The 144,179-nt window shown below is 45.5% G+C and overlaps 1 protein-coding gene across 1 annotated transcript; it reads right to left on the bottom strand.

Annotated features, from left to right (window-relative positions):
* Positions 1 to 71,994: 71,994 nt before the first annotated feature.
* On the bottom strand, positions 71,995 to 143,735 carry TIMM44 (translocase of inner mitochondrial membrane 44). Its single transcript, XM_029585995.1, has 13 exons — positions 143,604 to 143,735; positions 133,772 to 133,879; positions 124,929 to 125,099; positions 123,704 to 123,784; positions 122,214 to 122,363; positions 120,284 to 120,423; positions 117,999 to 118,084; positions 113,839 to 113,931; positions 103,577 to 103,701; positions 87,636 to 87,686; positions 81,560 to 81,649; positions 74,432 to 74,542; positions 71,995 to 72,797 (listed from the first exon to the last, which is right to left on the bottom strand). Exons 1-13 carry the CDS (start codon positions 143,703 to 143,705, stop codon positions 72,678 to 72,680), a joined length of 1,428 nt encoding a protein of 475 aa, XP_029441855.1. The 5' UTR covers positions 143,706 to 143,735; the 3' UTR covers positions 71,995 to 72,677.
* Between the last annotated feature and the right edge of the window lie 444 nt (positions 143,736 to 144,179).

Here is a 144,179-nt window from a genome sequence, read left to right as displayed (position 1 = left end):
ATTCTCCCATCTTACTTCTTAGACTTCTGGCATTAGCATACAAACATTTCAAAGTTTATGTTTTGTTTGTATTTTCATTCTGATTTTATTTGATAGGGATAAGTTAGAATTTTTTAGCTCAAATAGTTTTTAGTTACAGGCACTTGGACTACTTTTCTTATTATTGGAACCTCACTGTCGGGATGCCCTAATTCTAATGCATCATTAGTATCCTTTGAAGATACCTCTCTCCGAACCATGTGCTGCTGAGTGACTGTCGGCTTTCCCCTTTGTTCTAGTTTAAAAGCTGCTCTATCTCCTTTTTAAAGGTTAGCGCCAGCAGTCTGGTTCTACTCTGGTTAAGGTGGAGTCCATCCCTTCGGAAGAGACCCCCTTCCCCAAAAGGTTCCCCAGTTCCTTACAAAACTGAATCCCTCTTCCTTGCACCATCGTCTAATCCACGCATTGAGACTCCGGAGCTCTGCCTGCCTCTGGGGACCTGCGCGTGGAACAGGGAGCATTTCAGAGAATGCTACCCTGGAGGTTCTGGATTTAAGCTTTCTACTAAGAGCCTAAATTTGGCTTCCAGAACCTCCCTCCCACATTTTCCTTTGTCATTGGTGTCCACATGTACCACGACAGCTGGTTCCTCCCCAGTACAAACAGTCTAACTTCAGTTAGCCAGCCAGAGTGACTCATTGCTCTCTTGATTAACAAATGTTGGTACCTAATCAAACCAAATCCCACTACCTCAACACCTTTCAAAGGTGAGTAACTGAGCTGAACTTTTCAACCTTTTTACTTAGGTATACACTGCTCCTAGCTTATTTCTAGCTTCTGGCTACTTTTTTTTTTTAAATACAAACACTAACTTCTGCTTACTAGCTGCCTTACAGACTTTTAAAAATAAACACAGTAACTTCTGCTTACTAGCTGCCTTACTGACTGACCATTTAAAAATACAAACAGTCTAACTTGTTTATTTGCTGCCTTACTGACTTATTAAAAGCACAAACACACAAACACACTAAATAATATTCCCAAATAGTTAACTTTGCCCCAATACTTTTAAAAAAGACAATGTCCCAAGCAAAAACTTACTGATTCCTTTTAGCCACCAGCAAGGTGATCCTCTCCTCTCAGTGCTCTTAGTTTCTGCATATTTATTCTGGATATCCTGAGAACCCAATTAGATATAGGGTCATCAGGATGAGTTTGGGAAGCCCTGCGCTAACACTTTATAATAAGAATGACGAGCATGAAGCCTCCTGTCTTACTCTCGGGCTGAATATCGGGTTTACCCAGCATGGCTTCATTATTGCTTCATTTAAATTAGTTTCCATTGGGTTCAGTCTCTCACTTATGATGCCACAGAGTTCTTGTGAGCATTCATCTGGTGTCCAACGGCACAGCAAAACACTGGCAGACTACTGGAAAACTGTTGATGTCAGATATACTTGGATTTGATGCTGAGTATCACAGCCTGCATAGATCTCCCATAGAAAGAACGTAGTTACTGGATTTAACTAGTTTCATATTTTCCGGAGTCTGTACGAGATCACCTTGATAAGAAATTAGTAACACGTCACTGGGGACTGAGCCATCATGCGACTGCAGTGGTGGGTACAAGGTTGAGAGGTTGTGGGAGGGGGCATGGAGGAGGGAGCTGGTGATGGTTTGGGCAATGGAAATGTGTGTGCTGTTTTACCCAAGTGGTGGAAACCAGTGAGAAAGAGTCTCAGTCTGAGCAGACAGAATGGATCAATTGTTTTTTAGCTGCTGTTATTTACTGTGTCACTATATGTCTCTTCTGCATAGGGCATACGCCTGAAAGGTGGCGTTGGGTCACTTAATACCTTGTGATGAGAAAACGTAAAGAATTTGTTTCTTAGGGATCAAGGGATTTCATATTTTGAGATACAGTTGTCAAAACGTTCATGGGGGACACTTCCTCAGAACCACCTGAAATGCTACTGCCCTGTGCTTATCTGCTATAATCGCTATAGATTTGCCTAACCCAGTAACTTTTAATCTTACATCTAAAGGGCCAGGACCAGGACCCTGGCTCCTGTGATGATCACTTGTAAATATTGTAAATAAAATAAGTCCACACAAACCATTGTCTGTAGAGTAGGCCTTGTCTGCCTATTGCTGCTTCCAGTCAGATTGACACGGTTATATTTTCCATCAGTGAAGGTAATTAATATATGACAGTGGTCTGTGATACCTTTTCTTTGCCTAATATAAAACTTTCCTGAAGACAATGATGTACCTGAGCTTTAAAGTCCATATGGGGACTGCCTTCTGATGTAATGCACATGATAACCCATGGTGATCTTTTGTCAAACAGCACATCGAGCCCCAATTATTTCACTTGATGTTTTAAGATGTTTGCCTGGTTCCCACGAAACATGTCTTCCAAAACATCCTCAAAGCTAGGTTTCAAAAGCTTGCCATCCTATAAGTGAGATTGAGGCAAGGTTACAAATATCAGGAGAGAGGGTCTAAAAAGTGAACAAAATAGGGCCGGTGTAACTAACCAGGGTTACCAAACAGCACAGGTGACAAAGTAAGGCATAAAAGCCAGCCTTGTGCTCTTTGTAGAAATCTGTGAGGATTCATTTACAGCTTCATTCCTGGCTGCTTGGACTATCTGTAGCCCTCCCAGCAGCCATCTTGTTTCCTGCCAAGGCTTCTCATCAGCAGAGCTTGGTTCTACTTCCTAGTCCTCATATTCTGGCTTTGCCCTTGTTGCCTGAATCCAAAAGACTTCTTTGTCTCCAGTTTCTGCCTTCAGTGTTCCTGCTTGACCTCTTCCTGGTGTGCTCCAGCTTCCTACTCCATTCCAGCTTTCCATTCTTTGTTTGTACCAGGGGCTACCCCTGTTTCTCATCCCAGCCACCAGCAGCAGAGGGCTCAACCTGAAGGGGAGGTGGTTGGCATAGGTGGAAGAATTTTTTTTACCGTCAGCTGCCTGGATTTGCCTCTCCAGACATTAAGCCGCTCATTCCTGTGCAGCCCACAGATAATTGACATCACACACTTCCTTGCAGACCTGAGAAGGTTAACTGCAGTTATAATGCGAAGAAGGAATATCCATTGTAAATTGTGCTGAAGGGCCAAAAACCTTCAGTAGGCTGAAAAATCTTCAGTAAAGTACAAGCTGATTTGTCCTGGCTAAGATGTCTCGGTCACTCTGACATAAGACTAGAACTTTAGATTGTATGTTCACGTATATTCCATAAACACAGTTGCTATGGTTGCAAGTGTACATTCTAAGAAAGCCGCCATTTTGTAGCAGAAGCACATATTGAGAGAGAAGATGGGAGAGTAAACTGCTGTTATCTTGGTTCCTAGGAAGCTGGATGATGGCTAAGCAGCTAAACAGCTAATTAGGATAGGTAGATGCCATTTTAGCAGACTTGAAAAGATAGACTTGGATGATGAGGTATGGGCATGGAGGAAAAAGAAAGAAAGAAGGAAGAAATTCCTGATAGTGAGAAAAGCAGCAAAAGGTATTTATCATTCCTGAAGCAATGAGTGAGCACATTCTCTTTCTGCACATGTATCTTATCTAGTGCAAGGATGCTGGATCTCAGCTATATTACTTATTTATACAATTTCTATTATGCCCAGTTACCAAAAATTGTTGTGGGTGGTTTCCATAATATCATACATAATCATAAACAAGTCCAGGATACCACAAATAAATATATTCCTCCTCATCCAGTCAGATCAAATGCAGGGGTTATGCTTCCCAATTAGCAGATAGAGACAGAAGCTGATAGCTTCCTTATAGTCTCCCGTGCTGACATCAGCCTGTCAGTATTCTCTGTCTCCAGCAGATGGCAGGCAAGCATCCCGTGCTGTGAGCTGAGGCCTGGTTAGACCTGGTGAAGAAGATAGACATTTGGATGAAATCTTGTACTCCCTTCCCTTGCTTGAGCACAACCAGTGGACCGGGGGCTTCCATTTGTTGGAACAGAGTTTTTCCTGGCTACGGTCTCTGGAATTACTCTTTCCCCCATGCTTTTTCTCTCCTTTTCCGCAGTCTCTCGTCCCTTTAAAACAGACTAAGCAAGGCTTCCCTCTCTATTTTTCTTCTCTTCTCCTGTGCCCTGTGGCTGTGCCTGGTCCAACAGTCCTCTCAGAGTTTGCTCTATGATACCACTGTTTGCCTGGCCTGTTTCCTGCTTGCTCCTGGTTCCTATTGTCTCCTAGTTACTACTTCATTCTGGTTTCCTGCTTCTGCTTACTGTATCATCCAACCTTTCAATTGAGACACATGTCAAGGTTTGATCACTTGTCCCCAGAAACAAGAGGTTGGAGTACTGTCACACTGAGCTGACTGCAAGATCCAGCACTAGATATTGGGAGGTGGGACACAAATGCTGTCCAGGGAGCAGCGCTTACTGGCCTGGCATCATTTATCCTCAATGATTCCAAATGAGTTCAGAGCAGCTATTAAAAAAGAAGATAATGTTATTTTCTGTACAGTTCTATAATAGTTTGATATTCATAGGGAGGATGTCAGTAGAAGTCAACGAGACTGATTATGCAGACTTTTCATCACAACCAATGGAAGGGGGAAGGAAGGGTACTTAATCTATAATTAACACAATTCATGACTCCTTTGTAACATAATTATAAGTTCTCCAGAACCCAAACTACTTTCAAGACAGTCGCACTGTCAAATGAAGAGGCAAAGCACCAAGGCTCTTCAACCCACTCCGCCCCACTACCATCTAAAAAGAAGAAATATGCAATGCAGCATCGAGAGAAAATGGCATCACAACATGATGCATCAAAACCACCAAAGCAATCAACGCACAAAGCGCCGGGATGCTCGATGCACAATGCACCAAAGAGATCGACTCAGCTGGCATCAGATTGCCTGATGCATACTGCATTGGTACGCTCAACGCAAACTGCATCTGATCGCCCACTGCACAGTGCGTTGATGCGATCGATGCAAAATGCACTAAAGCAATCAAAGCACATGGCATCAGAACAGTACCACTTGATGCATGCTGCAATGAAATAGCCGATGCGTGATGCATCAAAGACCTCAGAACATAAGAAGTAAGAGTTCTCGACGCACCAAAAATCAACTTATTTATTCACGTCTTCTTGTATACCACTGAGTCCCAAAAATGGTCCAATGGTTTACAGAAATACATTCATAAATTATTCAGGACAAAATACCAACAATCAGGAAAAATATAACTTAACTTTGTTGCAAACACCAACACAACCATCACAAAAAGAAGGGGACATATTGTTACGCGTGCCGTCCGCAGCAGATCCACGGCACGGCCCCCTCACAATTCCACAGAGAATCCAGCCTCTGGTTCCTCCTCACTGGCGGCGGTGGGCCACCAGCTCCATCCTCGGGCCTCCCCCGGTGCCTCCGGCTCTGCCACAGTCCCCGGCGTTCCCGATCCTGCTGCCACTGCTTGTCAGACCTTTCCTCGTGGCCCGCGGAGAGGCGCCACTACTCACCCGTGCCCCTCCCTAGGCGTGCGCGCATCGCTGATCCTTAAGTAGGGACCACATCCTAGCCGCAGCCCCGGATGATGATGTCAACCCATTCATTGTATTTAAGCTCAGGCTCCGCTCCATAGCATCGCCTTAGCAACAGGTCTCCTCGTTGGTCGAGTACTCGTTGCTACTTACAGATTCATCTCATCCCTACGTTCCTGTTCCTCGTTGTTTCTGGCTCCTGTCTCTTTGTTCCTGCCCTGCTTATGCTTCTGATTGACTACACGGACTTTGACTCTGTTTTGCCTACTACGCTACTGCCTATCTCCAGATCCAGACCTTTGCTTCGTCCAACTATGCATTGCCTATCTCCAGACCCAGACCTTTGTTTCGTCCGACTACACTATTGATTATCTCTGTGATCAGACCTCAGCTTTGCTTGACTACGCTACTGACTATCTCTGTGATCAGACCTCAGCTTTGCTTGACTAGGCTCTTGACCATCTCCGTGATCAGACCTTAGCCTTGCTTGCCCCTGCTCCTGGATCGCTGCCAGCCCTGAGTCAAGCCTACCATTGGACGCCTCTTCTGCCTACTCCCTGGAAGTGGATTCATCAGGCTTCAGCCTACCTTTGCTCGAGTGCCACCTGTCTGCATTTGTTCCATTGGTGCCCGAGTTTCCAGGACATTATCCAGTCCGGAATAAGACTGTACCATATCTCGTCTGCTGTCTCTGGGCTGAACCAACTTCTCCTGCAACTATACACAGAGGCCCACCTAAGTCCTGCCGGCCTCGTCACCCAAAAGCTCAGCCCACGGGGAACAAGGGATGGTATATGTGAAGCTCCAGCAGCCTCGGCCTATCAGCCCACTCCACCTGCCGACAGTGGGGACCCGTAGGTCCCTGCCTACAGGTTGTGTCAACCTCACCTCGGCCCAAGGGTCCACCTCCGATGCATCATATATGCTACATCAGTTCAGATGACAGTTAAACTTGTCTCCTCTGTCACAAAAGTCTACACCTTCAAGACAATCAAAACACAGAGAATATCCAATTCCTTTGCCAGTTCTACTAGTACACCCAGGTGAGCGCTATGTGCAAGAAATTTTAAAAGCCTCCCTATCTACACAACTATATGCAGCATATGGCGCTTCAGTAGTAGAGGCTAGACTTCATTACCACCTCCCGCTACTAGATCCCTACTAGTTTCCCAAGGTTTTCATCTGCAATGTCCAGAACCCATATGTTGAATTCTTCTCTTAGCCTGCAATTCATCTTCCATAACAGAATGAGTCTGTTCTAGTTTCCGAAGTTGATGCTGCACCACTGACACCAGTTCAGATATTACAACAGGAGATGGAACAAATAACTGACATAGTATGCAGCTTCTCTGCCTCCTTTGTACCAGAAGTGGAACAGCCAACCTTTCCATTGGCCTACCCTATCTAATCATACTCACCAGGAAAAGTGATGCCAGATGCTCCTTACCAACAACAACATCTTCTGGGTATATGTGGTCTACATCAAGTGAGCAACCACCACCTCCTACAGCCCTCTCTGTAGTATACAGTCCTCAGCCCTTTCCACAGTCATCTTGGTCCAGTATTCACTTTCCAGGGGAATCTCCGGCAACTCCACAGGCATCCTTTCTGATCCGCCTCCAGGATCACCGGACCATACTTCACCAGAGGACTTAATATACTCCAAATTTGTGGAAAAGATGGATATAGCACTTAGCATAACAGTACATAAGGATCCAGATCCAAGAGTGAAAGTCATGGGCATATCAAAGACCCTTGAAATTCCAGCAGAACCTTCTGCCTTACCAGCCCACACAGTGTTGGATGTTGTCTTAATGAAGATGTGGGAAACGCCTTACTCAGGTGTCACCACCACCTGAAAACTATATCTTAAGTTTGGAATGAAGAAATCACCAGGTTATGTCATAGTACAACTTCCTCATAATTCCGTAGTAATAGAATTTGTCCTTAAGAAAGCAAAAAAGACCTCCTTACACTCCAACACTCCACCTGGCAAAGATCACCACATTCTGGATGATTTTGGCAAAAAGGTCTTACAAGGAACGATGCTGACAGCAAGGATAACACATCATCAATTCTACATGGTCCAATACATCTGCAACTGTGTTCAAAATTTAAAACCCTTCATTCGCTCGAAATCAAGTAAACAAATGTCACCAGCACCTCTCTATGATTTAGAGGAAGTCATTCGCCATTTACTTTGCTCGGCATATGAATCTTTTGATATTACAATGCAAACTTCTGCTACCTCTTTTGGGGTCATCACATGACATGTTTCAGAGTAAGCAGTATTTGAAAGGTTGTTCAGGAAAAGTTGACCAATTTACCTTGCCTTGGTGACAATCTATTTGGTGAAAAATTGAGAGAAACTTTATCCCAGATCAAGGAGCAAAATGTAGTAGTTCAATCACTTTCTACAATAGTTGAACCACATCCTTCTGGTAGAATAACTTTCTTACTAATGCCCTTATTATCTGAGAAGATCTTACACTGTTACCATCAATACTGTCTATCACCGCTATCGACATAGTGCCAGCAGTCAGAACCAGCTCCAGTGAGAGGTCGCTCAAGAAAGCACCTTCAACAAAAGCCATAGCAGCAGCAGCCAGCAAAACTGGGTCAAAGTTTTTGATCAACACAGTACAAATGTCCAACCATCCGTGAGGGGCAGAATTCAGTCATTTGTGACTGCCGATAATCAAATATCACAGTACAAATGGGTTCTGAGAATTGTCTGACACAGTTATTGCCTAAATTTCAAATGTCAACCAGTGATTATCATTCCTCATGCTACTGTTCCACCTGTTGAACCCACTCACCTACCACTTTTGCAACATGAGGTAAAACAGCTGTTAGTTCAGAATGCAATATGGGAAGTACCTGCTTCACATTATTGTCAGGGATTTTATTTCCAGTATTTCCTGATTCCCCAGAAAGTCCAGAGGCTTGTCCTAGATCTCTGGGATCGCAATCAACACCTTCACTGGAAGAAATTCAACAAAAGGATTGGATGTGCTCTCTGGAGGCATCTGCTTACATTCCAATACATCCTTCCTTTTAGTGTTACCTATGTTTCAAGGTAGACACAATACACTACCAATACAAAGTTCTTCCATTTGGACATTTGGCTGTTTCCCAAGCCTTCATGAAATGCTTTACAGTGGTAGTAGCACATCAAAGGATTTGAGTATTCCCTTATCTGAATGATTGGCTCCTGGTAGCCCTAACAAGGGACACTCTGCAAATATTTCTATACAGCCATGTCTACCCTTTAATCCCTGGGATTTCTGGTAAATTGTTTGAAGTCAGTCCTGGAATCCATGCAGTGCCTTCAATTAAGAACATAAGAACATAAGAAATTGCCATGCTGGGTCAGACCAAGGGTCCATCAAGCCCAGCATTCTGTTTCCAACAGAGGCCAAACCAGGCCACAAGAACCTGGCAATTACCCAAACACTAGGAAGATCCCATGCTATTGATGCAATTAATAGCAGTGGCTATTCCCTAAGTAAACTTGATTAATAGCCGTTAATGGACTTCTCCTCCAAGAACTTATCCAAACCTTTTTTGAACCCAGCTACACTAACTACACTAACAACATCCTCTGGCAACAAATTCCAGAGCTTTATTGTGTGTTGAGTGAAAAAGAATTTTCTCCGATTAGTCTTAAATGTGCTACTTGCTAACTTCATGGAATGCCCCCTAGTCCTTCTATTATTCGAAAGTGTAAATTACCGAGTCACATCTACTCGTTCAAGACCTCTCATGATCTTAAACACCTCTATCATATCACCCTCAGCCATCTCTTCTCCAAGCTGAACAGCCCTAACCTCTTTAGTCTTTCCTCATAGGGGAGTTGTTCCATTCCCCTTATCATTTTGATCGCCCTTCTCTGTACCTTCTCCATCGCAATTATATCTTTTTTTAGATGCGGCGACCAGAATTGTACACAGTATTCAAGGTGCGGTCTCACCATGGAGCGATATAGAGGCATTATGACATTTTCCGTTTTATTCACCATTCCCTTCCTAATAATTCCCAACATTCTGTTTGCTTTTTTTGACTGCCGCAGCACACTGAACCGATGAATTCAATGTGTTACCCATTATGATGCCTAGATCTTTCTTGGGTGGTAGCTCCTAATATGGAACCTAACATCATGTAACTATTGCATGGGTTATTTTTCCCTATATGCATCACCTTGCACTTATCCACATTAAATTTCATCTGCCATTTTGATGGATAATAAATAATAAACTGTTTTATAATTGGCTGATAAAATGACAATGCAAGTGTGCACAGCTGAGACTGCTCCCTGCTGTCTTTTTCTCCCCTGGGGGAGGGTGCTTGCTTGCTGCAGTGATCTACTCGGACTAGTGCTGCTCACCTCTCTAGATTGGACCGGTGCAGCGGTGCCTAGTACCCACCCAGAGAAAAATGCCACTCCGTACTGGCACTGCTGGTCCACTGCCACTCTCCCATTCTCTCCCTCCTGCATACTGTCCCTGCTGCACCCTCCCCCAGGGGAGAAAAAGAACAGCAACGCATGAACGCAGTGCCTGCCTGCCTGGCACTACTTTCCATGGTGGGTGATACTAATGCAGCACTACGGAAGCAGTAAGCCAGGCAGCCAAACCTATACTTACTAAAATTAGGGAAGCAGTGACCTAAGAGAACAGAGCACAATATGCCATCTCCTCTCACAAGAAAGTCTCAGAAGAAATAGTGCAGCACTGCCCGCCCCACGCATGCCCAGGCTGCAGGATCAGCATCCCTGGATCCAGAGAGCAGCGATAGGCTGAAAAAAATAAGCTTCACTCTGATACGTTGCCTGTGAGGTGTCCTTGCTAACAAGCCCGGCCCAGTGCCCAGCAGCAGTGCATGATAAAGCTGTGACATCATGCATGACTCACAGGGAAGAGTTGGTTGCTATGCCAACAGGGCTGGGTTGGCTGGCTGACTGCTGCTTACATTTTGTAATTGTCAGTACAGTGAAGAGTTGCAGCTGTGACCATCTCATTCATTCCTATGAGCCAAAAGATCCGTAGGAAATTAATGGGGTCCAAACCAAATGAAACTAACGGGGTACGTTTAATTTATGGGTGGCCCGCCGTGAATCAGAGGAACGGGGACCATCTGTTTTGAATGTGCATTTGTTTTAAAACACATCCCTACCAAGTGGTCCATCAGTGGGTTGGAAACCAGATCGTTAGAGAAGGCACCCCTTGTAGTTTGCTTCCATTCTTCAGGGTCAGGCAGTGAGAATCCTCAGCTAATTCTAATGAGGTAGGTCTGGGTGGTTAAGCATGTAAAAAGGGGCTCTCCACCGCTCTTTTATAGTCAGAATAGAGAACGTACAAGTGGACCTCAGAGAATAGTCTGTCCCAGGAGGCACAGAGATGAACTTGTTGCTGGTCAACAAAAATGCATTGGTGTGAAGGTTTTTACAGCTGAAGAAGTATAACAGGGTCATCATCTGCTTTGGATGCGGGTCAGTTCAGATTACTCTCTGCAGAAGATTTCCAGGCTACTGATATTGATAGCTCCCAACTGGCCAAGGCATCCTTGGTATACGGATCTTGTGAGGATGCTGGATGGGATCCACTATTGTTGCACCAGCACAGGGGCCTACGATCCAGAAGCCGGTGGTTCATGAGAATCCATTTCGGTTTTGTAATTCTGTTTGGTCCTATCTGTCAAAGAAGAGAGATTCTCGGAAGGTTATAAATACTTTTTTGTGGCCCAAGAAAGTTTCCACATCTTTGCATATATGAGAGTCTGGACATGGTTTGAGGATTGGTGCTTGATTAAGAAGATCTTGGCTAGAGGCGCTTTGGTGCTGGTTATCTTACAATTCCTGCAGGGGGATTGTACAAGGCTTGGTCCTTAACTTCCTGTGGTGCAGGTTGCAGCTATTGCCTGTTATAAAGGTTGGTTGATGGGCAGACCTTTTTCATCTCATCCAAATGTGTCTTGTTTCCTTCAGGAAGTGAATCATATTTATTTATTTTTTATTTATTTTATTTATTTATTGTTTTTGTTATACCGAGTTTCATGATAGGCATCACATCAACCCGGTTTACAAATAACAAGGAGTGTAAAGCATAACGTAACGTAAAAAACAATATTTTCAATAAGAACCTTGAACTTTAAATACAGTGAATCAGAAAAAGGGAGAGGGAAAGTTACAAAAAACAAGGAAAATAAACTTGGGATGGAAGGGGAGAAATTGAACAGCACAATATTTACATTTCAGCCTATTGATACATTAGAATAGCAAGTGAAAAAATAAGACTATGATGTACATAGGTACATAGGTAATCAAATGAGTAAATATGACAGTTGTGAATGGTAATAGTATGATAAATATTCAGCAGGATTTAGTGAGAGAGGGTTTGAGGTTGGTTGATTCGTGTTTACATTCCATTATTGCATACGAGTTAGTGCTAGTGAGAGGAGGTTTTATTCAAGGCTTGGAAATGCTTTTTTGAAAAGCCAAGTTTTTAGTCTTTTCCTAAATGTTAAAGAGCATGGCTCTTGTCTCAAATCAGGTGGGATCGAGTTCCAGAGAGCTGGACCTGCTGATGAGAAGGCTCTGAGACTCAAGGATTTATGTTGGTAGGTTTTGGCCTTTGGAATTTGGAGTGACTCTTTGTAGTGTTCCCTGATAGGCCTGGCGGAGGTGAATTTTTTAAGTGGTATTTGTAGGTCGAGTTGCGTGTGTTGGTTGATAGTTTTGTAAATTATGTTAATGGTTTTGTACATGATTCTATAGTGGATCGGAAGCCAATGGAGGTTTTTGAGAATAGGTGAAATGTGGTCAATTTTCCTGGAATTTGTAAGGACTCTGGCTGCAGAGTTCTGAACCATTTGTAAAGGTTTGGTGTAAGAAGCTGGGAGGCCTAATAGTAATGAGTTGCAATAATCTAGTTTGGAGAAGATTATTGCTTGCAAGATTGTTCTGAAGTCCTGAGTGTGAAACAGCGGTTTTATTCTTTTCAGGATATGTAATTTGTAGAAGCAATCTTTGGTGGTTTGGTTAATGAATGTTTTGAGGTTGAGACGATTGTCTAGGATGGCTCCTAAGTCTCTTACGTGGGTTGTTTGAAGGAGTGTGGGTGGTTTAGGAAGTGTGTTATTGTTTTCCGGTGATATGAGCAGGAATTCTGTTTTCGAAGCATTGAGTACAAGGTTTAGACTGTTGAGGAGAAGTTTAATTTCTAATAGGCAACTGTCCCAGTATTCCATTGTTTTTGAGATTGATTCTTTTATAGGGATTACGATCTGTACGTCGTCTGCAAAAAGGAAATGTTTCAGGCTTAATTTTGTAAGTAGTTGGCAGAGTGGTAGCAGGTAGACATTGAAAAGGGTGGGTGAAAGTGATGATCCTTGCGGCACTCCTCTATTAGAAGGGTGGTATTGGGATTCTTTATTATGAATTTTGACTCTGTATCCTCTGTTTTCTAGAAATGTTTTGAACCAGTTTAGTGTGGCACCTGTTAAACCAATGTTTGCCAGCTGTTTTAGAAGAAGGGCGTGGTTGACGGTGTCAAAGGCCGCCGAGAAGTCAAGGAGGATTAGTAAATATGCTTGGCCTTTATCAATACCAGAGAGTAGGTAGTCCATGAGTGAAATTAGTAGCGTTTCGGTGCTTGCGGCTTTGCGAAAACCATATTGGTTTGGGGACAGAATACTGTGGTCCTCTAGGTAGTTGGATAGTTGGGTGTTTACCAGTTTTTCCATGATTTTAGCTATAAATGGTAGGTTGGAAATAGGGCGGAAGTTGTTGGGATCACATGCATTTAGATTTGGTTTTTTTAGCAGTGGCTTGATTGAGGCAGTTTTTAGGTCATCTGGGTAGATGCCATGTGATAAGGAGCAGTTTATAATATCTGCTAGGGTTTTTGCTATTGTGTCCGGGATAGGAAGAAGCATTTTGGTAGGGATTTGATCAAATGGGTGTGATGACGGTTTCATTCTTTTTAATACATTTTGTATCTCTGTGATTGTGATGGGTTCAAAGGCATTAAGCTGGATGACTTTATTTTGGGGAAGATATGTGTTATCTGGAGACGTAGTGTTTGGAATCAGCTGATTAAGGAGATCCGATATTTTTTTGTTAAAATGAAGAGCCAATTCGTCTGCTTTAGTCTGGGCTTGTTCGGGTGGTATATCTGGAGTGATAGGTTTAGTGAGGCTGGAAACGAAGGCGAATAGAGCTTTTGAGTCAAAGCTGAGATGATGAACCTTTCGGGCATAGTAGTCTCTTTTGATTTTCAACGTGGTACTTTTGTAAAGATATTTAGCCTTCAGTAAGAGAATTAGTATCTCCCTAGAATTGGAAGTTGTTATTGTTATATCTAGTTGGTCATCCATTTGGGCCTCTTAAGAAAGGCATAGTTTTAGCTGCTTATTCTTAAGGCAATGTTTTCTGGTAGCAATCTGTTCCACCAGATGAATTTCGGAGCTACAGGCTGTATTGTATAGAGATCCCTTTTTGGATTGCTCAGACAAGACATTGTAGATTCTCATAGTTCCTTCGTTCCCTCCTAAGATGGTTTCACATTTTTCATCATAATCAGATGGTATATCTTCCTTCCTTTCAAAGAGGTTAGGTAAACAAACATATACTCAATTTTATTTTTTAGAAGTTAGAGCTGTTCTGCAGTAATTAAAGGTCACTAATAGTTTCATAACCTCGGACTATCATTTGTTCAGTTTAGTGATAGGGGAGGCTTACATACCCAGGGGATTGCCAGTTCCCAAAAAATTGAGAGTGTACTCTACCAGAGCTCAGGTGGCTTCATGGACATAACTTCGACTAGTGTCAGCTTTGGCTTTATTTATTTATTTAAAATGTTTTATATACCATTTTTTTATATGGATGTAATCAAAACAGTTTACATCATAAACATAAATAATGATTAAATCACACACATAAATAGGTAAAAAAATGGAAATACAATTCATAGAAAGTAAAGAAGACAGAAAATGTAAAAAAGTAAAAAATAAAAATAAAAGTAAAATATAATAAAAATCTGGGGACAGGGCAAAAACTAAACGAAGTCATCAATGTTGAAAGCACTTTTTAAAAGGTAGGTTTTTATACTCTTTTTAAATTCTTTCCTATTGTCTATGTGTCTAATATGTTCTGGGATGGAATTCCAGAGCTGCGGGCCGGCCACGAGAAAAGCATGTTTTCTCGTGATGTCAAGTGGGGCTATTTTTACAGTAGGAATTTGTAATAAGTTTTTTTGGGCTGATCGTAGGTTTCTAGATGGTCTGTAGATTCGAAGTTGTGAGCTGAGCCAAGTTGAGGTGTCATCATTTATCAGAAGAATTTTATATTTTATTCTGTATTGAATAGGTAGCCAGTGTAGTGAGTAAAGTATTGGTGAAGTATGGTCTCTACGAGGTGTACCTGTGAAGATGAGAACTGAGGCATTTGAATTAGTTGTAAGGGGCGTACAGTGCTGTAATGTAAACCAAGGTAAAGAGCGTTGCAGTAGTCCACACTACTAAAGTTTAAAATTGAAGAGCAGTTCTAAAATCTTCCATGTATGGTAACGGTCGTAAACATTTTAACATATATAATTTAAAGAAAAAGTTTTTTTTACTATGAGTGATATGTGGTGGATCATGGACAAACTTGAGTCAATTATGACTCCAAGGTTATGGGCTTTAGAAATGATGGGTAATGATGTGCCATTGAGATCTAAGTGATCAGGTGGACTACAGTCAGATAATTTAATAGAGGATAAGTCTGCTACAACTCCTCATCCTCCTGTCTCCATGGCAACAGGCAGCACACGAGAGGTACAGGAGAGGAAGGATTGCAGAAAGCACAGCAGCCAGCATTTCTGTGCTCCACTGTATCCACTCCAGTCCCTCCTACCTATGCCAGAGCAACAGGCAGAAGAAAGAGAAGGAGGAGCCAGTGGCGTTCTAAGGGGGGATGTGGGGATGCGGTCTTGAACTAGTCTTTGTAAACTCAATAGCTGATCGTGTTTCTAATCTAGAGATCTCTCCTGTTCCTTGGTCATATCATTTTCTCATTTCATTTCACTGTTCAGTTTCTTTCACTATAGTCCCGGCTATGAATTCTGCCATCCCTGCCTTGAGAAGAGGACATATTGACACCAAAAAAATGTCTGATCAACTGAAACTCGAACTAGACAATTTCTGTCCAGTTAACACTGAAAGTGCCCGCACTCAGTGGCATTCTATCATCTCCAAGGTAGCTGATTCTGTTGCCCCTATTAAATCTATTATCTCTTGCTGATCCTCGAAAACTGATGGCTTTCTCCTAATAAAGATTGTGTCAATGCATTCTGCACCATCTAGAGAGAATATGGAGACAGACTCGCACTGACACGGCCCTCACTGAATATCTCTCTTTCTTAACTAGCTACAGATGCAAACGTTTTTAGGCTAAGAAAGCTTTTTGCTCTAAACAAATATAGATTGCCACCAATAACATCTAATTTTGCATTGTTCCAAACATCACTGGATCCTCTTCAACTGTTCGCTGTTCTAGCGATTTGCCTTGCTATGATGCTTTCATGAATTTTTTTTGAGAAAAAAATAGCTAAACTTTCAATATAATTTGTAATGCCCACTTGACCGCTTACCTTGCAGGGTGTTCCTGGGTATGGGATCGACCTGGCGGGAGCTCCCCTTAGGGCAGCCTCCATCAGTCCCCACGTGGCCTGGTGCCTTCACCTGGGGAAGAAGGTATTAGTGGGTGGGATTTTCTTCCCTTCACCCCAGGAAAACAAATGGGACTGTGAACAAGGCTAGCAGTATGTACAAATATATACAGGTTTATTAGACTATATAAATATATACATTTCTACATGACTATGTACATTGCTAATTGGATGTCAAACAACACACTTATCTACTTGTGGTTAATAGTCTCAGGCCTCGCAACTATATATATTTCTACAAGATAACAAGAGCATTTAATATTTGGCAATTTGGAATTGTTGGCCCCCACAGTATATCACCATATAGAATAGAAGGGACCTCTTGTGTTCCCACTTAATCAAGAATTATTATCATCCTTCCCCTTTTTTTCCAAGTCTCACCCATGTGAAAAGATGCAACTGGGCTGGTGGGCAATGTTGGCCTGGGGGGTCCATTGTATCTAAACCGCTGCCATCTCCTCGGTGCCACTTATGCTCTGCTGAAAGGTCTGTGCCAATTCTGGGGTCCACACTCCACTGGGGACTTGACTCCGCCTCCCAATCTGTTGCTGGGGTCCACACTCTCCTAGGAGACCTCTCTGCCTTCTGGAATACTACTAGGGTCCAAACCATCCTGGGGGACCCAACTCCTGGAAATCTGCTGGGGTCCACACCCTCCTGGGGGACCACTTGATCTGCCACTGGGGCTGCAAGACCCTCCTGGGGGAACAATAGATCTGCCACTGGGGTCCACACTCTCCTGAGGGACTGCTCAATCTGCCTCTGGGGTCCACATCCTTCTGGGCAACCACTCAATCCGCCATTTGGATCCCCAAGTCCTCCTGGGGGACAGATAAATATACTATTGGGGTCTACACCCTGCTTCACCTCCAGATCTGTCTCTGCCCTTCAGTGTCTCTCCCTTGGTAGGATGGCTTATCCTGGCTTGGGTTTACAGCCACACTAGGCACATGGCTTGTTTAGGATTCAGTGATTGAAGCCCTCTACTGTCTCAGCTCTTAGTGATTTTAGCTCCACTAAGCTCATGGCCAGTTATTCGCTGTTATCCAGCCTGGATGGGTCATTTTCTCTCAGCCAAAAGGCCAAGACCCAGGCAGGATCATGGGAAGAGAATGCATACACCCCCTTACATTCTTCCTGGCTTTTTTTGTTGTTGTTGTTGTCTGAAAACTGGGTACCCAAGGGTCTTACTCCCCTTGTTAATCAGGGTGAGAACCTGTTTGTTTCCTAGGACTGTTTGCAGTACATTTCTCTCATAAATCCCTCTCTCATTCTGAATTCTCCAATGTAGGACTCTTCCAGTCATAGTTCTGTAATTTAGGATTTTGTTATCCTTTGATTTAAAGTGAGATTTCACTGCAAGTTACCAACAGTAGTCCAGGGGGCTGTGACATGCAAATTTCCCTACCTGAGTCTCTGACTCATCTATTCAATGGTCATTTAAGCACTTTCACAGGAAGGGGTCTGGCACCTTTTCAATCTCATTCTGGGTTTCTCATGTTACATAGCTGCATTGTCATCCTCTTTGTTTTCTCTGTTGCAGTTCACTTCAATGGTAGCTTGCTCTTTACCCTGTCTCCCTTGGGAGTGGGGGTTTCACATTTATTTCTGTTCCGCCAGGGTTTATACCTATTCCAGATGACCATAATTATCTTTGGTCATCATTTGATACTGTCTCTACTTGGAAGTTTCAATTGCCATCTATTGCTAGGGTAAACACGTCATATTGTCCGCTAAGCATCTGTGCCTTTGTTCTTCTAAGAGCACTCAAACAACTTGTGGCCCCTCCATTAACCAGTATTATCAATCTGTCTCTAAGTGAGGGCCTTGTCCCAGCCTCATTAAAGCATGCTGATGTGAGGCCAATTAAAAAAATAAAACACAATCTTGATCAGCATGTTTTGATAAATTACAGGCCAATTTCTTCTCTCTGTTTTGAAGCTAAGATACTAGAATTTGTTGTTTTACAGCAGCTTAATTATTTCCTTGACAAACAATGATTTTTGGACACTTTTCAATTTGGATTTTGCAAAGCACTTGGAACAGAAACACTCATTGAATCTATAGTTGGTACTTTTTGGAGAGGCTTAGATTGTGGTAAAAAATATTTTCTAGCCTTTTTAGACATCTTCGTGGCATTTGACACTCTAGACCATCAAATCTTTCAGTTGGAATTGGCAATTCGGGTCTGGTTCTCAGTTGGTTTGAGTCTTATTTGTCTGGCCTGTCACATCAAATTAGAATTAATGACAGTGTTTCGAGATGGTAGGTATAGAACTTCCTGGATATAGGAAGAACCCAGAGATGCAGACAAGAGAAAGAACTCTTGGAGAAAGACCGCACAGTTTCCTTCAGTGTTAAGACAACCAAACAACAACTGGGGCCCGTGAGCCCACCAGAAAAAACTGCCCTCCACTGACATCCGAAGGACCAAATGTCTATGCAGAAGAGTGCCCAGGTATGGCTGGTAGGCATAATGGGCAGAGAAAACCCCAAGCAACACTTGGATATCAAGTAGTAAGCCACGGCAGGGCCTAGGACAGACTCTATGTGCCAAAGCAGCAGATCTAGCTGACTGCGCAGGGCAGCGCAAGGGTTTTCGGGGATGAGGGACAATCCCTGAAACAGATCTGTAGCCCAAACCTCCCAAGCAGAGAGATGAGGTAGGCCTGAAGCTCATCCAAGAGTACCTGTCAAGAACAGGTCCATCTATCCTGTCACAGGATAGTATAGGGGGGCAGGAAGGTCCTTTGGACTACCTATAGAAATGATAAACGCTAAAGGCAGTGTTGGCCAGAGCATGGCGAAAACCGTGGTGTATCCTTCCTGGCAGATAAACAGAAGATATACCACAAGTGCCTTAGCTTGTCCTTGCCCCCCCCCATGACAAACCACCTGAAGTCGGAAGGAGCGAAGAACACAAGGAGGCAGACTGGTGGACTGCCAGGGCAAGCACAAGTCGCCAGGTTGTCAACCAGCAGGGAGCTACCCTCCAAGATGGAGCCCTTAGCCTGCTAGAAACAATGGAAACTGAGAGTAAATGCCCCAGGGGAGAAATCCCGGAAACTCCACTAGGAGACGGGAAGCCGAGGAGTCGTATGCTCAAACCCCGGTAGAATAGGATTTCATTACCGGCCCAGAAACCCAAAGGACACCAGGGCAGGCCCAGGGAGATCTCGGAACAGATTGCCAAGCACCCGAGTGATATCCCCACTGGAGTTCCTCAGGGCTCAGCCCTTTCATCTTTGCTTTTTAACATCTATTTGGCACCTACTGTCAAGCTGCTAGCGAGACTCTGTGTTGGATATCACATTGATGCTGACAACATTCAGTTCTACATTGACATACCACCTTCTTAGACCAACACATTAGCCTTTTTACCTATTTGCATGTAGGCAAATCGATGAGATGAATTGTAATAAATTATCTGTAAATTTGAGCAAAACTGATCTTTTGGTTGTGCAGCATCCGTCTCACACCGTTATTCCTAATTCAGTTTCATGCAATGATGTACAATTAAAACTGTCTCATTATGTTAAACGTCTTGACGTCTAGTTAGACTCCAAGCTTTCTTTACAACATATGAAAAACACCATCAAATCTGTTTTATTTTTTTCAATTGAAGGGTTCTACATGGCCTCAAACCACTCCTCGATGATTTCTGTTCAGTGGTCCAGGCCCTGATCTTGCCTCTTCTAGATTACTGTAATATGGTATATTTGGGCTTTCCTGTTCATTCGTTAAAGTCCCTTGAACTCCTCCAAAATGCCACAGCTCGTTTAATCATTGGCACATACATCTGCATCATATCTCTCTGGTGCTAGCTAAGCTACACTGGCTTCCAATTCGATGGCGCATGAAATATAAGATTGCAGTCATGGCTCATAATCCCCACCTCCATTATTTCCCTGGACTAACGCTCTTTTAAAAATATATACTCCAACCAGAAATTTACCTTGAATTGTGGCATGCTGAAAATTCCCTCACACAATCGGATCAGTTGCAAGAGACATGGGAAAGGTCATTCTCAGTAGCATCTCCCAAATCCTGGAATTCACTCCTTATTCATTTATGGCTAGAGACAGATCCCAAGAGGTTTAGAGCAAAATTAAAAACTTCTTTAGGCTACACTTTAAATCAGCAGTCTGTGATATATTTTACTTTTGTTGCTTTTAGTTTAATTTTTTTAGTATCTGTATTGTACTGTATTCATTTTATTTCTGATGTATTTATTTATTGTATGTTTTAAGAATGTTATTGTATATGTAATTCTGTAAATCGCGCTGAGCTCTGTGCCCCGAGCGATTCATACATTTTAATAAACGAAACTAAACCTTATGGGTGTTCTACAGCACTGTGGGGGCGTAGGGGGGGATTTTAGGGATATTTTCCACTCCCCCTGGCCCTTTTCCCAGTGACGCCCATGCTGCAGTCATTGGCTCTTCATCAGCTGGCAAGGCCTGAGGTAACCCACCAGTTTCTTCGGTGACATTGCCCCCAATTGAAATCCATGCGATGCTTGAAGGAAGCAGGTGATCAGACGTTCAGAGGCAGCAGAACTAATTTTGACCTTGTGAGGGCAACCAGCTTGGCTAGATAAAAGATGGCCAGGCCTGCTAGTTGACAACCCTAAATGGGAGAGGGGTTGTCCAAAAGGAAAATGGAGCAACTCAAAGCACAGCCTCTTGGGACCACAAGAGTGTGAGGGCAGAAAGAGAATCAGATACCAGAGCCCTGAACTGGAAGAGCTCATGTGTCATCCCTGAAACCTAATCGCAGCTAGGGCATGCTCATGGAAACTTGTCAGGAGGGCAGCATGGTGTAATGAGAGTTACTGCAGCCAGACATTGTTATATCCTATAGTTGCGATGGAGAAGGTACAGAGAAGGGCAACCAAAATGATAAAGGGGATGGAACAGCTCCCCTATGAGGAAAGGCTGAAGAGATTAGGGCTGTTCAGCTTGGAGAAGAGACGGCTGAGGGGGGATATGATAGAGGTCTTTAAGACCATGAGAGGTCTTGAACGAGTAGATGTGAATCGGTTATTTACACTTTCGAATAATAGAAGGACTAGGGGGCATTCCATGAAGTTAGCAAGTAGCACATTTAAGACTAATCGGAGAAAATTCTTTTTCACTCAACGCACAATTAAGCTCTGGAATTTGTTGCCAGAGGATGTGGTTAGTGCAGTTAGTGTAGCTGGGTTCAAAAAAGGTTTGGATAAGTTCTTGGAGGAGAAGTCCATTAATGGCTATTAATCAATTTTACTTAGGGAATAGCCACTGCTATTAATTGCATCAGTAGCATGGGTTCTTCTTAGTGTTTGGGTAATTGCCAGGTTCTTGTGGCCTGGTTTGGCCACTGTTGGAAACAGGATGCTGGGCTTGATGGACCCTTGGTCTGACCCAGCATGGCAATTTCTTATGTTCTTATCCTAGGCCTAGGGGAATGTTCAACTGCTTTATTAACACAGCTTCATATCAAATTCAACATATCCAAGAATACTATGCAGCCAGTGCTACCAGATCTTTCCGTTGGTCTGGTGCATGCAGGGAAATGTAGTCCTGCCATTCTCTGGGAACTCAGAGCCCCAGCTCCATGCCTAGAATGGAGTAAAATGAGGTAGGAACCTTGTTTCATATCTGGTAGGAAAGTACCTTAGCTCAGAAGTATTTGGATATGATATTCAATGGATACAAGATATTGCTGATGTTAGTGCCCCAAGGACCCTAAAGTTTTCCTTCTGGAGCTGCCGGTCATTCATGTTATTAGGAAGTTAACAATTATTGATAACATAAATTATACTTGCAACTAAGTGTGCCATGGCCGCTTGTTGGAAGACATCCTCCACTCCAAATCTATTAGTGGTGGATCAACGCTTGAGGACTGCCTGTTACATGGAGAAGCCGATAGTAATTAAAAATAATGGCTTGTCAAGATTTGAAAATTTCTGGCTTCCTTATTGTCAGTGGCAAGGCTTATATGATTAATGTGAGTTTAATGTGACATTGCACTCATTCTTTCGTTCTTTCTCTTTTCTCATTCTTTTTCTCTTTTATTAATAGGATATGCACATTCCTGTTCACGTGGTGGTTGGGGGAGGTTGGGTTAGGTTGGCGAGGTCTGGGATGGATGTGTTGGGTAAGTTGCTGTTTTGTGCTGTCACTTACTCTCTATTCATTCAATAGAAATTAAATTGAAAAAAAACAAAAACAAAACCCATAGACCAGCTCTGCCTGTCCCAAGTGGCTCGGAGTCAAATACTAAACAACAGTGTTTCCTCGGTCACATAAAGCCACCTGGTACCTGTGTACCGCAGAGCGCGGTGAACTGGCAGCTAGCTCACTTCCTATTTGTACCATTCAACTCCGGTCATCTACAGCTCCTCCCCATTCAGGAGAAACAAATACATTCACAGAACATAAAAATGCTGGCAAGGTCTCGCTGGATCAGTGGGGGCCTGATTTTTCCTGTCAGGCAGTACACAAATTATTTGGGCTCCGGACAGGGACATTTGGGCAAGTTACTCTCACCTGGTGAGATTGCAGCGGTATTTACTGATCTTTAGATTCATCTGGCCCAGGGGCACTGGTCATGCAACCTCTGTGATTAGGATCTTCATAGTGCCTTATGCCAATTCATTAGCATTATGGGGCCTTTAATTTATGAAGCTCTAACAGCAAAGATCAGGGAAGGCTGGAACGCTGAGCTGCAAGATAAAACTTTGTGAGCTAAACTGTCCGATCTGGGCTGCAGTTCAAAATCTTTTTAACCAATTAATGGGGGGAGGGCATGGCTGGCAGACAGCCTGTGCTTTACTCATCGCTGCAGCCTCCAGTCTCTTATACATCCTCTCCTTGTGTCAGTTCTAAATGTGGGAGCTTCTCTTTACCTGCTGGAAGCCATCAGCCTGGCCAGGCACATTTACCCAGAGCTGGTCAGCACATGGACCCAGCAAGGCCAGCCCTAGGAGACAGATCCCAGTTTAAAGCTCCCGAGGTTTGGTACGGCATCGTGCGGATCTCACCGGAAAAGGGTGTCCCATTGATAGAAGCAAATAAAAGGAAGGACAATCTGTGTGGAACAGGAAACGTAAGACGGTGCCTATGTATTTAAGCCTAGTAGTTGTCCACATCAGTTTGGCCCCAGCCACCAGGAAGTAGCCGAGACCACACAGCCTGGTTTTAGATGTAGACTCAAGGGGCACTGTTTCTCTGTACTCTCCCATAACAGCGTAAGATGTGCCGTCCTTGGTTATATGAAAGGTCCATCAAGCCCAACCTTCTGCCTCCGACAGTGGCCAGGCCCAGTCATTAGGAAGTGCCTGGCTGTCCCACAGAGTAGATCCAGTTCCATGTTGTGCAATGCCAGGGATAAGCGACGGCTTTCCATGAGTCAAATTAATCATTGTTGCTGAACTTTTCCTCCAGGAACTCGTTCAAATTCCTTTCAAGCCCAGCTTTTCTAGGTGCCTTAACCACATCCTTCAACAAGAAATTCCACAGCTTGATTGTCCACTGAATGAAAAATTATTTTCCTCCGGTCCTGTTTTTAAATCTACTACCTTTGGTTTCATGGAGTGTCCCCTACTATTACTACTATTTAAAAATGCAAATAACAATTCCTTATTTACCTGTTCCACCTCACTCATGATTTTATGTACCCCTATTGTTCCTCTCTCATGTTTCTCTTCTCCAAATTGAAGACCCCTAACCTGTTTAGTCTTTCTTCCTAAGGGAGCTGTTCCATTCCCCCTTCTCTGAACCTTTTCTAGTTCCACTGTATCTTTCTTGAGATGGGGTGACCCCCCAGTACTGAATGCAGTACTCCAGGTGCAGTCCCCCCATGATCTGTCTATACGTAGGCATTACGATATTCTTAATTGTGTTCTCCATTTCTTTCCAAATAATTCCTAACATTCTATTTGCTTTTTTGACCATCGCCGCACACTGAGCTGAGGATTGCAATGCATTGTCCACAATTATCTAAGGTCCTTTTTTCTGCATGGTTACTCCTAATACCCAACCCAGCATTGCGTACCTGCAGTTAGGATTATTTTTCGCTATGAGTATTACTTTGCACTTGTCCATATTAAATTTAATCTGCCAGTTCCCCAGTCTTGTATGGTCCTTTTGCTGCAGTTCCTCACAGTTTGCTTATGTTTTAACTTTGTTGAATATTATATGCCATGTGCAAGTTGGCAGCTGTTGAGAGCTCTCCCATGATTTTATCTAAACATGTTCACCTCCACTGCACTTTATCCTCAGATGAGCATTTAAAGAGATGTGTTGAACACTCGCTGGCATGGAAACACATTTCACATTCATTAGAAAGAGATTAAACTGAGCACAGGCATTGCTTAAGAAGCTCTCCACTCTCGATAATTATTGGCTGCGTTAATTAGCTCATTAGAGGTATATCATCTCATGCTGTATGCGTGATTTACATCTGAGATTCAGATGAATGGCTCTCCTTTTCAGAAAAATGTTATACTGTAATTCTGAAACATAATGTTTCTCAGGAGCTGTTGGCTGGATGAAAGAAAATCGAGTGCAGGGAGCTGCGTTTGAGGTTAATAGCCTGAATTGGGCTGATTACTCTTAGGCAGCATTCCTTGAAATAGAAGGGGCAGGGAGTGCTGGGGAGATGGGAATTACAGAAACTCATCAGTGACACTTACTGGGCATCAGAAGGATGGCTGTGTGTCAGGTTCCCAATGGAGACACGGTCTGGGACCCACAGTCAATGACCAGCCACTGTGAACCAGGCTAGTGAAGGGGAGAAACCACAGCTTTGAGACGGAAAGCCCAAGGTTTCCTTGATCGCCCCATCTTTAGCTGCAGAGCAGAAGGTGATTGCAAGGTCAAACTCGGCTAGTGACCCAGGAGTTAGAGCCTTGGAGGAGGCTGGCCAGTCACAACACGAAAAGGAAGAGACAAACTCAACTTATTCTAGATGAATGTCTTTCTTTTCCGGGACACACTTTGGAAATAAATGAAAAATATGTCCAAGCCAAGACATGGCAATAAGTCAATAGACATTAGCTGATGGGGAACTAGAACATTGTATGTTTTCCTCAAACAGTAATAGAGTCATGGTCCCCTGACGCTTCCCATCACTCACCACCATCTAATAAATGAGCATTCTGGGTCTCGTTGTTTAAGGCAAAGGAGGAAGAGGAGGGAGTGAGTGAGGCTTTTCATTCATGTTGAAATTATCAAGTAATTTTTAATTTCCCTTACAACTCAATATTCGGTGAGATATGAGAGCTTCTCTACTCCTTACACAAGAAACAGATCTAGAGAATATCATATCTTCCAGGTTGTCCAGACCCAGAGGAATGATAGTGTTAGGATTTTGCCTCCTACGCAGCCTTATCCTACCTTTGTGACACCTCCCCCCCCCCCCCCCCCCCAGCAGAGGTCCTCAGTGTGCCTCATCACTAGTCTTGCCATTCTCCTCTTCACTGCCCTTGCCACACCCAAGTCCTGGCCCTATGGGAACCAGCCTTGCCTGTTTCTCCTTGTTTTCTCATGGTGTCACTTTTGGCTTCGTGACCTGACCCTTGTTCTTGTCTTGCACTGTGGCCTGCGGGCCTTCTGCCTTGCCTTGTACCCTTTGGGTCTGTCTAACCTTGTTCCCTATCTTGAGGCCTCTGTCCTATTCTCTCTGTATCCTGCCTTGGGGCCTTCGAGCCAATTCTGTCTGTTCCAAGCCTTGTTGCCTTCGGGCTTCTGTTTCTTTGTTTCCCTTGTCTGCCTTGTCTAAGTCCTACCATAGTCTGTATTGTTGATCTTGTCCTGGCTGTTCCAGTATTCAGACCTGCCTATTCCAGAGTCCTGTCCTTGCCTTGCATCATTCTTGACTTGTCTAGTTTCAGGTTCTGCTTAATATCCAGCCTTGCTTTTGTCCTGCCAGCTAAGCCTGCCTGCCAAGCCTACTTGCCTTATCTTCAGCAGCCTTCTCTGCCCAGGCATGCCTATCTGGCCTTGCCTGTCCAGCCTTGCCGTGTATCTGCCTGTGCAGACCTACTGGCCTTCAGAACCCAAGAGCTCAATGTGCAGGACAGGGGGCTTAGGCAGAAGACCGGCCTTGTCTTGCCTTGAGTCCTGCCCTGCAGTCCTGTGCCACTCCCCAGGTAGGTTTTCCAGACTCCAGGGCCCGTAACAGCTGGGGTGCATAGGAAGAGATATAGCTAGCAGAAACAAGATGTGAAAAGTGGAGTACACAACATTTCCAAAGGCCTTCTTTTCCTCCTGGCTGTATTCCAGCAGCTTCCACATCCTGCGTTCCTGCAGCCCTCTCCCCTGTGATCCTGCAGCCACCACCCCCTATGTTCCTGCAGCTCTCATCCTGTGTTCTTGAACTCATCGGCTCCTTATTCCTACAGCTTTGCCCCATGCAATTATTAGAACGAACATTATATTTGCCAGCTAAGGGACTGATAGCAAAAGGACTGGGTCTTTCATTTCTAGTGATTGTTCCCTGAAATTAATCTTCAGGGTCCATGTACAGAAAGGAAATGGAGGGAAACGTTACTGTATGAGGAGGAAAAGAAAGATATCCCTGAAATAAACCCATGGGACAAAGGTTTCTTCTATTAGGTGAGACCGAGGGAGGGGAACAGAAAGACGGAGGCAGATCCACAGGGAGAGAGGAGAGAGGTTTAGAAACGAGAGAGACAGAGAGATGGAGGGAGACAGACGAGGGGGTGCAGAGAGATGAGAGAAAGGAGGAAGAGGAGATAGTAAGAGATACTGCACGTATTCTTCCATTTTCTCTTGTGCTGCCTCACCCTGCTTATTTATTTATTTATTTGCAGGCCTGCAGTCCACGGTTGCATGCGGGTTTTACAATCACACTGCACAGTGCAGCAGATGCTATCATAAGCTTGCCTGGCAGACTGGATGGAGCGTTTGGGCCTTTTCTGCCGTCATTTCTATGTTTAAAACATTCATAAAATAAAACTCCTATCCCTTACGAACAAGTTTTCCCTTTTGTGACCAAGCCAAGGGAGCTGAAGTTTTAGGCCATTCCTGGGACTGGTCAGCTTGGCTCTATAAACCGGGGCTGAGCAGGTGCAGAGGCAGAGCGTGCTGGAGCAGAGATGTGAGAGGGAGGTAGGGGAGGCCTCTCTCTGGCCGGGACGATGGAGCTGCCGGAGAGACTGATTGGGTGGAGAAGGTTTTTTTGGATTCTTTGGACTTGATCCCTTGCCTGAGGGAGAGAGAGTTTGGATGTGTCCCTTGCCCTCCCCCAGCTGAAGTCTTTTGAGAGAAGTGGTTTGCTTGTATTTTTGGAAGTTTTGGAACTTTGCTATCCAAGGTCCAGAGCTGAGACTTGGCCCATTTTGTTAGGGGCCTTCTATCAGTCGCCCAGAAGTCTGAGTTTTGAAAAACATCCTTAACCTATTAGGATTACTGGTTCAGGCAACATCGAACAGGCACTGTGAATTTTTTGTGTTTGGATTTTTTGGGAAACGTATGGAAATTAACTTTCTATTTTTGAATGGACTTCGGAGTTAATTTTTATTACAGTAAAGTTCAGTTCAAGTTTCGTCTGTTTCTGATTTGTGGTCCCTTGTTCTGTACTGGTGAAGGATTATCTGAGTTCTGTACATGTGAGACCAAAGTTAGGCAGTTCCTGTGTAGGGATCGGTACCAGTCCAGCCTGCTCTGTTTTCTCAGCAGGATGTGTGCTGGTGTTCTAGGGTGCAGTGTCAGTTTTACGATGCTGTCTTTTCATAGGTAGGACTGTTGCTGCTGAGCTCTGGGAATTAGGTTTGCTGTACTGGTGCTTAGTGTTTTTTGCAGGGTTCTGCGTTACTTCCCAAAGTGCCCTGTAATGGAGGGTTTTTTTTTACTAAACTGACAACATAATTGTGATTTTTTTTTTTTTTTTTTGTCCGTGTGGAAATAGCAAAACTGAAAGTGGATGACACCATGGAGCTGGATGGGATGCACCCTAGAACATTAAAGGAACTCAGAGAGGTTCTGGTGGATCCACTGAAAGACATCTTTGGAATCGGGACTGTAGAAGGACAGATGTAATCTTTCTTCATAAAACTGGTAGCAGAGAGAAGACTGGAAACTCAAGCTGGATAGTCTTATCTTGGTGGTGGGAAACGTAATGGAGACTCTCCTGAGGGAAAGGATAGTGAACTATCTACAATGGGGTGCAGGATTTAAGGCGGCATGATTTTACTAGAGCCCGCTCATTTCAAATGAACCTGATTGATTTTTTCAATTGGGTGACAAAGGAATTAGATCAAGAGAAATTGCAAGAGGAACTTATGAGACTGAAAGGCTGGGCATCCTAATGGCAGATAAAATTTAATGTGGACAAGGGCAAAGTGATGCACATAGGGGAAAAATAACCTACAGTGTAGTTACACGATGTTAGTCCTGTATTAGGCGTTATCACCCAGGAAAAGAATTTGGAAATCATAGTGAACAGTACTTTGAAATCCTCGGCTCAGTATGTGGCAGCAGTCAAAAAACCAAACAGAATGTTAGGAATTATTAGGAAAGGAATGGAGAATAAAACGGAAAATGTCATAATGCCTCTGTATCGCTCCATGGTGAGACCGCACCTTGAATACTGTGTACAATTCTCGACACTGCATCTCAAAAAAGATATAATTGCGATGGAGAAGGTACAGAGAAGGGCGACCAAAATGATAAGGGGACTGGAACAGCTTCCCTATGAGGAAAGACTAAAGAGGTTAGGGCTCTTCAGCTTGCTGAAGAGACAGCCAAGGGGAGCACTGAGAGGAGAGGATCCCCTTGCTGGTGGCTGAAAGGAATCAGTAAGTTTTTGCTTGGGACATTTTCTTTTTTAAAAGTATTGGGGCAAAGTTAACTATTTGGTAATATTATTTAGTGTGTTTGTGTTTTTAATAGTCAGTAAGGCAGCAAATAAACAGAAGTTAGACTGTATTTTTAAATAGTCAGTCAGTAAAGCAGCTAGTAAGCAGAAGTTAGTGTGTTTATTTTTAAAAGTCTGTAAGGCAGCTAGTAAGCAGAAGTTAGTGTTTGTATTAAAAAAAAAAAAAAAAAAAGTAGCCAGAAGCTAGAAATAAGCTAGGAGCAGTGTATACCTAAGTAAAAAGGTTGAAAAGTTCAGCTCAGTTACTCTCCTTGCAAAGGTGTTGAGGTAGTGTGATTTGGTCTGAATAGGTACCAACATTTGTTAATCAAGAGAGCAGTGAGTCACACTGGCTGACTAACTGAAGTTAGACTGTATTTCCCAACCCTCCCACCCCTCACTCATCCTTTAATTTATAGGCAGGTGTCGTGGTACATGTGGGCACCAACGACATAGGAAAATGTGGGAGGGAGGTTCTGGAAGCCAAATTTAGGCTCTTAGGTAAAAGCTTAAATCCAGAACCTCCAGGGTACCATTCTCTGAAATGCTCCCTGTTCCATACGCAGGTCCCCAGAGGCAGGCAGAGCTCCGGAGTCTCAATGCATGGATGAGACGATGGTGCAAGGAAGAGGGATTCAGTTTTGTAAGGAACTGGGGAACCTTTTGGGGAAGGGGGAGTCTCTTCCGAAGGGTCAGGCTCCACCTTAACCAGGATGGAACCAGACTGCTAGCACTAACCTTTATAAAGGAGATAGAGCAGCTTTTAAACTAGAACAAAGGGGAAAGCCGACAGTCGCTCAGCAGCACATGGTTCGGAGAGAGGTATCTTCAAAGGATACTAATGATGCATTAGAATTAGGGCATCCCGACAGTGAGGTTCCAATAATTAGAAAAGTAGTCCAAGTGCCTGTAACTAAAAACTCACCTGAGCTAAAACATTCTAACTTATCCCTATTAAAAAGCAGAATGAAAATACAAACAAAAAACAAACTAAGGCCTGGATTTATCAAAATGCACTAAATATCGTATGTGATAGGAAAAGAGGTGTGTTTTATGGTAATAGGCAGTTTATCACAATTTGCGCTAATTCCTATTGGATAAGTGCCAGAAATTATGTATTTCCTACATACAACCACAGGGGGGAGAGATGGAGAGAGAGAGAGAGAGACACTAGCCATAATGCCCTTACACTAGATAGGCATTTGTGCAATGTTCTCTCAACCTAGCTTGATGTTACCCAGGTAGAGAGTCCATCAAGCTAGGTTGAGAGAACATTGCTCAAATCTCATCTTTGAGTGAGTTTCCTCACGCCGAAGGTCATCAAATCTTCACAAGGGAGCACTGTGCTGTTCGTTCATCTCACTTTGAATGTCAAAGTGGCCCCTAACCCCTACACTAATAACTAAACCTCTCACAGAGGTGCGCCTCTCTGTGAGAGCATTATAGCTTCTCTCTCTCTCTCTCTCCTTGGCTGGCTCTATAAGAGATGAATTTTACACACAGAGCTCACCCATTGCTTTCCTCAAAAGTCTGCCTTCGCTCTGATTCCAGGCGCCATTACTGGCTGCTTCAGTTGTTCCAAAACGGAGACATAGACATCGTGGCTGCGCCCTGGAAAAGCAATGGGTGAGCTCTGTGTGTAAAATTGATCTCTTTCTCTTTTATTGAATTGTAAAATATGTGAGAATTAAGGAGATTATAGTGTATATTCTCTGAATTTATAGAGTTGTTGAATCACGTCTGGAAATCGATATTTGTAAGCTGAATAAAGCCAAATGTGTGATTGGAATGCATTCTATATGTGATGTAAAGTGATGCTTAAATTGCCACTGATGAAGCCGTCTGGGTGGTGAAACATCAAGGCTTCTGTGTTGGGGGTGAATGAACCGGGGTGGAAATACGTTTGTGAAAATCATTAAGGTGTATGGACCTGTGACAATACACTTAGGAGAAACATCAGTGAACATTCTTGGGGTGAATGAACCGGTGGAAACACATTTGTGAAAAATATCGGGGTGTACGAAATTGTGATAACACGTCAGTAAACATTTTTGAGGTATTTCAATTTGTGGGAATATGTTTGGGAACATCTGAATTTTCTGATATATGCTTATGAGTGCATTTGTGCATTTGATATTTCCAGAGTGATGGCTTTTTGTGGGCAACAACAGTGTGTGTAATGTTTTTAGAGAGGAGTTGTATGTTTTAGCAAGAGGCTGCTCTGCTATATGAATGTTTGTTTGTTTGTTTAATTTGTGTAAAAAGATATGAGAAATAAAGGTTTACAAATTGAACGATATTTATTTGCTTATTTTTATAATCCAACATTTGATCAGAGATATCACATCGGTTTACAGTAAATAACAGATGAAATAACACTGGGGCTTCTTATGTCTTACATGAAAACTTAGTAACATTATCAACGCTATAGTGAGGCTAAGCTCATATAGAATAACTTAGAGGCTTTCAGGATAACTTGGAGATTTACAGAATATGTTGGAGAAAGTATTAACACCATGAGGGTAACATTGCACTTAGAGGATAACTTAAACAACTTACAGAAAACCTGAACTTGGGGAATAAGTTGGAGGTGGTGGTGTCACCAATGGTGTGACCATGCACTTCCGGGGTAGTTTGGAAGCTGAGATTACAACTTGATATGTGCTTATTGTATCCTCATATGTGAGTATATATATATATATATGTTAGTAGTATGTTACTTGGTCACATTATATGCACACTAGTATAGTGTTAACTGATAGCACTATACACAGGTGCCAGTGTTGGTGTTATTGTCAAATCCGTTCAGCCAGCATGACAACATGATGACAAGATGATTTATAGGTGAGATTTAAACAATTCCATTTGCCTCAGGCTTGACTTTAATGATCTTGTATGTCTGGCGTGTATGTCTGCATCCCTTCCCCCCTCCTCCCCCATGGCACAGGCATGTGTCACATATCCGAATTTTACAGTGCCCATCTGCCAGGGCGGAGAGATCATTAACCACAAGAGGCTCAGATTCTGCTGCAAGGAATCCTCCTTGGAGAGAGAAAGGTCTTGGTTACATGACAAGACAGGTGAAGTGGGAGGGGAGGAAGGCAGAGAGTGCTGGCTGCCTGGCTTTAACATGCACTGCACAGCATCCGGCAAGCAAGGAGCTGACAGTGCCCTCATTAAGCAGAGCGCGTAACCTGCTTCTTCTATTCTAACCAGCCTCCCCTCCTTGCCCTGTCGCAGTCAATTGAGGGCCTGAAAGTTAATTGTGCAAATCGCTCATGAAGCCTCTGCTGATGGGGGGGTTTAAGCTGCAATACTTTTTATTTGTAGGGTGGCATTTAATCCATGAGCATAAATGAAGAGCGATGAGCCCTTGGTCCCTGCATTGGCACGCTGGCGTCGCAGCCACTTGTTCTCAGGAATGAAAAGCAATTTCTGTACATGGGGTGGGCCACACACAGTCACGAGGAAGCCAGAGATCACCTGAGGCAATGCAGCAGCAAGCAAAAGGCCTTACTGTCCTTATCAGCCGTCAGAGTCTGTGGTTTGGTCTTCTTCTCATAATCATATCGCACATGACAAGTGACTGAAAAGCGAGTTCTAGTTGATGTTACATACGCAGCCTGTTAATTCCTCCCTCATCCACTCCCATTCTAGCAGATTCCATCTTCTCTTTCCTCTGCCTTATTTCACTCCGCTCCTTCCGTACAGAATGAATTTTGTGTGCGCTGTAGCTTGCCCACGAATGCAGCTTCAGAAAGTTTCCTGGTCTGACAAATCTGCGCATGTGTTGCCGGAGAGTAATTCTCCATGGGACCTCTGCGGCTATAACAGTGTCTTCCATGTATAAATGGCCATTTATTTGTATTGTTTTTATTCAAAGATGTCTTGCTGCCCTTCCATAGTCCAGGGCAGGGTACAAAATTTACTAAATTGCCTGTCCGATACGTGGCTTAACGTAAGTGCATGTGTCATGTATGAGCGCTAGTTTACCCGGACCGAGAGGAGGTGTTCCTGGGGGTTGAGTCGGGAAGACGTTTGCACTTAGGTGCATGCATTTTTCAAACATTTTTACGTCATTGTTGTTCAGCAAGATGCAATTGCAAGACATTTACGCCCGATTATTAAGAGGCCCACGCGCGTAAAATACGGGGGTTGTGTGCGCGCCAAGCGCATTTTAGCAACAGCCCGGCCACACGCATGATCCCCGATACACACAGAAGTGCCGGGCCATGGAAAAGGGGTGGGCCAGGGACGGGGAAGGGCGGCTGACCAGGACATCTGCCATTAGGTAGGGAAAGGGGTAAAAGGAGGCAGAGTAGGAAGGGGGATAGGAGTGGGGATAGGAGCGGGGAAAGGCCTACTTGCGTCGCCATGCGTTGGTTTTTTAAAATCCCCCCTCCCGGCGCGTGCGAGTCCTGACCCACCTGCACAGGCGCGCGCGGACATTAAAATCCATGTTATAAGATGGATGTCCATGTGCTTCACCGGGAACCACGCACATATAGACGTGCATGCGGACTTTTGAAAAATCGACCCCCTTAGATTGTTTTACCTCGACATTAAGAAGAAATGAAAACCTAACTCACCACATCTGAGAAGACAGCCAAAATGGATTAACATAGCAAAGGCAAAAAGAAAAGAACTATGAACAGATACCGAGTTAAACATCTTGCATTTTTTTTTGAGGGAGGTCGTGTGATGCGGTGAGCTGCTGCGCTCCAGGCGTTATCCCCTACCAAAGTGTGATTTGGGCGATTATTGTTGCAGCAATTGCATTGATATTTACATCTGAAGTGGGAGAATAGGTGCTGTTGATTGTTGGTGCTGACAATGGCAGTATCAGTGAAACCACAAAGAAAAGAGAGAAAAAGAGAAACCAAAGTCTCTGGAAAAAAAGATGGCCGCCGCAATAGCTCCAGAGGCAATGTGATTGCTGGATGAAACGGTGGTGAGTGAAGTCACTAATGCTGGGATAACCGCCTTGGAAACTAAGTTAAATATGAAATTAGACAACATTCTGGCTCAGCTGACAGAAGTAAAAAAAAAAAAAATCCGTAGTGGACATTGGCACGTGGTTAGACCTTACTGAAGTTCGGATCAGCACCTCGGAGGAGGATATCGTTGCAATGCAGAAAAAAAAATAGTAGCCTCAGAGAATGCTGCCAAAGACAGAGAAAATAAAGTAGACAATTTTGAAAACTGCTTCAGGAGAGGCAATTTAAATTTTGCGGGCATCCTGAGTCAGGAACAGAGTCTGAACTAGCAGAAACACTGGAAATATAGCTAGTGCAGGAATTGAATTTGTCAGATCTGCAAAGGAAGCTGACCATTGAGAGAGCACATAGGCTTGGCATGAAGCGACTGGGCCAGGAAAGGCCACGTGAGGTTAAGGGAAAGCTTCTAAACTATGCACACAAGATAAAACTACTGTAGGCACATCAAAAAAAAAAAAATGAGATATTCAGTTTGAAAACCAAAAAGGGCTTAATTTTTCAGGATTATTCACAGGGTGCAGCCATGCAACGTAAAGAGTTTACTGCTGGAGAGGATCTGGGTGAGAGGAAACTCTAATCGAACTGATTATTACCTGCTCTGCCCTAACCGGGGGTTGGAGATTTTCATAGCCCCGACGGAGTGGTGGAGATTGATTGGCCGGCTGCCCCGAACCGGAACTGGGGCGGGACTTTAAAAACGCTGCCGACAGCGGCGCGCAGCCGACACCAGGCGCGCGGCTATGTCTGGCTTAGCCTGGCTTTGCCTGATTTGCCTGAATTGACTGTGACTAAACCGTGAGTTGATCATTTCTTAAAGTTTGCTGAGGTTTTCACCACACAAATTCCTCTCCACGAGATTCTCTGCAATTTGATAAATAGTACAAGATCCCATCTGTACCTTGAAGTGAACAGGCTATTTATAAGTGCAAATGCCTCATTCTAAGAGAAAGGCGAAACTACGCCTATTATCTAATATTTCTTCAATGCCTGGACAAAGATCGGTAACAGAATGGATGGAATCCTCCGAAAATTCCCCCGTTGTACAGGTCGCTGTGCAGGGTGATTATGAGCTAAATCCCCTCCACCTGACCTCTGAAATATCTCTGAGTCCAGGGGCTCCCGATAAACCATCTCCTCCGGGTTATGAAGGGGCTTCACCCTTAATGGAACCTGAGGAATTACAAGAAGTTATTAACTGTAATGAAACAGCTTCTAACCTACAAGAAAGAGAAGGAAGACTAGATGATCAACAGGTGGAACCTCCTTTATTAGAAGGAGACCATGAAACAAGTCCCAATGGGAAAATTCAACAGGAACCTAAAGACTCTAGTACTCCCAAAATGTCAAATATAATTGAGGTTGATGTTGTAAAATCAGACCAGGAAAAATTGAAAATAATGAAACCCAATACTATAACATTAGAATCACTTTGGAATTACATGGTGAAAATTGATTCCCTCATTGTAAATTTGACAGGAGAAGTGCGACAGACAAATGTTTCCTTGAAAGAAAATAGTAAAAAGATTCAGGAGCAGCAAAAAGAAATTAGTAGCTTAGATAAAAGGTTGAAACATGTTGAAAATGTTCAAGAATGTCAGATTAGAAGTGAAGTTATTTTACAGAGAAAGATTGAAACATTGGAAAATACTGTAAGAGCATTGAATTTGAGAATAACAAATTTTCCAGTCTCTGAATATCTAAGCCCTATTGAATTGTTTAAAACATATGCCAACAAAATTCTTAATATATCTGAACAAATGTACCCTGTAATAGTACGAGCTTTTTATGTTGGGGGAAAGAAGAGAAAAGAGCAATTAGAGAAACCTGGTGCTGAGAGAGAACAAAAGTTGGAACCATCATTAAATATCTCAGAAATATTGCAAAAATCCCAAGATGAATTAGACATTAATGATAGAAGTACTTTATTAATTCAGTTCGCTTTTATAACTGATAAAGATAATGTTTTAAAGTTATTCTTCCGTAACAGAACAAAAACTTTCTACGGCCAGAAAGTTTGGATTTTTCCAGACTTGGAAAAAAATACACAATTGCGAAGGAAAAAGTTTTTAGGTTTCAAAAAAGAGGTAGAAGAAAAAGGAGGTTTCTTTTTTCTAAAATACCCTTGTAGGTGTGCAATTAAATTTGGGGGGAAGGATTATTCCTTCTCAGATCCAAACCAGTTAAAAAAACTTCTTGGGAAATAGATTCGGGAAAATAAGAATATAGTGAGATTCCATGTACTATATTCCATTGTGTATGTTTTCTTTTGAATCTGGCTCAATTTTTTTTTGCAATTGTAGAGATCTCAACAAACTTTTCCTATAGTTAGAAGTGCATTTACGATTGTTGTATTGATATAATTATTTTATATCTTCTTTTTCTCATTTGCCTGATGTAAATGACTTATATTTCTTATCTGCAAGATATTTAGATATTCTTGTATATAATGTGAAAATTTATAAATAAACAATTTAAAAAAAAAAAAAAAAAAGTTTACTGCTACCTGTACTGTCTTGATTTTTCCCACAAGACAGAGTCTGGCATGGGAATGCTACACATCTGTGTGATTCCTTGGAAGACGCAGACAATCAAGTGATATGTTTATAGCAGACAGCAGTTACTAATGTAATTTTGCATCTAATGTAGGAAGATCGGTATAAAAAAAAACATTAAATAAATAAATAAATAAATAAATAAATAAATAAATACTATTGGCTGTTTTATTTTGCCTTTTTTTCTCAGTAATTTGGGGTTAGATAACTGTGTATGATGATGTGTATGCTGTTCAAGCATTTCATCAGTTCCTAAGTTTGGCGGGAAATTGTCTGTAGGGTAACTGGCAAGAGAGGGATGGCACCCCACGCATTGGTTGTTACCTCTACCCCTATGTTAGGGGGCATGTTCATGGTTTTGGGGGAAACGGGTATGCACGTTTTGGAGTTTGTTTTGTATGCTATTGGGGAACACAGCAGAATCGGGGGATGGGAAGGGAGAGATGGGTAAATTGAATTTTCGGGGATGGGAAGATATGATATGGTCTTCTAGTTGTAGATACTAGGCAAGTCTGTTCAGGAGATACAGGGTCCCATTGGTGATGAAGTGCAGGCTGCTTTGAATCAGGAAAACCCGGGCTGGATCAACACTGGGGGAACCGGGAGCCGAGTTAGGCAGTAGAGGGTGCCTGGGGGCAGGAAAAAAAAGACTACAACTCCCAGATTCACAGAGGCACAGCTGAGCCAATGGGCAAGGGAGAACGCTGATTATGCAGCTGAACAGAGCTCCTGTGGCTCAGACACACCCGAACCAATGGTTGTAGAGGAAGAAGACGTGTCAGAATGGTACATCTGGCCAGAAAAGCTGAGCTCCTCGGAGGAGGAGATGGACACATGCCCCAGCAGAGGAAGCTGCTGACTCCAGCATGGAAATGGAGTGAGTGACACTGCTAAAGGGGGGGGGGGGGGGGGATTTTGTATGTATGGGATGTTTTACTTTGTTCTGCTTGCACCGTGTTTTTGTTAAAGGAATGGGAAGGCCGTGACCTGCTGCACAACGGAGGGGAGTTGTGGCGGGTTGTGCAACTCCCAAGCAGGGCGGTTGTTTGTTGGCTGGAGAAGCCAAATGGTTTTTGTCCCTGTGCAGTGGGGGTTGGTTTGAGCTCACTGGGAGTTTTTTTTGTGGCACCACCCGTGGTCGTCGGAGGGAACTATAAAGGAAGGACGGTTACATTGTGTCTACAAACTGCTTTGTGTTTGTTTGCTGGGGAGCCTGGCTGGACTGGCTGCCAGGCAGTGCCCCCAGCACTTGTGCAGACCCAGGAGGCCCACGTCGAGGCCTGGAAAATTGAAGTGCAGCAGAGCCCGGTAACGGAGATCCCTGTAGAGGAAGTGGATCGGGGACCGGTGCGGCGCTGGACTGCCTCCCTGTGAGTGGCGGTCACACGTGATCCGCGACACATTGCTCGGAGTGGGACGAAATGGGCATCTGTTAGACTGGATTCATAGGTTATTGTGTTATGTTCACCAACGCTGGAATGGGGACCCAGATTAAATGGGCCTCTTAGAATGCTGCTGGGTTAGGAACAGTGATAAAAAGGGAGAAAGCTTTAGCGCGTATGAATAAATTGAAATGTAACATCCAATTTTTACAGGAAACACACATTAGAGAAAAAGCATGCTAAACTTCGGAAACAATAGGTTGATCAGGTGTTTGCAGCTCATGGTACATCTAAGAGCTGTGAGGTAGGAATTTTACTGCATCGTTCATTTTCGTTTAACGTGGCTAAAACCATGATGGACCATAAGGGCAGATACATGGTAGTATTGAAGAAGCTGTTTAGAGCAGACACCATTCTGGCATCTATATAGGCCCCAAATGTATATAACCATTCTTTTTTTACTGATCTCATAGCAGTCATAGGATCACTGGGCTCTGCCCAGATACCGATGGGTGGGGACTTTAACTGTGTCAGAAACCCACAGTTAGATCGTTGTTTGGGAGTAGTGCAAAACCCAATGGGAAGAACAAAAGCAATTGATTTCCTTTGTTGGTCATTGCAATTAGTAGACAGTTGGAGTGCACTGCACCCTTTAGAACGTGATTTTACCCGTTGTGCCAGATCGCATGATACAAAATCTAGGCTGGGTTATTTATTAATTTCAGAATATCAGTTCTCCAGGGTTTCCAATGTGATAATTGAGTTGCTAGTTGTTTCTGATCTCTGTCCGGTAGCATGTTCCTTACGATTGACCTTACTGGGACAAGAGATGAGAGAATGGAAGATGCCTGAGTATCTAATGAGGAAATGGAAAATCTATGAGGAAATTAATGAATAACATAAAAATGAGAATCCACAACTCCAAACCAGTGGTTCAACTGGTCAATCTTAATGTAATATAATTCTTTAGCCAAGTATATATGTGGGCCCCTTACTCTAAGGGTCTGTATTTCAACACAGACTCTCTTGTGGTATAGGGTCACCTTACTTTTATTACAATTCCTTTTTTTGTTTAGTTTTTGTTCATATATTAAAATATTGTCTATATCTCTAAAGTGTCAATAGAGCATTTAATTATTGATTCCCGCCTCTGGCGCAATGTTATGAGATACGAGAGGAAAATAATACTCATCCAGTCTTGGTTAGCATCCCGACACGATCGCGTTTCGGACAGAGTCCTGCCTCAGGGGATTTCCTTCCTTCAGTATCTGCATTTGTCAATCGAGAACACCATCCATTATTCAACATTGTAACATGTAAAACTTCTTGGATCTTGCTCTGTGTGCAAGCATGTATTGATGATTAGAGAATTCCATCATCCTTGTTTAAAATTTCCATACAGATTATTGGGGCATTTTTCTTGTGATTCTAGTGGTGTTATCTATGCGATCATATGTCCTTGTAACCTGATATATATTGGACAAACATGTAGAAAAGTTAGATTACGTATAATAGAACACAGAAGTCGTATTACTGCCTGTAAAAAGAATGCCCCGTTAGTAGAGCATTGGATACAAAATGCGCATACAATAGATGATTTAAAATTTTTTGTGGTGAAGGAAATTCAGTTGGTATCAGGTGGTGATTTATCTACATTCTTGCGTCATTTAGAACAGCGATTTATTTTTCGATGGGGTACGTTTCTGCATGTGGTTTGAAAAGAATTCAGGTGGGTGGAATAGTGGTTCTTGATTGTGGGACTGGTGATAATGAAGAGGATATATAAGATTGGTGGTGGCGGAGAGACGTCACTACGTTTTTTTGACACGTGAGAGTCGTCCGTTTTGGGAAAGCGTTGAACTCCTCTGGAGGTAGGAATTGTCGGCGTTCCTTTGAAATGTTGCTGAAGAAGTTTCTGCTTGTCTTGGTATTGCTAAGATGTTTGACCCTTGATATATTTGTTTTTTAGAGGCTGCATTTATAATCGATACAAAGATATTGCCAGTTATACATCATTTGAGTTTATATTGAGAGAATTAAAAACAGGTAATGGTTAATATGTCTTGGGTGCCTTAAAATGTCTTGGGTGCCTTAAAATCTAGAGTTGGATAAAACTTTGTGTTGTTGAAGAATGAATTACATATTGTTTTTATTATTTGCTGGATGTAGGTGATATTCTGTACTTATTACGAACATGTCCCTGATGAAGCTCAGGTGTGGGTGAAACAAGGATCCGTTGTTGGACTATATAGACATGGATGGAGAAGTAGAGGGTTAGTTCCCCCGGCATAAATTGAGAAGCGGTGGACTTTTGCAAAACAATTGACGCACAAAAACCAATCACACACGATCGGCTCACTCAGTTGTGGCTTGTACTATCAACTGTTTGCATGTCCGAGTTTGAGGTAAAACTTTTTAGGGTTGCATTTTCCTTGGCATTCTTCGGGGCTCTGTGCATCAGTGAGTTAGTGGCCACTTCTACACGAGACAAGGGTTTCAGAGACCACAGAACACTACAGTATCCGAACTGTCAGTCCAAATAACCATCGTCGACATGTATATTGAAGTCTCCCAAGATGATGGCAGGAGTGTTGATATCAATGTTTTGTGTGAGGAATTCTATGATAGGGGATGGGTTTTTCTCAAGGATACCTGGCAGTATGTAGACTCGGCATGCGAAGTTCAGGATGCCGATGAGCAACTGAACTTCTACCAACGACATTTTCTTTGACATCGCCTGATGCAGCCTGGTCTGTATGTAGTGGAGTTTATCTTGAGGGAGTCTGGACACTGTCTGGTTGGAATCGAGTTCGATGCCCAAAAATTGAATTACTGTGCAAAGGCCATCTGTTTTCTTGTGCGCCACTGGGACTCCAAATTGAGAGGCGATTCTGTGGAATGTGTGCAGCAGGCGTGAGCAAGTCTGCGAGTTCCTCGGATCAATGAAGAGGAAATCATCCAGGTAATGTACTATTTTGTGCATCCCAGCTTGCTGGGCAGTACTCCAATGTAGAAATGTACTGAACGACTCGAAGTATGCACATGATACCGCACACCCCATTGGCATGCACTTGTCGAAATAATACTCTTCTTTGAAATGGAATCCTAATAACAGCAAGCTGGTGGGATGTACTGGAAGAAGCCGAAACGCTGATTCAGTGTCCGTCTTGGCCATAAGCGAGCCTCTGACGCCCCTATGCAGTATGTCTATGGTGCTATCAAAAGATGAGTACTGCACAGAACACTCGTATTCAGGTAAGCAGTCATTCACAGAGGCACCGTAAGGGTAAGACAGATTCTGAATCAGCCAGTATTTTCTGGGTTCTTTCTTCGGGATAATGGCCAAAGGAGATAGCATTATTCTATGGAAAGGAGGTGATTGAAATGGTCCAGCTATTCTGCCTCTCAACAGTTCCTCATCGATTTTCTTTTGAATGAGGGCCTCTTGTTTTGCTGCTGACATATCATTCTCTGCTCATATTCCCTCGATGTTACCTTGAAAAGGTATCTTGAATCCCTTGCAAAAACCTTCTATCAACTTCTTGGCTTGTTTCTTGTTTGGGTAACAATCTAATCAATCCCGCATGGCTTCGAGATTTATTGGGGATGGCACTTTTGTAAATGCGTTGTCATCACTTGGACTTAGGATTACTCCCCATATTTGTCTTCCTAAGACACTTTGTGGCTGGATGGGTGGCCATACAGATTGAGCAGAGATGCTTAAATTTGCAGTCTTGAAAAGAAGAGGATGATTTGTTGTATCTCCAGCATGTTCCGTTGTTGTGGGTGATATGGGTCGTTTGTCCGGCCTGAGCAGTTTGCCGACTTGGCCTGGATGATGACTGAGCGCCGTTTCCTGCATCAGAGTATTGCTCTTCGTCTGTCTAAGCCATAAACCAACATCCTGGGTTTCCCAAGACATGAAGCGGTTTTCCTCCATTTTGTCTCTGAAGCGCTCATCATAATTGAGCCATGCCCATCCTCCGTATTCCCTATATGCTTCCAATATGGTGTCTGTACAGCTGAGCATAGGGCCGTATTGAGATGGGTCTTCGTGTCCCATGACGCTAGTCATCCAGAGGAATGCCCTCGTCCAATTTATTATGTTTCTTGCAATCGATTTGTCTGATCCTGGTACATGGTCACGCTTCTTGTCTCCTTTTTATGTCATTTGGATTCCTTCGTCCTTCTAGGATCCTAAAGATATCTATGTATTTATTTATTTTTAGTTTTTATATACCGATGTTCCTGTATAATATACATATCACACCGGTTTACATGGAAATAAAACTGATGCCTCGGAGAGGCAGTTTACATCGAAACATTTTTAACATTTTTAACAGCATAACCAAAGGGGCAGGGGAAAGGAGGAGGTTACAGTGGTACAGTGTTCGATTCTTAATTTTTTTCCTCAAATCTTTAGTGACACTCTCCCATAATTGTGATAAAAGTTGTCAGAGCTGGGGGGCCCCTGGATGCATTGGCCTCCGCTGCTTCAGGCTTATCCTGATTATTGTCAGATGAGGAATCAGCATTGGAAGAACCCGAGAAACTGGATGCACTGGAATCTGATTTGATCTTAGCTCTTGATTTTTTCCTACTTTTACCTGACTTCTTAATTTTACCCCCTTTTTTATTGCAGCGGTTCGCCCTTGAGGTGCCCTCTAACTCACCCATAATGATCCTCGCTGGATCACCTGCATTGCCTCTTGAATTTGGTGGTGATGGCTCGGCTATCAGATCTCCATCTTTGCTCCTTTCCTGGGGGGAGATATGGTCTGCTGCATTCTCAACTGATGCTGGGATAGCCGATGTTTCCTGCCAGCCGGAGCATGTTACTCGCACTGTGCTCCGCTAGTTGCCTCTGTCCGACATCTAGTGACTTCAGCCGAAGGCTTGGCTCTGAGTTGACCTGGCATGCCCCAGAATCCCCATGGATGCACCGGCATCATATTTACTACTATGCCAGCATGGGCAGGATAAAATCCTAGGCACCAGGATGTGTACTGACTTGGGTTTACGCCTGCCCACGAATAATTAAAAGGCGTGACCGGGAGCTTGTTCGCCTGTGGCCAATTCTGCGCGAGAGCAAAACATGTGCCTTGTACCTGACCACTCCCTACTGCTGCCCATGCTGAACCCCATCCTGGAATCATGTGCTGTAGCATGCTAGGGCCACACAATCCACTCACAGTGGGCCCGGTGTTACCAGAGGCAGTTTCAGTAGCTCGCGACTGAGGGATGGTCATCTGCTTCCTGTCCGCATCGGTCGCCCTTAAGCCTTGTTGTTGCATCGTCTGGCCCTGTCCGGGCTGGGGAGGTGCAGGTGAGGCCCCATGAGTCCCGAGAACCCCCAAATACGTGGCCGTGTTATTTGCCTCATTCTGGCTTGTCTCTTGCTCCCCTGCACTACCATGGCCGCAGGACCCGATCCCACCCTCCAGCGCTTTGAACGGCTCGAGTGAGTTAATGTGCCTGGCTCAGATGTTGCCGTAATGCAGCCTCGGGCAGCCATTCCCCTTGTGTTCGGCCTGGAGTCAGCCATGTTAAAGCTGCCTGGAGAATTGTGTTACCTGCCCTTCCCCCTAGCGCCTGCATCTGGGCCGCACCGAGAAGTTTAATCTGCCGCCTAATGACACTGGATGATCACCAATGCAGAAGGACAAAAGAGAACTAATGCATTTCTATAGCATTATAGAGAAACCCTAGACAAAACATTAGATTTATGAACTGAAAGCAAATATGTCTTGGAAAACATCTGCCGCCTCGGTCACTTAACTCCATCCCCTCTAAGACCGCTCCCAGAACTTGCGTTTTTCTGTCTCACTCTCGATCGCGGTTGCGACTTGTGTCGGCGTGCAGCTCCGAACGCTGCGACACTGCCGGAGAGAAAAAGAAGAATGCAGGTGATGGCAGATGTTTCATCAGGGCTGCAATGTGTATCTGCACATGCGTCACACCCTGATGACATCGCTCACACTCACCAGGACGCCGAATCCAGTGTTCATGGCCGTGCATATCGACGTGCAGAAGTCGGGTGAGTGCACCCATAGCAGCCTCGCTGATAATAGTGGGCTGTCGGGCAGGGAGTGCAAGTCCTTGTAAATTCCTTAAAGACTTTCTCTGTTTGGCTCTTCCACAGGTATTTAATATGCCATGGATTACCTTTGATTTATCCCAAATTTTGCCCAAGTTTCCAGATCTTTTCCAAGATATATTTGCTTTCAGTTCATAAATCTAATGTTTTGTCTATAATGATATAGAAATGCATCAGTTCTCTTTTGTCCTTCTGCACTGGTGATCATCCAGTGTCATTCGGGTTTCTAGATGGTGCCAGCTCATCTGAAATGGGCAGAGGCTAGATTTTGACCTCTTTTGTCAAAGAATTTGAAAAACAGGATTGCAATGACACAAAACCTGACTGGCTCATCCTGATGACCTGTAGCCAACTCGTAAACCCTACAATAACTGCTGCCACCTAATTGCTTCAGTCCTGTTCAGCTGAATTCTGGGACTTGCAGCCCTGTGATGTCTTTCCAGGAATCCAGCCTCTTTGCCAGCACTGAGTGGTTAATGCTGTTATCATAAGATGTTTGATCACCAGGCCTGGTCTAACTCCAGTTTCACTGTAGTATATATATGCTTTCACAGAAAAATAGAAAATGATGTCAGGACCCAACTGAGGTGCCCATAGTTGATGCAATACTGATCTCAGGTTTTGTCTTACACACTGTACCTGGCTGTATATTAAGAAACTAGGATTTGGACAGCAGCTCCTGAGAATGTGAAGTTAATGTGGCAACAGTGCCTTTGTGGATTTTAAGTTTATTTTCAAGCTCAAATTCACTCATTCTGTAGTGTTGCCAGCCAGCTTCACCTTCCCTGCCCTGCTCCTACTCACCCACCAATTGTTTTTCTTGTATAGAGGTCAGAGGCATAATATAGTATCAGTCGTGATTTTCACCTCTCCAGCCATCCTCTTTTCTTACATGAAGTTCCCTAAACCTTTTGTCTAGTCTGCGTCTCTTCACTAAATTTGTGATCTCCATAGAGCTGTGCATATTTTGCAGCAGTACAGAAATGACTAATAGTAGTAGCTTCAGTTCACATGGGCCAGGCTGAGGCCCAACCTGGTTTTAAACTCTCATTCAGTTGTATATATCCTAGATAAATTGGCTTGGACCCATCTGATATCCTTATCACTACAGTGTATGATGGCGCAGACTTTGTTCTGGGGTCCAAGATATCAGTGACTTTTTAGCAAATTCAAATTAAATGTTCCTATGAAAATCCCTGAAGTGTTTCATAGTCAAGAGATTTTTACATACCAATATTCAAGTCAAGGGTTGTGAGAATTGAGTGTTTGGCCCCATTAAGGAACATAAATTTTTATTTATTCATGCTTATAGAAGTACATCAGTCTCTTAGCAAGACATCTGACATAACTGCATGAGGTCTTGTAATAGTAGGTCAAACAGATGGTATAGTGGGCCTCATTGGCAGGGAAAATACAAACATAATAACATATCACAGTAAATGACAGGAGAAGAAAGACCAAATTGGCCAAAATGCATCTTGAACATTAGAAAAGGACCAGCCGGATGACCATGTCATCGGAAAGAGATACCCTCATCCCCCCAACCGGCTGGGACATTGGAGGTGTTCAGAAAGAGCTTCTGGGACCACTGATCTCCTCCCTCAAATAGTCCCTTTCACCCTCAATAAACTACTTTCTAACATCCTGAATCGTCCCATGCATCCTCTCTTTGGGAATTTACAGGGCTCTCATCCTTTTTCACTCACAGGATCATGAAGCTTCTCACTGGTCCTTAGGCTTCTTTATCTGGAATTCATATACTCCCTCTTGGGTACTGGCAGCCTGGGCTGTTTTCATGTCAACCTTTTCTCCTAGTAAGTTATAGCTACTCTCCAGATCTCTCCATCCCTTTTGAAGGACAGACTCGGGATCTTTCTCACTGACAGCAAAGTTAACAACTTGCATTCAACCGCATGGGGTCTCATTTCCGGGGAGTTCCTGCCATTACTTAATTATTCTTTCTTGCCAAATTATTGTTCGTTGCTTAATTTCTTTTTTTCAATGTTTTTAACTCTTATCTGCCTTGTATATACATGCTGGAAGGAGTGGAGAGAATGAGACGGGATTTAAGGACGATGTAGTCAAAGATATGGCAGCTGAGATTCAATGCCAAGACGTGCAGAGTCATGCATATGGGGTGTGGAAATATGAAAGAACTGTATTTGATGGGGGGTGAAGGACTGATGTGCACGGAGCAGGAGAGAGACCTTGAAGTGATAGTGTCTAACGTTCTGAAGTCGGCAAAATAATGTGACAAGGAGATAGCTAAAGCCAGAAGAATGCTGGGCTGCATAGAGAGAGGAATATCGAGTAAGAAAAGGGAAGTGATTATCCCCTTGTACAGGTCCTTGGTGGGGCCTCACCTGGAGTACTGTGTTCAGTTCTAGAGACCGTATCTCCAAAGGGACAGAGACAGAATGGAGGCGGTCCAGAGAATGGCGACCAAAAAGGTGGATGGTCTTCATAAAATTACTTATGAGGAGAGATTGAATATGTATACCATGGAGGAGAGGAGGAGCAGGGTTGATATGATACAGACTTTCAGATACTTGAAAGGTTTTAATGATCCACGATTTGAAACTCCAGGGAGGAAGACTCAGAACCAATGTCAGGAAGTATTTCTTCAGGGAGAGGTTGGTGGATGCCTGGAATGCCCTTCCGGAGGAAGTGGTGAAGACTAAAACTGTGAAGGATTTCAAAGGGGCATAGGATAAACACTGTGGATCCATAAAGGCTAGAGGATGGGAATGAAGAGAAGAGCCATGGGGGTGGGTTGCTGGAATGGAGGCTACTACCTGGTGATTACTACCCTTACTCAATAAGCCTTCACACGGTTAATGCAACTCCAACATTGCTCTCTGCTGATCTTCACAATACCCTCCCACCTGGACAATTTCATACCATTTTATTCATTAATACCAGAATTAATTGCAAATCCATCTTGTTAAGTTTCAAATACTAGATACTCGACTGATTCATTCTAATTGCCTGTTCTATAAGATTGCTGTTATTTATTTGTTGTTTTAATATGTCTTATTTAATTCAATTTTCTCCAAGTTCATTTTCCTGTTCTATGTAAGACTCATATGTTAAGTCATCCTAATGTTATATGTAAACCGAAGTGATTTGTAACATTGTTACCAGAACCTCGGTATATAAAAAAATGTCAAATAAATAAATAAATAAATAAATAAAAGAGGATTTGCATTCAGACAACAACCAACAAGGACTGAACAACACAGTCTGGGTAAAGAAATAAGCGTGGGGGTAGCTTGCTTATTGCGGTGGTTACTACCCTAAACCAATTAAGCCTGATACATCACTTTGAATGCATATACAGCATTGCTCTCTGCTTCAAAGGCAGGGGGAAATGTGGAAGAGAGGATTTACATTCAGACAACATCCAACAAGGCATTGATCTGTGCAGTCTGGGTAAACAAGCATCGGGGTAACTTGCTTGATGCGGCGGTTACTACCCTTAACCATTAAGCCTTCTGCTCACCTTTGATGCAACTCCAACATTACTCTCTGCATCAATGGCAAGGGGTGGCAGGAAACTTGAATCAAACAGTTACCAACAAGGGCCCTGAACTTGGTGGTTGGTGAGACAGATAAGTATGGGAAAATAAGTGTGAGAGCTTGCTGGGCAGACTGGATGGGCTGATTGGTCTTTTTCTGCCGTCATTTCTATGTTTCTATGTACTAATCCTGAACACTTTGCTACACCTGTTTAGCCAATAGTAGCACAAATTATAGATAGAATTTTCTGTACTTGCTCTCTCTCTTTCTATATATATATAGTCTGATCCTCAAATACCACAAACAGGTCTGATATTCAGGAAATCCAGAATGAATATGCATGAGATAGATTTGCATGAACTCCCTCAGTTGTATGCAAATATACCTCATCCATATTCACTTTGTATAACCAGAAGACCAGACCTGTGTGCAGAATTCGAGGAGTGGAGATGTCTACCCCTAAAATATATAGATAGATATCACCCCGATGAAGGTCTGTGTATGATGCTGGAGTCTTCTCGCAATATCAAATGTCTGTGCATGGTCTGCCTGGGAATCTTTCACACATCACTACTCATTCTGAAGATAAATACCCTAAGAACAGCTTTCTTTGCTACCTCCCTGTTTCACTTAAAGAATAACAGCAGAAGAAACCATCTTAATGCCCCCCATGGCCATGCCCTGTAAATCTTAATTTAATTTGTAGAAAGTACTACTGCTACTTTTATTTGCAGGCCATGAAGCCCTGGAAACTTTTGCTAATTCTCATCGTCAAAGGTGGCAGCTGCAGCGCGTTCACCTCCCTGGTGGAAGAAAGTGCCAAGGTCCTTCACAGCCTGTTCAGCTGCTTTAAAACCCACTGCACATTTGGCTGGAACCCCTCTGAGATACAAAAGAGCTTTCTTGGCCGATGGCGACGAGGTCTCTGGCTGCATTCGTAATAAACTACATCGACAACACCAGATTTATGTTCTGTTGACGCACCGTCTGCCAGGAACACACCAAGGTACCCGTGGCAGGGATAAAAGGACATCTGCCTGTCCTTTAGAAGAGGAGGAAAGTACTTTAGAGAGTTTGTGTTTTTGGGAGGATGAACTTTCAGGGCCTGATTTCTAACAGCCTTTGCCATAATGTGTGCCTATAGAAAAAAAACTATTTTCTAGTTCGAAGCCTTAATGCTGCTGCAAGGTGCGGAAATGACACAGCTAGTTGACGCCAGACTCCCTTGCACACCCCTTCCCCGCAGGCATAGAGCAGGCAGCAACAGTGCAAGCTTTCCAAACGGAGACCCATCACAGATTGGATATAGCAAAAGCAACAGCAATGCAAGCTTCTCAGATACATGAACATAGCCAGACCTATTGCAGCATAGGCAGCAGCCACACAAAGGGCTAACACTGTGATGAGCAGACTACAGCGCCTGGGCCCAAAAGTGACCCATCACTAGGCCCGGCCCCAACGGGTATACAAATCGTGCAATTGCACAGGGCGGCACACCCAGGGTGGGGCAGGCAACATTGGCAGTGGAAGAAGGGAGCAGGGAGAGACCCGGGCAGCTGCCAGTGGACCTCATCCCATCAGCAGCGGAAGGAAGGACAGGCTCACACGCGCTTATTGATGACCTGGGAGTAGAAGAATATGGAGTCCATTCTGCAGCTCCTCCTCTTGTGGCAGTGCTATGGTCTTCAACCCTCATGATGCTAGCATTTCCTCTATACCCATTTCATGATGCACGAGATGAGCGTGCTAGCACTGCTAGGATTGAAGAGCATGGGCTGGCATAGAGAAGGATCTGCAAAACGGCCTTCTGTAGGTTACAGCTTCAGAACTCCTGCCCTCCTTCCCCAGCAGAGTTTCTGGGTAGCAGCAGCTGCAGAGCAGGAGTAAGATGCCCAGTGGATCTTGCCTGCTTGGGTTACATATGTGTGTGTGAATGGGAGCCTGCCTGGGATGGGTGAGTGTCTGGTAATGAGAGGCTGACTGGGATTTGGATAGGTGGGTGGGTGTGAGTGGGAGCCTGCCTGTGTTGCGTGAGTGTGTGAATAGGATTCTGCCTGGGTTGCGTATATGTGTGAATGGGAGCCTGCCTGCGATGTGCGTGTGTGTGAGTTAATGGGAGCCTGCCTGGGGAGAGTGTGTGTGTTTGTGAATGGGAGGCTGCCTGTGTTGCGTGCGTGTGTGAATAGGATTCTGCCTGTGTTGCATATATGTATGTGTGTGTGTGTGTGTGTGTGTGAGTGGGAGCCTGCCTGGGGTGTGTGTGTGTGTGTGTGTGAATGGGAGCCTGCCTGGGGTACGTGTGTGTGAATGGGGTGTGCTTGGGGTGCATATGTCTGTGAATGGGAGCTTGCTCAATATGGATGGGAGTATGTGGGTGGGTGGGTGTAAATGAGAGCCTGCCTGGGATTTGGGTGGGTGTGAATAGGAATGTGAATAGGAAACATGTGTTGCAGAAATATTTGGATGAGCCATTGCTGAATTGCATGATTCAGCAAGACCAAACAGCCTTACTTTTGCAATAAAATGCTTTTATTCACACAAATTTCCCCTTCACAGAACAAGTAGCAGCAGTGCCTGGGCCTTACTATTTGTCAGAATGAGATATTGCTCCGCTTCAGCTTTGCCCCTTACCATGCACCACGGTCTCCCTGCTAAAAGGGAACTCACCGCTGCCGGAGCTTGAAGTTTACAGTTTTTGTAAGAAAATAAGAATGAGCTCCATTTACAGTACACAGAGGAGAAACCCAAGAGTGGCAAAGTCTGCAGCAGTGACCTGGAACTATCGGAGACAATTTGGCAAATTATGAAGTCACATGGCTTCTTTTCAGGTTAGTCCAGGGGCTGGCACACATTTTATCTACAGGGCCAGAAAGTGCTTGGGGATTGGGGGGGAGGGTAGTCACCTGGAAAAAGAGAGAACGAAGCAGCCCTAACAATAACCAAAGCTTCCTTTGTCTCCTTCTCTTGCTGTCTCAGCCACAGTTTCTCAGAGGGCGGGTGAGTGGGTGGCTTAGTCGTGCGAGTGCCCAGGATGCGGCCCACTCCACCTGCCCCTTCCTCTTCCACCCAGCATCATCCATTACACCTTTCCCTCCCCTACCTCAGCTTCTCTTCCTCCATAATCCCACCTCAGCCGACGGCTGCTCTCTCTCAGCACCGGTCCCCCGCCGCCTCTTTCAACATCCCCCTTCCTCTGAGAAAAAAACCATTTCACCTCTTGCTGCTGGAAGCTTCGGCAGGGTCAGGTCCGGGATTGGGGAGGCGTCCAGCAGCGGAGTTCCAAGGTGCAGCTAGGAGCGGGAGGAACGTCTCCTCTCATGCCTGCTCCTGTCCCCGCTGATTACCTTCCTGCAGGTGGCGCCAAGAAAAAAAAAGGTGCAGACGTGAACGAGCATGGCCAAAACCAATACGTCATCCTCAAAGGATCGGAGGCCCAAACGTTACCTTTAATGACATGCTGAAAGGCCTTCCATGACGACGACATTGGGATGGTCAGCCCCACATTCAACAGGCTGGATTATAATACTAATTTAATAATCATGGGCAGGGTCGGGGCTAGCTTTTTTACTGCCCTTCCCCCCCACCTCATTTAGTCAGTCTCTCTCCCAGGCTCACCCAAAATAAACCCTGCTCCTTCCACTGCCCTAAGCTTTAAAAACTGACACTCCCACTCCCCCCCCCCCCCCAGCTCTTCACCACCTCCCCTGGAGCCTAAGGCTAGTGCAAGGGTATTAGGTGCCTTAAGTGAACCACATAGCTTTACACACACACACACCCCTGGCCCTCCTCACACAGTTAAGAATGATGTACTGGGGAGACCAAGATGGCCGCTGAGAGGTGAGGTCGTGAGGGTAGCGCTCCCGGCTGAAAGTTTTCAAATGAGCGATTTCTATATCATTTTTCTTTCTTGAAAGCATAATGCCTCACTCTAAAAGGAAAGCTCGCATTCGTGGATTACCTCCACACCCGATTACTCCTTTCAACCGAGGATAGATGAAGCCTTTACGAGGACGCCAACATCAAACCCGGAAGTGCAGGTCGCTAGGGCAGACAGAGAGCAGCTGCCGAGCCCCTTGACCTTAGAGATCTCGCTTAGCCCGGGGCTTCCAACGTTGCCGGAGCCACCAGGGAAACGACCCGTGAGTGCCGAGGCATTCGGGCAGTTCTCAGAGATGGCGAGTGGTAACCAGAGAGGGGTGGGAAGGAACCCCCTCGGAGGACCTGAACTCGACAGGTTCCAGGGACCACTCGGAGCAGGCACAACAACGCCCGGAACATCAGAAAATTGGCGAAGGACTCCTGGAGGTAGGAAACAAGATGGACATTCTAACCCCACTAACCACCTCAGCTTTGGTCCCCTCGTTGGAGGAAATTAAAAATATTTTAATTACTGTGCAGAAATCAATAATTGCTTTAACATCAACTGTGCAAGAAGCAATGCTTAAGACACAGAAAGTGGAGGATTCGCTGGCTTCAGCTGAAGAGAAAATAAATACTTTAGAAGGGAAAGTTAAGAAAATTGATGAGGTCCAACTAAATCTCATAAAATCTGAAAAGATGGTGGAAAACAAAATAGAATTTTTTGAAAATCAAGTTAAAAGAGCGAACTTAAGGTTCCTTAACTTTCCAAAAACGAAACTACAGTCTCCTGTAGACTTATTGAAAAGTTATTTCACAAACATTTTAAAGTATCCTACAGAAAAGATTCCAGCTATATTATCCACTTATTATTTAACTCAGAGAAAATCTACTGGGAACAGTAACAACTATAAAGGGAAAGGAGAAGAAGAATCGTTAGATTTGACGGATTTTCTGGAAAAATCTTTCGAAATGGAGATAAACCTGAGGGAAACGTTGTTGGTGCAGTTTGCCTCAAAAATGGATAGAGATGAAGTATTAAAACATTACTTCAGGTTTCAAAAACTAAAATTCTTTGGACAGTGTATACAGATCTTCCCGGACTTTGCTAGATTGTCCCAGTTGAAGCGTAACAAATTTCTGGAAATGAGGGGGGAGGTGGTGGGAAGGGGGGCACGTTTTATGTTGCGGTTCCCCTGTCGTTGCTTTATATATTATGGTAATGTAAAATATATTTTCACAGAGCCAACACAGCTACGTAGCTATTTAGATAGACCATCAAGTACCTAAGTGAATCTAGGAGTAGTTGGATAAGAGAATTATGGGTATTGGCTAACCTCTAATCTCAGTACTTTATCTTCATTATTTAGATTACTTATGATCTGCTTAAAATAATTTTGGTCTTCCCCGATTTCCAAAATATATTGCAATGTGTGCCAGACCAGGATTTAATATTTCCTTTGTTGTAAGATGGAGTATATCTATATTTGTATTGTTTTGTTTTTTTTTCTTCTTTCTGGAATATGGATAACGCATTGAAATATTTTCTTGTAACTGAAATTAAAAAATTAATAAAGTATAAATTAAAAAAAAAAAAAAAAAGAATGATGTACTTATAATAGATTTTACATGAAAAAGAGCAAAGTACAGTCTTCTAAGGTACAAATATCACCTTATATTATATTTAATATATTTTGCTGAGATGCAAAATCCCTGCAAAAAAGATGCTCTTGGAACGCATATGGTATTAGGCCTATTATAATGTGTGTTGTATGTGGATTTGACCCTCAGAAAGCACTAAAATACCACTACAGTTCCGATTAGAAGAATGCCTCACCTTAAGTCACACATGCAGAACACAAACAGACCCTCACCAAACACAGAGTAACCATAAAGTATAAAATAGAAACATGCAGGCAAAAAGTGAGCTGGAAGCCGCAGCAAGCCAGACACTCTCTGCAGTGCAACAATGGAAAAACAGAACCATCATCAATTCCTCAAACATCAAACAATAAAATCAAGAAATACAATACCTACATTCAGAGGTGTACTAAGGGAGGGAGCCATTGCCGCCGGCAGAAAGATCCTGCGGTGGCGCGGAACAGTGACGTGAACAGTGATGCACTAGTGGGGTTTCCACTCCCCGCCAGCAAAAGCAAGGACCTGCAGTGGCAGAGGCCAGTGGCACTGCCAGTCTTTCCTGGAGCGGGCGGCAGAAGAACAGGCCCGGCCCTGCCACGGCGCTCCCGGCACCGGCGGCAGAAGAAGAGGCCCTGTGGTGCCACCGGCGGCTGAAGAAGCAAGAGACTGGCCCTGTAAGTGTATGAGGATGGGTGTGGGTGTGAGAAGATGCCTGTGTGTGTATTAGACGGAGAGTGGGCCTGTGTAGTATATAGTGATTTTCTGCTTTTCCATTGTTGCACTGCATACAGAATCTGGCTTGTGGCTTCCAGTCCAGTTTTTGTCTGCATGGGTGTGTGTATGAGAGAGAAAAAGAGAAAGAGGAAGTGTGTGTGTGTGTTAGCATGTAAGAGAGACACAGAGGAAATGTGTGTGTGAGAAGTACAGAAAAAGTGTCTGTGTCTCACAGACACACGTTCCCTCTCTCTCTCACCAAGCATGTATGTGTGTGTATGAGAGAGAGGGAGCATATTGTGCACGCGCGTGTATGTGTGTATGTGTGCCCCAGCCTACAACAATCTTAGGAAGACATGGAGAGCGGGAGGCGGGAGATTTTTAAAATCCTTATTAGTTTTAATTATTGGGTGTTATTTGATATATGTGCTGTTTTGAAATATTTTAATCGATGTTTAGGAAATTTTAAAATTATATTTTGGGGTGGGGGGAGCCAAAGAAGTATCTGCCCAGGTGCCAAATACTTTAGGTATGCCCCTAGATACATGTTTTAAATGTTCCAAATACCAATAAAATATTTCAAAACAGAAGACATTAATTCCAGAAAAATAAAACTAATAAGGATTAAAAAAATTCTCACACTCCATATGGGGGAATTTTTGATTTTCAGTCCCCCTTGAATTGTCAACTTGTCATGGATTAGTGGGAGTGGGATGCACACATTTTCTCCTCGCTTTCATATACAGTATAGTTATATACACTCCCTCAAACGCATGCACCCAGGCATCTATACGCTCTGCTTTAGATGGGATCCGCCAGCAGTCCCAGGCTGTCCACTTTGGCTGCCTTCAGGTTGGGATCTACCTGCACCCCCGTTCTCTCTCTCTCTCACACACACACACACACACACGCAGGCTCCCATTCACACACAACACACATCTCAGGCAGGTTCCTATTCACAATCAAATGGTAAATACCACAAAACAATTGGAGAATAGTGCAAACACAATCGATAATGTCAATAGGAAACGTGTGTTGCGGAAATATTTGGATGAGCCATTGTTGACAAGTCATATGATGAAAGAGACACAAGACCAAACAGCCTCGGCTATGCAATAAAACACTTCTATTCACTGCCCTCAGTGACATAATTTACTTTTGCACTTAGATATTTCTATCTTCAATGAGATTATAATCAAGTGCTGGTTACAAGATTATTTCTGTCCCCCAACACAGGACTGTGTTTCACCAAGGCTGTATCGGGCTTTAAAGCAGTCCAGTGCCTCCTTTCCCCCATGGTGGTGAGTTTCCTATGCATCATACCCGATGTGAGCAACGGAGGATACATGAGATGCAAACTCTCATTCCATAGGGATGGAATAAGAAAACTGAGTGGTCAGCCTTTTTGTAATGCAATTACTTTTTTTTAGATATTTTCTCCGGCTCCGCCCACTTAATTTTATTGGTTAATTTTTTGGCATGCCTTTTAAAAATGCTCCACTCTTCCTATGTCCCTTTGCTTTTCAAAGTTGGTTTCAGGATACGAAGGTTTTCAGTGTTGAACGGTATGCAATTCTGCATTTAATGTCCTCTGCTTTGGATCCGTTATTCTCATATCCTTTCAATTGCATTTTGTTTTAACTTACGTGTATTTGTTTGTTTACGCTTTAGATTAAAACCACTGGTCTGGATTAACGCTGTCCCTCCGGAAGCAGCCTTGGCGAAACACGGTCAGAGATAATCTTGGAACCAGCACTTGATTGTAAGCTCATTGAAGACAGAGATATCTAACTGCACAGGAAAGTCGGTTCTACCATTTCAAGTTCCTTTTTCCAACCATTCTGGAAGGGGTGACATTATAAAGCTAAACTTTGAAAGAAGAGTTGATATACCAGGACTGGCTCATCTTCTCTTTTGCCCCTACAGTCATGGTTTGCCATTTGATCTCCTAGAAGCCAGCTTTTCAAAATGATAGGGTGTGCTATGGGGTAAACACAAACTACCTCTCCTCTCCTCAATCGTGTGGGTGCTCAAGCACCCATTGCACCAACAGAGCTGACACTCGGGCTGATACAGAAAACCTCGCGAGAGAGCCGCCGAGCGCCTGGCTCTCCCGACGCGCGCCCAGGCCACTCTCCTGGGCGCCGCGATTCAGGAAGCCAAGGTATGCAAATGAGGGCCCACGGTAAAAAGGAAGCGCTAGGGCCACTAGCGCGTCCCTAGTGCCTCCTTTTTGACAGAAGCGGCGGCTGTCAGCGGGTTTGACAGCCAATGCTTAGTTTTATGAGCTTCGGTTGTCGAACCTGCTGACAGCCACGGGTTTGGAACACGGACGCCGGCAAAATTGAGCGTCCGTTTTCTGGGCCGCGGGCAGATTTTTTTTTTTTTTTTTTTTAATCTTTGTGGCTTTTCTGTACACTTTTCTGTACACTTTCCTGGTGGCAACGGCTGCACATTTTACTTTCTGTATCGCGCGGGAATAACTAATAGGCCTATCAACATGCATTTGCATGTTGCGGGCGCTATTAGTTTCGGGGGAGGGGGTTGGCTGCGCGTTTTCCACACACCTTACTGTATAAGGGGTAAAAATAGAGCGTTGACCTGAGCGCACTTTACTGTATCGGCCCGACTGTTCTCAAGTTACGCCCGACAGCTTGATACAGTTCTGGTTTTCCCCACGGTACCTACGGACCTTGTCATCTTGCCTTTCCTCCAGGTGGCAGCCCTAGCTGTAGTCAGGTGATCACCTACCATTTTGTGCTGTAAGACAGTTCTCGCTTAACATGGGAGGCCGAATTCCCTTTCGCCACAGTGAAAGTCATCCTTCTCATCAAAAACCAATGGAAAAACATGCTTTTAAAAAAAAAACCAAACCCAGCAAGAACCAGGGAGACTGTAACAATTTGGTTCAACTGGCTGTTCTTTCGTTCCAGAAAATCTAAAATATTCAATCTGTTAAAAAAAAAAAAAAATACAAAAGTTCCATTCAGAATAATGAAGTCTACGTTCCGAGATGCAGAAGTCTATATTTCTATACAAAAAAACCATGTGAAATATCCTGAAAATTCAGTATTGATAGGACACTAAACAGAAAAACTATTGAGGATGGGGGCAGTGGGAACACACGGACCCAAACTCACTCATCTCCCAAGTCTTCATCCCCTTCAGAAAGAGGCAGAAAATCAAACTTTGAGTTCCAAATTTCCAGCAAGGTTTCACTCCAGCCTTAAATTTTGCCTTTTTTTTTAATCTTGTCGTAATTTATTAGTTCTGTGCCTAAATAAGCTAGAAAATGAGATAAAAGCTGTAACTAACGTCTCTCCTGCAGGACATTACTGCTGAAGTATCACATTTTTCTAATGGAATTAATATCTCGGCTTCGGCCAATGCTTTTATCTAATCACAGTGCAAGCCACGGGCAAGCTGAAGCCTTTCTCTCCATTCAAAATAGAAAGCAGATTGGGTCCCTCCACCATTGCCATTGGTGGATGGATGGGGGTGAAGGATTTTACCCAGCATAAGCCCCCATCACCTGCGACCTTCTCCACGTGCCTTCAGGTCTTTGAAGAGGGCCAACGATTTGAATTCATTTTGCTCTCTCTGCAGTCTTTCATGGAGACCTGTAATTTGACGTTGGCTGCAGGAGCGCCTCCTTAATAGATTTGGGACCATGGCAGTCGAGCACTAGAGGGCTCACTATGAGGAAAGGGAAAGTGGCGGAAATAAACTGGAAATGCATCCCCTCTGTAACATCACAACGAGTATCTCACATGTGCGCGCACACACACACACACAAAATCTCTTCTCTCTCATGCGCACACACATACACACAAAATCTCTTCTCTCTCATGCACAGACATACTTCCCCTAGCCAATTCCCCCGTATGACATAGTGAGGGCAAAGTAGCGCCGGCGCCATTTTGAATATTGGCAATACGGCGTGAGTGCAGGAGGTCGCTCCCGGACCCCCGCTGGACTTTTGGCAAGTCTTGTGGGGGTCAGGAGGCCCCCCCCCCAAGCTGGCCAAAAGTCCCTGGGGGTCCGGGAGCGACCTCCTGCACTCGCGCCGTATTGCCAATATTCAAAATGGCGCCAGCACTACCTTTGCCCTGTCATATGGTAAGGGCAAAGGGCCACCGGTGCCATTTCTATTAAGGCAGCCGTGGCCCGAGAGCGGGAGATCGCGCCGGGACCCCCCCCCCCCCCCACTGGACCCCAGGTAATTTAAAACATTTTTGGGGGGTTCGGGAGGGTGGGGGATTTGTTTTAAAGGGTCGGGGTGGGTTTTAGGGTTGTTTTGGTGTGCCGGCTTTCCCGCCCTCCCCCTCCCCCGATTTACGATTTTTTGACGATAAATTGGGGGAATTGTTATTGTATCGCGGCTCTAACGCTTTTTGACGATTTAAAATATATCTGACGATTGTTTTAAATCGTCAAAAAATGATTCACATCCCTAGAAAACATACTGCACCACCCTACTGACTAAGCTGGTAGGAAGAAGAGGGACCCTGGTGCAGATAAAGTCAGAACTGACCGGGAAAATACTTGAAAATACAGAAAAAAAGAGCAGAGCTCCACAACCCTGAAGCAAACTTTACATGCTCAAAAAACTCAAACCCCTACTATCAACACCCGATTTTCGATCAATCACACAAGCTTTAATACTCACAAAACTGGACAACTGTAACTCCCTATATCTAGGTTTACTGATATCAACAATACATCCTCTACAGCTTGTTCAAAACGCCACAGCCAGAACCATCTTTAATCTACCCCGGAAAGAACACACAACACCCATATTTCAACAGCTTCACTGGCTACCAATAACTTACCACATCACTTACAAACTTTTGTCCACTATCCATAAGCTGCTTTACAATACAACCTCTGTTTGGCTTTGCTCATTACTACGCAAATACAGACTATCAAGTCAGCTTCGGTCCATGGACAAATGCATTCTGGAAATCTCCTCAATCAGAACAGTAAGCCTAGCTCTAACCCGAAAGAGGGCTTTCTCTGTGGCAGGTCCAACACTGTAGAACACTCTCCCTGAACATATCCGCTTGACTGCAAATTCAAAAGATTTTAAGAAAAAATTGAAAACTCACCTGTTTAACAGTGCATTTAACATACAATCATTGCAGTAAGACAGTACTTTACCCATTCTCAGGCCGATACAGTAAAGCGCAGCCGCGGTAACCTTGTTTTTAACCCGCTTTGTATGCACATTTTGGATGCGTACGTCTAACCCGCGATTCAGTATCTGGTTTTACGCATCCTTACCGCTTACTGAAATCGACGCGCATCCCCTTTCGCCCGCTGTATGTATATATGTTATGTTAATGATCGGATTAGCAATTCCCTCCGATACAGTAACGTGCGCCCAGATTATCGCCTTTTTAATCAGCTATTTTGCTGCGTCTTTAACCTGCAAATTTACCGCCTACCCTGACCCTGGCGTTAGTGTAGTGAACTTAGCCGCCCAGTCCCAAACCAACCCAATCCACAGAAAAAAATGCTTCTCGCACAAGGAGGAAAAAAGTAACCCAACCTGGCACCACCGCGCTTAACCTCAGAGTACTTCGGTTCCATAGGGAAGAACGGACACCATTTCCGGGGGCTCCTCTGGCCTTCTCATGGGTCTGAGCTCCTTGTCGCCGCTGACTTGCAGTGGGCACAAGCTCCTGTATCAGACCCTATCCCTATACACCCTACGCCATGACCTCGGATGTCCAGCGGGGCGCTCAGGTCCCGGCATGCGTTCATGCGCCTTCCCGCTGCCTTGAGCGCCCAACTTGGACATCCAGGCAGGCGCTCAAGGCAGTGGGAAGATGCATGAATGCACGCCACGCCCTGACCAGCTACGACAGCGGCAGCAAGCTCAGCAGCAACCGGTACAGAGGCATCGGCATCGACCAGCGGCACATCGGCCCTCGCTCCAGCTACTCGGACTCACGCTACGGGGCCCCGGGCGACCCCGAGGCTGACGGCACCGGCCTGCCGCAGGCCAGTCCACGCTCCAGCCTGTGCGGTCAGTCCCTGGAACTGGAGGAGCTGGTGCTGCACATGAAGAAAGAGTATTTTGGTGAGTAACTAGTGTGTGTGGTACTTGCTTCAATGCCGACAGACGTTCATGGGCCTTCCCCCTGCCTTGAGCGTCCAGGCTGGACGTCCAAGCTGCAACCTCGGACATCCGGCTTGGACGTCCAGCTGGGCGCTCAAGGCAGCGGGTCTGTAGGAGAACCATCCACTTTCCTGGTGGAATGACATTTCAAATGACAGGTACCAGCACACCCAGGATACTGTATACGCACTATATACCGCTCTATACAGTAAAATGGATTGCGCACGCCTACCGCTTCATGGACGCACTTTGGACGCCATTTGCATTTGCGTCTCATTTTAATACTGTATTGAGCAGTATGTGAACCAAATTGTATGCACGGCAAACGAGGGTGCGCCCGGCACTGCCGCACTCTTTCTTACGCGTCCTTACTGTATCGGCCTGTCTGTTACTAAAACAAAACTCCTTTCGTACCTTGATATATTTTAATTTCTATTTTAATCTACTTTGAATGTCGATTGCTGATATTATGAAAGTATCTTTGTAAACCGCCTAGACGGGCACATACATGCCTTATTTGTGCGGTATATAAAAACTTTTAAATAAATAAATAAATAGCTCCACGGAAAAAAAGAGATTGAAGAGGGACCCCATGTGGACATCTGATGATGTCACCCATGTGTGAGGACTACCATCCTGCTTGTCCTAGGAGAATCTACTTTGCAGGGAACTTGTGGTTATGGAAGGTGGAAAATAAATTGGTAAAGTAAATTAAATGATAGCAAATAAAGATCAAAATGGTTTGCCCATTTGATTTTGCTTGAGAAATCTTAGAAAGATTTCCACAACCTTCTCTGCAGTTGGCAGATTTCCCTTAACAGCATCTCATCCTTGTGTGGCTCTCATCAAGTTCATATCAATGAGGAGGAATAGACAGCACTACACCCATTTTTACAGATGATATGAAACATACTGTAAATACACAAGATTCACTTATTTTGCAGAGATAACTGAGGCAAATAGATAGATGAGGTTTCATGTGGATAACTGTATGGTGGTGTACTTGGGGCATAAGAACAGGCAAGTACAACATACTATAATGGAGAAATTACTTCTTACCTGATAATAGTTAAGACAGCCTTAACACCAGGCGTCGTGTGCCAGGCGCAACAAAGGGGCTCTCCCCTTTGTGCACCCCTTCGTGCAAACCTTTGTGTATATGTAAAAATTTATTTTTATGTTTCCTTTGTTAACTAAGCTGTTTCATTGTATTCGACTAAGGAATTTTTTCCTGCTTTTTCTGTTTCACTGTAAACCGGCATGATTTGCATTTAATGCAAGAAAGTCGGTATATAAAAGTTAAAAAAATAAATAAATAATAATAATAATAAAAATAAATTCCTTTTCTCTAAAGAAGGCAGGCCAATCCACACCAATGGGTTATGCATTCCTACCAGAAGATGGAGACAGAGATAACTGATTCACTGACATCACCAACACATAGCCCTGCCCCATCAGCCTGCCAGCATCTCTAGAAATTGTGGACAACTGATTATACCTTACACAGGACTCTTAACAATCAATGTCTCATTACCCTCCACCTAACTCAAAAGCCTTTGCCAAGATAAAATATTGTTACTGATTACATAGGCTGGTTCTCACTTACTAGTCCGTCAACCGATCCATAACAAGGAACAGTCTGCATCATCCCTGAAGAGAAGGATGAACTGAAAACAAAACCACAAGTAGGCAGCCCAGGGTGGGTTGTGGATTGGCCTACCTTCCTTGAAAGGAAATTCAGGTAAGAAGTAATTTCTCTTTCCTCTGCACACAGGCAAGCCAGTCCACATCAATGGTATGTACCAAAGCTACTCCCGAAAAGGGTGGGAGGCTGCCTGCACTTTCATCAACACCACCTTCACGAAGCATCCTCTTGTGCTTCAAAATCCAAGTGGTAATGCTTGAAGAAAGTATGTAAGAAGGAGCATGTTGCTATCAGACAGTTCTCAGAATGAGACCATAGTCGAGTTACTACTACCTAGACCGCCAGACTTGCCTAGGCAATGGTACTTCTGCACCTATATAGGCTGCAGTGATAACCTCTTTAACCCAGTGGGCCACTGCAGCCAAAAATGTCAGTTCTCCATGACAATCTCCACCATGGAGACCAAGAAGTGAGCAGTCTTTTGCCAGCAGCAAGTGACGCTTCAGTACCGCAACAATGTTGTTTCATATCTAAGGCACATAACTGCTTATTCCTGCCCCATTCTGCCCCTGACCAGCACCAGCAGATAAACAGAAATCAAAGTGAATCTCTGATTCCACTTCCAGGAAACAGTCCTAATCTGCACTACCCTGGGAGACATTCGCAGAAAATGCTCACTTCAAGTCAAAGTTTTCAGCCTGGAAAAAAATACCATGTTGAATATATTGTGACCAGGAAATCACATTCAAGTTAAAACCAGCCAGCTACCAAAGGATGGAGCCTACCCCCCCCCCCCCCAAAAAAAAAAACCCACCACAAGGCTGAGGACCCAAAGTGGCATTGGCCAAGACTGACATAGATATTGAACCCTCTTCAAAAGCAGAGAAACATCTAGATGGAAAAAGGTCTACCATTAATATAATCTCTATAACATGCCAATGCTGTAAAACAGAAACTGCAAGGAGTTTTAGGGTCAAATTCTTCTCTTACAGAAATCCCAGGATTAGTGGTAGTTCTAACCTGAGAGGGTGAAAATCTCTCACCCCGCATCAGCCTTCTAACACTCTCCAAACCTTGATATAAGGTAGAGATGTGGAAAACTTCATAGTTCAGAGCAGCGTAGTACCACTGCCGGAAAATAACCAAGCCATAGCAGTCAAGCCCTCTGAGGAGCCAAACCGTAAGACCGGATTGCCCCGGACTTTCAAATAAAATCAGTCCCTGTTGCAGAAGATTCTTTGGGAATGGCCATCTCATAGGACTGTCTACCAATAACCGAAAGCTGATTTCTGTTGCCAACTAAGCCAGCAGGCTTACAGTCCCGGGATGACTCATGATCCCTTCATATTACCCTGTTGAACACTGATGAGGAAGGGAACCCATATAGTAGGTCACTCAGCAGCTCACTGTTGAATGAGAGCATCGATTCCCAATGTCCCTGGATGCTGTCCGTAACTTAGAACCATCATATCATTGTGGGGTGGAAACACTCCATCAGATCCAGATACCATCAAGAGACTATAAGTGGAAAAATGTCTTCTGCCAGCTCCAACTCTCTTGTTTCAAGTCAAGTCTGCTGAGAAAATCAGTCCTCACATTGTCCGTCCTGACAATGTGAGAAGCTGATATTGCTTGGATATGTTGTTCTACTCATTTCATGAGAGCATCCACCTCCACCGACACCTGGTGGGCCTTGAAGGTTAATGTAGGAGACTGTAGGGCCTTGAAGGTTTATGTAGGAGACTGTGGTGGCCTTGCCTGCATCACCTTCACTGCTTGTTCTATCAGCCACTCAATGAATCATATACATGTCAGGCAACCCAAACAAGTTTACAATCTATTGATAGCTCCCTTACCCCAATAACACTTGGTAAAGAATTTCCCAGAAAAGGAGGCTTGCCCACCACTGAGAGCACATACCATTCCGAGGCCTGTAAAGATATCCTTCTTGGAAGGTCTCTTTTTAACCACCACAGCAACTTTGGCTCACTTCCATTGGCTGGAAAAGCATCACTGCCTATAGCTGAGACTGTGAATTGCTCTGTGCCAGCAGGGCCTGCTAAAGCAGACACATATGCACTCTCGTCAAAGAAACTAGGACCAAAGTTATGTCATTTCCGAGATCCAGAAAAAACTCCACATTGTTGATCAGATGGCCAATCCCAATAATTGAAACAGTCTCCTACTGTTGGATATGCCTTGTGCCGAATCGAATCTCAATTAGTCCAAGTCTGTGGTGACTGCAGGCTGCATTTGTAAGCCTACTATGCAGCTCAGCTTGAGGAGGCGGCAGATCACTTTGTGAAATACCCCTTAACTATCGACAGCAAGCTTGGTGCAAATCACCCATTCGTCCAGATATGTATGGACCAATATACCCACCTTGTACAGAGACACAGATATCATCTCTCAAATCTTGGAGAAGATTCTGAGCACCGCAGCCAGACTGAACGGCCAGGCTTGACACAAATAGTGCGGTCCTAAAACGGCTAAACAGAAAAACAGATGTTCCTGTCATACAGGGGTAGATAGATATGCATCCGTCAGATTGAAAGATGGGAGGTGGTTCTCTTTTGGCACTGTCACAATGTCGGAGTGCAAAGTTCCATTCTGAAGTGTACTACACGCAAATGTCACTTTACCTCTTTCAGATCCAGGAGGCATCAAAAAGAGCCCTCTGTCACCTTGGGCACAACAAAATTAATAGAAAAGTCCATGTCATTCTTCTTCAGTTTGGGAACTGGACTTATAGCCCTAAGGTCTCTGATAGCCTTCTTGGCATTGCCCCTCTGGATAAACGTGAGATAGACACCCTTCTATTTCCAGAACCTATAGGCAGACTCCCGCATTGTCACTGCGAGGCCTGAGATGTTTTGGTATTAGAGACAGAGTCTGTATTCAATTCTTTGGCCAAACGGACTGCGAACTTTCAAGGGGACATGACCTCTAGTTCGTCAATACTCTGTAGAGGTGAAAGTACCGGGAGTCCCTGGAGCAACCCCTCACCCCAAAAGAGCTTGCAGCTGCCCTCTATTGCTCCAACAAATGCAAAATCTTGGAATCATCTCATCGATTCACCATCCTCTCCACTCAGGACTGAACCCTTACAGGGCAACTTTGTCAAATTTGACTTAAATATGGCATCTGCCTACCAATTCTGCAGCCATCGAAGGCATCTTGCTGCTGGAAAACTGGGCATCCAAATGGGAGATGAAATTTAATGTGGACAAGTGCAAGGTGATGCATATAGGGAAAAATAACCCTTGCTGTAGTTACATGATGTTAGGTTCCATATTAGGAGCTACCACCCAAGAAAGAGATCTAGGCGTCATAGTGGATAACACATTGAAATCATCGGCTCAATGTGCTGTGGCAATCAAAAAAGCAAACAGAATGTTAGGAATTATTAGGAAGGGAATGGTGAACAAAACGGAGGATGTCATAATGCCTCTGTATCGCTCCATGGTGAGACCACACCTTGAATACTGTGTATAATGTTGTTGCAATGGAGAAGGTACAGAGAAGGGCAAACAAAATGATAAAAGGCATGGAACTGCTCCCATATGAGGAAAGATTAAAACAGTTAGGGTTGTTCAGCTTGGAGAAGAGACAGCTGAGGGGGGATATGCTAGAGGTCTTTAAAATCATGAGAGGTCTAGAATGGGTAAATGTGCATCGGTTATTTACTCTTTCGGAAGGACGAGGAAGCACTCCATGAAGTTAGCAGTAGCACATTTAAAACTAATTGGAGAAAATTCTCTCTCACTCAATGCACAATTTAACTCTGGAATTTGTTACCAGGGGATGTGGTTAGTGCAGTTAGTGTAGCTGTGTTTAAAAAAAGGTTTGGATAAGTTCTTGGAGGAAAAGTCCATTACCTGCTATTAATCAAGTTGACTTACAAAAATAGCCACTGCTATTACTAGCATCATTTGCATGGGATATATTTAGGTTCTGGGTACTTGCCAGGTACTTGTAAACTTGGATTGGCCACTGTTGGAAACAGGATGCTGGGCTTGATGGACCCTTGGTCCGACGCAGTATGGCAATTTCTTATGTTCTTATAACAGAAGTGGCTCCTTTAGTGGCCAAACTCACTAGGTCACACCCAAATCAGTTAGAAATGCGGCTCCCAGGTCCAACGCAGGCATGAGTGGGATGTACATATGCTCAAACCAACCTAGAGCAGCAAGAAACTATTGGCAAATGCATTGCAACCATCTCAAATGTTGCTTGAGGACAGCTTCAATCTTTTCATCCAGGGCTCCTTCACAGCTGTCCCCATTTCAACCAGGATGGTGGCTCGGGGTGTTCGCATCCACCAGGGCATCAACCCCAGGAATCCAACTGCTCCCTCTTGGGTCTAGGCTAGAGGCCTGCCAAATATCACACCCCCCCCCCCCCTTTTTTTTTTTTTTTTTAACCAGGGTATACCACTCAAGGTTAAGTAACTCTTGCACTTTTCCCAGGAGTAGCAATAGAAACCAGTCACCTTAGTTAAGGTGACCAGGATGGAAAACTTTCCTTAGCACTCCCGTAGCACCACTCTCCAATCTACTCCAAACATATTTAGGGACTGAGCTAATAAATTTGACCCTGTGAAATAAAAAGGAGCAGAGACTTATGTGGCTCCAAGTCAGGCAGGATTCCACCTTTCTCCAAAGGTGAGGAGCACAAGTCTTCCCTGGAATCATCCGTTGAACTACTCCTTACGACGCTTGCCTGGCTTGGTTGCCGAATGGGAAGGCCTAGGATGCTTCCCTTCCAAGAGGGTGCCCTCTTAGAAAGGTTTGCAAACCGTGGCAAAAATAATATTCACCCAGGAAAAGGATGCCAAATCTGTCCATGAGGCCCACCACAGCACTTGCCAGGGCTCTCCACCTCGATGGCATTTCCCTAGGGAACCAGGGAAAAAAAGGCAGGAGCAACTGTCACTGTCCAGCGCATCGCCCCTTCATCAATTGGCTTTGGCCAAGGGGATGCCTACACAGCATCTAAACCCTTGTTTAACTAATCCCCCCTTTGGTCGCCAACCAATGTTGGACAGTGCAAAGAGGGAGGGACAGCCGAACTGCCCTTATTTAGGCAGCTGCAGCAAGAGAGACCTCTCAGTCTCTGTAACATTCGGCGCCATTATTCTTCTCAAAAGGACTGGCTCCTTAATAGCGGCCTCCTGCACGCTGCCAAAACACCAACTATGACATACTAGGACACGTGCGGCCATGCCCCCACGCGCATAACATCAGCCTGCAGTCTTGTGCGCAGATCCAGGCTATGGCCTTACAGCACACACTCAAGCATGCGGGAAATAAACCCCAACCGTGGCCCTTATCAGATGACGCAGCGGGCTATCCTTTCCTCATGCGGCTGACGTACATAAATGTCAACGCAGGAGCCCAGAACTGTCTCTGTCGGACAAAAAATTGGCGTCGGCGGTTCACTACACTGCTCCAGCCCCCTGGAGATTAATCGGAGGTGCAAGAGGGGGCTTAGCGCTGGTGGTGGAGGAAACAGTTCATTAGGGAATAAAGAACCTTTTTTTTTTTTTTTACCTGATCTCAGATCACCATGGACTGAAATCACGACAGGGGCCGGTGGCTGCCTAGCTCCCCCATGCCTCTTCTTATTTTGAGCCTAAACCTGGCAAAGGCAGAGAGGCTCAAATGCTCAACTGAGGGAGAGCCTCAGATTGGGTTCACCACAGGAGCTCAAATTTCTTTCTACTTTTTCTTCTCCAGTTTTTGGTTTGTTTTTTTTTGTTGTTTAATAAGCAATCCCCACCATCTGCTGGAGATGGGATAATATTGGCAGGCTGTCAGGGCAGGGTTATATGTTGGTGACGTCAGTGAATCAGTTGTTTCCGTCTGCTGGTGTGGATTGACCTACCTGAGTGCAGAGGAATAGTCTTTTTTTTCCTTCCATACTGGTTACCATGCAGTGACACCATGCACACATATACGACTGCTTATCCTGCTTTTTTGTGGAAAAGCTGTGCTTGTGAGAATACTTACTAATGCTACTGAGGAAAAACATACGAGGGTATTAGCTCATAAAAATTTGGACATGAATTTGAGAAAGATGAAGTTGGACACATGTTAGTAGGCACTGAAAGCTGGAGGAACAGGGGAGAGATGGAAGGAATGAGAATATCCTGGGTAAGGTGTTTGGAGTATGGGGTTCAGCTTTTGGCATTCATCATCTATTAGAAAAGGTACAAAGAAGAGCTACCAGCCACACTGTTCTGGGAGAAAACCAGGTTGTAATAACTCATTAGACCAATTTAAAAATTCTCCCAAGATAACAGTTCGGGTTTTTGAGATGAGACAGGTCCCTGCCATCCAGATAATTATTAGGTTTTTGGGGTGTTTTTTGTTTATCAGAATCAGCCAATATGCCACCATCTAGGCACAAGACCCTCTCATTATATTATTAGGGACATGTGTTAAGTATTTGAGATTACAAAAGAACAGCGGGGACTAATGATATAAATGAACAAACAAAATCCAGTAATTCTCTACTTTCAGAGATAATTCTCTTTGGGGTTTTTTTCAACCTGACACAGAATGCAGAAGGTCCCTAGTGATGGTGCTCAGCACTGCACTGCTGACCTTGCAGGACACAAGACAGCTGGCAATGCTGCAGGCCAGAAAATATATCAAGCACCCAATTACAATATCATATCAAATGTATTAAACCCATAAATCAAAATAATCAGTGCATGTAACTACAGAAATGTATAATCCCATTAAAAATTACCCCAACTCCCACAAATCCCAACTGTAAATTTCCCAACCCCTCCCCCTTTTTATTTAAATATCAATTAACACAAAATACTCCTTAAACATCTAAAGTCAATATATGTCCATTCACAGATCAAAAATTCTCCAAAAAACAAAGAGTTGGGGGAATTTTTGATCTTTGAATGGAGATATTTCAACTTTAGATGTTTATTTTTTTTTTGTTAATTGATATTTAAATAAAAAAGGGAGGGTTGCAGAATTTACAATTGGGATTTTGGGAAATTGTATAATCCCATTAAAAATTACCCCATTTTTGTAATTATGTACATTGATTATTTTAATTTATGGATTTAATAAATTTGATATAATGTTATTGGGAGTTTTACATATTGTTTCTATGATATTCAGCACCCAAGGATATACCTTCGTTTGTCATAATACTGCATGCCATACAATTAGAGTAACAGGGGACAGTGCAGCATGGGAAAACATTATCATTGGAGTTCTCTTGTGACACTGTGATTGGGAGGAGAAAATAAAATCAATCAGCCCAAAAAAGCAGGAAAGGTGCCTAGGAATTTCTACAAATGAAGGGAGAAAAATTGGAAAGCTATGAGTACAAATGCTCATAGTTTGGGCAATAAAATCCCAGACCTGCAGGCCCTAATGGTGGAGGCAGACTTGGACATCGTTGCTGTCACAGAGACAGGGCTCACAGAGTCTCATGATTGGGATACGGCCATACCGGGCTATAGCTTGTTAAGGAAGGACAGAGAGGACAGGAAAGGGGGAGGAGTGACTATGTCAGAAACAATATCCAAGCATCTGAATTGCAAGGAACAGGGGGTAGAGAAGCAGCATTATGGGCTGGCCTTAAAAAAAAAGATGCTGGTGCATCCATTTTTACTGGAGTGGTTTACAGGCCTCCAACTCAAACAGAAGAACTAGACAGAGATCTGGTCGAAGACATCCAAAAGGTGGAAAAGAAGGGAGAAGTGTAGATTGTTGGAGATTTTAATCTGATGGACGTAGACTGGAAAATCCCTTCTGCAGAATTGAGCAGAAGTAGAGAGATAGTGGATGGCCCTGCAAAGGGCTCTCTTCAAACAAATGGTAATGGAGCCTACGAGGGAGGGAGTGATACTCGACTTAGTGCTCACTAAGAGGGATAATGTCTGAAATGTCTGGGTAGGTGCCCACCTCGGCAGCAGTGATCATCAAACAGTATAGTCTGACATCACAAACAGGATATGGAGATGTCACATGAAGACCGGAGTTTTGACAATCAAAAATACAGACTTTGTCGAAATGGAGACATACCTGGAGGCAGAACTAGAAGACTGGGAGAAAATGAGAGAGGTGGAACAGTAGTAGACCAAACTAAAGGGAGCAATTACAAAAGCAACACATTTATATGTTAGAAAAGTAAACAAAAGTAAGAGAAATAAGAAACCAATCTAGTTCTCAAAGGAGGTGACTGATATAATAAAAAAAAAATAAAAAGCAGCATTCAAGAAATATAATGGATCCCCCCCAAAAAAAGGCACACAGGGAAGAATATCTGGTAAAACTGAAGGAGACAAAGAAAGAAATCAAGAAAGCACAAAGTCTGGCACAAGAAAGGATTGCCAAAGAGGTAAAGAGAGGTGACAAAACATTCTTCAGATACATCAGAGAAAGAAGAAAGGTCCAAAGTGGTATACTGAAACTGAAAGGTGAAAAGGATCAATGTGTGGAGAGAGACAAAGAAATGGCAGAAATATTAAACGAATACTTCAGTTTGGTGTTCACTAAAGAAGACCCTGGAGAAGGACCGGCGCTAGTTAACAAGACTGTGGAAAGGGGTGGAGTAGATGTAACTCTGTTTACAGTGGAGAATGTATGGGAAGAGCTGGGGAAACTGAAAGTGGACAAAGCCATGGGGCCTGATGAGGTTCATCCCAGGATACTGAGGGAGCTCAGAGATGTGCTGGCGGGTCCGCCGTGTGACCTGTTCAATAGATCCCTAGAAACGGGAGTGGGTCCGAGAGATTGGAGAAGAGCGACGGTGGTCCCGCTTCACACGAGTGGGAACAGAGAGGAGGCTGGTAACTACAGACCGGTTAGCCTCACTTCAGTGGTGGGAAAATTAATGGAGACTCTGCTGAAGGAAAGATCGTGAACTATCTACAATCCGGTGGGTTGCTCGATCCGAGGCAGCATGGATTCAGCAGGGAAAGGTCCCATCAGACGAATGATTGATTTTTTTGATTGGGCAACTAGAGAATTGGATCAGGGAAGAGCACTCAATGTGATTTATTTGGATTTTAATAAAGCTTTTGAAATGGTCCCACATAGGAGACTCACGAACAAAGTAAGAAGCTTGGGAGTGAACACCAAGGTGGTAGCATGGATTACAAACTGGTTGACGGAATCCCCTTCTACAGGTCCTTGTGTTCAGTTCTGGAGACCGTGACAAGATTGAGGTGGTTCAGAGAAGGGCGACCAAAATGGTGGTGGATCTCCATCAAATGACTTATGAGGAGAGGCTGAAATTCCTAAATATATACACCCTGGAGGAGAGGAGGTGCAGGAGAGATATGATGCAGACCTTCAGATACCTGAAAGGTTTTAATGATGCACAAACCTTTTCCATGGGAAAGAAATCAGTAGAACTGGGGGTCACAAAATGAAACTCCAGGGAAGACAACTCAGAACCAATATCAGGAAATATTTCTTCACGGAGAGGGTGGTGGATGCCTGGAATGCCCTTCCGGAGGAGGTGGTGAAGACAAAAATAGTAAAAGACTTCAAAGGGGCATGGGATAAACACTGTGGATCCCTTAAGGCTAGAGGATGTGAATGAAGAAAAGACTGCATGGGGGTAACTTGCTGGTGTGGCAATTACTACCCTTAACCAATAAAGCCTTTATGCTGTTGATCCATCATTGCTCTCTGCTTCAATGGCAGGGAGAAAAGAGGAAAAGGGGAATTAGATTCAGACAGCAACCAACAAGGACACTGAATTGCACAGTCTGGGAAAACAAATAAGCATGGAGAGTAACTTGCCGATATGGCGGTTATTACCCTTAACCTATAAAGCCTTTCTGCTGTTGATACAACTCCAAGATTGCTCTCTTGCTCAATGGCAAGCGGTAATGGGGATTTGGACTCAAACAGCCACCAACAAGGGCCCTGACTTGGACAGTCTGGGAAACTGATAATTATAAAGGTGGCTTGTATGGCACAGTAATTACTACCATAAGCTTGCTGGGCAGACTGAGTAGACCATTTGGTCCTTTTCTGCCATCATTTCTATGTTTCTATGAACCACAAGCTGAAAATGTGTCTTGAAATATCAGTCAATTACTTAGTTTGTATGTTAGACAGAGGGCATCATTCTCTCCTTATCTGTGCAGCTAACATCCCCTGAGTGTTAATGGTGACTTCTGCAAGCAGGGAAAAGAGCTTGGCTTTCCCTATCTGTGCCAGCTGGGACATAATTATATTCCCAGTGACTGTATCACCTAGGGAGCAACAACCTACAAACCTAATACAGAATGTACTGCAGTCTCGTTCAGTAGGGCATCGCTATCAACAAGAGACTACTTAGAAGCTAGTCTTTGGAAAAATGCCTCACCTATCTTACAGAATAAACTGACACATTATCAAAAGGCAGCTTAAGTGACCTAGCTCTGCCACAGTTTTTATACCAATTGTATTATCTGCAGAAGACAGCGAAGCCTGAGGAATATATCCAGACACTGAAGTTCAATACACGTCCTGCCAGAGAAGCACACATCTGCACCCCCACACCCATGCAGTGTGTGTTTCATGTACACATTGCTTTCACTGTCCTCAGGCCAGCAGATCAAGACGTTAATCGTTTGGATGCTGCATCTTTCTTCTATATCCAAATGCACTTCACCAAGAGAGCCGGGTAGCATTCTCTGGGGTGGAAGGAACAGGCTGACAGGTGTTGGCACCCAAGCTAGATGGCAGCTTCTGCTGGGGGGAGCGTCCTCTGGTGATCAAAGAGTTGAGGCCGCACGCAGCTCAGTAAGAAATCAAATATTGTAAAACAAAAAAAATAGACATCCCCACAAAGTGCAATAAAATATTTTTAAAATGAAGATTTCAGATGGAGGAAGTCTCAGGCTGAAACTGGTGAAAGTTAATTGTTTGAAACATGATGGAAAGTTCTGTTAGAGCCCTATTCCCACCAGAGCAGACGACGCGGGCGGGCAGACCCTGGTGACACAGGCCATGCCCAGAGTGCTCGCTAATACTGCACGAGGGATGTGCATCAGGTGGGGAGTGGTCAGCCGTCCTTGCATGGCTACAGCGCCAATCAGAGAATCTGTTCTGAGCTAGAGGCGGAAATGTCCAAGAGGCGCCAGGCAGCAAAGGGGTTAAGCTCATCCTGATCCCTGCACAGCGCCCAGACGTACAGCATCCGCAGGACCTTCTCCTGGAAGAGGAAGAAACAGAAGATGCAATTACGTACAGAACAGAATCAAACAGGTGCTGTGGGCTTCTAAGGGGTCTGGGATAATACCATCAATAGGCCACATGAGGGAAAGCGCCCTCAAAATGAACGGGTGGTCAGTACGCTGGGCCAAATGGAAGGAACGTGAAAAACTATCTACAGAAATGGGAATAAATGTAGACGACCCAACCAGGAATCTTGGCGATACCCTTCGGCTGGTATGGAAAAAAAATCCTAGGCACCAGGTCACTCAGGTGCCTAAAATTCTGTGCCCCTGGCACCGCAGCCAGGCACAGGCCCGAGAGAAGCTGCCGCCAGCTGGAGGGAGGGGGAGGTAGGAGAGAGGCTGGAGATAAATCACTTCGTAAAAGCATTTTGGTATTCTGTAGGTCAGCAGTTATAGCCCCTGCAGCACAGGGTCGGTCACAGACACAGCAGGAAGAGCTGGCAGACTAAATGTAGTGCGTAAAGCCCAGAGCAATGAACCCGGACACCCTGCATGACCCTCAGCAACTCCCTTAACTTCCTATATCCGGTTTGTACCCTTCAATCTGCTCTCCCCCATCCACTAATTTAGGCTGTAAGCCTCTTTGGGGCAAATAAGCAGTGGGCTACAAACAGGCTTGGCTCAGTTTGTGCCAGAGGAACTGGGGCTCTGGTAACCTTGTGAAATTGCTAGCTTAGGACAGTCTGACACTTAAAGGGATATACAAGGACAGACTTAAAAACAGCTCTGTGCTGGTCTCAAAACAAAAAGCATGGCATGTTTTCTCTTTTAAACCTGGGATTCATTGCTAGGCAGGTTACTAATGAGAACCGTAGGAAATGTCATAAATTTATTGCTCTGTAATCAATACCTTGAAAATCTCGAAAGAAGTGAAACTATCTGTAAAACTTTAATAAAATCCCCAAAACATAAAAACACCACACACTTGGTCCCCTCAAAAACAGTAATATTCCCATGGGAATAAAACTTAGATGCAAGTATAAAGTCACGTGTCTCTCTGTCTTCGTTTTATTGCAAGGAAGGTTGATTTTAAACTCAGTGTCAAGGATATTTCATTAGCAATTACTGTCTGAGTCTCCCTTCTTTTCTGAGGGGTGGATGCCCCGGGGGCATGGAAAGCAGGGCACTGGGGTCTGGGTTTTATACCCCTAGGGGTGCAGGGATGGTTTTGAGCGGTGCCACCCAGGCATCCTGTCATTCTAGAGGGTCAGCTTTTGGAGAACTTCAAGACACATAGTTTATAGGATATTAGAAACCATCTTAATGGTCAGATCTTTAATCCAACAGAAGATTACAACTAAAGCACAGAATTCAGACAGAGAGCATAGCCGAGTTGAGATGCAAACAACAATATGAAGCAGAGCATGTGGGATATGCAAAATGACTCTGCCTACAAGTCCACTACTCTGTTAGTATTCATGGGCACGCGTTAATCAAAACTGATGCTTTCCTGCCTGGGTGACCAGGTGCTCCTGTAGTCATAAAGCTAGGGTTGCCCTGGCTAGGGGTGCACACGTTTTCAAGTTCTGTCTAGAGAACCCAAGCCACAGAGAAAAGGACTTGCTCTTCGTTTACGTGAGCTGCAAAGCAAGCAACTGGATTTACTTACTGGGTCTCCTTCCACCACCTCACCCTTCTGGTTCTTAATCACCATGACAATCTGGGCCTGGAACGTGATGATTAAAACAGGCCCCTGCTCCATCATCTTCCCCATCGCCAGCTGCAAGAAGAGAACGTTTGTGATTTACCTATTCTCCCATCGGGTGAGCAAAGGGAGACAGCGACTTTTTCAAGATTATATGGAGTCAATGAGAAAGCTGGAATTAGAGGCACAAAAAAAAAAGTAATGACGACTTTATACATGTCTATGGCGAGACCTCTTCTGAAAATATGTATCTTTGAAACAGTGTGGAGGTGTCCAGAGAAAGGCTACCAAGACAGTGCAGAATCCACACCATCAGTATTATGAAATGAGATTTAAGAACCTAAGTATGTACACTCTAGAGCAGCCCTCCCAATCTTTTCATATTACTGTACACCCAGAACGTTGTGGTATACTCGCCTTCCCTCTCCATGCTCCACCTTCTCCCCCATCCCACTGGCAGATTCATGTCCCATATCCTGCATCTGCCAGCAAGCAGCACTTAAGCTATTCTGCCAGCTTCCCTCTAATCAGAGCGGCACGGGGCCAGCGGGTCTCGTGAGACTACATGGCCCTGCATGGTTCTGATTGCAGAGGCAGAAGCAGTAACAGACAAGCACTGTTCACTGATGCCCCTGGCTAGTCAGGACATTCTGCAGGCCAGGTGGTGTGGGAATGGGGGGGGGGGGGTAAAGCAAAGTTGCTTACTGTAAAAACAGGTGCTCTCTGGGATCAACAGAATAAATCAGCCACATAAGTGGGTGAAGTCATTTAATGGTGCCGATGCAGGAAAAAAAAAAGCTGTCTCCCAGCTCTTACTAACTAAAAAGTATATATGAGCACGTGCGGGAGTTCCTGCACAGCTGCCACTGCTTGAACGACTTCAGGCCTTCTCACGCTGTAGATGCAATTTCAGGGGGGGGGAGGTGGGGCTGTGGAACTGATTTGTCCCGATGGAGAACATCTACGGACAGAACAACATCACTTTCTCCGTGGACAAGCAGAGCCAACAGTCAACATAAATGGGGAATCCCAAGCTAAGGGTTTCTGAAACTCCTTGGTTTTGGGGGGTTTTTTCTTTTATTTTTTAAGCCCATAAAAAGTGGAAGGTGGGAAGCAGAAGCTATTAATGAAATTAATTTGGAAGAACTGCCGGGCTAAAATTACTACCTTTATGAGAGTCCTGGTTCAAGCAGTAACGTTTAGTGGAAGCGTGGCCGCTTTACAAATGTCTTGACGAGTAGCCGGACTCATATGGGCTGCCGAGGCTGCTGTGGCTTTTACTTGATGAGCCTTTTATCTTTTGCGAAAGTGGAATTCCTGCCTTGAAGATGCGGAATGAGATGCACTGAGACAGCCAAGATGAGAGTATCTGTTTCTTAACTGGGAACCTAGTTTGTTGATATCTGAAACAAACAATCCGGATGATTTTCTAAACAATTTCGTTCTATTCAGATAGAATAGCAATGCCCTTCTGCAATCCACTGTATGTAGTTTGTTCAGCTAATGGTGAATATATTCGGAAAGAATACACGGTAAGGTGACCTATTGGCTCAGATGAAAAATGGCGACAGTACTTTAGATGGGAATTTTGTTATGTATTCTCAACATTATTTTGTTAGAGAGAAAATCTGAGTATATGGTGGACAGTCAACTAGTGCTCGAAATTCACTTTGTGTGCTGCCATTACTAGTGACTGTGGTTGGTGTTACTGCTGTATGATAATTAGGCATTTCCTATACAAGCAGTAAGGATTCAGTCTTCTCCTTTAGGCACAATAATATGGTCTCCTGTAAGGGTCTTTCTATGGCTGTTGCAAATATCCTTGCAACCGCATCAAAGGAGTCGAATATTAAGTGTGTTATATGTTTTGCATAATCATTTATGTCTGCCATAAGTTTGCTGTAAGAAGGTTATACTTCTGGCAATTTCGTAGAATGCTTGGGGAGCTTTTTGAGAGTATTCTATAGACACTGAATCATTCTAATCTGATGTGCCCTTGGTATTTTTTTTTTTTTACAGACTGTGTTGATGATCCTTGGGTCTTTCCCTGGAGAGTAATTTGAGTAAATTTTCATCTTTTTGGCTTTCTTCATTGCTGATTCTACAATAATTGAATCATGAGGGAGTTGTATCTCTTTATTCCTTGGACATTTCTGTATCCTACACTTCACATCAATGTTCTTGGCCACCACATGGTATAGAGAAAGGTGTCTTCCAGATCTTCGTTTCTACCGTCATTAATTTGTCATGCCTCAGCGGCTGGATGAATCTTGGCACTCTCTGTAAGTCGGTCATATCTTCATCTTCTTCTAAGCTAAATGGGATTGCATCGGACATCTTTTGCAGAAAGTTTGGGTATGTGGAGTCTTCTTGTGATGTCAGATTCCAGGCTGTTCTGGTGTCGTTAGATGGTGGATTCACAGTAACATAGTAGCAATGGCAGAAAAAAACCCAAATGGTCCATCCAATCTGCCCAGCAAGTTTTTATGGTGTTAACTACCACTCCGTGCAGGTTACTCCCAAGCCTTATGGTTAAGGGTAGTCCCAGGTAGTAATATTTGGGACGATATATCTGTTTCTATTATGCAGGACTCAGGTTTTAGTTTCCCTTCTGCTAAATTCTTCTGGTTTTTTTTCTAAAATTAAGAGGATGGGAGCTTTGATTGTAGGTGCTCTCATAATAGCTCTAGTTAGGGTTCAGATTTTTTGTTGATCAGGAAGCTGTTTCATGTATGTGTTTATGAAGTCTGCCTACAGTCTCTGCATCAATATGGAACATTCTTGAACAGGTTGCTGTGGTAGAATTTCCGGCTGTATAAGCTCTGTTGACTTTGTTTGGGGTTTCAGAGTAGGAGGTGAGGACATGTTACTTGACGTTTTCTTCTTGTATTCCTTCTTGTATTCCTTCTTGTATTCCTTCTTCCTACATGAATAGCTTCTGAGTACAAGTACGAGTCCGATGAAGGAGAGAGAGCGAGCACATGCCAGTGCCGTATGGCTATTTCTGAGTCAGAATTTATTTCCTGCACTGGTATTTCCCTACAGTGTTGCTTCTGCACTGGCAATTCCACACACTGCTTCGGTGTTGACGCTTCTGTGTGCTGTTTCGGTGCCGATAATGTCTCATGGCTCAAATGCTTCAACCCTGAATTTGCCATTCGTCTCTTCTAGGTAGATTGTTCACCATCCCAGTTTGGTTCAGTACTGTGCCCTTTATGAACTGGCGTACCATCTTTTCCGAATGCTGTAAATGATTCCTGGCTTATCTGACTTAAGAGATGTTTTTATAGTGGTTTCTTTCAATGAGCTTGGGTGCTCATACTTTAGACGAAATTCTCTGTAGATTAGTGCCCTCGGGGACATAGGATCTTGCACTCCCTCTCATCCGTGAGAAACACTTGTCCCACTCGTTTGTTGAACCTCACTCCCAGATACTCCAGTGCTTTCATAGGCTGTAGAATACTTTTGTCTAAACTGACTACCCAGCCCAAACTTTCTACCACTCAACCAATCATGCGCTCTGTCTCCTCATGAGACAGCGCTGGTATTAACCAATCTTTGAGGTACACGTGGACTGAGATTCCTTTGTGTCGAAATGCTGCCACCATGACCATCACCTTCGTGAACACGCCTGGTGCAATCACCAGTCTGAACAGTAACACTCGGAACTGGAAGTGCTCTTGTATCACACGAAAAACAGAGGTTCCTTTGATCTCTTTCCCAAATAGGAATATGCAGGTAAGCTTTCAACAGGTCCAATGAACATAGGTACTCCCCCTGGCGCACCATGGACCACAGTATCTCCATACAAAAATGCAATACCCACAAACTGTGATTCATGTCCTTGAGATCCAGGCTAAGGCGAAAGGGGCCGTCCTTGGGCACCATGAGTAACGGCTGCAGCCTCGCTCTAAACAGAGGCACTGCTACCACCACTGCAAGAGCTGCATTTTCAAGTTTCATGAACAGTCTATCGCTTGGCCGGAGTGGATAGGGAGCTATCAAAGATTTTATTTATTTATTTAGGGTTTTTATATACCGATTTTCTTGATACAGATCAAATCAACTCGGTTTACATAGAACGATAGTACATTAACAGTAACTAGTCAAACCTCAAAGAGGAGACAGATTGGAAGCAGAAGGTAAAAAAGTTACATTATAACAAGGGTGAGTAACTTGGAATTGGAAATGAAGAGAAGGATAACCAAAGTAGAGAGATATAAACAGAGAGAAGGGGCTTGGAGCCAACCTCAGGAGAATAACTCTAGCATTATAACATGATTATATGACACTCTGCTAGTTTATGAAGTAATATGAGATGATTGAAGCTGATTGGATAATATCTTAGGAGAATATAGTCTAAAAGACCGGAAAGGCTCGACCGAACAGCCAAGTCTTGAGTTTCTTTTTAAAATTTATGAGGCAGGTTTCCTGTCTGAGGTCTGGGGGTAGTGTATTCCAGATGGTGGGGCCTGCTGTTGAAAAAGCCCGGTCTCTGATGGTTAATCTTTGTACCATTTTGATCGAGGGAACATGAAGGGATCCCTTATAGGCATCTCTTAAAGGTCTAGCCGAAGAGTGTAATTTGAGAGGGTGTGGCAGGTCTAGGGGAGTCTGGTAGTGGATGTTTTTGTGGAAGATGGTGAGAGATTTGTGGAGAATTCTAAAATTAACTGGAAGCCAATGTAGGTCTTTTAGTATAGGCGTGATGTGATCTCTTCGCTTAGTGTTGGTCAAAATTCTCGCAGCTGCGTTTTGGAGCAGTTGCAGAGGTTTTAATGTCCATATGGTGCAACCCAGGTTGAGCGCATAACCAGAGCAAACAATCTCCAATACCCACTGGTCAGACATAATGTGAGTCTCCTCCCTGAAGAACTCCCGCAGATGCCCCCCCACAGGAGTCAGAAGAGAGTGAGTGAATCCACGAAACCTCGGGAGGAGGACCTAATCGGCACCTGTCGAGGAATCTGCATCAGTCCTCTGTCTTCTGGCCCCACAAAAGGGCTGACTCAGACCTCTTGAAGGTAGTAGAGAAGGCACCAAAAATTGCCTACCTGGCTGGTATTGCCTGGAGGCGCAAAATTGCCCCCGATCTCTGTCACCTCTATAAAAGGAGCGGCCCTTCTCCTCTGGTAAGCGCTGGGGGTTTAGGATTTCCAAGATTCTTCACCAGTTGGTCCAGATCCTGCCCAAACAGCAATCTGCCCTTAAAAGGGTAACTTCCCCAGAAATGTCGTAGTCCAAGAATCAGCTGTTCAATTATGCAGCCACAAAAGTCGGTGCACTGTGAACTGACAGGGCCTGCAAACGAGAGGAACAAGTAATAAAGTGTGCCCGCCAGGAAGGCTGCTGCAGATTCCATCCTGGCCACATCTTCTCTCTCTGGAAGCTGTTGAATCCATCCCAGGACAGCCCGGACCACCTTAGCCAAACAGATGGATACCTGAACTGCCCTCGCTGACAAGATGAACAGACTCCTCAGAGGTGGCTCCATCTTCCTATACTTTGGATCCTTGAGGGACATGACCCCTCCTGTAGGAATAGTGGTACACCTGGTCACAGCCATGACCAGGGCATCTATGATCAGAACTTGAAAGAACCTCTGCACTGAATCCAGAGGGAGTGAATACAGTCGTTGCAGGAGATTAACCTCCCGCAAACCAGACTCCAATGACTCCCATTCGGCAAACATCATCTCCTCGACCTCTGGGTGTACTGGGAAAGCGACGGTCATCTTGCACTTCCCCTTAATTATTGAATCTCACACTGAAGCATCCTGCGGCTTGGATTCTTCCAATTGGAGACAAGAAATCAACTGATCAATCAGGCAATCCATCTAGTCCCAGTAAAACAGACAAATCACTGAATCGTCCCAGGAGGAATCTCCCCTTCCTCCATCGATGCCAAAACTATCTGCATCTTTGGTCTCCTCAACATTCCCGGGGTCCCCCCATGAGGGCCCCAGGACTTCAATAGCCAGCCGTGCCTTCTTGGCCAGCACCGGGAGGAGAGAGATGGCGAAGAGACTCCAGACTTGCCGGGAACTCCACACGGCCCTGCTCCTGACCTGCAGAAAGCGAAAAAAATTCCAGAGAATAATCCCCCCTTAGGCCCTGGAACCCAGGCAGCCACACTCTCCATAGGGCCCCCCCCTCTAGGCCTTCCCCCCGGGAACCAACATGGGGGGGAGGGGAATCATGTTCTCCCCGGGCCAAAAGCTGCTTCGTGTAAATTCAGGCTCGACCACGCAGATTTATCCAAAACAGCCACCGACTCTGGAGCCCAAGCAGTCAACCATTTGTCAGGGCCTTCCAGAGCCAGCGCGCCAAAGAAACTCGCGGGCAACCAATTTCTCCCCTGTGCGCGCCCAGGCCAGGCCTTTTTCAGTTGCGGTCCTCAGCATCCCACAGGCTGTGCAGGGGCACAAAACCTAGGGCCAAGCTCTCCATCTCACATGTGGCTCCAAAAGAACAACATGTATACCAGTTCCTCCCTGCAGCCGCAGAGAACGCTGCCCCACTCACCCCCGGCAGATGCATACAGCAAACCTGCCACTCCTGCCGAAAGCCTCCCTGCACTAAATAACCACCTCCCCGTGAGACAGGACAGGAGAAGTAGAGGCAGAAACAGGGCTCAGGAGCAGGCAAACTTCCCCTCAGCAACAGAGAGGGAACAAGCACTTTTCGGAAGCAGGGGGCTAAACTTTGGCTTCTCATCACTGTCAAATTTTTTTTTTAATTTTAATTTAGTTTCTCCCAGATCAAGCTCAACCAACATCCTCAGAGAGGCTGGGAAGCGGTCACGGGCTCACACTGCTGGCAGGAAACCAATGGCCTTGGCCCAGGGGTTTGATCACTGATCCATCGTCAAGCTGTTGCACCATCCAGACCTCCCGTCTGCTGGAGACAGAAAATCCTGGCTTCCTGCTGCTAGCCCCGCCTCCTAAGCAGTGGCTGTGATGTCACACAGGGGAAAAAGGGTGGCCACCTCCATCTGCTGGTAAGATAAATAACCCACTTGTCAGGGCAGGACAAGATGGAAATATTGCTATTACTGCAATGTGATATTCTACAACTGTAAGCGTGGACTCACATCAGTGTTGTCAATGTCCAGAATCTTGGAGTGGAACTGCAGACCCAAAGCCTTGGCTTGCTGGATCGGATGAGCCAGTTGGCTGTATGCCTGAAAATAAACACACACGAAAACCATTGTTACACACAGGAACCAAAGCCTCCTCAGCAAGATCTATTTATTTATTTATTTAAAGGCTTTTACAGACCAACATTCGTTGGCACATCATGTCGGGTTACATGGAACCGTATTAACAAAGAAAGAGAAATACATGGAACTGATGCGGTCATAAAATTACGGGGTTAAAGAAATTCAAGGGAATAAAAATACAGGAAGTAAACAATATGCGAGGTGCCACAACTGAAAAGTTACAAATACAACTGGAAGTATACAAAAAAAACAAGAGAAGCATCAATAGCGTGCGGCGAGGTTCCCAGGGGGTACGGGGGAGGAGAAGAGGAAATGCAAGGGGAGGGAGAGAAAAAGCTAAAGGGGGGGGGAGCCTTATGAGGAGAAAAAAAACAAGGTGGAGCAGGAGATATTAGTGATTAGGTAAATGCTTGCTTAAAGAGCCAAGTACTGAGGTTTTTCTTGAATATCAGAGAGCACTGTTCAAGCTGCAGTTCGGCTGGCACGGAATTCCAGGTTCTTTTGTGCTGTTAAGCTGGGAAAGCTTGGGGGGGGGGGGGCATAGGGTACCTTTATAGGAGGATCTGGTTGGTCTGTTAGTGGTGTGGAATTGAATGGAGTCATTTGGCCATCGCATGCTCTGGTTGTGTAGAGTTTTTATGAATGTTGGAGAGGGTCTTGTAGATGGTACGGTAGTAGATTGGGAGCCAGTGGAGATCTCTGCGGATGGGGGGTGATATGATCTTTTTTTACGGGTATTTGTAAGTATTCTATGGTGCATGGGCAGGTAAAGCATCTGCTTAACCAACAGAATGCATCTAGTCATAACACAAGCGCGAAGCTCAGAGTGACCATATCTGGGCAATATCGTTTTCTTCCAGCTCTCATTTGCAAGCCTTCATCATGCACTGCCTCACTCCTTCCCGTTAAGAAGCCATCATGCTGAATTCTTCACCTTACACCTTCCTATCTGTTATCAGAGAACAATCATGTAGTGTCTCTCTCTTATCCAGCTCTCCTAAGGCTCCTACGGGAGCCATAACAACGTGAGACTTGCCATACTGGGTCAGACCAAAGGTCCATCAAGCCCAGAATCCTGTTTCCAACAGTGGCCAAGCCAGGTCACAAGTACCTGGCAAGCTGCTTATCCCAAGAATTAGCAGCAGATTTCTGCAACTCTCCCTTAATAATTGTTAATGCACTTTTCCTCTATGAACTTGTCTAAACCTTTTTTTAAACACAGCTATACTTATAGCTTTCACCACATCCTCTGGCAACAAATTCCAGAGCTTAATTATGCATAGAGTAAATGTTTTTTTTTCTCTTACTAGTTTTAAATGTATTACCTAGTAACTTCATTGTGTGTCCCATGGTCTTTGTACTTTCAGCGTAGTCGCACAGTCGTTGGGTAAGAATGCTCTGGACAGTGTCGTATCTAGGTCTGCTCCTATAAAGGAGAGAATATGAGACGTGTCAACTGGGATTTGGGGTAATTTATTAGAAATCCCAATGAGTTTAGAAGCCTTATGGTGAGACAGAGAGTCGAGGGCTCCTTGTTTTGACTGGCTTTTTATGAGCCAGTCATCCAGGCATGGAAAAACGTTTACGCCTCTGCTGTGTAACTGCGCAGCCACGACTGCCAGGCACTTCGTAAAGACTCGAGGCGCCGAGGCTAGGCTGAATGGTAGTACCTTGTGTATTGATAGTGACTGTGACCCACCACGAATCGCAGATATTTGCGATGCGGAGGGGAGATCGCAATATGGGCATATGCGTCTTGAAGGTCCAGAGAGCAGAGCCAATCCCCTTGTTGAAGTAGAGGAAGTATGGTGCCCAGGGATACCATCCTGAACTGTTCCTTGCGAAGAAATGTATTCAAGGCACGGAGGTTCAGAATAGGCCGGAGGCCGCCGGTCTTTTTTGGAATAAGGAAATATCTGGAATAGAACCCTTTTCCCCTGCTGATTCGGTGGAACCGGTTCCACGACTCTGACCGACAGAAGGGTTGAGAGCTCTGACTCGAGTTTTCCTGTGTGGTCGTCCCAACTCCAGGATGGATTGGGTGGGAAGTCCAGGGGTATTTTTGAAAAATTCAGACGGTAATCGTGGGTTACGATGGACAATACCCACTGGTCCGTGGAATATGGCTACTGCTCTCTAGAAAAAAAAAGAGTCAAAATCCAGACGCAGGGCAAGCTTGTGGAACTGGCTGTGGTCTAGCTGTTCTCACCTGCTGCACATGTCCCCTCTGAGGTGCCCGAGCCAGTCGTGCACGGGATGCAGGAGGGTAGTATCTGCATGGCTTTTAGAATTGTTTCTTGGGTTCTCTACGCGTGACCCTGTGGGCTACAGAAGGAACATCTGGGGAGACAGTTGACAACTGGCGCAGGGGTCTCATGATGGTCCTTTAACTGGGTCACTGCGTCCTGGATCTTATCCCCAAATAGGTTAATCTCCAGTACAGGGCCAATCTGCCAGTTCATTCTGCACTTCCGGGCGTAGGTCTGAGGCTTTAAGCCAGGCCCAGCATCTCGCACTGATGCCCGCTGCCGAGACGCTGGATGCTGTTTCAAAAGAATCGTAGGCAGCTCCGACTTCATGTTTGCCTGCTTCCATTCCTTTTTATAGGATGGAGGACAAAGTTTCCTGTTGTTGTTGGGGCAACGTCTCCGCAAATTCCTGGACTTGTTTCCAGAGATTTCTGGTATATTGGGTCATGTATAATTGATATGCTGCAATTCACGATATCAGCATGGACCCTTGGAAAATTCTGCGTCCCAACGGATCCAATGCCTTCTGCTCCTTACCAGGAGGAGCAGAGGAATGTGGACGCGATCGTTTAGCCTTTTTCTGAGCTGATTCCACGACTACAGAGTGGTGGGGCAGCTGACTTTTTTGAAAACCTGGGGCTCGTTGAACCAGGTTGATGGCATCTCTCTAATGACTGGGGGTACCGTACCTGGATGTTCCCACAGGCGGTGGATGAGATCCAAAAGAACCTCATGTACTGGTATTTTCATTATTTCTTTTGGAGCATCTACAAACTGTAAGATCTCCAACATCTTATGGCGAGCATCTTCCTCAGTAACCAGTGAAAAGGGTATAGACTCAGACATCTCTTTGACAAAACTGGCAAAGGAGAGGTCTTCTGGAGGAGATCTTCGCCTTTCCTCCGCAGTGAAGGCTCTGAGAGCAAATCCTCGGACGTCCTTGATGAATCATCTGAGGATGCATCGTCCCATGGATTATAGGGACTTTCTCCTTCTCCTGGTGGAGCTCCCGATGGAGTAAGCATGCCAAAGTCGAGAGGGCAGGAAGGCATCGATAGAATCAGAGTAGATGAGGTGCGCTTGGGTACCGGTAGCCCCGATGGCCCTGGCATGGGCTCCGGCATTGACGCTTCCCGTGGAGGGACGTGGCCGGGAATCTATCCTTCCTCCTCCGAGGAACCCGGTAATGGAATCAGGACCTGCAGAGGCCTCAATGGATGACTCGATGCCAGCATATCCGGTGGCAGAGGAGTAAATAAGGCACCGATGAGCATATTGAGGCGCTCGAGGAGCACTGCCATCATCGAGGGAGCCGGTTATGGGGCCGGTATGAGGACCAGCGCAGACGGCGATTGGAAGCCTCGAAAGGCTTTCAGCACTGCCTCTTGGACCATGCGGTCCAATTCTTCCCGGGAAGCCAACATGGATGGCATGGCGATTGGGGTAGGAGGCAGGCTAGGCGTCTCCGGAGCCTCCACAGAGGCCCGTGGAGGCTCGGTGCCAGGCACCATTGGGAACGGCTAGGGGGCCCAGGTCCAGAGGAGGATGGGGGCTCCTCTCCCTGGGCCCTCTTCGCAGGCGGCTCGATGGAAGTCAATGCTGCTGCGGGGTATTGGTGCCAGCACCATTTGGGGATGCCTGTCGGTGCCGATGTTGATGTTTCCCTCTGTGCTCAGTCCGGTCTTTCCCCGGCACAGAGGACGATGATGCCAATGATGGACGGTCACCCTGACCACGATGCTCCTGGCTAATCGTCTCAGAGGTCGATGGACCCTCCACAGTTGATGGCGCTTGAACTGGCGTTGAAGGAGCAGTGCGTTTTGAAGGAAATAACTGCTCCATTTTGTCCAGGTGAGCACGATGGCCTTTGGAGGTCATCTGTGCACAACTAAAGCATCGACGAATGTCGTGCGAGGGGCCTAAGCACAAAACACAGACTTCATGCGGTCCGTTATGGACATGGTCCTCGGACACTCGGGGCATTTTCTAAACCCAGTTACCATGACAAAATGTTTTGACGGACACGCGGTCAGTGACCGTCTGGCACCAAAGCGGTAAGCCGCCGGGAACTGACCGCAAGTACCGGAAAAAGCACTTACCGAGTGTCGCAGGGGAACGGAGCCCGATGGGGGATTTTTAAGATAAACTTCAAATAAGTCCGTGAGGAAAGTTGTGAGAAATTTCTCACAGAGCTCCTAAGCTGCGAGGCAACTGCTGCGTGGAAAAAAAAAAAAGAGACTGAAGGGGGACCCCTGGTGGCTGCAGGGTTAGTGGAATGCTGGGCATGCTCAGTGTGCCAGTCAAAGTTCTAGAAACTGAGAAAAGTGTTCCGTGACGGGGCTCCATCTGATGATGTCACCCATATGTGAGGACTTCCATCCTGCTTGTCCTGGGAAAACTAGGTGTATTCCGACGCTTACTCGCAGCAACAGGTGAGCGGGAATCCACTGCCTGTGATCCTGACCTAAGATTGGCCTTGACCGAGGACAGCTCCTGAAGAAAGGACTGCAGTCTTTGAAAAGAATTCTACCCAAGAAAAGGCAGAGAGATCCATGCCAAAACCAGGGAGCATCGGACCTACACCCATTGAACTACCTTCTTCCGGTGATAAACCAGTTAGGGGAGCCCCAAAATCAGGCAATACCCTCTGGCAACTCTTTTTCCATTCCCACACCAGGCTGGGAAAAACCAGGCTTAGTAAAATCAGACGGAGGCAGTATCATACCCATAAGGTATCACACCACAGAAGAAATGGGTGAATAAATCTCCTTCTCTTCTTTGAAAAATTTTGTAAGCAATCCATAGTAGGGAGATGCACATCCACTATTTACTGGAGATGGAGAATACTGGCAGGCTGATGTCAGTACAGGGGTATATGTACACCGTGATGTCAGGTTTGCTCCGTCTCCATCTGCTGCTAGAGGTGCATAACCCACTGGTTTTGAATCCATCTGCCTGTATGCTAAGAAATCAATTACTTACTCTTTCAAAAAATACAAAGACTAAGGGGTATTCCATGAAGTTAATAAGCAGCACATTCAAAACAAATCAGAGAAAATTATTTTTCACTCAACACACAATTAAGCTCTGGAATTAACTGCCAGAGAATGTGACTAAGGCAGTTAGTGTAACTGGGTTAAAAAAGGTTTGGATAAGTTCCTGCAGGAGAAACCATAAACTATTAACCAAGTAGACCACTGCTTATTACTGCGCGATCTTTACTGTTTGGGACCTTGTCGGATACTTGTGATCTGGATTGGCCACTGTTGGTCACAGGATGCTGGGCTTGATGAACCCTTGGTCTGACCCAGCATGGCAATTTTTATGTTCTTATAGCACCAGCAGGCAGGATCTAGTCACGGCCTGTATATGTATATATGTTTGTATTTGACTTATAGACTGCTTTTTCAAAGAGAATTACACAAGGTGGAGTGAGAAAAACAGAACATAAAATACAATTTCCTCAATATATACATAAAAACTCAAACCACTACAATTCATTACCTTATTCAGAGACACAGGATCAAAATTCTTAAGATCAAGGCAATTAAAACACCCAATGTAAAAATGGAAACATTAACAGTTAAAACAGCATTTCTATCCTTAAACCAATATCTAAATGTGTAATTATATGAGATATAATTGCATCCAGAATTCAGTTACCCATAATATACTTAAGTCAATTTATATCTACCTACCGCTTCATAACACCAGTCTTTGAGAATATCCAGTTCACCTCTGACCATTGCCTTTGACAAAAGAGAGAGAGAAATGTCAGAGACCTAAGTCCAGCAGTCAAGTCACATTACATATAGGATAATATGTGGGCATCTTGCTACTCTTCGACTGGTTACTAATTACATTCAAACACAGCTGACCTTAAAGTAGTAATCCACATTCTGGCCAGCTCTCATTTGCATTGCCGTCACGCACTGGGCATGGGTTTTGCGAATAATTTTGTTCGGACTCCAACTGGTTCAAAATATGGCAGCCAGAATGGCAGGAGGGACAGAAAGCGAAAATCCCCCCCTACCCAGAGACTTACAATTTCCTGTACGTTATCAAGCTCAGTTTTATTTATTTACATATCTCTCTATTCCGCAATTCAGTACCAAAAAAATGTTTGAAACAGGTCACAACACTCATACATATACTTATAATCTCAAAATTAATAACAAACATATTTAAATAAAACTTTAAGACTTATTTTTAGGTTTGTAGGGCCTGGCTTTTTTTTGTTTTGTTTTGTTTTCTTTAAATTGGTTGTCAACCCAAGTTTTGAGAGCAGCACAGGAAGTGTTTTGTGAGGTAGAAGGGCCTTTTTAGGTGCTGACCCACAGTAAGGAATCCTCTTCCAAGAGACAGGCCTGGCACGACCGGGTGTGCATACCGTACATTTGCACAGGGTGGCACACCCGGGGGAGGCAGCGAGCCGGTGGCAGCAGGCGAGGCCACGGGGCTGCCGGCAGCCGAAGGAGGAGAGAGGCTGCAAGCCACTGGCGCTTAAGCCACCGGCGGCTGTTGGAGAAACCCATCTTCTGTTTGCGTGTGCACGCCTGCGCATACACACAACTTCTGCTCTCCCCCCCCCTCCCCTGCCAATCAGGAAGGCTCACGGGACTGTAGTGGAGCTCATCCCACCTCGGCCCAAAGACGTCAGGAGGCCCGCAGGCCCATAGTGGAGCTTATCCCACCACAGCCCGAAGACAACAGGAGGCCATGTGTATGTGTGTATGAGTTACTGAGAGCATGTGTGTGTCAGAGTCTATGTGTGTCTGTATTAGAGCGTGTGTGTGTGTGTGTGTGTGTGTGTGTGTGCGCATCTTTGTGTGCCTGTGAAAGCCCATGTGTCACACATAGGCTCTCACAGGCACACACACACACAATGTACCTGTGAGGGAGAGGGAGCCTGTGTATGTTAGAGAAAGGGAGTGTGTGAGAGAATGAATGTGTTATTGTTAGAGAGAGAATGAATGTGTTATTGTTAGTGTATATCCACTGAAACCCTTCTCCTAACTTCCTTTGATTCTATATTCCGGGCTTTTGACTCTTATACGGATCACATCATTGTTTTCTTGGATATATCAGCAGCATTCGATACCACTGATCACCAAATACTCATTTCCATTCTTAAATCTATAGGCATTACAGGTACTGTACTACAATGGTTTATTTCATTTCTATCAGACCGCATCCAACAAGTCAATATAAACAATTACTCCTCCGATCCATATTCCATTGCATCAGGTGTTCCACAAGGTTCTTCTTTATCTCCTATTCTTTTCAATATCTATCTGCTACCTCTTTGCCGCATATTAGCCTCTTTAAATATAAAATTCAAAATCTATGCTGACGATATACAGTTCATGGTACCATATAACATCTCCTGGACCCACACATTATCATTAGTATCACTATATCTTACAACCATCGATACATGGTTATCCCATAATCGCCTGAAATTAAATCCAAAAAAAAACAGAAATAGTTCACCTCTCATCAATCACTGACTCATCTATAGGCCCCCCTTCTCAACTTACATTCAATGGAACAACCATCCCCATTTCAAAATCTGCAAAAAATCTAGGCATAACTATCAATACAGACCTTTCATTAAAACAACACATATCCATGTTAACTAGGAACTCCTTCTACAAACTTCAACTCTTAAAACGGCTACGTCCTTTACTTTTTTTTCACGACTTTCGGACTATTCTTCAATCACTCATCTTCTCCGGATTGGATTACTGTAATTCTCTATATATAGGTCTTCCAGAAAACACACTTCACTCACTCCAACTAATCCAAAATGCAGCAGCACGTATCCTAACAAACTCCTCAAAAAAAAACCACATTACCCCAATACTTCAGTCTTTACATTGGTTACCAGTTAAATATAGAATACAATTTAAAATTTTGTCCATTATACATTCTCTTATCTACACTCCCAACTCGGTCAATTTATGCTCCATTCTTCGAATTTACAAACCGACTAGACACTTAAGATCTTTGGAAAAAAACCTTCTTGACATTCCCTCACCTCGACAAGCCCGTCTTGATATTACTAGAAAAAGAGCTCTCTCAGTCATAGGTCCCATTCTATGGAATGCTTTACCAGACCCCATCAGATCCATATCTAATCCTAAGCATTTCAAAAAAATCTTTAAAAACTTACTTATTCTGAACTGCATTTCAGATACCACCCACTAAATAATCATTCCACACTTCCAGAACACATATATTCAGTTAGGCACCCAACGATCTCTTGTTCTGTTTATTGATTTCTTTATGCTACCTACTTTATTTTAAACAATTTGTTATTTTATATTAATGACAAATTTTTGTAATTTGATATTTTATACGTCAATCTATTTTCAATCATCATTGTTCCTATTTTAATTTTAATTGCTTTTATTTTCCTTTTATTTTTTGATATATGTAAACCGTTTTGACTAAACACTGTTTGTAAAGACGGTATAGAAATACTTTTAAATAAATAAATAAATAAATAAATGTGAGTGAGAGAGAAGATAAAATTTGGGCGTCCCTACCTCCGGCAATCCACGACAGTCTTAGGGTCGTTACAGGGATCTGATGCTGTCCTGAGCCTGTCTATACCTGTGCAGCTCGCAGGTATTTCTCAACCATATGCCTTCCCATCTACAGTGACACTGACTTCTCATATACAATGACATCACAATACCTCTAATGTCAGGGTCAGAATGCTCAGTGACCTCCGTACAAATTCTCTCTTCAATATAAGATCACTCACAGAAAAGCCATGTGAATGTGGCTATTTCTGAGATGGCACCTTCTGTTTAGATGCTGGCTGCTTTGAAAAGTAATTGTAAGTGTGGAGGAATTAGTGGTACAAAGTTTTAGTTGATAGCATAGTATCTGTGTTGTACATGGGGGCACTGTGTTAAAGTTGCGATCATAAAATGATATGTTTATCGCCCTTCTATTAAAGACTATACAATATGTAGATACTCGTTTTATTGTGCCGAGTTGTGAAAACAGAGTGAGGTTGGACGATGAGAAGAGCAGAGTATGTTGAGTTGTTGTAATGGACAGTGAGAAGGGTACATAGTGGGCATGCCTGTGGAAGTTGTACAATATTGAGGTTTGTGAATAGAAGAGTTTGGAAGAAGGGAGCATGGTAGTAATAGTTATGATTTTTAGAGAGAGAGGAATTTGTTGCTAATGAAGTTGTGATTTTTTTTTAATGTAAAATGTACATTTGCACTCAGGCAGGCTAATCCACACTGGTGGATTTATGCAGTCCTACCAGCAGATGGAGACAGACAACTGATTGCTGACATCACCAATATATAGCCCTGCCCCAACATCAGCCTGTCAGTATTCTCCATCTCCAGCAGATGGTGGACATGCATCTCCCTAATGGAGATTACCTGTCTAAAAAAAAAAAAAAAAAAAAAAGAATTGTATAGAATGCATAGCAGTGAATGATAAGATAGACATAATTGGCATCTCAGAGACCTGGTGGAAGGAGGATAACCAATGGGACAGTGCTATACTGGGGTAAAAATTATATCGCAATGATAGGGAGGATCAACTTGGTAGGGGTGTAGCACTTTATATCTGGGAGGTTATAGAGTCCTAAATGGTAAACTAAGTATGGGTGAATTTACACGTGACTCTCATACACAATAATATCAGAAACAAACTTAATGAGAGTCTATATTTTATTCAACCAAATAACACAATTCAAATACCAACATCAATTTTAATGGAATACCACACACTACATACACCACACCCCATTCATACTACATCCACACCTTAAAAACATCCTTCACCATATCACATAAAATCCTCAAACTAGTGCATATAAACATATACCATCAATAACTGTAGACAATAGGAACATCAACCTAAAATTCTTATGCTACTACAAAATGTTTTTAGCACAAATTATACACGATGTTACAACTTGATACATCAATAATTGAACTAGGTAATTTTTTATCCATATGATATAATCCATTAACTCTCCATACATATGACAATCGAAGAGGACCCTACACCCTTATATATATACAATCTGCATATCAATATGTTCTTATTCCAACGTGTAGGTTCATGTCATAATCCTTGTAATGGTAAATGGAATAAATAGACTAAAGTTACACTGCTGTCTAGTCCAAACTGAAGATGGCATATGTTGCTGTGGGTGAAATCCAATGTACTATGTACCACTCCCGATCAACCCAATTACAAGATGTCTTCCATGAGTGATCAAATATATCGCCTCCTATGGTAAACACACTGGATCAATATTCTTCCCAGTAGACACACTGGATAAAAACCTTGCCCAACAAGGGTGTGGTGTATGTAGTGTATGGTATTCCACAATAATGATGTTGGTATTTGAATTGTGTTATTTGGTTGAATAAATATAGACTCCCATTAAGTTTGTTTGTTTAGGGTATAGAGTCCAACAGGCTAAAGATCATACAAGAGACTAAATGCTCAGTAGAATCTATATGGGTAGAAATCCCACGTGTGTTGGGTAAGAGTATAGTGATAGGAGTATACTACCATCCACCTGGACAAAATGGTCAGACAGATGATGAAATGCTAAGAGAAATCAGGGAAGCTAACCAATTTGGCAGTGCAGTAATAATGGAAGATTTCAATTACCCCGACATTAACTGGATAAATGTAACATCAGGACTTGCTAAAGACAAGGTTCCTGGATGGAATAAATGACTGCTTTATGGAGCAATTGGTTCAGGAACCAACAAGAGGATTTGGAGAGAAGTAACAGTGGTGGGGCCACTTGGCAAAAGTGATCATAACATGATCACTTTTGAACTAATAGCTGGAAGGGGGAAAATATATAAATCTACAGCTCTAACACTAAACTTTCAAAAGGGGAACTTTAATAAAATGAGGAAACTAGTTAGAAAAAAACTGAAAGGTGCAGCTGCAAAGGTTAAAAGTGTACAACAGGAATGGACATTGTTTAAAAATACAATCCTAGAGGCGCAGTCCAGATGTATACCATGCATTAAGAAAGATGGGAGGAAGGCAAAACGATTACCGGCATGGTTAAAAAATGAGGCAAAAGAGGCTATTTTAGCCTGAAGACTGGAGGGTGGCCAATATAACCCCAATATTTAAAAAGAGGTCCAGGGGCAATCCAAGAAACTATAGACCAGTGAGCCTAACTTCAGCACTGGGAAAAATAGTGGAAACTATTCTAATGATCAAAATCACAGAGCATATAGAAAGACATGGTTTAATGGAAAACAATTAGCATGGATTTACCCAAAGTAAGTCTTGCCTCATAAATCTGCTTCATTTTTTTGAAGGGGTCAATAAACATGTGGATAAAAGTGATGTATTTGGATTTTCTGAAGGCATTTGACAAAGTCCCTCATGAGAGGCTTCTAAGAAAACTAAAAAGTCATGGGATAGGAGGCGATGTCCTTTCGTGGATTACAAACTGGTTAAAAGACAGGAAACAGAGTAGGATTAAATGGTCAATTTTCTCAGTGGAAAAGGGTGAACAGTGGAGTGCCTCAGGGATCTGGTGCTTTTCAATATATTTATAAATGATCTGGAAAGGAATAAAAGTGTTCTCCCTTTCCTTACTGGGCCATTTTCCCCCTCAGTGCTACCCCCTCCCCCCACCACACCTCCGATTGAACTATGGGAGAGTGGTGGGAACGGCATACTGGCGGTGCTTCTGGTGTTAGTCTGGTCGGCATTCGTGTTCCTGAACTCCCGCACCACCATCCCTGTCAGTTGCTTGAGGAAAGGATAGACCATGACTGGGTTTTCCCATGTGCTCAAGCAGGCATGCGAGTACACACTGTAAGGCTGTAGCCTAGAGTTCCACACATGCACATATGCGCACAAGACCGCAGACCATGCACAGTAGGCATTTGGCTATGTTTTAGCAGTGTACAGGATGAATACAAATGTAAACTCGAGGCTTCCCATTTGTGTGGCTTGCCAGATAAGGGTAGTCCAGCCGACACTCTCTCTTCACCTATGCCAGTGTTGCATAGAAACTCAAGGAGAATTGCTTTCCAAGGATTTTACCATCACTGAGACATCCCCCTGCAAAATGAGGACTCGGTGAAGGGGAGCACAGGAGGCAAAATGCTGGCCAGTGACAGTTCCCCTACCCCCTTGTTCCCTATGGGAGGGACATACCAGGGAGGAGGGCCACAGAGGTGGGTCCCATGGTCAGATTCAGTTTCCTTCTCCTGGCTGGAATTTTTCCAAGGTTTGCAAAACTTTTTGAGAGAGCACCCAGGGGAAGCTAAGCAGCCCCATAAGGAAGGGACAAGTCCTAGGCCTTCTCACTTAGCAACCAAGTCAGGCAAGCACCGTAAAGAGGAAGGCCCATTTGAAGTAGAGGAAGAAGAGAATGGCAACCCAATGGATGATTCCAGGGAATCCTCACCTTTGGAGGAAGGTGAAAGCCCGCCTGACTTGGATCTACAAAGGACTCTGCTCTGTTTCTTCCATAGGGACGAGTTGCAGGGTTTATTGACTCAGATTCTGAAAATGCTTGGAGTAGACAGGAGTAGTGCTACGGACATGAGGAAGAAGGATCCCATCCTGGTCACCTTACACAAGACGTCCTCTATTTTTCCCACTCCTAGAACCAGTGCAGGAGTTGACCAACCTTGAGTGGAATGCTCTGGAAGAAAATTTTTATAAGGGGGAGGCGGGCAATCACTGGAGGTCCAGTACCCCCTAAATCTGAAGGCAAGGGAGCAGTTGCAATTCCCAAAGGTTGATGCCCGGGTGTGTGCTGTCACCAAGCAAATCACCACCCCGAAAGGAGGGGCAAGTCTGAAGGATGCCCAGGATAGAAAGATTGCACCTATCTTCAAGCAGGCATTTGAGGAGATGGCAATTCATTTGCAAACAGCTTCTTGCTGCTGTATGGAGGCTCGAGCAGGCTTGCATCTCATTCAGTTGGCTCAAGGAGAGGGCAGCAATAACAGTCTTGCTTTAGAACCAAGAGCTGCATTTCTAGCTTATGTGGGCTGTGACGGTGCATACGACCATTAGAGGAGTAGCTTCTGTTACTGCGGCATGACGCCTTCTGTGGTCAGAAGAAACAACTTCTAAGTTGTCTTTGTCCAAGTTTCCCTTTAGGGTCTCTTGTTCAGAAATTAGTTGGAAAAGATGGCTACTTGATGGTGTTGATGGCAGCAGCGGTGGAGGTGGTACTCTGGGCGAGGGTGCATATGCAGCTGCTTCAGCAGGCTCTGCAGTCATGGTGGGATCCGCAGTCACAGGAGTATACTGTGAGGTTATCCTTGTTGCTGGAAGAGAGCGCAAACATGCAGTGGTGGTTGCAATGGAAACCCTTAGAAATCCCGGAATGTTTGGTGCCCACTGTCGAGAGTTGATAGCACAAGATTGGTGAAATGCCGAGAAATGACAGTGGACCAATCAACTGGAAGCTTGTGCAATTTGCTTGGCATGCTATGGTTCATCGAGCGGCTGACAGGACGAGTTGTAAGGGTGATGTCAGACAATGCCATGAGAGTCACCTATGTAAACCATAAGGGTGTAACCAGAAGTCACCAGGTGTCAGTGGAAACAGATGTTTTCATAGAATGGGCAGAACAACATCTACAGAAGCTATCAGCCTCTCACATTACCAGGAGAGAGAATGTGAGGGACAATTTCTCAACAGACATGCATTAGATCCAGGAGAGTGGGAGCTGGCAGATGCCACCTTTCAGCTCATAGTCTCCTGATGGGGTCAGCCGTATCTGGATCTGATGGTGAGTTGCAACAATGCAAAGGAGCAACGGTTCTACAGTCGCAGAAAGGACCAGAGGACATTGGGAATCAATGCTTTCATTCAACAGTGGCCACGGAGCGAGATACTGAATTTATTCCCTCCTTAGCCAATAATCAGCAAGGTAATATGGAAAAGTGTGAGTCATCCTGAAATCGTACTTCTGATGGCCCTGGATTGGCTACGGAGACCATGGTACATGGACCTCCAGTGCTTACTGATAGGTAGTCTTATGAGGCTACTGGTCAAGAAAGATCTTCTATAAGAGGGGTTAATCATGCACGAAAGTTCGGGTCAATTCTGTCTTATGGTTTGGCCCTTAAGAGGGCTCAACTGCTGAGGTGTGGTTATTTTCCACCAGTGGGGTTGACACTACTTCGAGCTAGGAAGGTTTCTACATCTCTGGCTTATACCAGGGTTTGGAAAGTGTTCGAAAGTTGGTGCAGGATGAGAGATTGCACCCTCTCAGAATGGAAATACTGCTAATTCTGGAGTTTCTGCAGGAAGGATTAATTAAGAATCTGGCCCTAAACACCTTGAAGGTTGAGGTTGCAGCACTGGCATGTTATAGAGGTCATATTAATGGCAGACCTTTGTTCTCCCATCCAGATGTTTCTCAATTTTTGAAGGTAGTCAAATATCTACTGGTGCCACTTTGGGACCTCAACCTGGGGTTGAAATTTTTGGCAGGCCCTACCTTTTGTCTCCTGCATGATCTCCCCTCGTGACTATTTACCTTGCAAGCGGTTTTCCTGGTTGCTGTATGTTCGGCAAGGTGCATTTCACAGCTGTAAGTCGGGAGCGGTGCAGCTTAGGATTTTTCCTTCCTTTTTGCCAAAGGTGGTGTCGGAGCTCTTCTTGAATCAGTCTATATCCCTGCTGGCGCTGGACAAGGGCAGATATGAATGGGAATGCCTATCGTTATGTGCCTCAGATGTGAAGCAATGTCTGTTAGAGTACCTGAGGGTGCCCGCTCCTTGCAGAAGACTGATCCGCTGTTCGTCCTGCACGGTGGAGGTAGACATGGAGAATCGGTTTTGCGGGCTACAGTGGCCTGTTTGGTTAAAGAGCTTATCATAGCAGACCATGTAGATGCAGAAGTACCATTGCCTAGGCAAGTCAGGGCACAATCCAATACAGCGCAGGCAGTCTCATGGGCGGAGATTCAATTGTTGTCTCCTTCCGAGACTTGCTGGGTTGCATCTTGGTCCTCCTTACATACTTTCTCCAAGGATTACTGCTTGGATGTTAAAGCTCAAGAGGACGAGGCCTTCATGAAGGTGGTGTTGACAGGAGTGCAGCCAGGTTCCCACCCATTTTGGGAGTAACTTTGGTACAATCCACCCTTGTGGACTGGCCGGCCTGAGTGCAAAGAAAGATGAAATTACTTTTTACCTAGTAATTTCCTTTCCTCTAAGGAAGTCAGGCCAATCCGCAATCCCACCCTGGACTGCCCCACTTGTGGTTTTGTTTTCAGTTCGTCCTTTCTTTCAGGGACAATGCAGATTGTTTTTTGTTCTGAGACATTTGAAGGACTGGAAAGTGAAGAACCAGCCTATATAATCAGTTGTAATCAATATTTTTTTCTGAGTTGGTTGGAGGTAACGAGTTGCTGGCTGTTAATAGTCATGGTTCAAGTATAATCAGTTGTCCACGGTTTGCTTTTCTAGAGATACTGACAGGCTGATTTGAGGGCAAGGCTATATGTCAGTGACATCGATGAATCAGTTGTCTCAGACTCCATCTGCTGGTAAGAGTGCATAATCCACCAGTGTGGATTGGCCTGCTTTAGTGCAGAGGAAAGGAAATTATCAGGTAAGAAGTAATTTCACCATCGGTTATGATATAGTTGGTTTTAGAGTTGTAAAATTAAGATTTCTTTATATTTTATTTATTTATTTTATTTATTTAAAATTTTTATATACCGGCATTCATGTTGCAAACACATCATGCCGGTTTACATATAACAGGGGTGTACAGTAAACAATTCAATAACCTATTTGTGTAGAAGGAAGCAGTTACAAATAACAAGGTAATAGAACTGGGAGGAGAGAAGAAAAGAAAGAGAATAACATTAGGTATAGGTATTTACATTAGTAATAACATTTTTACATGTGGAAGTGGTAGAATCTGGCTGAATAGAATTAATCGGTGTCCGGGAAAGCTTTTTTAAACAGCCAGGTCTTAAGTCTCTTCCTGAAGGTTGGGAGGCTGGGCTCCTGTCTAAGGTCCGGTGGGATGGAGTTCCATAGAAGGGGGCCGGCTGTTGAAAAGGCCCGATCTCTCAAGGTAATGTTGTTGGCAAAGATTGCGTGGGGGTGTAGGATGTGTAAGTGGGGTATGAATAAGGTGTGGGATATGTGCATGTGTGTGAGGGACTGGATAGAGTATGGTGTGCAAGTGACTGCGTGTATAGAATGTATGCAGGTGCGTGGCTGGGATGGGTATAAGTGAGTGGTGGAATGTGTGAGTTTGTGTGAGTGGGTGGGGCATGCCTTACATATTTCGTGGGCTGGATGTTTAGATGGCCAAGAAGATGTTAGAGTGAATGGATGGGGTGTGTGGATACGAGTGAGTGGGTGGGTTGGTGAATGCGTGAGTGGATGGAATGTGTCTGTCAGCGAGTGGGGTATGTGTACGCAAGTGAATAGGTGGCTGGGCAGTTGAGTGTGAGTGCATGCATGGAATGTGTCTGTGAGCGAGTGCATGCATGGGGGTGTGCATGTAAGTGGATAGATTGGGTAGTTGTGTGAGCGAGCGTGTAGGTGGGCCAGAGTGTGTGCACACAGCTTGGTTGTGGGAGGGGGCAGAAGTGGCTCACTCTTCTCCTCCCCTCTTCCATTCTCCTGTTCTTGGTCTCTCCATCCCCTTTCTCCCAGTATCTTTCATTATACCTTTCCTCCCCTTTCCTATCAAACCGTATCCCCTCCCTTATTCTCTTTACTTCCTGCCTCCCTTCCCCACATCCCCATTTCATCCTAGGACTGCTCTTACCCTGCCTCAGTCAGCAGGGCTTGGACTCCCCAGCAACTCCTTTGCAGCTCGTGGGGCCTGTGCTCCCTGCTCAAGATATGAAGTTGTCGACTGGGGTCTCCCTGCTGCACCGCTCACAGCTTGTGGTGCCACTGTTTGAATTGTGGACTGGCACATTACATACAGGCCCACACATGCACCGTCTGCCCAACGCTGACAAACCCCCACTGACACAAAGATAAAACAGGAGGTTTATAAAGCTAAATCATGCTCTTTTGAAATTCCTTTTGTAATAGTGCCTGTTGCTACTTAGATTTCACACAGTGCCATATCAGTTTCAGCTAGGAAGCACTTTCGCCATAAATTTAAGCCTTACTGGAGGGCTGCCACCATCTCTGTCATTGTACAAAGGATTCCCTGCTCACTCAACATAAGGAGAAGAAAAAAATGCCACATGGTTTCCGAGTGGTGTCTTAACTAGGTGAAAGATTCATGGGGCTTATTTTTCAACAAGGCTCAGAGCTCTCAGCAGCAGCAATCTTCTTCCGTACAGTAGTTTATAGAGGTGGGGGGGGGGGAAGGGAGGCAAATAGGAAAATCAGAACTGCTGGTAACACACAGATTTTGGGGCCGATGCTATATCATGCGCAGCAGCTAGCGCACGGTTTATAACACGCGATTGGACGTGCGTCCATAACCCCCGATGCAATACGGGGATTACCGCATCCAAATCACCACGTAGCTAATAGCACTCATCACATGCAAAAGGTTTCCTGCACGGTCAGTGCATCCCTTGCAAAGCGGCAAATTTTGCGCCAGCCCAGGGCTGGCGTAAAAGGTATGCCACACCTAAGGACGCATTGAAAAAAAAAGAAAAATCCTGCTGTGATTCCTCCTAATAGTATCATAGCAATTCTAAGAAGGAGCAGATTTAATTAAGATGGAGAAATTACTTGCCTGAAAATTTCGTTTTCCTTAATGTAGACAGATGGACTCAGGACCAATGAGTTATATGCTCCCCTGCCATCAGATGGAGACGGAGTCAGATTTCAAAGCTGACGTCACCCTACATACATACCCTCCGTCCTTCAGTATTCTCTTCAAAAGCCACTGTGGACTTACTAATGAAAAAACTTGATTAAAAATATAATGTAAAACAGATAACCGTAACTCTACTCAGCCAATCATAAACACTGAACCCCCAGCAAGATTATAGATGCCCTGATCTAGGGACTGCATGACAGCTTACCCGTAACCTCTTGGAATAGATATCCACGGGCGAATCCTTGGCACCGTTCTTGGGCAGCCGTGGGCGGGATGCTGAGTCCATCCGTCTACACTAAGGAAAACAACATTATCAGGTAAGTAATTTCTCCATTTCCTAGCGTGTAGCCAGATGGACTCAGGACCAATGGGATGTACAAAAGCTACTCCCCATCAGGGCGGGAGGCTGCCCGCAGTCTGGTTAACACCGCCCTTGCAAAAACTGCATCCTCTCAGGCCTGTACGTCCAGGCGATAGAACCTGGAGAAGGTGTGCAAGGAGGACCACGTCAACCCTTGGCAGATATCGACGGGAGACATCAGCCTAGATTCCGCCCACGAGACTGCCTGAGCCCTAGCGGAATGAGCTTTAACATGAGACGGTAATGGCTTTCCTGCCTCCACATAAGCTCCCATGACCACCTCCTTAATCCAGCGAGCTATGGTAGCCCGCGAAGCTGGTTTGCCCTGCTTTCTTCCATCGTGAGGGACAAACAGGCAGTCCCCCTTTTGGACTGGTTCTGAAACTTCCAGATATCTCACCAAAACTCTACTGATATTCAAATGACGGAGGAGGCGGTATTCTTCTGTGTCCTTGTGCTTATCTAGGGATAGCAACGAAATGGACTGATTCAATGAAACTCTGAGACTACCTTGGGCAAGAAGGATGGAACGGTACAAAGCTGTAACGCTCCTGGAGTCATCCAGAGGAACGGTTCCCGACACGACAATGCCTGTAGTTCAGAGATTCGACGTGCTGAGCATATAGCCACCGGGGACACCGCTTTCAAGGTTAAAAAACGCAAGGAAATACTGCGCAGTGGCCAAAAGGAGGGCCCTTCCAAAACTTCCAATACTAGATTCACAAGGAAACCTGCCACCGTAGGAGTGGACAGAGGTGCTTCACCCCTGTCAGAAAATGGGCCATATCTGGATGAGCTGACAGGCAGGTTCCATTCACCTCGCCCCTGAAAACAGGAGAGAACAGCTACCTGGACCTTCAAGGAGTTAAGAGTCAAACCTCTATTCAAGCCGTCCTGCAAAAATTCCAGAATTAGTGGGATTTTGACCACCCAAGGGGGGATACTGCATTCCTTGCACCAGGCCTCAAATTCTCCAGACCTGCACATTTGCTAGGAGCGTAGAGAACTTCCAAGCATGGAGTAAAGTAGCAATTACTGCCACAGAATATCCTTGCTTCATCAGGCAAGCCCTCTCAAGGGCCAGACCATAAGCAGAATTGAGTCGGATCCTCATGAAAGACCGATCCCTGCTGATACAGGCCCCTATGTAGTGGGAGGCACAGGGGGGTCTCCACCAAGAGTCTCCATATGTCCACATACTATGGATGCCTGGGCCAATCTGGAGCTACTAGTAGGTCTAATCCCTGTGGTGCTTGATGCTGTGAATGACCCTGCCCAGCAGGGGCCACGGAGGGATGGCATATAGCAACTCTTCTTCTGGCCAGGTCTTAACAAGAGGGTCGATCCCCAAGGACCACTGCTCTCTTCTGCGACTGAAGAATCTGGGAACCTTCGCATTGTGGGACATGGCCAGCAGGTTGATGGATGGGAGACCTCAGCAATCTACTATCAGCTGAAAGGCTTTGGCCAACAACGCCCACTCTCCTGGATCCAGACTCTCCCTGTTTAGAAAGTTTGCTCTGGTGTTGTCTTTTCCAGTGATGTGGGAGGCTTAGATCATCTGTAGACAGATCTCCTTATGGAATGGGTGGAAAATACATCTCCTGTGACACCTGATGGCTCTTGGTTCCACCCTGGCGCTTTTTGTAGGCTACCATCCAGTTGTGTGGTCCGACATTACGCAGACCACTCGACCCTGGAGCCCGTGGCTGAACTGTAGACACACCAATCTGATTTCTAGGCAGTTGATGTGCCATAGGGCCTCTTCCTCGGTCCAATGTCCCTGACCCATCAGTTCCTGACAGTGAGCTCCCCAGCCTCAGAGGCTCACGTCTGTTGTGAGGACCAGCCAGTTCAGGGAGGTTCAGGGTTACACCCCTGCTCTGATGAGCTTTCTGCAGCCACCACTGGAGCCAAGAGCATACTCCCATCGGTAAGTCAAGACAAATCGAATAGTCTTGAGACTGCGAGTTCCAACATGACAGTAGTGAGCGTTGAAGTTGGTTGCATGTGTGCCCTCACCCACGGCACTACTTCCAGGCTTGCCGCTATCAAACCGAGAACTTGGAGATAGCTCCACACCATCAGGTGTATTGTGCTCATCAACTGAAGCACTTCCTTATCCGCGTGGTCGGAATGAAGACCTTGCCCTGCTTGGTGTTGAACCGGATTCCCAGTTATTCCAAGGACTGTGAGGGCTTGAGACTGCTTTTGTCCAGGTTTACAACCCAGCCAAGTTCCTGAAGCAAGGAGGTCACCCTGTTGGTCACTCATTCTTCCACGGACTTGGCTCAGATCAACCAGTCGTCCAAGTAAGGGTGCACCAGGATTTCCCTCTTTTCTTAATGCTGCTGCTACAACCACCATAATCTTAGAAAATGATCTGGAGGCGGTGGCTAAGCCAAAGGGCAGTGCCCTGAACTGATCACGGCGACCCAGTACTGCAAAGCGCAGGAAACGTGGGTGCTCTTGATGGACTGGAATATGTAGGTAGGCTTCGGATAGGTCAGGGAGGTTAAGAACTCTCCAGATTGTACGACCATTATCACAGAGTGTAGGGTTTCCATGGGGAAATGATTCACTCATAGATGTTGGTTGACACTCTTGAGGTCCAGGATGGGGCGAAAGGAACCTTCCTTCTTGGGTATGATGAAATAGATGGAATAACGCCCCATATTTTCCTGGGGCACAGGTACTGGTATTTTAGCCCTCATCCTGAGGAGCCTTAAAAAGAGTAATGGCCACTGCCTGCTGCATGTGCTGGGAGTGGCAAGGTGACCTGAATATGCCCTGAGGAGTGACAAGGAGACATCATAGGAGGCACTAGGGATGCACAAATATTTCCTAGCGCCTCCTTTTTTTTGCTTGACCCCTTATTTAAATATTACATCGCACGCCCAGGAGAGGTGGCTGGGCACGAGTTAGGCAAATGGATACTCAACACGGAGCGCCCATTTTCTGCACACAAACATTGCATCGGCCCCTTTGTTAGGCTGTGAGGCTGACCAAATAAAAAAGTCTCCAAAGAATGATTGCCTTATCCATTAGGGACCAGCAATGAAACAGAAATGAAGCACTGGGGAGGGAGAGGGGTTTACAAACTGCAGAATTGATCATTGGCACACAAGGGTTTCAGAGGGCCAACAAAGGAACCTGAAACCACCCTGGGGTAGGTGGAGGAGGAGCAGACAGAAGCCCTGATAAGATTATTCAGTTACTACCGTGAACTGCATAGAATCCTGCAGATGTTCACAGAAACCCAACAGATTCTTCAAACTCTGTTCCACTTTGAAAATTTCAAGTGAATGCAAACCAAATATAGTCACTTGCAAACTGTGCAGGCTGAGAGCAAGTGTACAATTTCCAGACACATCAGCCACTAGATGCTCCTAGGAATGCTTTCATCAACTTTCCTTATGTGCGTCTGCTCCCCACCCCGTGTCTTGCTGTCTGCGCCTCACCTCCAGCACGTTTGGGATGATATCTCGCTCACACTGCTTGAGAAACGAATCTTTGTCAAAGCTTGGATCTACTTTCAGGATTTCGGTCAGAACCTCAGACATTTCTGTCTTTGAAAACAGCCCACCTAGAAAAGACAAAGGATGAAAAACAAAAGTGAACGACAGGACATTATAATCTTACACTTGAACTAACATCAGCAAGGGACAACTCCACAAGTGTACACCATTCAGATATCATTCAATTTGTTTGCCATAAAATAGCACTACATCCCCTCCAATGTCTGGGATCAGAAAGGTACTTCTCAATTGCTACAGCAAAATTAAATAGTAAACTACAATTTAACATTATTTTCTCCTCAGAAGTGTGGCCGAGGCTGACACCATACTGGATTTTCAGCCCTTCCTCACCACACTCCCCTGCCTCACTCTCCAGTTTGTCTTCCCTCATAGACAGTCTTGCCCACCTGGTGATCTGACCCCCTTCCCCGCTCCCCAGCCTATAGCTGGTCTCCCATCTTCACCTCCCTTCTCCCATCATGACCATGTAGCTTTGTTGAATAACTGAGCAGCGTGGCCCTGGCAGCATCCACTGTATTATCATGGTGCCAAAAGAAGGCAGCTAGTACTATGAAAACAGCACAGATAGTGCCAACTTCCCAAAACTTAAATTCTCATGAACTGCCAATGAAGCCAAATGGAGAAGTTACTTACCTGATAATTTTGTTTTCCTTAGTGTAGACAGATGGACTCAGGACCAATGGGTTGTGCGTCCCTGCCAGCAAATGGAGACAGAGTCAGGTTTCAAAGCTGACATCACCCTAGATACATCCCTGCAGTGACTCAGCCCTTCAGTCTTCCCTTCAAAAGTCACTGTGGACATACTACCGAAAAAACGATTAAAAATGGATAGCGATAACTGTACTCAACCAAACAAACACTGAACCCCAGTAAGATTACAGATGCCCCGATCTAGGGACTGGATGATGGCTTACCCATAAACTCTTGGAATAGATATCCACTCCATGGGCGAATCCTTGGCATCGTTCTTGGGCAGCCAGGGGCGGGATGTTGAGTACATATGTCTACATTAAGGAAAATGAAATTATCAGGTAAGTAATTTCTCCATTTCCTAGCGTGTAGCCAGATGGACTTAGGACCAATGGGATGCAAAAGCTACTCCCGATCGGGGAGGGAGGCTGCCCGAGAACCGGTTAATACCACCCTTGCAAAGGTTGCATCCTCTTGGGCCTGTACTTCCAGGCGATACAACCTGGAGAAGGTGTGCAAGGAGGATCACGTCATGCTTGGCAGATATCGATGGGGGATAGCAGTCTAACTTCCCATGAGGCTGCCTGAGCCCTGGTGGAATGAGCTTTAACCTGAGAAGGTAATGGCTTTCCTGCCTCCACATAGGCTCCCGTGACCACCTACTTAATCCAATGAGCTATGTAGCCCACGAATCTGGTTCACCCTGCTTCCTTCCACCATGAAGGACAAGCAGGCTGTCTTTTGGACTGGTTCTGAAACTTCCGGATACCGCACCAAAAGTCTACCGACATTCAAATGACAGAGGCGGTATTCCTCCGCATCCCTGTGCTTATCTAGGGAAGGCAACAAAATGAACTTATTCAAAAGAAACTCTGAGACTACCTTGGGCAAGAAGAATGGAGTCATCTGGAGGAACGGCTCCCGACACAACAATGCCTGCAGTTAAGAGATGCAACACACTGAGCATGTCGCCAGGAGGAACACCGTATTCAAGGTTAATAAACGCAAGGAAAAACCGCGCAGCAGCCGAAAGGAGGGCCCTGCCAAAAATTCCAATACTAGATTAAGATTCCACATGGGAGACCGGCCAGCACTGGGAGGCCGAATGTGCTTCACCCCTTTCAGAAAATGGGCCACGACTAGAGGAGCCAACAGGGAGGTTCCGTTCACCTTGCCCCTGAAACAGGAGAGAGCAGCTACCTGCACCTTCAAGGAGTTAAGGGTTAAACCTTTATTCAAGCTGTCCTGTAAAAATTCCAGAATTAGTGGGATTTTGACTGCCCGAGGGGGGAAACTGCGTTCCTCACACCAGACCTCAAATACTCTCCAGACCCACACATCTGCCAGGGATGTAGACAACTTCCAAGAGTGGAGTAAGGTGGCTATTACCACAGAATATCCTCGCTTCATCAGGCAAGGCCTCTCAAGTGCCAGATCATAAGACAGAATTGAGTCGTATCCTCATGAAGGACCGGTCCCTGCTGTAGCAGGTCCCTGAGTGGTGGGATGCATGGGGGGTGTCTCCGCATGTCTGCATACCACGTAAGCCTGGGCCAATCTTGAGCTACTAGTAGGACTAATCCCCTGTGGTGCTTGATTCTGCGAATGATCCTGCCCAGCAGGGACCACTGAGGGAAGGTGTATATCAAATCTTCTTACGGCCAGGTCTGAATGAGAGCATTGATCCCTAGGGACCACAGATCTCTTCTGCGACTGAAGAATCAGGGAACCTTCGCATTGTGAGATGCAGCCAGCAGGTCGATGGACGGAAGGCCCCAGCAATCTACTATCAGTTGAAAGGCTTCAGCCGACAACACACACTCTCCTGGATCCAGACTCTCCTTGCTTAGAAAATCTGCTCTGACGTTGTCTTTTCCTGCAATGTGTGAGGCTGAGATCATCTGTAGATGTATTTCCGCCCATTCCAAAAGGGGTTCTATCTCCTGAGTCACCTGCTGGCTCTTGGTTCCTCCCTGGCAGTTGATGTAAACTACTGTAGTTGTGTTGTCTGACATCATGCGGATCTCAAAAAAGATATAGTTGCGATGGAGAAGGTACAGAGAAGGGCAACCAAAATGATAAAGGGGATGGAACAGCTCCCCTATGAGGAAAGGCTGAAGAGGTTAGGGCTGTTCAGCTTGGAGAAGAGACGGCTGAGGGAGGATATGATAGAGGTATTTAAGATCATGAGAGGTCTTGAACGAGTAGATGTGACTCGGTTATTTACACTTTCGAATAATAGAAGGAATAGGGGGCATTCCATGAAGTTAGCGAGTAACACATTTAAGACTAATCGGAGAAAATTCTTTTTCACTCAACGCACAATAAAGCTCTGGAATTTGTTGCCAGAGAAGGTGGTTAGTGCAGTTAGTGTAGCTGGGTTCAAAAAAGGTTTGGATAAGTTCTTGGAGGAGAAGTCCATTAATGGCTATTAATCAATTATACTTAGGGAATAGCCACTGCTATTAATTGCATCAGTAGCATGGGTTCTTCTTAGCGTTTGGGTAATTGCCAGGTTCTTGTGGTCTGGTTTTGGCCTCTGTTGGAAACAGGATGCTGGGCTTGATGGACCCTTGGTCTGACCCAGCATGGCAATTTCTTATGTTCGACCCTGGAGTGGATGAATTTCAAGTATGCTAGCCTCACTGCCCGGGCTTCCAGACGATTCATGTTTCAGAGGGCCTCTTCCTCCATCTAACATCCCTGGGCCATGAGTTCCTGACAGTGAGCTCCCCAGCCCCAGAGACTAGCGACAGTTGTAAGAACCAGCCAGTTCAGAGAAGACAGGGAAGACCCTGCAACCATCATTTGAGGTGAGAGCAGACTCCCATCGGTGACACCAAATCAAACAGTCTTGAAACTGCGAGTTCCAATGTGACAGCATGTGTGCTCTTGACCATAGCACTATTTCCAAGGTTGCCGCCATCAAACTGAGAATTTAAGACAGCTCCATACCGTTGGGCATATTGTGTTCATCAACTGCCGTATCCGTGTGGTCGGAAGACCTTGCCCTGCCTGGTGTTGAATCGGACTTCCAAATACTCCAACGACTGGGAAGGCTTGAGGCTGCTCTTGTCCAGGTTTACTACCCAACCGAGGTCCTGAAGCAAGGTGGTCACCCTGTTGGTCACCCAGAGACTTTCTTCCACGGACCTGGTCCAGATCAACTAGTCGTTCAAGCAAGGGTGTACCAGGATTCCTTCTCTTTTCAACGCTGCAGCCACAACCACCATAATCTTGGAAAATGTTCTTGGGACGGTGGCTAGGCCAAAGGGCAGTACCTGTAACTGATAATGGCGACCCAGTACGGCAAAGCTTAGAAAGCGTTGGTGTTCTTGACGGATTGGAATATGTAGGTAGGCCTTGGATAAGTCCAGGGAGGTTAGGAACTCTCCCAGTTGTACGGCCATTATCCCAGAATGTAAGGCTTCCATGCGGAAATGACTCATTCATAGGTGATAGTTGACACTCTTGAGGTTCAGAATGGGTCGAAAGAAACCTTCCTTCTTGGGTACGATGAAATAGATGGACTGCTCTGTATTTTCCTGGGGCATAGGTACTGGGATTACAGCCCTCATCCTGAGGAGCCTTAAAAGAGTAATCTCCACTGCCTGCTTTTTGTGCTGGGAGTGGCAAAGAGACATCATGAATACACCCCAAGGAGTGCTGCGAAATTCCAGTGCATATCCTTCTCTTATGACTTGTAGTACCCACTTGTCCGAAGTGATCTTGACCCATCTTTGGTAGAAGAGAGACAGATGATCCACTTTCTCCTCATTCCGAAGATGGGTCGGTAAAATTTCACTGGGAGGTTCGGGACTATCCTGAACCCAAACCTGCTCCTCTCTTGGGCTGTCGACTAGGAAAGGACAGAGTTCTTCCAAAGGTCTGAGACCTCTGAAATGTCGAGTTTCTGTAGGGGCAGAAACGTTGAGAGCACCTGGACCGGCCCCTCATAGGTGAGGGGCACTGCAACTGCTTCCTTTTATCTTCCAGGAGCCAGGGTACTGGAGATTCACCCCATTTACTGACCAGTTTTTCCAATTCATTTCCGAATAGGAGTGATCCTTTAACGGGCATCTTTGTAAGGTTGGCCTTGGATGTTGCGTCGGCTGACCAATTCTACAGTCATAGCTGTCTTCTGGCCGTTACCACTGAGGCCACTCCTCTGGCTGAAGTATTTATTTAAATTATTTATATACCATTTTTACACTCAAAGGTTGTCAAAACAGTTCACATAATTGGACACATACATAATAAAAACTTTAAAGAACACCAAGGTCGGACACCTTTAAGTCCGACCTTGTAAATATCTGTACTGTTAATAATGTACGATTAAGTTGATCCCCAGCCCTTTGCGCCCCCGCTAAATCTAGTTTAGTGTATTTTAATTATATGTATTCAGCGATGTATCTTTATTTAAATATGTTGGATTGTAAAGCTTGTTGCGAATTTAATGTTCATTGTAAACAGAGGTGATGTTTGCAAACGAGCCGCGGTATATAAAAACCCTTAAATAAATTAAAATTAAAAGTAAATTTAAATTAAGATAGAAACTCATCATAGCAGCAAACCAAAAGAGAAACAGAAAGAAGTAAAAGAAATCTTGTGCTAATCAGGTGATAGTGTGGTGATTATTTTGAATGCCAGTAATAGGGGTACTTAAGAAGTGGTTAATGCGTCAAAGGCACTCCTGAAGAGAAAGGTTTTCAAGTTCTTTTTAAAATCTTTCAAGTTCGTAGTCTGTCTCAAATTGTCAAGGATAGCATTCCAGAGATGGGGGCCAGCGACAGAGAAGGCACATCTTCTTGTAAAGTCTTGTCTGGCAACTCTAATTATGGGTACTTGTAGCAAATTTTTATGCATGGAGCGTAAATTCCTGTTTGGTTGACATATTCGAAGTTGTGTACTTAAACAGGTGGATGTATCATTATGTATGAGATTATGTATAATAAGGATTTTGTATTTTATTCTGAACTGGATGCAAAGCCGGTGTAGTGAGTATAGAATAGGCGAAATGTGATCTCTACGAGATTTGCCACATAGAATACATCTTTAAATCTCTCAGATGTATTAGAGCTTTCTATAGATAAAGAATTGAAGAAAAGATCTACTCTATTGGTATCATTTACATCTGTATCAGATAAGAATGCAGTATTAAGAGTTTTCTTGCGTAAGCGTTTCATGGTCAAAAAGTGTGGATTTACCCAGATCTTGCAAGGGTTACACAAATGCGTAGCAAAAATGTTCTTGAAATGAGTGTGGAAATATTGGCTAAAGGAGCAAAAATATTGTTAAGATATCCATATAAATGTTTAATATATTACTCTGGAAATAAGTATGTGTTTTATGAACCCCCGCAGTTGCATGTATTTTTAGAATCGCACTCCTGATAATCTCCAAATAGGGATAGGTGCATAATTATAATGGAATGGGGAAGTTCTGAATTCTTTTTTTATTTCTTTGTTAAACCGCTTGATTTCCTTGTCTCTCCCCCTATTATATTGAATATAATATGTTACTTATTATAATTCTTATGAATATTCTAAGTGCTCTGTATTTTCTGTGCAAGAGGATTCTTGTATATTTGTTATAAGCTTAATAAAATTAAAAAAAAAAAAAAAAAAAAAGAAGAATACGAGCTGCCGCATTCTGTACTAATTGTAATGGATGGATGGCATTATCATGTAGTCCAAATAACAGAGCATTACAGTAATCAAGCTACTAAAGATTAACGATCGTAGGATTGTTCTGAAGTCATCTGAATATAATAATGGATGTAAGTGCTTCAGCATGTGGAGTTTGAAAAAGAGGGGGGTTTTTTACAATAAGAGAAATATGATGTGACAGATAGACTAGAGTCTACTATTACTCCTAAATTTTGTGCTTTTGACATAATTGGGATTAAAGTACCATCTAGGTCAAGTTGCGTTGGGGGATTACAAGCGGATTGGGGAATTGAGGATAGGTGAATGATTTCTGTCTTAGCAGTATGAAGTTTTAAACGGCTATGAGAAAGCCAACTCTTAATTGTTTGGATGTATATTTATTTATTTAATTGCTTTTTATATGCCGACATTCGATCGATATCACATCGGTTTACATATAACTAAAACAAATAAGACCAGAACTGCTTATTTTTCATTGTAACAAGGTAACATGGAAACATTTTCACATGTATAGACATACAGTAGAGAGGGTGCTGGACCTTGATGAAGAGTATGGAATGAAGAACTGAATATCTTCTCAAAGACCAATCAGAGAAGTCCACCGAGGATCCCTCCAGGTTCCGAACACAAAATCCACCTGACACACAACGGCGAGAGATCGGGCATTCTCGACAGCCGGGCCCTCACTCTGGAACTCCATCCCCACAAATCTGCGCCTAGAACCCTGCCTACCTACTTTCCGCAAAAGATTGAAGACCTGGCTTTTCAAACAAGCCTTCCCAGACAACTCATAACCACATCCAACTCCTGTAATAATACTGTAAATATTCATTAAGTTATTTATTTTTTCCCCTTACAATTCTTTTTACTCCCCACTGTTCCTATGTTTCTCTCCTAGTTATTCTACCCTTGGTTTTTTGTAACTGCTTCCCCTTTGCACAAGTTTAGTTTTACTGTTCTATGCACCCCTTGTTTCAATGTAAACCAGCATGATGTGACCTGGTCATGAATGCCGGTATATAAAAAACCTAAATAAATAAATAAATAAATAAAATAAATATCGTCAGTGTAGATTTTAAATTTAATTCCTAGATTGTTTAACAAGTAGCATAAAGGTAACAGATAGATATTGAAAAGGGTGGCAGATAAAGCTGAACTTTGTGGTACTGTGTAGTAATCAGAGGAATTGGACCCAATATTTATTTGATATGAATGGTCGTTAGAAATGAGTGAAACCAATTAAATAAATACAGTGCCTGCTATACCAATTGAGTTTACTCTTGAAAACAGTATTTACCAGTATCTAAAATCAGACCCTTATAGGTATTTCAAAACTCAGCCAGAATTTTGACAGGCCAAAAAAGATTTGATCATATCACCCCAACTCTGATCTCTTTACATTGGCTTCCAATACACTATCGGATAGAATATAAAATAGTTTGTATAATTCATAACATGATCTATGGCGAAAGAACAGAGTGGTTAAACACAAATATCCGTTTATATATTCCACAGAAATATTTAAGATCAGCAAATGAAGGTCTTTTGACAGTCCCAACTATAAAATCAGCCAGACTCAGCCAAGTAAGAGACCGAGTCATATCAATAGCAGGAACAAAAGTTACCAACACAACTGCGATTACAGGCAGACAAGAAGAAATTTAAAGCAGAGTTAAAAACATGGCTGTTTAAATGTGCCTATATGGAACATGAGTAAGATGCACTTGCAGGCTTAACTTTTCTTTTCGATATGTTTTAGATAACGTTTTATGCTAAAAATAAGGATATCTATTATTTTATTTTATCTGTATTGCGATATGTGTATTTTAGATTTAGAATTTTAGCCCGACAGCTAAATTTATTTATTTTTCTGTGCTTTATCTTTTTAATTATTTTAGCTGTCTCTTGATTTTATTGAATTATTGTATTTCCTTATTAATTAATTGTAAACCGCTGTGAAGGCCTTGCCAATGTGACAGTATAGAAAAACAATAAACCTTGAATGATCTAAAGTATCAAATGCAGCAGAGATGTCTAGTAGAACCAATATGTAGTCTATGTTGGCATCAAAGTCTCTAAATATTGCGTCAAATGAGGAAAGTAATAAGGTTTCAGTGCTATGCCCTTTTCTAAACCCCTGTTGATTGGGGTTGAGGAGATCATTATCAATCAAATAATTGGTAAGTTGCCTTTTTAGCCAAGGTGGTTAAGGAGGCTATTGGGTGAAGATTGTTGAAATTTGTAATCTCTTCATTTTTCTTTTTGGAATCGGTAATATCGATGCTTGTTTAAAAAAAAAAAAAAATGGGACAGTCACCTGAGGTGAATGATTGATTTACAAATTTTGCAAGAAAGTCATGGATCAAGGCTGCCGAGGCTTTCAGATATTGGCCATGGCAGGGGTTAAACGGAGATGAGGACATTTTTATCTTGTGTAATACACGCTATATAGTATCAACATCTACAATCGAAAAGTTTGGCCAGGTACAGTTTACTATATGGGCAGAGTCATCTGGATAGGGAAGATGAGTAAAACAGTTGGAAATATTTAGAATTTGGTTTTTAAATGTAATGTGATTTGGTCTAAATCCGAGCCCGTGTCTGCTAAAAAAGCGGTGGCAGGTTCCATAGCTGCTCTGGGGTTTACCTCCAAGTCATCCACCTCCTGAGAGGGCACAAGAAGCAGCAATCTGTAAGGTCATTGCTACTGCGTCAAAGGCTTGTTTAAGGATAGACTCCAACCGTCTATCGTGTGCATCCTTTAAGGCCGCTCCTCCCTCCACTGGGATAGTTGTTTGCTTAGAGAAAGCGCAGACCATTGCATCCACTTCAGAGAAACGCAAACATTCTCTCACTGCTGGATCCAGCAGGATCTTCTAACGCCCTGCCCCCTTTAAAACTTGCTTCCCAGGCATCCCATTTCAGGAGTGGAGTGGAGTAGCCTAGTGGTTAGAGCAGTGGGCTAGGAACCAGGAGACCAGAGTTTGAGTCCTGCTGTCGCTCCTTGTGACCATTGCCTCAGGTACAAACCTAGGGGGGTCATTTTCAAAAGCAATCGAACGCAAAAAGTCCCTTATCACGTGCAATCACAAAATGGGGGCGGAGTCGGCCCCGGAAGAGGAGGAGTCTGGGCAGATGCAGTGGTGCGATGGCTGCCGGCTTTCGCAGGCTTGCCCCCACTTCACCCCCCCACTACTGCCGGATTTTTTAAGGTCTGTGATGGGAAGCGGCTACCGGACGAAGGCAAACCTCTGAGGGAACTCAGAAATCACCTTGGGAATTCTCAACAGGGGGTGGGACCTTTAGGTATCACTGCAAGAGAGTGGGGCTCAATCTTTTCTCCAATTTAAAAGTAGAATTTCTTCTTCCAAAAGGTACAGCGATTCTCGGAGGGAAAGCATGCCTGCACCTGCTTGAGACAGAGAAATACTGAAGGGGCTGAGGTCACTGCAGGGTGTGTCAAGGGTGATGTCAGCTTTGAAACCTGACTCTGTCGCCATCTGCTGGCAAGTGAGCACAACCCATTGGTCCTGAGTCCATCTGCCTAACGCTAGGAAAAGGAGAGTATGACATTACTTTTTTGCATTATGTTCCTCCCACTGCAGTATAGGTGGCTAAATAAGGGCCATTTCACAGGGGCCTGTCACTTACAGTTAATAATCTTTTACAATGTCCCTCCCCCATGCTGGCAGCATGCGTACTGCGGCCACAAGCTGAGAAATACAGGCTGCTGTCTCCCTTCTGCATTAGGATGGGTATTTGCAAGTTCAGTGGGGCATGGGAATTGCTACAAGCAGGAAGGTATTAATGAAGCAAATGCCTTACCTATCAAGTCAGATACTTTGTCCGTAAGAGTTCTGGATGCCCTGATGAAGGCATTATCACTTTCATCATATTTCATTTTCATTTCAAAGAATCCTGAAAGAAGTGGAGAGTAAAATCACTCGCAGGTAGAGAGGGAGCCCAGAACTCGCTATTCGCATACCCAACACAGATGTTTTTAGTCACCTACATAAGCATATTAATGTTAAAATCAAACTGCCTAATTTGTTCCTAACAATCAGGTTTAATTTACACACCTAGTTTATTATTTTACATTGTTACCGTACTATGATGGCACATGAGTAATTTGTAATCTATACCACCCATATTTCTCTTTATCGTGCCCTTCAGTAAACCGTTGTGATGGTATTTAACTTAACGACGGTATAGAAACATTTTTAAATAAAATAAACCTGTTACGCACACACCCAGAACACAGCTCTAAAACGGAAATCATTATTTTATCCCGCCATCCTGTCGCTGTCACTCCCAACCATTTCTCTTTTGAGTCCCAGTCCATCTCCCAATGTGTATGAAATCTAGGAGTCACAATTGACCCCTCTCTCTCTATGCGCAACCATATAAGAACTGTTACCAACTCCTCCTACTGCAAACTACACCTGCTCCCTTCACCTTAAGCCCTGACTTCAGGTCAGCCCTTCAATCTTTACTTTTCTCTGGGACAGACTACTGTAACTCCCTACTGATAGACCTACCTTCCTACGCAACCCGCCCACTACAGATCATACAAACGTCTGCAGCAAGACTCCTTACCAGCGCTCCCATGAGCGATCACATCTCTCCTCTACTCAAAGCTCTACACTGGCTCCCATTCTCCTACCGAGTACAATACAAGCTTGCCATGATCCTAAACTTCTCAATTCACAATCTACACTCCCCACGCTTCTCAACAATAGAAATCCATATCCCCTCCCGCCCACTACAGATCATACAAACCTCTGCAGCAAGACTCCTTACCAGCGCTCCCATGAGCGATCACATCTCTCCTCTACTCAAAGCTCTACACTGGCTCCCATTCTCCTACCGAGTACAATACAAGCTTGCCATGATCCTAAACTTCTCAATTCACAATCTACACTCCCCACGCTTCTCAACAATAGAAATCCATGCCCCCTCCCGCCCACTACAGATCATACAAACCTCTGCAGCAAGACTCCTTACCAGCGCTCCCATGAGCGATCACATCTCTCCTCTACTCAAAGCTCTACACTGGCTCCCATTCTCCTACCGAGTACAATACAAGCTTGCCATGATCCTAAACTTCTCAATTCACAATCTACACTCCCCACGCTTCTCAACAATAGAAATCCATATCCCCTCCCGCCCACTACAGATCATACAAACCTCTGCAGCAAGACTCCTTACCAGCGCTCCCATGAGCGATCACATCTCTCCTCTACTCAAAGCTCTACACTGGCTCCCATTCTCCTACCGAGTACAATACAAGCTTGCCATGATCCTAAACTTCTCAATTCACAATCTACACTCCCCACGGTTCTCAACAATAGAAATCCATGCCCCCTCCCGACCACTCAGATCATACAAACCTCTGCAGCAAGACTCCTTACCAGCGCTCCCATGAGCGATCACATCTCTCCTCTACTCAAAGCTCTACACTGGCTCCCATTCTCCTACCGAGTACACTACAAGTTTGCCCTGATCCTAAACTTCTCAATTCACAATCTACACTCCCCACGGTTCTCAACAATAGAAATCCAGGCCCCCTCCCGACCACTCAGATCATCTAACCTAATGCGACGAAATACCCCTCCTCCAAAGCTCACCCACCTTGAGGAAGCCAGAGAACGAGCATTTTTCTCCGCAGGACCACTCCTATGGAGCAGCTTACCTAAGGAAGTAAGATGTCCCCGAGAAAGAACTTTTTTTTTTAAAAAGCCCTAATAACTTTCCTCTTCAAGAAAGCGTTCCCAAACCCGAATGACAATGGAATACTCCCAACGTGGTTCTACACAGCAGGCTACTGACCACACTTCTGGTCCCTATCTCAAAAAAGGACTCCGTAGGTGCATATTTGTTTTTCCCCCTTCCTGAAGAATTATGTTACTCCCCTTTTTAGTAAGAATGATGCACTGTCTTGTTTTCGCTTTTCATTGGACAGTGTATGTTCATATTGTACCCCAGTCTGAAAGTAGGAAGGAAGGGTAAGAAATATAATTCTAAATAAAATAAAACAGACTAAGCAGAGAGATCCCAGAACCTGTCACTCACATATCCCCAAACCACAGGGAAATCAGAGCTCAGAACGAGCACGGAGATCCCAGAACCCGTCCCTCACATATCCCCAACCCAGAGGGAAAGCAGAGCTCAGAACGAGCAGAGAGATCCCAGAACCTGTCACTCACATATCCCCAACCCACAGGGAAAGCAGAGCTCAGAACTGGCAGAGAGATCCCAGAACCTGTCACTCACATATCCCCAACCCACAGGGAAAGCAGAGCTCAGACTGAGCAGAGACATCCCAGAACCTGTCACTCACATATCCCCAACCCACAGGGAAAGCAGAGCTCAGACTGAGCAGAGACATCCCAGAACCTGTCACTCACATATCCCCAACCCACAGGGAAAGCAGAGCTCAGAACGAGCAGAGAGATCCCAGAACCTGTCACTCACATATCCCCAACCCACAGGGAAAGCAGAGCTCAGACTGAGCAGAGACATCCCAGAACCTGTCACTCACATATCCCCAACCCACAGGGAAAGCAGAGCTCAGAACGAGCAGAGAGATCTCAGAACCTGTCACTCACATATCCCCAACCCACAGGGAAAGCAGAGCTCAGAACGAGCAGAGAGATCCCAGAACCTGTCACTCACATATCCCCAACCCACAGGGAAAGCAGAGCTCAGAATGAGCAAAGAGATCCCAGAACCTGTCACTCACATATCCCCAACCCACCGGGAAAGCAGAGCTCAGAACGAGCAGAGAGATCCCAGAACCTGTCACTCACATATCCCCAACCCACCGGGAAAGCAGAGCTCAGAATGAGCAAAGAGATCCCAGAACCTGTCCCTCACATATCCCCAACCCACCGGGAAAGCAGAGCTCAGAACGAGCAGAGAGATCCCAGAACCTGTCACTCACATATCCCCAACCCACAGGGAAAGCAGAGCTCAGAACGAGCAGAGAGATCCCAGAACCTGTCACTCACATATCCCCAACCCACAGGGAAAGCAGAGCTCAGAATGAGCAAAGAGATCCCAGAACCTGTCACTCACATATCCCCAACCCACCGGGAAAGCAGAGCTCAGAACGAGCAGAGAGATCCCAGAACCTGTCACTCACATATCCCCAACCCACAGGGAAAGCAGAGCTCAGAACGAGCAGAGAGATCCCAGAACCTGTCACTCACATATCCCCAACCCACAGGGAAAGCAGAGCTCAGAATGAGCAAAGAGATCCCAGAACCTGTCACTCACATATCCCCAACCCACAGGGAAAGCAGAGCTCAGACTGAGCAGAGACATCCCAGAACCTGTCACTCACATATCCCCAACCCACAGGGAAAGCAGAGCTCAGAACGAGCAGAGAGATCCCAGAACCTGTCACTCACATATCCCCAACCCACCGGGAAAGCAGAGCTCAGAACGAGCAGAGAGATCCCAGAACCTGTCCCTCACATATCCCCAACCCACAGGGAAAGCAGAGCTCAGACTGAGCAGAGACATCCCAGAACCTGTCACTCACATATCCCCAACCCACAGGGAAAGCAGAGCTCAGAATGAGCAAAGAGATCCCAGAACCTGTCACTCACATATCCCCAACCCACCGGGAAAGCAGAGCTCAGAACTGGCAGAGAGATCCCAGAACCTGTCACTCACATATCCCCAACCCACCGGGAAAGCAGAGCTCAGAACTGGCAGAGAGATCCCAGAACCTGTCACTCACATATCCCCAACCCACAGGGAAAGCAGAGCTCAGAACTGGCAGAGAGATCCCAGAACCTGTCACTCACATATCCCCAACCCACAGGGAAAGCAGAGCTCAGAATGAGCAAAGAGATCCCAGAACCTGTCCCTCACATATCCCCAGAAGACAAGACACAACACACAGCAGAAATCACATCCATCAGCCACAAAACAGTTCATATTAAAAAGGATGCAGCAAGATTTTGGATAAAACTCACGGTTAAAGACCACGTTGTTGTCCTTGAAATCTTTCCACTGCTGATACCACTTGGAGTCCTTGTGCAGCACGACGCCCATCGCTTCCCTAGGATACAACAAACCCTGCGTTAGAGCAAAATCCTGCAATCTGTAACCTCTGATCCCCAGGGCCCTGCAGCTCCCCCACTCCTATCCGAGCTCCAGCTGGACACTAACTCAGCACTCAAGCTGGCCTGACAGCTGAGGGGCAGTGCTGCACGGCGGGTTCGATTCCCGGGCCCACCTGAAACTGGGGATGTTGCAGAAGCAGCATTCACAGCCCTGGAATAGTGGGGGGTGGGGGGGGGGGGGCGAGGAGCATGAAGAAAGAGAGACCACCTTGTGAAAAAGCTTCTCAACGGCTATCCTCACGGCTATCCTCACGGCTATCCTCACGGCTATCCTCACGGCTATCCTCACGGCTATCCTCACGGCTATCCTCACGGCCCAGCGGCGGCACTGGGTGCTCTTGTACAGTAGATACAAGTTCCCTCCTGGGACCTGGCAGTGGCTGGGAATGCTGACGTGGAAGGGAGGGAGATCCAGGCAACGTTTTACTGACCAGTTCAAGAAAGCATTTGTACTGGGGGCTCTGGAGGGACCTGCCGTCCGTGCCTCTTGGACAGTCAACGCAATGAATGGAGCAGCCAAGAGAGGCAAGACGAAAAAAGTGCGAAAAATCCCCAGCCAACTGCAAATGATGGTGCAGGAACTCCAGATGAGGCAGGTCCTGGTCTAGCCAGAAGCCTAAAGGAGCAAGAGGAAGCTGCCAGGAAAACAAAGTTTCCTTCCCCAAGTGCCCTGTTCAGGCTTGGGTATTGAGGAATGTCAGAACAGCAGTACTCCGGATCTACCCAGATTCCTGGAGCGCCATGATGGACAAGCACAAGAGTTTTCCAAAGCTTTTAAATGATTATTTCTGCTCAAAAATGAAGCAAAATTAAGCACAAAAAGGGGACTTAATTATCTAAAGATGTTATCCATACTGCTGATGTTTCAAGGTGGGGACTAAAACCGTGCCCTTGTAAGTATCCTAGGCACCATCCATCCAATGCCTCAAGCAAGCTCGGTGCACACACTCTCTCATCCACAACCACAGGAAGCCTGCATGGTGCTACCGCTGAGAGACCACGCTCCTGGCAGATGTCCAGACCAAATCATCCAGCGCATTCGCCACATAGACCACTCCAGCTTCCCATGGGCTGGATACACATCTCTAGGCAGAACCCACTTGTCTGGAGTGATCTGGGTATGAACAGGAACTTGTATATTTGTATCTCTGATGAGCAAGGAGTGATTTTTAAGGGCTGGTCACCCAGTGCAGCAGGAGCACAGGAAGGTCAGTCTGGAATACATCCCAAAAATATTCCCTCTAAGTCATGCACAGCCCTCTCTTCCCCCCAAGAGGAAGTTAGGGAAGAAAATCACTAAACTCCGGTCCTCTGGGTTCCCAAACAGATCTCATTTTCAGGGTAGCCAAAACTGGCTCTCTCATTCCAGATATTTATTTATTGACTTGATTTATGCTCTGCTTTTCAGGGGGAGCAGCGAGCCTCACCTAACAAAAGGGTGGTCTCTCCTTTGCCAGCAGGCCCCTCCAGGGAAGCCGGCCATTAGGGGGTTCCTGGGTCATGACCCCAAGCAGCCGACAGCAGATTCCAGGGGGGCCCAGCCTGAACGGGAGTGGCGCTAGCTGAGTGAAGAGGGATTTTGAGATAGTTCAATAATACAGTCTCCTGGGCAGGCCCAGCGAAAGAAAAATGTGCAGCGCCATGCAGAGGAACCCGGCAAGGCACCTCCATTCCTCGGGGCAGCCAGAGCCGGGGATGCTGTGCAGGCAACGTTCCCAACCTCAGCGCAACAGGGGTCACCGAGTGGCTGGATTTAGGGTCCATAATAATTGCAGGCCTCTGGAAGGATCCCCTGCCCCCTACCTGGCATTCTTTTTGTAATTTAAATTTCTAATCATTTTTTTTCCCTACACCCCTATTTTATTGCTATGCCCATCACTGCTGAACTTTCTTCAGACAGTCACGAGCCCTTGTGCAGGGTCCCCGGGCAAGTCACTTGCAGTGAGATATAAAAAACAGGGGGAAAAGTGTCCCTGGGTTCCAACCGAGCAGGAAGTGTTAAGGAACAGGAGGGAAAACTGCTGGGTCAAAAGAAAAATACAATTTGCTGTTATACCACAGTGCTGTCCATCTGTGGCCACACAAGGATTTCCCCCTGGCACCGTGCATCACTAAAACATTTCTTTCTTACGTACTCATTGGCTTCAAACACTTTCTCCTCTTTGGATTTGTCTCTGGAAAATTCTGTTCTCTTCCTCAGGATCTCTGGGGCTCGGTAGGGGCCGGTCTGGCCAAGCACACTGTCATCGATCTCCTTCTTAACGGTTTCCACTCCCTGCAAGACCAGAGGCATCCAAAACCCGGATCAGGCAACAGAGGAATGTAAAAAAAAAAAAGTTCACACGCGGGGTAGGAAGCCAGCGGCACAGAGATTACCTCCCTCCCGCCCAGCCAGAAATGGGACCTGCTCCGACGACAGACTTAAAAAAAAATAGCAGGCCTGCAGGAAGGCTTGGTTTTCTATTTTACATTACAATAATAAAGCACATGTCACGTCACCATTAAAAACAGAACCAAAAAAAAAAAAAGAGGTTAAGAAATATCAAAGTCCCGATCAACTCTTTTCTTTTAAAAATTCAATCCACACTAATGAAGCGATATCAGCCACAGACAGCGCTTCCCGCTCAATCCGCAGCCCACTCAGGGCACAAGACCACGGGCTTCATCTGGAACAAGCACCCTTAATACCCGCTTCATGAAGGGTTTCTCCCCGTAGACACAAGATGGGAGAAGAGCCTTAATGAAGCATGATCCACTCTGTCTCCTATCCCATTATCAATACAATAAGTACTGCTTTAATCTTTCTTTTATAAGTCACAAATTCCAAACGATATTTAACCAGTGGCAATGTTGCAGAAAGTCACTTCGTAAGACACTAGAAGTGGGAGTACATAACCCATTTTATTAGTGTTGATTGGGATTTATATTTCTTCACCTCTTTTTGCTGTTACTTCAAGTATTCCTGTAAGCTGTGTGCATGCATGCATACAAGAAAGCCACATGAACAAGAAAAGAAGAACAGAATGGTGTTTGAAAGGATGCTGCGCACATCATGTCGCACACAAGAACGGTTTTGCACACACAGCCCACAAAGGATGAGAGGAAACAGAGTAGCATCAATTTCTTTTTACTCTTGCCCATTACTCTTTTATAGCCCAGATTTAAGTTTTTGGTAAAAGTAGGACCAAAAAAATGGATTTTTCTGGGCAAAACTGTAAGCCACAGTTGAAGCTAAGAAAGGAAAAATCACAGAGTAAGCTCCCCTTGTCGTTACAAACAACCCAGAGCTGGAAAAGCTAAGAAAAATGCTAAAAGATTCCACAGTCGCCCACATGGGAAAAGCATCCGACGTAAGGGGATCCTCCTCCAACGCGGCAGCGCGACAGGCCAGACACGAAAGGCAAGAGTCAATTCACTCCACACAGGATCAGGCGGACGCCCCCGCGGGAGAACATTTTTCAAAACCAAGGCTGCTGCACCAATGAGGTTATGATAATTAAAGAAAAACGTAAAAACAACCCAAGAACGCAGCATGATCATCACTTTGGAGCTGACCAAAAAAAGAGCTAGATTTCCAAGCCCCTTACGAACGATAAAATGATATTGCCTGTCACTTTCTGATCACCCCTTTCTTCCCACGCTATCTCTGGAAGGCCTTTCATGATTCGCTTATTGGAAGCATGCAGCTTTACATTGCCTGAAAATATCTTTTGCTCACTTGAATCCCGACCTGAAGAAGAGCGTTTAGGCTGTTGAAAGCTGGGTAGGAGATTTTTTAAGTTAGTCCAATAAAAAAAAAAAAAAAAAGGTAGCGCCTTATATAAATTTGTATTTGCTGATCTTTGTTTCTGCGTTTCCCAGTTCATACTAAGTGAGCCTCACTTCAGAAAATCCAGAGCATAACAAGGTACATTCCAAGGTTTGGTTCTTGTCTTCCTACTCATTTGCTTAGAAAGCAGCTCAAAAGCAATGCTCTTTGGTGTTTGTAATTTACCTGCCGACCAGCGAGCACGGCACTAAGTTACCCCCTCCGATGGCAAGGGCAATACTAGCAGCGTCGCTCACCTGCGAGATGGCTTTAAATGCGGCGGACTTGCCGAGTTTCTCTCCGCCTTTGGACACAGACTCCGCCGACTGCTTTGCGGTTTTGGCCGCTTCCTCCACGCCTTCCTTTATCATCCTGCCAATATCACTCTTACTGACTTCATCCAAACTCTGCAAGGAGAAGGAGAAATAAACAGGGTGTTTCCCCCCCGCCCCTCCGTGGATCCTGTGAGACTTAAGTGTGTTTGCAAGGGCTGGCCCTGGTGGGTCAGTAGCAGCGTTGTGCACATCATGCGGAAGGACTGGGCTTAAATTCCTGGGCCAGGACTCTGCTTCTCGGGTTGGGGGGGGCAGAGCCACCCTGGAGAGAGGACGTTTCCATCATCGCTTAACAGCGACACCTAGTGGCCAGACTTGGGGGTCCACGTTAGCCAGGCTCTGGAGGGAGCCTTGGGTTTGTGGTCCCCTGTTGAGGGCAGTCACCGCCATGGCTGGGCTGAGTTAGGAGGAGGAGGATAGAAAAATAGGGGGGGGAAACCCCCAGGTAGTTGTGAATGAAGATTCACGGTGCTGTGGCCTAACAGAGGTCAGCTGTAAAGGCTCCGGCCTACATCAGTACAACAGCAAAGATCCAGTCCACGCCCAAGACACAGCATAACAACCTGGATAAGACCCAAACATTAGTTCTTTGCAGGCGGTAGGATGTCAGGGGGGGATATCCACAGACTTCTTAGGAAATTTAATACCAGTGGGAAACTGATATTTACATTTCGGGAGGAACATCCTTAACAGTTTGCAGCCAGAATGTCCAGGCCTGTCTGACCCAAACATGAGGTGAGTGAATGTAAAGATGGAATCTCACTTTAGATTTTGTCTCGGTTTTTTTTTGTTTTAATAATTTAATATTAAAATGTATATAAAAAGCGGTGTGAATGAGGGTGAAGCCTTGATAATTGGCGCTATTGCTCCCAAGTTTCAGACTTTGGCTAATTCAACACCAATACACATTGCACATATTTTTCTGTGAAACTGTATGGAACTGTGCTTTCATTTAAATCTTTTTGCCGTGCCTCCAATACTAATCTCAACCAGGGAGGCACTACACCACGAAGTAAAGATTTCCAACTGGGCACTGAAGGGTAAGTTAATCAAGCTCTTCCTCGTTTCTGCCCAACCCAACAGGACTGATAACGGAGAATCTACACTCAGATTCAAGCATCCTCTTTCCTTTGCAATACAATGAATTTCATTTGTCGGTCTTTCACTCTAATCAAATAAATGACCATCTTCTTGTGTCTTTTTTTTTTTTTTATTTCTGACCCAAGACGCTGCAGCAGAGAAATTTGCATACAGTTAAGGTAATATGCATGCAAATCTCTCTCTTGCATCTTAGGGATATCCTGAAAACCCAACTGGTTTGTGGCCTGTAGGAGCGGAGTTGCCCATCCCGGCTCTACAGCCCCTCAGAGCTGGAGAAGGTGCTTTAGAATGAACATGAGGAGGAAGGACACCTCTTTGACTGTACCGCTTAACTCCCCAAGTTTCTTTTTCAGCACTTCCGAGGTCTTCGCTGTTTCAGACTCGATGGACTTCTGCAAAACAAAACAAGGGGGGGGGATCAGTTCATCTTTGGGGGTGGGGGACAAACTTCAGCCGCTGCAGGAGAGGTTCTCAGACCCTGTCCCCCTCTCACTTTCAGAGGCTGCTCGGTGAGCAGCTAAACTCGGCAAAGCCAGGGCAAGCCTGCAGCCTGGCCAAGACACTTGAACCCTGTGCTCAACCAGAGTGTCAGAGGAGATCTGCCCTATCCAGGGGCTATAATCAGTCTGCGGAATTAAAAAAGATCTGCCAGTAAGGCCAACAGACAAATCACCAAAGCTTTAGAACCTAGATAGTATAGGGCGCTTAGAGAAGGCGTCCTTGCAACCAGGGCTCATCAGGCCTTTCCCAGTTTCTTTCATATCTGATCTCTCGTTGTGAAGGTTCAAACAGGCGGGCTTTGTTTCCATGTCCTGCAAAGAGGAGGGTGGCCAAGGTTGTCATAGTTCATCTCTACTTGATAAACTAAGGCTCCGGTACCTCACTGTTAATTACAAATAATACAATGCATTGTTGCACTCTGTGTACGAACTTGCCAGTGACAATAATGAACAATAAAAAGCCTTATAAGAGAGGGTAACATAGCTAGGCTGGAATCAGTGCGTAGTGTCCGAGACCTTGCTTTTCTCAGCCTGCAGTCTGTGGGTAGCACTAGAGAACTGCTCCTAGCTCCGGCTGGATTCAGCGGATGCTGTTAAAGGCGGCCTGCTCTCTCCTTTCCCTGGAATCAGCGGGTGCAATGCTAAGGGAGAGCTGCTTTTCCCCCCTCAGGCTTCAATCAACGGGGAGCTGGGTAATAGGCAGAGAGAAGACAAGACATCCACGTCCCACCTATTTCAGATTGCCTGAGTAGAAGGTACAGAAGAGAGGGGCAGAGGGCACCAAAGAGAAGCGGGTGGCAGGCGATCGCTGCTGTAGCCTTCCAGCACAGCCAGGCTGTTCTCTTCCACCAGAAGGCCCTACTGCCTGGAGGAACGACGACCTACCCCGGATCCAGAGATAAGATGCCAGCAGATGCAGGGACTGCAACGCTACTGAGAGGTCCTGGTCACACAGCAGACACTGGACTCTCCGCTCCCAAGCACTGGAATAACCCCAGCACACACTGCATCAACCAGCCCCACCTGCTGTACTTACGTATTTTTTCCGTGCCTGCTGCAGAGCGTCGGATTCTTCTAACTTTCTAGCTTCTTCCCTGAATTTTTTTATACTCTCTTTCATTTCTTTGTTCTTGGAAAGCTCCTGCTTGATGTTATCCAGGAATCCCGAGAGAAATCCTTTCCTTCCTTCCGATGCATAATATCGGACCTAAAAAAAAACCCAAAATGATCTACTTTAGAGAGCCAGAGTTAAGTTTTTTTCTAGAAAGCCATAAGGCAGTAAGGCTGAGGCAGCACGGATCCCATGAGAAACGCACCTAATGACGGCTGTGATAGAATAATCCGCCATTCTGCTCTACAGCAATGATTTTAATGGACATCACTCAAACAATTATTGCACAGGACTGTTTCCTTTTTTTTTTTTTTTTTAAATTAACATTTTATTGAATACATGACTGTTTCTGGCACTGCTCCCAGAGTACTCCGGAGAAGCAGTAGAAAGAACCTCAAATCTGGTAGCTTTCCATTGATGCTGGGCGGGTAGTAATTCTCACTATTGAGACACTGGAAACAGTAGGCAATGCCTGGCGAGGTCAGCCTGCTTTTACAGCAGCATTGCTTCAACCCCACAGTTAAATCTGCAGCGCTCTGTTAAAAATAATATAAATTAAAAAAAAACAAAACCCAAAAACCATAAAACAAAAAGACAGCAAGCTCCCTGCACCCACCCCAAACAAAAACATTGCCTCATTCAGACATGAGAGAGACGAGCTCACTTTCATCGACATCCCCTGATTTTCCACAGCCCTCACTCAGGATCCTTATACACAAGAGAAGACCCAGCTCTGGGCAGAGTTAAGGGGGAACTGCAGGTACAGAGCTGAGAGCAGCGTGCAAAGCACTTTACAGACATAAAACACCATCATTCAGTGCTTCTGGCAGCGTTTACCTAAAGCTGCATCTGTGGATAGCAACAGAGAAGCGCATGGGCAGTGTCCGATGAGGACACCACTTCTGATGTCACGCATCCGTCAAAGAACGAGGCTTCCAAGATCTCAGGGAATTGCGCTATACTGCCACTCTCACACTGGGGTGAATTTTAAAAGATATATATATATATGCAAATTACGTGTGCATATGCGCACGCAGAAGAATGCGCATTAAAAAGGGGTGGTATTTGGCGCAACTCAGGAACGTTCCAGGGAAGGTCCAACCTTTACGGGCGTAAATCCTGATTTTAAAACTGACAAACAGCATGCGTCTAGTTGTTACCGGTACATATTTACATCGGCTAATTATCAGGTGTAAGTCAGAATAAAACCCGTTATAGCCACAAACTGACTGGGTGCGGGGTGTGGGTAAACTAGGGAGAGTGCAGACTGAAGAACCAGAAGAGTCTTGATGGCCTAGAGATGCTAGTGAGCTAAGAGGTCAATCTTTGTCCAAACGGGTTATTTCCTTCATGTGCGCGTGTTTTAAAAAGGGCTCACTCGCGTGAGAAAAAGCCAAGTCCTAAGGAAAGACACGCAAAAAGAAAATTGGTTCTTACCTGCTAATTTTCGTTCCTGTAGTACCACGGATCAGTCCAGACTCCTGGGTTTTGCCTCCCCTCCAGCAGATGGAGACAGAGACGTTTTGGACCGACTCTGCCCTATACCTCGAGGTGCCTCCTACAGTCCGTCAGTATTACACTGTATCCAAGCCAGACGAATAAAAACTATTAATAATTTTACCCCCTCATGAGCAGAGGGAGGAGAAACTCTGCATCACCAAAACCCCGCCCCCACTCGAACCCCAAGTGGGAGCAGAACTGGTTGTAACTTTCAGAACAAATCTGCAGATAAAACAATAAGTACTGAATGAGCGGACTCTCCATTTCCCCAACTCTGAAATGAGCGGGACTCTGGACTGATCCGTGGTACTACAGGAACGAAAGTTAGCAGGTAAGGACCAATTTTCCTTTCCCTGTACGTACCAGGATCAGTCCAGACTCCTGGGTTGTACACCAAAGCTTCCTTAAGTGGCGTGGGACCTTGAGAATCCCGCTCGAAGCACACCTTCTCCAAAACCTACAGAGCCTAGGGCCTGGACATTCAACCGATAATGCCTGACTTCCAAGTAGCCGCCCTACAAATCTCCTGTGGCGAAACTTGCTGACCCTCAGCCCACAAAGCCGCTTGCAACTGGGTAGAATGTGCCCGAAGGCCAACCGGTACCGGACGACCTTGAACCATGTACGCAGATCCAATAGCCTCTTTCAACCAGCGCACAATAGTGGCTCTAGACGCCTTATGCCCCCTTCTGGGGCAACTCCACAGCACGAAAAGATGGTCCAACAAGCGGAAGCTGTTTGTAACTTCCAAGTAATATAACAGAACCTGCTGCACGTCCAACTTATGCAGCTCCTTAGACTGGGGATCAGAGTGGTCCAAGTCTGGAAAGGAAGGGAGTTCCACCAATTGATTCAAATTTATTTAAAAGTTTTTATAGACCGACATTCGTTGGGAACATCACATTGGTTTACATGGAACTCAATGCAGCAAACAGAAGGCTTTACATGATGAAAGGAGGATACCACCTTTGGGAGAAAGGAGGGAACTGTCCTCAAGAAGATTCCCGTATCCGTAATCCATATGAAGGGCTCCCTACAAGACAAAGCCTGAAGCTCAGACACTCGCCGTGCTGAAGAAATAGTCACAAGAAAAACCACTTTTACAGTAAGATCTTTTAATGTCGCCTGCTTCAAAGGCTCAAAAGGCGCCACACACAGAGCTTTGAGAACCAAGTTCAGGCTCCACGAAGGACGGGGATTCCGGACCAGAGGATGCAAATACTTTGCCCCCTGGAGAAAACGCACCACATCTGGATGCACAACAAGGCCTAACCTCATACCTTACCAAGGAAACAAACCAGAGCTGCTACCTGGACTCTCAGAGAGCTACAAGATAAACCTTTAGCCAGGCCAGCTTGTAAGAAGGCCAAAATATCTCCTAAAAAGGCCCGAGTAGGCCTTTTTAGGAGATATTCTTTGAGTCTTTGAGTCTTTTTAGGAGATATTCTTTGAGTCTTTGAGTCTTGTGTGCCACGCACCAAGACTCAAAGACTCCCCACACCCTGTCATAGGCCAGGGAGGCAGAAGTTTTCCTAGACTGCAAGAGAGTAGCAACCACCGCATCCGATTAACCTTTACTCTTTAGCAGTTGCCTCTCAAAAGCCATGCCACTAGACAAAAGCGATCTGCCTCTTTCAAACAAATGGGCCCCTGACATATGAGATTTGGCAGCAGACAAAACCTCAGGGGGGCCGTCCACCGCTATATTGACTATATCCGCAAACCACAGCCATTCCGGTGCTACCAGGATCACCTCTCCCAGATGAGCTTCTATACGCCGCAATACTCTGCCAACCAAAGGCCAAGGTGGGAACATGTACAGCAGGACGTTCCTTGGCCAGGAGAGAACTAGGGCATCCATCCATGCCACTCCTGGCTCCCGGCGCTGACTGAAGAAACGTGGGGCTTTGGCATTTCGAAATGTCGCCAGCAAGTCCACACTCGGCTTGGTCCACCTGTTGCATATGAGGCGGAAGGCGTCGTTTGAGAACTCCCACTCCCCGGGATCGAGCTGGCGATGACTGAGGAAAATCGGCTTGCATGTTGTCCACACCAGCAATGTGAGAGGCTGTAATCCTGACTAGGTGCCACTCCGCCCATTTGATCAACTCCTGGGCCTTGACAGCCACTGGCTGACTCTTGGTCCCTCCTTGGCGACTGATATAGGCTACTGCTGTCACATTGTCGGACAGGATCCTGACCGATTTCCCCTGCAGCAAAGGAAGAAACAATTGATTGACCACAAGGATTCCTTCACTGACCAATGGCCCTGCACTGCTCTTCCCTCACAAACCGCTCCCCAGCCAGAGAAACTGGCATCGGTGGTGACTACTGTCCAAGAGGGAATCTCCAAGTCCACACCCCGGGGTAAGTTGTCTGGGAGGAGCCAACAATCTTGGCTGGAGCGGTAGATTCTGTAAGAGGAAGCGGAAGCTGAAATTGTTCAGACACCGGATTCCAACGGGAAAGCAACACTGACTGAAGAGGTCTCATATGAGCAAACGCCCATGGGACTAGCTCCAAAGTAGAAGCCAACGAGCCAAGGACCTGCAAGTAATCCCAGACCCTGGGTAGACACTTGACCAACAAGGCATGAACTTGCCCCTGCAGCTTGACGATCCACTCCTCGGTGAGAAAATCCTTGCCTGAACGTGTGTCGAACAGGGCCCCCAAGGACTGGGAGGGAACCAGATGGCTTTTGGCCAGATTGACTATCCATCCTAGTTACCTCAAGGGTTGAAGAACTTGCTGCACCGCAGTTTGACAGAGGACCTCCGACTTCACTCGAATCAACCAGTCATCAACAAGCCTTCTGGAGCCCTGCTGCTATGACACCCATTACACCTTGGTGAAGATCCTGGACGCTGTGGCGAGCCCAAAGGGCAGTGCACAAAACTGAAAATGATGCCCTAGGATTGTGAACCACAGGTACATCTGGTGGTTGGGCCTCGGTCAGATCAAGCGAAGCCAAGAATTCCCCTTTGTGTACCGACACAATTACCGACCGCAGGATCTCCATTCGGAACCAAGGGACATGGAAAGAACAGAATGTGCCTTCCTTCTTGGGCACTATGAAGTAAATGGAATAGCGGCCTTTCCCTCGCTCCTCCGGAGGAACTGACACGATAGCTCGTGAATGCGCTGTAAAGTGTCTCACACCGCTAGACGCTTTGTCTCGTACAAGCATGGGAAAACGAGAAAGCGCTCCCAAAGGGGCCGAGCAAAATCTAAAGCGTAGCCATGTCTTATGATATTTAGGACCCACTGGTCCGAAGTTAATTTGGTCCACTCCTTGTAAAACAAATCCAACCTGCTCCTGCTACCAGAACAGAAGAGTGAACCGGCCTTGCCTCATTGGGAGGACTTAATTCCACCCTTACCTTGGAAGGCATCGTTTCTGCCAAGGCGCCGGCCCCGAAAGGACTGGTTCCAGGACTGCTGCCTGCCCGAGTTCTGCCTAGACAAGGAGCCGGACAAGCTAGAAGCCCGAAACCTACGATTACCACGGAAACATTGAGTGAGGGGGGGGGGGGGGGGGGAGCTCCTCGCCGTAGACCAACCCTCCGGCAGCTTATGGCCTTTGTTCTCTCTGAGGGATTGAATCATGTCTTCTAAGTCTTTCCCAAAGAGCAGCTTGCCCTTGAACGGCAAAGAATCCAGTTGAGCCTTAGAGGAAACGTCTGCTGAGCAGTTCCTCAGCCACAAGAGTCTGCAGGCAGAGACAGCTGAAACCTTACACCTGGCCGAAGTTCAAAGCAGATCATAGAGCACGTCCGCACTGTAAGCCCGGCCTGTAAAACTTCTGCCTCCAACAGAGAAGTGCCCATCTGCAATTGCTGCACCCAGCGAAGACTTGCTCTCAGGGTGAAACTGCTACACGTGGCAGCCCACACCCCAAGTGCTGATATTATCTTCTTAAGCTGCACCTCCAGCTTCTGATCTTGGAGATCTTTTAGAGCCATAGCACCCATCACCGGGATGGTGGTGGTCTTAGTGACCGCCAATACCACCACATCCACTTTGGGAACCCTGAGGAGGTCCAGCGCTTATTCTGGCAGTGGGTACAGCTAATCCATCGCCCTACTGACCTTTAAACCTAAGTCTGGAGTGTCCCACTCCCGAAACAACAGATCAGTGACAGAGAAATGAAAGGGGAAAGACCGGGTCAGACCATGGAGACCCAACATGACCGATCAACAGCTCCCATCCAAAAGTCCTCCTGAGGGGCCTTAATGCCCAAGTCCTCCAGAATTGCGAGAATAAGTGGACCCAGATCGTCCTTACGGAACAAGTGGACTACCATAGGGTCATCCCCTTCAACCATCGGAGACTCCACTGTGGACCATGGTACTACAAATCGTGGCCCTAGTCACCCAGATCAGGGTCTGCCCCCTGCGGTGCTTTATCCTTCGGGTCATCCGGCTCCGCAGCCTCAGAGAACGAGTCCCCCACAGGTCGAGACAGCATGGTCTTCAGGGTGTGCCTGGCCAGCATGACTCCCTCACGCTCCGGAAGCCTGGGTCTCTTGGGGGCCAGGACCCCCTCTCTGGTAGGCTTCTGAACAGACTTGGAGAGAGAACTTCTAACAGAATGCCTCCTAGCTGCCTTCCTGGTTTTGAAAGCCTTGTGAAGCAGCAAAAACAAGGAGGAGGAGTCCGAATCTTCCCCGGAGCCCTCCTCCTCCCCTCCTGGAGGCACCTTCCTGTGGGGATAAGGGAGGAGGGGAATTCCCCTTCCCCTCCGCGGTTCGCGCGTCAGCCCGAAAGGCACACAAAATGGCCTCTGTTCCTACACTGAGCGAGAACAGATCCGGAGAAGACTGCCGCGCTCGACTGAGCCTCCCAGGCTCCCGGTGCATTCGTGAATTGCCACCCACGGAGGCTCCTGAGATGTCCTCCCCACCGGAGAGGCACCGGAGCAAAGACCATCGTATGAAAGTCACACACGGTACTGGAAGCTGGGCGGAGCTACCCCGGGGGATCGGCAAAGCTATCAGCAGCAGAAAGACAGCGACAGCAGAAGAATAGCGGAGGGAACGGAGAATCAGCCCCGGACAGTCATTCCTACCTGAAGGGCAAAGGAGTCCATTTATTTTTTGCAAACCTGACTCCAAAACGGACACTATGAGCTGTTCCCTTCATGGTGAGTGAACGGGGTTCCCCAGTATCACCCCGATCGCTGTCAGCAGGGCAGGCAAGCAAGCAGGGTCCCCGACCCTTAGCTCAACACAGCCTCAAATACCAGGGGCGATGATCCCACCAGGACCTGCCAAACCTCCTGGGAGGCTCAGGAAATTTCCTATTCTCTTCTTTCTTCTACTATTTGTCACAGACTGTAGGATTATGCACCTCCCCCTTCTGCTGCAGACAGAGAAATACAGAGAAATACTGACGGACTGTAGGTGGCACCTCGAGGTATAGGGCAGTGTCAGTCAAAAAACTTCTGTCTCCATCTGCTGGAGGGGAGGCAAAACCCAGGAGTCTGGACTGATCCAGGTACGTACAGGGAACATAAAGTTACAGTTCCTAATAGCACAGTCTAACACTTGTGTAGCTCTTTATCCTGTCATTAGTTGGGACCTGCAAGCAAGATGCCCTGCCTTCCCAAGTATGTGACCTGTCACCTCTTCCCATTTGTACTCAAAGGGTCCCAAAGCCCCACCACTGCTCCATGATAATCAATCTTGCCACCTGTTCTTGAAGCTGGAGGCTGCTACTCCACCGCTCTATGCACGCTGAATTTCTCATCTCTACACCACCGGTTCAGTGGGTTCATTGCAGTTTGGACTTCATGCTCCTGTGGGACCAGTGCCAGAGTCAACAGACCATTTAGGAGTTTGTAAATCTAATTTAAGGCCAGATTCATTAAGCTCTGTCCTCTATAGACAGAGAATGGGAGAAGATCTTTTAGTCCTGTGATGGGATCTTAGTCATTGGGATTCTCAGTTACAACTCAAAATTCATTATAACATTTAATTTAATTTAATTAATTACACTCTAGGCAGTGTATAATCTCCCAATAAAATCCCTACTTCCATACACACAATATCTAATCCACTATCCCCAAACTTGTATCCAGTGTGACCCCATTTTAGCACTTAAATTCACATAACCCCAGAGGATGACCAAAACAAATCTTAGGGGTGCTGTCCCCCCTCCAACAATCCCTCCACCCTCACACTCCCTGCACTCCAGCTGATTTCTTGCTCAACATCCACCTTATCCAGTCGATTCTCTCTCAATCTCCCTTCCTCCAGTGTACCCCCCCAACCTCACTCCTCTCCCCTCCCAAGCCCATTCCTTCTCTCTCATCACTTCCAGCCTTTTTTGAATCTCCCAGCTGATCCACTCACCCTTGTCCTTTTTATAACTCCCAACTGATACTCTTAATCCCTCTCCACCTTATCCAATTCCCAAACCTTTCTGCCTTCACATCCCTCCCTTTAAATAAACCCTCCACCAAAAACTCCCCCGCCCAGGGTCAAAGGTGAGAAGAGAGGGCAGGTTAACGATAGGGGCAATGTTTTTTTTTTTGGGGTAGATTCAGTGATGAGTGAGAAAAGAGGGGCAGTGGCAATCTCCACCGGCCCATGCACATTCAGCCCTCACCTCTCCAACGGTGATCTGCAGCAGCATTACTAATGGGGTGAATGGGCTAGTGCAAGCTCACAAGCCCTGCGGAAGCCTTGATCCCCTTCTTGTGCAGGGCTTCCTGTCACTAGAGAAATTCATGCAAAGGCAGTGTCACTGCAGGGCCTCCGAGTGCCTGCTGGCTCACAAGCCTCTCACCGACTTCCACGACTAACACTGCCGTTGGTACCTGAAGAGTGCTGCCATGTGACCCCAGCTAAAGGTTTTGTGATACCATCTGGGGTCCCAATCCACAATTTGGGACGCCCTATCCTAATTACAGGGGGCCCTATTAATGAAGTAAAACATTTAAGAAACCTGTTGAAGCCCGATATTCCGATTTGAATACAAGCCAAAGCAATGTATGCTAAGTGGAGGATGGGCAGATCCAGCTGTAAACTTACAGATGGGGGAATCAAAGCGCCAGAAGACAAGCTCTGGGTTCTGAATTGCAACCAACGAAGAGCTGAAACCAATTGGATCTCAGGGATCGGCGTAAAGGAAAGTGCAGTAAATCTTTACAGCCCCACAGCGGACTAGGGGAGGGTGAGAGGGTTCAGCTGGATCTCCTGTCAGCCAATTTCAGAGATGGGTGAGGGCCTGCATTAATCTTATTGGTAAATAAATGCTGCAGCTTACCTGATACAATTCCACTGTTGATCTGCATATCCTGTACACACTGCTGCTGTCAAGCACTGTTATTGGATATCTTGTAGCCATAAACCGGATATTATTTGCCAGGCATTTCTAGGATGGGAAAAATAAGTGTTACAAACCCACACAGATCCCTCACTAACTGGAAAGTTACCTTCCTGGGGCACAGGAGGTCACATATATCAGTGGGTAAGTGAAGGGATACAGAACCTTTCACTTCCAGGGCATCGATTCAGCTCTACCTCCGGCTGCCAGAAGTGAATGCCATTACTTAAGATGGTGATCTTCAGACCACTTACTAGTGAGGCAGTGCCCAAGTGATGTCACAACATATTGTCATAGCTGATACTTCCAAATCAGTTCAGCATGGAGGACTAGCACTGAAAAAGCTTGGTGCACTGGCCAGGGCAGGAGACAGACACAAAGTCCTTGCAGCTTTGTGCCAATCAATAGAGACCTCTTTACACACATTCTGTAAGCTAGACGCTGTGAGTGATGTCTCTTATGCTGTAAGAGACATTACTTTGCAGAGACTGGGCAACAGTAGCATAAGGTAGGCACATCTATCTGTCTTCAGCTAGCACAAGATAACATTTTGAAGCATAAGAAACAATAACTTCAGCATTTCAGTGACAAGTCTCTTTAGTTACAGACAAGCTTAGAGATCAAATAGGATCTATGGTATTGCAGCAGAAAGGGAAAATAGGGAGATGAGATGGAATGCACAGAAGATGACAGCAGATGAAAGAATGTCTCTTTATAATTTTACTTTCCTCTAAAGTTCTGGGGGACAGGATAGATAACATCATTAAGTCTCACACATCCTGTGCAAACATATAAGGGATAGGCATGTGCCACATGATACAGTCTCCTTGAAAAATGTAAGAACCACGAAACAAAGCAGAATATTTTGGACATGTTGGCAGAAATTCAGTGGCAACCACAAAACATAGAAATGACGGCAGAAGACCAAACGGCCCATCCAGTCTGCCCAGCAAGTTTCACACCTTTTTTTTTCTCATACTTATCTGTTACTCTTGGCTCTTAGTAACCTTTTGTTTCTATTTCCCTTTCACCCCCACCATTAATGTAGAGAGTAGTGTTGGAGCTGCATCTAAGTGAAATAGCTTAATTAGTTAGGGGTATTAACCACCACAATAACCAAGCTACACCCATGCTTATTTGTTTACCCAGACTATGTAATTCAGTCCTTGTTGGTTGTTCTTCATTCCCCCTGCCGTTGAAGTAGAGAGCTATGCTGAATATGCATTGAAAGTGAAATGTCAGACTTTCTCCTCTGCCGTTGAAGCAGAAAGCTATGCTTTAGTTTATATGCATTGAAAGTGAAGTAGCAGGCTTATTTGGTTTGGGGTAGTAACCACCATAACAAGCAAGCTACTCCCCGCTTTTTTGTGAATGCAAATCCTTTTTTCCACATTACCTCTTGCCGTTGAAGCTTAGAGCAATGTTGGAGTCGCATTAACCGTGTGTATGTTTATTGAATAAGGGTAATATCTCCAGGTAGTAGCCGTCATTCCCGCGAGCCACCCACTCTTCATTCACATCCTCTTGACTTTATGGATCCACAGTGTTTATCCCATGTCCCTTTGAAGTCCTTCACAGTTCTGGTCTTCACCACTTCCTCTGGAAGGGCATTCCAGGCATCCACCACCCTCTCCGTGAAGAAATACTTCCTGACATTGGTTCTGAGTCTTCCTCCCTGGAGCTTCAAATCGTGACCCCTGGTTCTGCTGATTTTTTTCTGACGGAAAAGGTTTGTCGTTGTCTTTGGATCATTAAACCTTTCAAGTATCTGAAAGTCTGTATCATATCACCCCTGCTCCTCCTTTCCTCCAGGGTGTGCATATTTAGATTCTTCAATCTCTCCTCATAAGTAATTTGATGAAGACCCTCCACCTTTCTGGTCGCCCTTCTCTGGACCGCCTCCATCTTGTCTCTTCGGAGATACGGTCTCCAGAACTGAACAGAGAACTCCAGGTGAGGCCTCACCAAGGACCTGTACAAGGGGATAATCACTTCCCTTTTCTTACTTGATATTCCTCTCTCTATGCAGCCCAGCATTCTTCTGGCTTTAGCTATCGCCTTGTCACATTGTTTCGCCGACTTCAGATCATTAGACACTATCTCACCCCAAGGTCTCTCTCCTACTCCGTGCATATCAGCCTTTCTCCCCCCCATCGAATACAGTTCATTCGGATTTCCACTCCCCATATACATGACTCTGCACTTCTTGGCATTGAATCTCAGCTGCCATATCTTCGACCACTCTTCCAGCTTCCTTAAATCCAGTCTCATTCTCTCCACTCCTTCCAGCGTGTCCACTCTGTTGCAGATCTTAGCGTCATCCACAAACAGACAAACCTTACCTTCTATCCCGTCCGCAACTTTGACTTCTAGTTTTTACCAATAGGTGTTCAAATGATGCCCAAGCATCAAAGGAACTTTTACTGCTCATTTCAGTGTCAAATTAATTACACTTAGTGGCAATAAGGATTGTGAGGACAGCACTGATAAGAAAATTATTCCTTACCTGCTAATTTTCGTTCCTGTAGTACCATGGATCAGTCCAGACGGTGGGTTATGTCCCCCGTCCAGCAGATGGAGTCAGAACAGAGCTCGAGGGCTCCGCCTCCTATACCAGCTCACCCTCTGCTGGAGCTCAGTATCGTGAACAAAGCCCAAAGAGCAATAACAAAACAATTTGGATCAAAACCCTGACGAAAGTCAACATCAAGAACAATAAAACAGGCATGACCTAACAAAAAGAGGTCGCCAACGTCAACTTGTGAGGAGCTGTACAACTCTGATAGAGAACCAGAGAGAAGAAAGAAGAGACAGTAGATAACAATGAATCCGAGCAGGTCGCAAGATCCCAGCGTGGTGGGCGTCTGGACTGATCCATGGTACTACAGGAACGAAAATTAGCAGGTAAGGAATAATTTTCTTTTCCCTGTACGTACCAGGATCAGTCCAGACGGTGGGATGTACCAAAGCTTCCCTACTATGGGTGGGCCCCTGAGAGCCCTGCTCGGAGAACCTGATCGCCAAATTGCCCAGGAGCCGAGGGCGCCAGGTGTAGGCGATAATGCTTAGCGAAGGTATGCAGCGACTTCCACGTCGCCGCCCGGCAAATTTCCTGTGGGGAGACGGCACGAGACTCCGCCCAAGACGCTGCATGAGAGCGTGTAGAATGAGCTCGAACGCCCCTGGGCGGATCCCGACCGGCCCCGATATAAGACGACGAGATGGCATCCTTGATCCAGCGGGCGATGGTCGTCTTTGAAGCCGAGGAGCCCTTCTTAGGTCCCGACCAGAGCACAAACAAATGATCGGAAACCCGAAAGGCATTGGTAACCTCTAGGTAGTGGAGTAAGACTCGCTTGACGTCCAAGTGACGAAGAGACCTCGACTCCTCTGGAGAGAACGCCGGGAGTTCCACCGTCTGATTCACGTGAAACGAAGAGACCACCTTCGGGAGGAAGGAAGGTACTGTACGCAGCGAGATCCCCGCCTCCGAAATGCGAAGGTAGGGTTCCCTGCAGGAAAGAGCCTGCAGCTCCGAGATTCGACGGGCAGAGCATATTGCCACGAGAAAAACTGTCTGCATAGTAAGATCTTTAAGCGAAGACTCCTGTAGAGGTTCGAAAGGAGCGCCCGCTAGGGCCCGGAGAACCAGGTTAAGACTCCACGACGGACAAGGGTCCCTGACCGGCGGCCGTAGATGTTTGGCCCCCTTCAGGAATCGGGCGATATCCGCCTGGAGAGGCAGGTCGACCGGTGTCTGTACCAGAACATTCAGGGCCGCTACCTGCACACGTAGGGAATTGTATGCAAGACCCTTATCCAGCCCGTTCTGCAAAAATTGAAGGATCAGAGGTACCGACGCCTCCGTGGGTCGGGCCCCATGATCGGTACACCAGGCCTCGAAGACCTTCCACACTCGCACATAAGCAACAGAGGTAGAAGGTTTGCGGGCCCGGAGCATCGTAGAGATTACCGCTTCCGGGTAGCCTCGTCGGCGGAGGCGGCGCCGTTCAAAAGCCAAGCCGCAAGACAAAAGAGTGCCGCCTGCTCGAAAAATACCGGTCCTTGCTGCAGGAGCCGAGGAAGATGACTCAGGCGTAACGGTCCGTCCACTGCCACGTGAAGCAGGTCTGCAAACCAAGGACGACGCGGCCACTCCGGAGCTACCAGAATCACGGGACCGCTGTGAGTTTCTATCCTGCGGAGTATCTTGCCCACTAAGGGCCAGGGAGGAAAAACATAGAGCAGTTGATCTGCCGGCCACGGCAGCGCTAGAGCATCCACCCCCTCCGCGCCGCGCTCCCTTCTGCGACTGAAGAAGCGAGGGGCCTTGGCGTTGAGGGCGGTCGCCATCAAGTCCAGTCGCGGCGTTCCCCAATGGCGAACCAGGAGCGTCATCGCCTCGTCGGAAAGGGACCATTCGCCGGGGTACAACCGCTGACGACTCAGGTAATCCGCTTGCACGTTGTCCACGCCGGCGATGTGGGAGGCCGCGAGCCGAACCAGATGAAGTTCCGCCCAGTCCATCAGGAGCGTGGTTTCGGCGGAGACCTGTTCGCTCCTCGTCCCGCCTTGACGATTGATGTACGCCACCGTGGTGGCGTTGTCCGAAAGAACCCGTACCTCTCGGTTCCGAATCAGGGGGAGGAAACGTCGAAGTGCGAGGCGTACTGCTCTGGTCTCCAGACGATTGATCGGCCACCTCGCCTCCTCCGGGGACCACGTCCCCTGTGTGGCGCTTCGTTCGCAGACCGCGCCCCACCCCACGAGGCTGGCGTCGGTGGTCACGATTACCCAAGAGGGAACGTCGAGGGAGACGCCTCGGGCCAGGTGAGCTGGGACCAGCCACCACTCCAGACTGTCTCGAGCTGACTGGGGGAGGGGTAGAACCACCTGATACTCCTGTGACACCGGTTTCCATCGCGACAGCAGGGACGCCTACAGTGGACGTAGATGAGCAAACGCCCAGGGCACCATGTCGATGGTGGACGCCATCACTCCCAGAAGCTGTAGATAATTCCAAGCGGTGGGTTCCGACAAAGACGCGAACTGACGGACGTGCTCCCTCAAGGAGAGTGCCTTGTCCGCCCGCAGGAAGACCATGCCTTGCTGAGTGTCGAAGGTCGCCCCCAGAAAATCCAAGCGTTGGGATGGGACGAGGGAACTCTTGGGGAGATTCACAACCCAGCCCAGAGAGCGAAGCATCTCCAAGACTCTGGCCACCGAGGCCTGTCCATGCGAGAAGGACTTCGCCCGCACCAGCCAGTCGTCCAGATAGGGGTGCACTAAGATCCCCTCCCGCCGGAGGGCCGCCGCCACCACCACCATGATCTTGGTGAAGGTCCGCGGAGCCGTTGCGAGCCCGAAGGGTAGGGCCTGAAACTGAAAGTGCTGACCGAGGATCTTGAAACGTAGGTAGCGTCTGTGGTCCGGACGTATCGGAATGTGCAGATACGCCTCCGTCAGATCCAGGGAAGCCAGAAACTCCCCCTGGTGTACCGCAGCAATCACTGAACGCAGCGTCTCCATGCGGAATCGGTTGACCCGCAGAGAGCGGTTCACTTCCTTCAGATCCAGTATGGGCCGGAATGAGCCGTCCTTTTTGGGAACCACGAAGTAGATGGAATAATGGCCCGAGCCCACCTCGGCGAAAGGAACGGGAACGATAGCCTCTATGGCTTGCAGACGGTCTAGTGTCTGTTGAACCGCCATCCGTTTGAGGTCGGAGCCACACGGAGAGAAGAGAAATCTGTCCCGAGGAAGACGGACAAATTCCAAGGCGTAACCGTATTGGATGGTGTCCAGGACCCACTGATCTGAAGTAATCTTCACCCACTCCTCGACGAAATCTGTGAGTCGGCCCCCGATGGGCGGACAGGAGGAGTGGGTCGGTCTGGCATCATTGGGTAGATTTGCCGGGGGGGGTTCCCCTGGCCCGAGCCCTCTCTCGCGGGCCTCCGCCCACGAAAGGACCGCGACCACGGTTGGGATCTACTGGGAGCAGTGCGAGGATTGGACTGCCGGTAGGATCTATAGCGTCGCTGTGCTCGAGCCCTGGTTCTGGTGGAGGCAAACGGCCTATAAGGCCTCTGCCGATCTTCGGGTAGACGATGCACTGCATTTTCCCCCAGTGACTTCATGATCTGATCCAGGTCGTTCCCAAAAAGAAACTTCCCATGAAAAGGAAGGGATCCCAGGCTCGATTTGGAGGAGGCGTCCGCAGACCAATTCCGGAGCCACAGGAGGTGACGAGCCGCCACCACCGACACCATGGAGCGGGCCAGAACGCGAAAAAGGTCATACAGAGCATCCGCCCCGTAAGCGATGGCAGACACCAGGCTGTCGGCCTGAGCTGCTTCTTCCGGAGGCAACTGTTGCGACGTCAGGAGTTGCTGGACCCAGAGCAGACTAGCCCTCTGGGTCAAAGAACTGCACATGACAGCTCGCATCCCTAGGGCCGAAACCTCAAACACCCTCTTGAGGAATGTCTCCAATTTGCGGTCCTGTGTGTCCCGTAGGGCCGTCCCGCCCATCACCGGGATCGTAGTTCGCTTAGTCACCGCTGAGACCGCCGAGTCTACCTTAGGGAAACGGATGAGATCTAAGAAATCCTCAGGCAAGGGATATAATTTTTCCATGGCCCGGGTGACCCTCAATGCCGCTTCAGGGACGTCCCATTCCCCCGTGAGGAGCTGGAGAAAAGACTCATGGACCGGGAAAGTTTTAGCCCTAGGCCTAAGGGCGGCCAGGACCGGGTCCCCTTTCTTGGAGCACGTTGCGACCGCCGGAGCCACAGGCGCCGGGGGGTCCGGTGGAGGATCCAGATCTAGCTCTTGAAGGGTCTGGTGGAGCAGGTCTTCTAGTTCCTCCTTATGGAAGATCCGCAAGGCTCGTGGGTCGTCGCCCTCCGTTTGCCCCTCCAATTGCGCCGGATCCGGAGGGTCCGAAGGGTCAGGGCCCAAAGGGGGAGCCGCTCCCGCAACTCGAGGCTGGGATGGCAAAGCCGAGGAGCTTGTGGCTGGCCCAGAGGCCAGAAACGAGAGCTTGGGAACTTTGGGAGCAGGAGGCCCCGAGGGGGCTCCCCCGGCTCTGTCAGGCCCTGCAGGTAAGCCGTGTGCATCTTTAAAATGAAGTCCGGGGAAAAAAACGGCAGGCTGGCTGAAGTCGCAGCCGCAGGGGCCCCTTGCGGTGGTCGGGCCGGTAGAGCTTCCTCTGGGCTTCGGTGCAGGCGGGGGGCGCCCCGAACTGCGTCTGTTTCCTCCGGAGCGTGTTCTGAAGGAAAATCCCGCTCCAAAATGGCCGCCGTTCCCGCCATTGGCGAGGACGTGGCCGGCCCGCTCATCCCTGGCTGTGGTGAGGAGGGCGCTGGGCGCGAACCCGAGCCACGCGAACCACCTTCCACTTCAGGGAGGCAGCGCAGGCAAACTCCCTCCTTTGAAAAACGAGACCCTGCCTCACCGCAGGTCTCGCAGCGGGAAAAGCGCGGCATGAAGAAGCCGCTATGAGAAATCGCCTTGGGGGGGGCCAAAAAGGAAGCGCACCGCGGGGGGGCCGAAAGGCCGACAACCCGCCTCACAGATCCGTAGGCGCCGGCGGGAAAAACCGCTAGCGGCGCGCCCAGGCCCGAGATAGCGTTCGCCGGGCCACAGGACCGTCAAGGACTGCGTGAGAGAGCCGGGTGTACCGGCAAACGCCGACAAGTGAAGAGAAAAGCTGCAAGAAAAACCACACAGAAAATAACACTTACCCCAAACGTAGGAAAGTGACACTGCAGGAGGAGGCAGAACAGAGAAGCACGCCTCCTCAAATCACTGACAGAATAAAAACTTTTTTTTTTTTTCTCAATTAACTTGATCCAAATTGTTAGCTAGCAAACAAAAGACAGGTAGAACTCAAAGAAAAGTAGAAAGAGACTCAAAAACCTGTCAGACTGGGGAAGCACTGTTTCCCCAACTCACATCTGCTGGAGTCAGAAAGATACTGAGCTCCAGCAGAGGGTGAGCTGGTATAGGAGGCGGAGCCCTCGAGCTCTGTTCTGACTCCATCTGCTGGACGGGGGACATAATCCACCGTCTGGACTGATCCTGGTACGTACAGGGAACAATCAGATTTCGCTATCTTGTGTACAGATACCTATTTCTTACATGTCACACACATAAGCTTGGAGAAGAGACGACTGAGGGGGGATATGATAGAGGTGTTTAAAATCATGAGAGGTCTAGAACGGGTAGATGTGAATCCATTATTTACTCTTTCGGATAGTAGAAAGACTAGGGGGCACTCCATGAAGTTAGCATGGGGCACATTTAAAACTCTGGAATTTGTTGCCAAAGAATGTGGTTCGTGCAGTTAGTATAGCTGTGTTTAAAAAAGGATTGGATAAGTTCTTGGAGGAGAAGTCCATTACCTGCTATTAAGTTCACTTAGAGAATAGCCACTGCCATTAGCAATGGTTACATGGAATAGACTTAGTTTTTGGGTACTTGCCAGGTTCTTATGGCCTGGATTGGCCACTGTTGGAAACAGGATGCTGGGCTTGATGGACCCAGTATGGCATTTTCTTATGTTCTTATGTTCTTAAATACAAATAAATTAAATGTACATCTGAGGAGAGTAGAGGTTGTATTCTTGGTAGTGTTTTCTCATTGTTAACCCCAGAATCAAAAAAATATTCTGGACGCTGAGCCCCTTCTTAATGCTGATAACAGTAGAGCTTCAGTTCTGTTTCTTCAGTGTTACAATGCACCTGCAAACTTTTACCTGTACAAGATCTTTGGATCACTAATATAAAGTTATAATATGGCTTTGGATATATTGTTGGATGAAAACTGCAACACTACAGGTTGATAATGTCACTGTAACATCATACCTACATCATAATGACCAAGTATAAGTAGTGATATGACATGGCACATTTTTAAATTACATAAAACAAAATCATGTAACCCTGTGGTAATTGCATTAACTCCAGGCTCTCCTTGCCAGAGCAGGGAAAAGGCCAGGTGGTGAGAGGATTCTTTAAAATTAACAAACTTTCTGTTGGCGTCTCCCCTTCCACAATGGGACATAGCTATGTCCCCTGTAGAAATATTAACATTAATTTATTTGATTTATGGATCTTTTCACATAAATAGATTTACAATACAGATAACATTATACATATAAGTATACAAATGAAACATTTTAAATTAATAAAAGGGAAACTAAAAGAAATTTAATCAGGTTGCAAATTGAAACAACGTGATTAATATCTACTCCATTGTAGATTCAATTCTATTCCTGCAGCGATAGCGAGAACATATGACATGCCATGCTGGATCAGACCAAGGGTCCATCGAGCCCAGCATCCTGTTTCCAACAGTGACTAATCTCGATCTTTAGGAAGTACCGGCAGATGCCAAAAAGTGATCCATTTCCTGCTCTCAATCCCAGGGATAAACGGTAGTTTTCCCCAAGTCTACCTGGCTAAACCCACCCAAAGTATGAATACAGCATAGACAACTGAAAAGAGACCTCAGGAGAGGAGGCAGCAGCTCCCCAAGACATCCGCTGTATGAATACGGCTGAAAAGAGTTCTGAGGAAGGAGATTTACAATTAGCGAGTCCGACCATAATGAAAGTGCCATGCCTTTACTTCAATAAAAAACCATAAACAACGTATTAGGATATAAAAGGAAATAAAACATAGCAGTAACACCCGCAGAAGGAAAACGGGAAAGCTCACGGATGGCTAGAATGAGCCCCTTTGCCGCTGCCCGATCCTTTCACTCACCCGGTAGCACCGACACAAGGCCGCCGCCATCTTGGGTAAAGAACGAATGACCTTTCCGCGCAGCTTTCTGACGTAACAACACTCCCAGCCTTCGTCCCCCATGAACTGGTGACGGATGCCCTTTCTCCGATTGGCTGCTTTGATGCTGACGCTAGTGTCCGTCAGCGGCCATTTTTTATTAGGGCATAGATAGTAAGACCCAAGGCGATGGAAGACTTTCAAACATATTTTAAATAATTACTACTTATATGTTTAATCTTTTCAGCGTGTCTGTGTGTGTGGGGGGGGGGGGGGAAGTCAATGCTGTTCTTTTTCTCATTGTACGCCAGGATCCTGCTAAAGAAACTTCTGCCCAAAAAAAAGATGGCTGCCACTTGTCGCAATCGCATAAACACGTCAGTGGGACCTGAGACTTCCATGAGCACGCATGCCCTAGAGTAGAGTAATCTTAGGTGGGTTAGCCGCAGTCCGAGCGTGCACCCTGATGTAGATTTAAATAAATCGCCAAATATATACTGCTTTCTGCAAACCACAGAACAACTTGGTTAAGTTCTCCGCAGTAGGAGACCTTGAGAA

Source organism: Rhinatrema bivittatum, unplaced genomic scaffold, assembly GCF_901001135.1.
Source record: "Rhinatrema bivittatum unplaced genomic scaffold, aRhiBiv1.1, whole genome shotgun sequence".
In the NCBI taxonomy this organism is placed as follows: Eukaryota; Metazoa; Chordata; class Amphibia; order Gymnophiona; family Rhinatrematidae; genus Rhinatrema; species Rhinatrema bivittatum.
Note: the sequence above shows the minus strand (reverse complement) of the source record. Positions and strands in the feature narration are given on the sequence as shown.

What these genes read in the sequence shown, in the direction of transcription:
- TIMM44 (XM_029585995.1), bottom strand. Translation starts at nt 143,705, where the DNA reads ATGGGGGACGAAGGCTGGGAGTGTTGTTACGTCAGAAAGCTGCGCGGA. An exon ending in TGGACATTGACAACACTGAT is followed by an intron (nt 74,543 to 81,559) that starts GTGAGTCCACGC and finishes CTCTTCTTGCAG; the next exon opens with CTGGCGATGGGGAAGATGAT. An exon ending in AGGTGGTGGAAGGAGACCCA is followed by an intron (nt 72,798 to 74,431) that starts GTAAGTAAATCC and finishes TTCCTCTTCCAG; the next exon opens with GAGAAGGTCCTGCGGATGCT.